This window comes from Ambystoma mexicanum, chromosome 8 (genome assembly GCF_040938575.1).
Source record: "Ambystoma mexicanum isolate Mex_15411 chromosome 8, UKY_AmexF1_1, whole genome shotgun sequence".
NCBI classification, from domain to species: Eukaryota; Metazoa; Chordata; class Amphibia; order Caudata; family Ambystomatidae; genus Ambystoma; species Ambystoma mexicanum.
Window position 1 is genome coordinate 759,670,636 of NC_090929.1, and position 144,179 is coordinate 759,814,814.

A 144,179-nucleotide genomic window follows, 5' to 3' on the forward strand; every position below is an offset into this window, starting at 1 on the left:
CTATGCTCACCCTCTACTTGACACCAGCACACACTAGAGTTCATCTACGCCGCGATCAATTTTGGCATAGCAGCTCACATAGGAAGATTACTGCACGAACACCTCAACATCCTGCTAGGATGCAGCTACACCTCACGAAAAAGAATCGCCCTAGCTGCACACATAAGCGTCCTTCACAGGCCTAATGCCGCCAGTATGCCATCTCGGAAACCAACCACCAGACTGCACACATTCAACTGATCTCTCACTACCAACGCACCTAAGGTTAGGATGCAGCTATTACAAAGCAACCGCGTCAGCTGCTCACATACTGAGTGCACACAAGCACCCTATAACACTACTCTCTCGACTGACTTGGCCTGCGGTCCCCGAGGGCGTTCAACCCACAATCGCTTTGAGGTCATACCCCCACAACCCCTGCTCCTCATGTTCTGTATTTTCCCATTTGTACAAATGGTTGAGGCCTTTTTCGGTCTTTTGTACCATTCGTAACAATGGATCTTTTTGGACGTTTCCCTCTTGACCATCCTAGGTTTGTGGTACTCACCTACCTATTCATAACAACCCTGCTTACACTTGGAAATTCCTCACGTACAAGGCACGCCTGCCATTACTATTCTGTGTGCCATGATACATTCTCATCCATTTTGCTATTGGTAACGAAGTATATGCTACCTGATTTGAATGGGTGACTTACATGTAACCTTTTTCCCCTTCCATGTTCCTCAGCCCCCTAACTCTCCTTCCGTTATCCTGTTGCTTTGAAGTTGTTTATTCCAATATAACATGTCACAAAACTTCAAAATAAACAAAAAGAAAAACCGCAGCGTTTTCCAACACAATAACGTTGTATTTATGTTTGCGGTTGCTTCAAAAGCGACCGCAAACATAAATACAACGTTTTTAAAGCTGCTGTTTTATTTCTAAGTTTTCCGGGCTCCTCCAGCCCGGAAAACTTAGAAAAAAAAACGCAGCTAGTGCTTATTTTTTTAAAAAAATAAATAGCACTTACCGAGATTCAGCTGCAGCTTTCCTGCTCTGGTCTCCGGTCCCGCTCCTCCGCGTACAGCACTAATGAAGGGAAAGCCACCCAGCGGTAGCTTTTGTTTACTACAGCTGGCTGGCTTTTCCTTCATGAGTGCCGCAAAAGCAAAAGCCAACACAGGAGGGCATCCATTTCACAAAATGGATTCGCCCATGTGCTTGCTTTTGCGAATTTTGAGCTTGAATAGCTCAAAATTTTACATAGGAAGTTTTAAAAAAGAGAATGCTAGTATTTTTTTTTTATGTTGCCTATCTATTTTTTAAATAAAATTTGTTACTAGACCATGCCTTTAAGGGGGAGGGGAAAGTTCCAGTGGCAAAGGAGTGATTACAGAAATCAAGGCTGGAGCAAGGGTGTCATTGTGGTCCTTGAAGGTTCTGGATGAGCAGGGGAGACTTTCATAGATCGGACCTGTCTAGAAACATCATCAGGGGTGAACAAGGGAAAGGAGGAGCAAGGAGGAGAAAAGGCAGCCACAGACGGGCCAGGAGTGGTAGAAGAGGAGGAGGAGGTAGAGGAAGAGAGGGTGGACAGAATGTCCTGAGTTTTAGTGGTGAAATGAGAAGCCAAGACCATGCAGAGGGCCTGGAGGGAACAGCAGAGGTAGAGACTGCAGCAGGATTGGCCAGATCCTTCCATATTTTGAAAAGTTTGGCCAAGTTGTTAGATGCCGCATAGACGTGGGCTTGAATGTAGGCTCTCTTCTTAGAGAGGAGAAAGAGTCTGTATTGCCTTTGGAGCAGGCGGGAGGCCAGTATCTCAAGGGGTGCTCCTGATACCCCCCATTTCCTCTCCGCCGCCGTACACTTGCGTTTAAGGGTAGCGAGGTCCGAATCATACCAAGAGTTTCACTTGGATTTGGGCTTTAAGTGGATCCTCATTACAGGAGTAAAGACATCCAGAGTGTTAGAGATAGAGAGGTGAAAGTTAAAGAGGGCTGTGTCAGGTCATGAGTCAGCCAAAGGTTCAGGAGGGGGAGGGAAAGTGGCAGCAAAAGCCTCAGTTGACACACGCTTCATGGGTCGGATGACCGAGAATGTGGTTGACAGTGCAGGGGTTAGCTCGCCCTGAGGGGTAGAGCGAGAGATATGAGAGGAGAGGAGAAAGTGGTCACTCCAGGAGAGAGGAGTGGTGAGAGAGTTAGAGAGGTGGCGGTCTGAGGAGATCAGAACATCCAAGGTGTGCCCTGCAGTGTGAGTCAGGCCAGAGAGAAATATATAGAGAAAAAAAGAATCGCAGGGTTTGCGAAAGAGTCCACAGGATGGCTAGGAAGCATCCAGGTGGATGCTGATGTCTCTGAGGAAAAGGAGTTGAGTGGTCGAGGCCAGGAGGGAGGAAGATCAGGAATTCAAAGGAGGAGAAGACCTGCATAGAAATGATAGAGGCAGGGATCTAGATCAAGGCTATGCCCCAACTGGGACGGTTGGATCTGGATGCAGAGAAGATCTTGTAGCCATCAGGAAGGAGAGTGTCAAAACTTATGACAGATCTGACCATGAACCATGTCTCAGTAAGACCGTGAACATGAAGGTTGAGTTCTTCCAGGAGACGGCAGATATGAGAGGAGTGTTAGACAGCTGAGCGAGAGCTGAGAGTGGCAATTGGAGAAGTGTAGAAGGAGCCAGAGGGTGGGTAGAAAAGGTATGAGCAGAGGGCAAGATAGCCAAGGAGGAGGATAAAGGAGTCATCAAGGTGGCAGAGGATGGAGGCAAGGGAGTCAGTGATGGGGAAGAAGGGATGACAGGAGAAGAAAGAAAGTTCATGAGGCGCGGGTAGCGTCTATCAAAGAGGAGGAGGTTGGCTTGAGAGCCTTGGACCATGACTGTGCCATTTAGGTAAACATTGATGATGGTCTTAGAGGAGTGAAAGGGAGCCAGGAGTGCCTCCCACCAGGTGCCACCATTAATGGGAGAGGAGGAAAAAGCAGAGGACACCAAGACCATATGTGGAGTCCATAGGTCTGGTGAAGGAATGACAAAGAGGATGTCAGTGAGGGTATGTCTGGAAGAGGTACTGATGTAGGTATCAGCAATAGGGAGGCCTGGGTCTGAGACCAGGATATCCCTTTTGAACCTCTTCCTACAATACTTAGTAAGAAGGACAGCATAGTCACTGGAGAAGCAGTTGAGAAGATAGGAGAGACAGAGAGCACCGTAGAGGATGCAGAGGGCAGGGAGAGGGGAGAAAGGGTGGGTAGGGGGAATCAAAAGTAAGGGGAAGGAGACACTAGGGGCAGGCACAAGAGGAGAGGTGCAAGCAGACAAGGCAAGAACGAGACAAGAAAGAACAAATTAATAAAATACACAATGGACTTGCAACAAAGAGCAGTGAAGTAGATGTGAAACAAATCAGTTAACAGAGTAAAAATGAGGGAACCTGAAAGAAAAAAGGAACACAACAGGGAACAAACCAGGCAGAGCGAGGGCTAAGTAACAGAACAATGATCAAGGGAACATGAGAACAAGAGTGAAAAACATAAAAAGGAACACAACCGGGAACAACCACGCACAGTGCGGGCTAAGAAACAGAACAATGATCAGGGAACCTAAGGAGACAAGTGAAAATCATAAAGAAGTAGGTAGAACAAGTATAAAGCAGCTTAAGATAGTAGACCAAAAATACAGCAGTCAAGCAAAAAAGGGGCCTAGAAAAAGGAAAAACAACAGAGCAAGAGTAGCAACAGGGGCTGGGGTGGAGAAAAAGGGCAGGGGGAAGGGGCCTGCGGGGGGAGCACGGGAGGCGCCGGGACACGTAGGAGCGAGTGAACCAAGGAAGGAAGGGGTGTGGAGCACACACGATCGAGGATTGCAGGGGAACCATGTGGACAGAGGATGCACAGGTGTGAGCGTAGCAGGGATGTAAGAGGCAAGAAGCACACGCAATCAAGGAGTGCGAGAGAACCACATGGGCAGAGGACTCGCAGGCATGAGTTTAGCCAAGGATGGATGGGGCACAGAGGACACACGATCAAGGATTGCTAGCGAACCACATGGACAGAGGACGTGCAGGTGTGAGTGTAGCCAAGGTTGAAAGGAGCACAGAGCACACGCGATCCAGGATTGCAACGGAATCACGCGGGCAGAGGACGTGCAGGTGCAAGCATAGCCATGGATAGACGGGGCATGGGGCACCGCGATCAAGGATTACTAGAGATTCGCAACGGCAGAGGACACGCAGGTGCAAGCATAGCCAGGAATGGGTGGGGCACAGAGCACATGCAATGAAGGAATGCGAAGGAACCGCGTGGGCAGAAGACATGCAGGCACAAGCATAGCCAGGGATAGAAGGGGTGCGGAGCACATGCAATCAAGGATTGCAAGGGAACCAGCAGGCAGAGGACGCTCAGATGTGAGCATAGCTAAGGATGGAAGGGACGCAGAGTACATGCGATCGAGGATTGCAAGGGAACCACGCAGGCAGAGGACGCGGATGCGGGAAAGCAAGGAAGGAAGGGGCAAGGGAGTGCAATGCAGGAAGAGTGCAACAGAGCCACGCAGGAAGGAATCAGAAGGGAAGGGGGCGCACCCGTCAAGGGGCAGGGGAAGAGGGGCAAGTCTCGGGGGAGGGCAGACACATGTCTGGGGAAAATGGGGCAGTCAGAAGGGCTAAGAAGTGCAGAGCAAGTTAACTCCCCACAAGTTTTTACCTGGTGGCCACAGACAGGAGGCTGAGTCATCCTCACTCACTGTCTATGCCCCAGACCACATTGCCGCCAAACACCTGTGTCGCTCAACACTGCAGACTTGTCCTGCAAGGGCTTTGCTGCTGAGGGTCCGAACCTCAGATTATATAGGCTCAGAAGCGTGGACGTAGCAAACGTGCTATGTTTTGTCGGGTAGCGTCTCCTGCGCACCTGCGTCGCTGAAAACCGCAGACTTGTCCTGCGAGGGCTTTACCGCAGAGAGTCTGAACCTCGTATTATATAGGCTTGGAAGAGTGGATGTAGCAAGCGTGCTACGTTTCGTCAGGCAGCGTCTCCTGTGCACCTGCATCGCTCAACACTGCAGACTTGTCCTGCGAGGGCTTCGCCGCAGAGGGTCCAAACCTCAGATTATATAGGCTCGGAAGTGTGGACGTAGCAAACATGCTATGTTTTGTCGGGCAGCATCTCCTGCGCACCTGCGTTACTCAACACCGCAGACTTGTCCTTCGAGGGCTTTGCCGCAGAGGGTTTGAACCTCAGATTATATATGCTGGGTAGCGTGACGTACCAAACGTGCTACATTTCGGTGGGCAGAATCTCCTGCACACCTGCATCGCTCAACACCGTGGACTTATCCTGCGAGGGCTTTCTATGCTGCCATTAATCAATCTCAACTAATTAATCACTAACATAACTCAATTTCAAACTATATATTATCTAATAGAAAACAGTATTATTGGAGTACATCATATATTGATCTAGAGGAAAACAATAATGTCCTAGTTATTTTCGAATTTGAATTAAGATATCTGTCCAATATAATAAAGACCATGTTTAGGCTAGAAATAAATTATCATATTTTATTGAATAATAACGATGCATAGATTGACAAAATTAAGCATTTCATTACAAAATTTCTAAAAGAAGGACGAAATATAAACACATATTTATAATAAATTAAAATAAAAATAGTTATTTGAGTTCATATTTAAAATATATATATTAAAAAAGAAAAAAAAACACTATTAATGGAATAATATATACTTGTTAATTAAAGTGCCCAGTACATAGAAGTATGGTAGAGAATAAGGCTTATCTTGGTATAACAGGTGAAATGATACAGCTATTCAAGTGACAGAATATTTAATTTCCTTTTTAACAAGTAATGAGCACAATTTCTATATAATGCCTGTTAGGCAGAATCACCTGCAGTACCCTTTGGGAACACTACAGGCAATTAAGACTAAAAGTGTAAGCACAATTTCACATTTGTTACAAGCTTGTACTACACAGTAAAGTGGTAGTGATGGCTGAGCAGCCAGACTTATCTCAAGAGTTTAAGTGGGCAGTAGAACAAGTTACACAAAGGACCAACAAATACAGTGATTCAAATATATACTTATTTAAGGTTTCTGCGTAAAAGAATATACATTTATTTACTCAGTTCAAAAACATTACACTAGCAAGAGTAGCTCAATATCACACACTAATAAAGCACAAATAAACAGCCGATAGGTAAATGAACAAGTTTAGCTCTCCTGAAGTGGAAGCGAAATGGCCCTTCATATACTTTTAAAAGGGGTAAAAAGACAAGGTTATGCGAATCAACAGCACAAATGCATTCATAGGCAGGACAAAGGATTTCAGTTACTCCAACCAGCAATTCATCTCATAGGCCTGGGCCAAAGTCAATGGTTCAGAGTCTTTGTATTGGATAACACAGTTCTGGTAGTAACGGTAAAGTCTTTGCCACAGAGTTTAGAAGAATTTGGCTAGGCGAAAAGTTTGACGAATGTCTAGGGAAGGACAAGCTTTCAAAGTTGAGGAAAGTTTCACGCACTTTATCGATGACCGAAAAGATTTCCAGACCGCGTTTGCACAGTACCTTGTTATTGAAGAAAAGCTGTAGCTGAGGCAGTTGTTCCAGGCAGTTCCAGCAGACCTCGCTGTTCCTGGGCTTCAATCATGGGGAAAAGTAGAAGGACTTTGGGAGATTCCTGCACTGCCCAGGGATGAGTCCAAAAGCTTAGCAAGGCGTTGGTTTAAGGTGTGAGTGCCTTAAAGTCCACAAGCTTGTTTCCTTCCCTCTGGCTATCTGGTTTTCAACAGCACTCTGATGAAAATTCAACCAAATGGGAACGATGTCCAGGTGGCTTACGCGTTGGTTGTTACCACCAAACACAAGGGAAGAAGTTAACCTTGAAGGGCTTCTCTGTCAATTGGAGTTTCAGGCAAATCAGACCTGCAGCAGGGCTTCACCGGTCGTTCAGGTGTTGCAGCAGTCCTCTTCCTTCAGCTCGTCTTCGGTTCTTTCGTTCCAGTGGTCGACTCTGCTTTCCAAGTCCCAGAGACCTGTTTTTCAACAGTTTTCCCCCATTCATTCCAGCCTGGCTGTCACTTACACAGCAGGGTGGCTATCCTTGCCGGACAGTCAGACGGCCAATCAAGCCAGAGTGCATTTAGGTCTCCAAGGAGATTAAGCACAGGCAGTTTCAGGCACCTCCCTCACATCCTGTCCACCCCAGACACTCAGGCGCCAGAGGAGGGCTTCAGCACTGAAGCCCGCCAAAGGCCAACAAACAAAGGGACCAAACCTGGTTTGGCGCGCAGAGACAAACTCATGAAAGACTTCTCCTGAAAGTAATGGTGAAAAAAGATAACCAGAGTCTGTTTTTACAGATAGGTCTGGGGCGCCATATTGAAAAACATGGCTGACCCGATTTTTAGCTAGCGTTGTTAGCGGTCAGGAAAAATCACGGTAGTTGATCTAAAATACTGCCACCAGCCATTTAGAGTAGGAACAAGTAACATTTGACTTTTACATGAGTGTTTTGATTCAGGGGAAGCTAGGCAACCCCTCCAGCACTCTATAGGAAGATAGTGTGTGCTGGGTCAGCAAATTTAAAAAGACTAGTAAAGCCAATTTAACTTTACATGCTCTGGAGACGGTAGCCAGTCCCAGAGAAGGTATTTAAACCTTGGGGAGTCTGACACCCCTGTGCCACTGCACTGAAGATGATGCCTATGGAGTTGTTTTAAAACTCCATAACCAAAGAACAGAAAAGTAAAATACACACAAAATACATGGAAGAGTGGGAAAAAAGGCTCACACTCTTCCCAGGTAAAAACAATCAAATCCTAGAAATCCAGCAAAGTTGCTGGGGGTCTCAAAAGGTAAGGGAAATTAGCACATTTTGACAATTCTCCCTAACAATGCCTACGCCACAACATGTTGTGTTTAAATAACAAAACACTGACAATGTTGCCGAAATTGTGCAGGCAGTGATGGCACTGCACAGACATATTGTCGCACAGCTTTACACATTGATGTTTGTGTGCCAACATCATGCAGCAAACTCCATCTTGAGTGAAAAAAGAAATGTGATTCATATCATGTGATAATGAAATAAAGTTTTATGCTGGTTTCAGAGAAAGAATATATATTTATGCTATTAACAAAATAATAAAATATAGTGAATTAACAATACAGGATTCAAATTACATATTTAAACATTCATGACCTTCATGACCTTCAGTGTGCAAAACAAGATAGAAGCGTGCACATTTGCCATATATTGTTAGAGCTGTCTACCAATCTTTAAAAATGCTGCTCTCACACATTTGCATATATCCCTTAAAACATTAATATTGTTAGCACATAAAAGGGACTTCATTGTCTCTGCAGTGGTTATAATGTTATACTTAATAAAATGATCCCTTAACCACGCTCTCCGAATATCGATCAGATTTTTACAAATCAGCATGAAATGTAGCAGGGTTTCTGTATCCCCTGAACCGCAGACGCACAGCTTAGTTTTTGCAAGCCAACTCATGCAGTGTCTCAGGGGTAATACATTCAGTCGCACCATTAAAATAATCCTGCGATATTCAGGAGACCATTTTTGCATAACATTCTCAGCCAGTGGTGCCTGCCGAGCAGCAATTAAATATTCCATTGACTGTAATTTCATACTATGTCTAAGCATTCTATCAAGGTCAAGGTGCAAACCCGTTATATTAAGATCTACAGATGTATTAACATATCGGACAATTGCTTATAGTCCAGCCCTCAATGGTTACTTAAATGTATACAATTTTTATCCAGGGGTATTTTACCTGGGAAACAGAAACAGAGACAACATTTCCCCTAATACATGTGTAATGTTCGGATTTCCTGAGCTACCACTGAAGATTTTTGGTGCATAGTGTAGATATTTCGGCTGTGCGCGCATGCTGTTAGAAGGCACACACAGCTCCGCTCATAACGCTTCCCCGGGAGTGCTAGGACCCAGCGCTGAAATCTTACAAAGGAAGCTATATTGAATGTGATCTAAAACGTTGAGGTCCAAATGCCCCCAGATTTCACAGCCATATAGAACAGCAGCATTCACCTTGGACGAAAGGACCTGAGAGCATTTATCCAGCCTGCATCCTCCATAGTGAGAGTAGAAGCTGGCCAGGCCCCCTAGTCCTGTTTGTGCCTTGTTAGCTGCCAACCTCACATGTGCATCCCAACCACAGTTCATTGCAAACATCAACCCCAAGTGGTTATAAGTGTCCACAAATTCTACAGTCACATTGCTGACCTTCCACACGTGATTACAGTTTTAAGAACCAAATATAACAGATTCAATGACAGGCCATTCATTTCAACCTAGTCTACAGCATATGTCAGGCTAAGACCTAGCCCTTTTGGTGTGAGGTCCAGCAGGACTCTATCGTCCACTTACAAATGCATGGGATAGCTGCATCCATTTATTATTGGAGGAAGAAATGCGCCCTGACGACAGATAAGATATAAATCTGATAAAAAGATTATAAAAAGCAGGGGAGCCAATGGGCAGCCTTGCCTCACACCCATATTAGTATCAAAATGTATCGGTTCACCAGGGCTGCAGCTGCACCTAAATGCCGATGTTTTGGAGTACAGACATATCATTAGCAATCGATCCCTTGGGACTCCAGGTTTATACAATTTATTCCAAAGGCTGGATCTATCAAGTGAGTTGACGCCCTTTGCCTAGTCCAAACTGGCAGCAAAGGCCTTGCTCTCCCTAATTCCCACATATTTCTCTAATATTGAGTTTAAGACAAAACAATGATCGATTGTCCCATAAACTCTCCTCAACCCGGTCTAGTAGCAGGGCGGTATATTATTTTACTTTGCCCAATCCTCCAGTCTTGGAATGAGGCACCTTGCAAATAGTTTACCAGCCGTATCCAGAAGGGATATTGGGTGATAACAGTGGGGGTCATGATGTGTGCCTTTTTTAAACACAGAGATAATTACACACTTGGCCCAAGATACTGGAAACACCTGCGTTTGGGCAATCACATTGAAAATACTCAATAGAAAAGGAGCCCACCAATCAAATAGCCATTTATAGGCCTCTGGCCTAATACCTTTGGGTCTGGGGAATTTGCCCTCTTTCAGAGCATTAATTGCCTTCTGCGCCTCCTCTAAGCTAAACACAACTGAGCCGGAAAATAAAATGATTCTTCCAGAGCCGTTTTTTCGGGGGGATGGGGGCTATAGCCCTGGGTCTTTTGGTTGTAGTGCCAGGTAGAAGCTCAGGGGCTTCACCCAAAAGGCTTGCTAGCCCAGAGTCCTGACAGTCCCAACATTAGTGTAGGCCCAGATCCTTTCCAGTTCTAGCAGCACCCCTGAATTCCTCCATATAGATTCTGGCACAACTGCAGACGATTTCAACACAATCTGTTTGTAATGTAAGAACCAAGACTTTGGAGAAATCTGTTTGCCATTGTTTCCTTTATTTGAATTGAATTCAAAGGCCACAATGGCCCAATCCCCTTAATATTTTTCTTGTTGACCATTCTATCTTATCAATCCCATTGGGGTTCAATACAGGCTTGTTTCTTTGTTTTAACATATATTTATAACTGAATTTTAACTCACACAATTTCTCCATCTAACTTTTTTCATTACATCTTACCGTACAAAAGAGCTCACGTTTTACCATTAGACAGTCCTTATCAAACTAAAGCGCATCTTGGTGCGATTATTTTGGGTACCGAGGATGTCATTTTGTCTTTGGGCAATACTCCCTGGAAAAAGAGAGACCAGCTCTTTGAAAGATCCAATCGCGTGCCCATATGAGCCTGTGGACACGCATATAGTGGTAGTCAGGGTATTTATATCTTATCTGCCCACCGTTGCCTCAGTGCTAGTCGGGTCATTTTTACAGTTGGTGTTTTTCCCCCTTTTGGCACGTTAATAGCAGAGTTCGGGTTTGTTGTAAACCCTGCGTTCCACACAAGAATAATAGGGTTATGATCACTTTCAGGTCTTATACATACTTGGAAATCATGAATATAGGAGTATGAAAAACAGTCAACAAGGCAAAAATCTAACAGCGAATCTCTGGAGCCCAGTCTAAAAGATATTTTGGGTGATTGTCCCCCGGTCTTCAACTGTTAAACACCACCAATTATTTTCTTGTTATGAATATGTCCAACATGCACCCCCGCAAATCACTTTAATTCACTCCGGGATGCCACACTCTTCTTCAAGCTGTTTGCAGCCTGAGAAGGCTTCATTACATTGACCCTGCTTGAGATTAAAATCTCCCAAAACAATAAGACTCCCAGTCGGGTGCAGATACCAAATTTGCCAACAAACCTTTTGCTGCAACGCAATTTATGATATTCTCTTTCGGATGCAAATATATATTAAGAACTGTAAGTTGCATACCTGGCTCGACCGGGAAAGAGGTTACAAGTCCCTGGTTCCTAATATTTACAACCACTTCTTAGAGCAAACAGTGAGACTTGCATACCAAGGTTGCGTTGCCTTTTGTTGGGTGCCCTGAGCCATAATGTAAAGCTACAGAAGACATAACGCCAAAAATCAGTGAAGCTTGCCCGTAGACAGCTATCCTCTTTTAGCCAAGTCTATTGGAGACAAATCACATCATAGCCTTCTAACCATAGCTTCCACACAGTATCCCCTGTCTTTGTGAGCACTCCTGCCAAATTCCAACTAACCAAACTCAGCATCCCATTTTTCACTTTGGGCCAGCCAACAATATCACTATGTACATTGAGGTGCAAATCTGCTGACCGACTGCCTTATTCTTTCAGAAATTGCAGACCTCAGTCAAAAGACCACTTTCTGCGGGAACAAGTAGCATATAAGCATATACCCTCTCTAACGCATGCTTTGATAAACTGATACCACCCATACACTTCACGGTAAATGTTTGCTGTAGCTCCAATCTGGATATATCTAGGAGGCTTGGTTTATAGCAGTGCCCTCTTCTTCCCTAAAACTCTTCTACTTCCAGGGGACTCCTTAAGAATCTCATCTTTAGTTTACCATGTACCGTGAAGATGGCACAAATTAAATTGTTTAAATGAAGGGGTACCTGGAATACCTGGATCGATGCATTTGAACACATATGCACAATAAACAAATGAACAGGGTTGACCCACATATACTGAACCACAGCAATATTTTAATGTAAATGCTTAGGTGAGGACAATAAACATAAAAATGCAGTTAGTGCAACATATTTCAACAATGTACCACAGGAAATTGAAAAAAGAAAATGAAAAAGCATTAACAATACATAAATGCTTTGTACAGTGTATACACAATCCTATGCTCCCTTCACTGTCTAAATAGCCACTATGTACTCCTTATCTCTGATCACTCCCACTCTGAACTAGCATACCTCAACTTCCCACTCCTATCCCTTATTGACGGAGTATCCTCTCCCAGCGCCAAACTCTACCAAACAACCCACCTACTTTTCCTAATCACCGCCATTGCTCTACTTCGGTATAAAGTAATAGCCACTGTGTTTATCCTCCAGAGCCTGCCTCATTACAACACCATGGCCATACTCCAAAGAGTCACACTTTCCATGGCCTCCTTCCTACCCCTATTCCAAACCATTACCCCAACCATCTTCCTACCACCTCTCCAACCACTTAATAAAAGCACTTTAACTGATGATTCCTCTGCAAAGTCCAGTCCCCCGCTTAGCCCCTTTCACTGCACCGCCCACACCACTCATCCCACTGCCTATACACATGAGAAACTTGAGAATAGGTTCTCGTTTCCCGAACCACAAAGTCCCTCTAAGGCTGAGCTACTGCTCCATAATATTGACCATGCCCACACCTATATCTAAATCTCTGCAACCTCCCAAACCTACAATCTCCACCAAACCTCTTCCACCAACAACCAGCACAATACCTCCAAACAACCCGAGCCCAGGAGAACATATATCTACTCCTCTGCCACTCACCGTCACTGGGTCACTGATCAATGCTCGATCACCAGTAGCCCGTGCAACCGAAATTACTGAACTCATCACAGCCAATCATTTAGATTTCTTGGCCATCACAGAAACCTGGGTCCACCAGGCTGCAGGTCCAGCACTCTCACTAGCCTTGCCAGAGGGTTATAATATGATTAGGGCCGACAGGAACCATGGCAAAGGAGGAGGAGTGGCCTTCTTAACAAAATCCCACCTTGGACTCAGAGTCACCTCCCTCAGCTGCCTACATTCCACAGAACTCCTCTCTTTCAAACTTGCTCTCTTGCCCACCAAATCTATATTGATGCACCTAATCTACCGCCCAGCTGCATCCTTTGAGGATGACTTTACCAACCTCCTCTCCACTAACACCAAACTGGGTTCCCAAACCATCCTCCTGGAAGACATCAACCTTGTCTTGAAGGACCCCAATGACCCACACACTCTTGCCGTGGAAAATTCTATCACCCAACTTGGCTTCAAACACAGAATCACAGAACCAACTCATACCAAAGGTCGAATACTTGACTGGCATCCGACCTCAACTGCTCCATTACAATTCTACAACATGAACCAGTGGCCTGGTCAGACCACTACGTCATCTCCTTCTCCATCCAGGAAACCCCCTGCCCCCAGCACGATCACTGCCCCCCCACCCTATCCAGAAACTGCCGAAACATTTCCAACAACAACATCAATAACATCCTGGACAACTCCAAGTTCAAGGACCTTGACTCAAATAAGCTGGTCGACCTATACAATGCGACACTCAAATCAGCACTAGATACCTCTGGTCCTCTCAAACTAAGAAAACTTAACCTATCGCCCATCTAAACAAATGGTTCACACCCGAACTAAAAACCCTTAGGAATACCAAAAGATCGACGGAAACCACCTGCTGTAAATCTCCCACAAGCCACAAAACCCTGTTCACATCAGCAGCGGCAACCTACAAAGTGGCTATTTTATCTATCAAAAAAGAAGCCTACAATACCAGAATCCGTAATCTAATGCAAGCAGTAAAGAGCTCTTTAGCATCCTAAAGGAGCTTGAATCCCCAGCACCACCGTCCCTTGAATGCACTAAGGATGCGGCCTGGTGCACAAAAATTCAGCAAGCGCTAGCAGACAAAATCTCCTTGATTCAAAGCAAGATTGTATCAAACTGCCATCGCCCCAAGCCCGCACCAGAGAAATGTCAGCCACACTGCATACCTTTAGAATTCTCCCAGGTAACTCCAAAATAGGTGGATGACATCATAAAAAGTCTGAAACCGTCCCACTATCAAGGTGACGTATGCCCAGCATCCATTATCAAGGAAGGGCCAAAAAGTTAGCCCCATTCATCGTCACGCTGACAAATTCCTCCTTCAACTACAATCAAGTACCTCACCATCTTAAGGAAGCCTGGGCCATGCCATTACTGAAAAAACCCAACCTAGACCCAAGAATTCCAACAAAATATAGGCCCATCACCACCGTCCCTTCTTTTTAAAAATTCTAAACGAGTGGCATATATGCAAATACAGAAGTACCTCGAGGACAATAACCTTTTAGGCCTCAGATAATCTGGCTTTAGGCCAAGGCATGGAACTGAGACAGCCCTTCTAGAGCTGAAGATCCAAATAGACGAGGCAATTGACAAAGACAAGCTAGCGATCCTCCGACTCTTGGACCTGTCAGCGGCCTTCGACCTTGTTGACCACCAAATTCTAACCGGGCACCTCACTACAGCTGCAGCATTCTCCACCAATGCCTCAGACTGGATCAACTCCTTCCTCTCTAATAGGACCATTAGAGACTTCTCCCCATCAGCCTTTGCAGACCCAAGCCCCACTCTTTGTGAAGTCGCCCAAGGCTTGTGCGTATCACCCATGCTAGATAATATTTTCACAAAGCTCTTCTTTGATCGACTGGACAACTTGGGTGTCATCTACACCAAATATGCAGAGGACACCCAAGTCCTTATCCCCCTCTCAGGGTGCTACGATCAAGATTCAAAACTTCTGAATAACATCTATCTAGAAATCCAGGCTTGGATGGCTAACAATAGCCTATGCCTTAACGACGATAAGACCGAGCTCCTGATTGTCGGCACTCAGGCATGTCTAAACATTTTGACCATAGGTACGCAAAATTCAACATTGACGGCAACCCAATCAAGGTCTCAAAGGAAATTAAAACACTAGGGGTCTATCTTGATTCTACACAGTCCCTCAAGAAGCAAGTCAGCTCGGTAGCATACTCCACAGCCTATACCAATAAGCTAATCTACAGTTGCAAAGCATACTTGTCCACCAACAGCTGCATAACGCTAGCCAGAGCACTAGCACTGTCAAAAATGGATTATTGTAACACACTCTTTCTAGGCTCCTCCGAAACTAACCTAAACAGGCTCCAGGTCCTGCAAAATAACTCATTAAGAGCAGCACTTAGTAGAAATGTGGCAGGATCTGGGTAAACTCTCAGGCGCAATGCCAACTGGCTTTCAGTTCGTGACAGATTCACTCTCAGCACCCTAGTAATCACACACAAGTGTCTTGCAAACATAGCACCAAAATATCTCTCCAACAAAATTTGCAAGCATCTTTCAGCCCGCACCACCAGATCTGCTCTATCTCACTGCCTTACAGTACCTAGCTTCAACCTGAAAACCGCCGGAGGAGCAAGCTTCTCAGTTCAAGCAGCAAAACATTTTATGGGGGTTGTGTAACAATATACATGCAGATTTAGTCAGCGAAGAGAACAGTGTAGGAATACACACTACATAATTCTAAAGTAGTTGACAGTGTGTTTGAGTCATTGAGATCAGTTGTAAAATGCAAAATGTGCATAGGCCTTCACCAGGACAGTCAATTGGGATGAGATCCCATAAAATGGGATGTCCTGTGATGATCTGCAAGGAACATGAGTGAATATGTAAGTATAGAGGGTGGTATATTTGGAGTCTACAAAGTAGTTACAAAGACAAACCCCAAAGGTGGCTATACCAAACTTGCTTATCGTTCAACATGCATTCATGCACATCTGTTTTGAATTCAGAGAAACTGTCAGGCATCCAACAGCATATTGTGCCTGAATGGCAGAACTATAACACGCTGTGTGGGAGACAAGACTGTGGATCTGTGGTCTGCGTTCCTAAAAATGTAACGGGATGCAGAAATTAGCATAGGTGTGAGTAGTACGGCAACGATTTATTGACTGCAAAGAGTCCCTTATGGTCCATTGTGTAGCCTGGCCAGCATATTGGTGTGACTAGGCACAGTGCACATCTAAATGGGCAATGATGGTGTGTAGGGGGCCTCAGATTAATACATGTTGCCCACATATGTTAGATCGACCGTCCCAGGGAAGAGACGGCAAGGTGCAAACAGCAGGGCCTATTCGGGCGTGTGCATGCAGAAGACAGTGGGCATCATTACAGGTCGGGCGGTCCGGAATCCACAGTGGCGGTAAACCCGCCGCCACTGTTAATTCCGGACCGCCCGATCCCAAGTCCTGCAGGCGGGAGGTGATGTTCCCGCCAAGTCTGACTTGGCGGGGTTAACACCGCCCGCCTGTAGGCGGACATGGAAACATCAGCACCATCACGAGATGGGAATGGGGATTTACCGAATTCTGCCTCGGGAATTCCCGGGACACCAGGGTCGTAATGCCCTGGTATTTCCGGGAGTCACGGAGGTGGAATGGTAATACAAGTCTGGCAGTAACAGAGGCGGTAAAACTGCCTGGTTACCGCCGGACTCGTAATGAGGCCCAGTGTGTCCAAAGGAAAAAAAGGAAAAAAATGCACTGTAAATTAATCACACATGCGAGGGAATGGCACTGTGTCACCCTGGATCCCACCAAGTGCAGGCAGATACTGGAGGGCACGGGTAGGGATAGCCTTCATAAAAGGACTAATACCTGTAAACTAAAGAAGAGCTGCATGCGATTGTGGAGCGTCTGCTGCTTTACTCACGAAGAGAGCTCTGTCGGGCGAACGTTTGTATGTTTATGTGTTGTCAAGGCAGCGCTGCCACCCAGACATTTTGTTAGTACAGCCATTTTGAAGTAGCTCTTCATTGCTTGTGTATTACAAAGTCCTCACTAGGATGTAATGATGCGCAACAACCGGAACCTTTGGTGGTTAGAAATATTCTTTAATGGTTAAAAAGTTGTTCTAATCGGTATACACCTTGCTTCCTCCAAACAGAAATAATGATCAGGAAGCTAGTGTTCGATACATAGGCCCAGAGAGGGCAACACTCAAATGGACTGCTTCATGTCTCATTCTAAAATATGTAGGCATAAAAATATTTGTGTATACATACATAAATGTAAACAATCTATACATATAAGCATACCATAGACATATGACAGTAGTACATAAAAGCAGGTGTTTCAAAACTAACCTGATTGTCAGCCTGGACATACAACTGGTCTGGCACTATACTTGTGATGACTAATGGTGTGGTATGCATAGAACAATGTGCATAAAGGTCTAACAGGGCAGCTATATATTGAAGCCTTGTTCCAGAGTTTTAGTCACATTGATTGTTTGCTGCTGGCCATCTTGCTGTGATACCTAGTGTTTAATTGGTGGATGGGAACGATGCTCGCCCACCTCCACATGAGAAACTGGAAGATGGGAATAGGAGAACCAGGAGCTGGCATCTAAATTGCTGTTGAGGTAATGGTTTCAAATGTATCAAAGCATTAGATTGTTCCACTCGACTGAAACATTCAGTCCCTGTTTGTGGTGTCTAGGCGGTGAATCCATTTTTCTCAACTGTTTGTCTCTGTGTCCACCTCTTCTGTGAGGTGTGAGCATCTGTAGGACAAACCATTTCAGATCCTTGTTGGTATGTTTCTTTCGTAAGTGGTGTTCCACCAGAGGTTTGTCAGGAATTGTATTCCGTATAGAGGACAGATGTTCTGAGATACGCTGCTTCACTGTTCGTATGGTCTTGCCTATGTATAACAGTTCGCACGGGCCCTTGATTATGTAATTTTCTTTGTCTGTACAATTTCTTTGAATCCTAAGGAATTTTTTATAGGACAAATTGATCTTCAGGCCCGAAGGATGATAGCTTGTAAAATGTAAGAGGCTGTTTCGGTCTGTCTTCTTGAGGAAAAGTTCTGTCTTCGATTCAGCATCTGACCTGTTGATATGGAGGTCCAGAAAGTCAATGGGATGATGATGTCATTTGATGGTGAACTTGAAGTGTATTTCACAAGTATTCAGCCACGAATGGATCGCTATAGGTTGATCTGCAGTGCCAGTCCAAATTAGTAGGACATCGTCAATATACCATCGACAGACCAGCATATGTGACTTCTAAGGGTTAGTGCTGGCATAGATATGATCATTCTCGTATTGGGCCATGTAGAGATTGGCAACATCCAGAGCGAAGGTGGCCCCCATACTGACACCTTTGGTCTGTTTGTGCAATTGGTTTTTGAACAGGAAGAGGTTTTCGGTCATAGCCAATCTGATACATTCCAGAATGAAATCAGTTGGTACCATGGGTGTCGCTGGTCTGTTATCCAAAACAGTACGTAGAACATCTAGTCATTTGCTCTAAGGGATAGATGTATAAAGTTCCTTGACAACGGGGGTTTCTGAGTTGCAAGGTCCTGTTAGAGTGATGGCTTGGAACACCGTGAGGGCAATTTAATGTGGACATCCTGGAATACCTCTGTTCCTCTTGTAGCATCTCTGCAGTTTAGCGCTCAAGTTTTAAAGTGCAGATTTATGAAGCAGAAATGAACATTGCAGCCTTTGCAGAACATGCAGTCTGATAAGATACGAAGACTGAGAAAGAGTTTTCAGGCAATATCACTAACACCTATAATGTCTACTAGGGCTTTTCTCAATGCTCTTCTGTATGAATTTCTATTTCTGTGAGTTAAGCCTTTAAAGCAGCATGTCAGATTTTGCTCCCACCACTTCTAGAGGATCCATGACCTTTCATTCTTTTTCTCTTTTTGTCTGCTGCAATGGCTGGCATGGCTCTTGGCACCCTACGATATTAGGCTTCAACTTTGTCTCACTCCAAAATACTTGGGTATCATCATTAGGTAGACACACATTTCCTTTAACAGGTTTTGGCAGATCGCCAGCAGCCGGTGCACACCTGACACAAGTGGCCTTCGCGCCAGCTGTGACAGTAGTACTGGATGTCACATCATAGCAGGGGCTATACATGCCACAAATGGCATCCATACATCTACCCTGCTGCAAGGTCACCCATGCCTTACAATTCGCAGAGGCAACTTCTAAATTTCCTATTACAGCAGAGGATACAACAGGGCCTGTCCGCACCAAGGATACCGTATGACCTGCTGACTTTCTCCAAGGAACTGTGGGTCCTACTTTCCCCACAAGCAGCTATAGCTTTTTCTTTTACATCTGTAGTAGGCACTCCAGATACCCCATATCAGATTGCATATTGATCACCAGCATTACCTTTGACCAAAATAGAGGACAGGGAGCTTATAATATCCAAGGATTTTTCCAATCTTTCTGCATCTCTTGCCCTGCTATCAAGAAAGGATCTCATTAGGCACTTAATTTCCAGTAGTAAGGTATTCAGATTATTAAGATGGTTCACCAGACAAGGATTGTTCTCTAGCTTCACAGACGCTTCCCCGGACCCGCAGACTAGGGTTTGTGCCACTTGATTGTTTAATTTCTAAAGGATGACACCCTTCCATGTGTTCCCATACAGGAAGGCTATCGTAGGAGCAGACAACAGAGTCTGACATGTTTCCAGCTGGACTAGCTTGATAGGGTTGGCCAATCCTTACACTAGACACATTACTCACATGATCACCATTATTCACACTGTTAAAATGATCTATTATAATATTTGGAACAAAAGGAATTGGTGCACAATTTCTGAAGTGAGCAGGGCTAGTGGTAAGGTAGGCTCCAGCACAGGGTCCACAAGTTCCAACCGGGCAACCCCACCGCTGTGGTAGTTTGACACTCAGTTATGATGGCGGCCCAATGACAGGCTCTGGCTCAGGCATCAGTTCCTGTTCCGACATAACCAATTTAACAATACTAAATTGATGGAGAACATTTTCTTCATAGAGATGATCAATGGAATGTTCCAAAGCTTCTATAATAGCCATATCAGATGGAGCCCGGACCAGCATGTTTCTCTCATTACATACTAGACTATTTGAGCATGAACTAGCTGATTCCGCTGGGTTAGGATCACTGTTACCGTGGCCATATGTCTCCAAAGTCTCCGTGGCCTCCAAAATAGAGTCCCCATGCCCGTCAGGAAATGCCTGCAAACGTTCCATCAGTTCCATCCCACTCACATCAGCTGAGCCTAAGTAGACACATTCAGGCATAGAGTTGCACAGATCTGCTTCAATTTGGGGTGTAGCACTGACTGTTACCACGACATCCTCGACTACCACATCCTCTGCTGGAAAGACGTCCGCTGGTAAATGGACAGCCAGGTGCTTGAGCAATAACATCGGGACCCCCCAAGAAACACTGCCAATATTTTCACTTCTCTCAATATTCTGAATTGCCTGAGTAGGAGTGGGGGGTTGGCTCCCATTAGTGACAAGGAAGCCCTGTGGCTATGAAGTACCCAGTTAATCATTGACTGTGACTTGTTATCAGCCACTTTCAAGTTACCCTGCCATAACATTTTTCCTGCACTTTAAGAAGGCTTCCCCTTTTGCCTCTGCCCCACATCCATGGTTATTTATCTTGATGTCTTGTTATCAAACCAGGGATGACCCAAAGTAGGTGGCCCATTAGCTGTGGACTAAGCTGTGGCTAAGGCCAGTTGATTATGCATAGTCTGCATGAAATAATGCTCCTAATCAAATACTAGGTGGGTAAAGGGACACTTATCTGGCTGTGGTAGATGTACCACTGTGGCCAATACCCGGCCCTACCAACCACATCCCGGATGCTGGGCCTACCCCTAAGTCATTGTTAACTGCCATACAAAATAAGACTTAAAATGCTTAAATTGGAGTTGTACTCTCCTGCCGGCACAGGCCCCCACCCTCCCCGCAGCTAGCAATCTCGCCCCTCACCAACTCAAAGGGCCATACCTTGGGGGAAAGACCCCACAGTCACTGCACTGTATCACAGTAGGCAGTAGTGATCGCAGGCACTTGTCAAGGCAACAAAAGATGTCGAGTACAGGAAAGCTTAGGAGAAAAACTGCAGTAATATACCACAGCAGTTGGGCAGCGTGGAGGCTAAGGCTAAAGTCAGGGTCAAGTTTTAAAGTTATCACTGCCAGCTCGGCTGACTTGCCAGTCAACCCTGCCTTATCTGCAGGGGCCCTCATACTCCGCCCTGTGAAACCGGACCCACATCTCGAGCATGAATAACTCTTACCCAAGGGCACAGATGGGCTCTGAAAATGGTGGCAATGCACTGGAGGAGTGCTGAAACATGCAGCAGCAACAGCAAGCCTGACTGAGCTACCCAGGGAAAAAGCCTGTCTGTGGGAAGGCAACCGTCACAGCGTGGCTCCATGCTCTCCACATTCTGCATCTCCAATACCTCACACCTCGCCCTGACACCGCTACTGGGTTGGCTAAAGGAAAGGAACCTAGTCATCAAGCTGTAACAGGAGACCCCCGGCCGACCCATAGAGCCGAGGTTTGCTCTGAAGTACTTTAAGACGAGATAGCTGAACCTTGAGATGGATGGGGGTGCAGATTTATTACTCCAACACCAATCAATAAGGACAACTCAATGGTTTGGCAATGGGAGTCCGTTTAATGACACGTACAAAAAAAGGGGAGTCATGGCAATCAGCTGTGATGTGATAGTCCGTCTCGCTTCAACTCCAATGAACTTCATACAAACAGGGACATTTATACTCAAAACTCATCATAATTGACGTGTTACATTTAAAAGTTAACATGCAATTCTAGTGGCTAGGAAAAGGTAACTTTAATATAGGTACTATATCTGTATATGGTAACGGAGTGAGGGGATTGGGTAAATACTGCCAGGTGAGCATCTAAGCCCTTCCTTCAAAAATGACTCCTGTAGACGTTACTAAAAGTATGAAGTCCCATTGGTTCTACTAACTATAGGACCCTAGACTATTTGGTCCATTGTGATTGGGTCGCAACCAACCCCATGCATAAATGTCCACTTTACTTAGCAGCACGCAGAATGGTCAGCCAGGTGCAGGGTGCCCCCTCAGCTACCCGGCCTTCCTCCAATGAAGGTTACATTCAAACATCACTTCAACAACTATGTGTCAATTATGTTACTGTGGTTGGCCTTGAAACTGCATCGTCTGTCTGGGAAAGTTCCAATATCTCGCTGCGCTATTCTTCTACATAGCATAGCAAGCTGCACTGTTTTCTTAGCTTTCTTGTGGTTCCAAGCATATGTAAAGGCGTTAGCTGGTTAAATATCTTCATCCTGCTTACAGCTTCAGCTTCTGTGTGTTTCGACTTTGTTCTCTTCCTTTGGGTTCACGATATCTTTATTCATGGTGTTTCATCTCTGTGTGTCATTTTTTGGTTGTCATTTCTTCTATATGTGAGTCTGTCCAGGCTCTCGTGACATCATCATTCGTCTTCCATTAAGGCCTTTTCGGTTTCTTCCGGGACGGTACTTGTTAGGAAAGATTTCATAATTGTAGGTAATTTTCCTTCCATGTTGCAACCCCCAAACTTTTTGCTGTTGTTTTACACCCTGATCTAGACTTTGCCAGAGAAGCGCAGCCTTCCGCCGCACTCCTCTGGGCTTTCGCTCAATTCTTCTGGGGAAACTGACATGCCCTTAAGACAGTCAGTACTGGGAGACTTTGTTTCCCTTAGTCCTTTCCTCATGTTGCAGCTTTTGAGCAACATGAAACAAGAGTGCACCGTAACTTACATTACCGTGCTCTTGGGTCTCTAGTCATTCCAAAGGCCCTAGAATCTCTCGCTGGACTTATTATGAAATGTGCAAGTGTGTCACGGACGGGACTGGTGGCAGCTATTGTTTCTTTGTGTTTTGAACCCCTTTTTGCCATGTTAACCACGCTTCCCGCGTTTGGCCCAAATGGGTGGCCTGGCCTCCAAAATGGCCATGCCACAAGGTTCTTTGTCCTGTCTGCTGACCGTCTTGCCCCTTCACCTTCCCCCAGGTCGAGCCAACCCAGGGCAGTCCTTATTTGGTCATGCACTTTCCCGCGAAACACAACGCTTTTGCGGGTTTCTGCATGCCTTGTGTGTGCCTCCAGGATGTGGGCTGGGATGTCTGTTCCCAATACACATCCTGGGTGCCAGAGAGTCTAGAGTGTCCTGAATGCCTGGGACCACCATGGTCCCTGATAGGTCCACGTATGGTGTGAGTGTTTGTGAGCGGATCTCCCATTGGGCCCTCTCCGTTTTGGCGCGAAGGGAACTTTGGATAAGAGGAGGCTGAAAACCCCACTACCATGTCGATCACCTGAGTTCTCACGAACAAAGGGTAAGGAGCCAAGTATCCTGCAACTAAGAAGCTGAGTCGAGGAATCGCTGGTGACCCGCTGAAGGTTTGGCACCCTGCACTGATTTTGTCCTGTGAGACCACTCGGCCTCTGATCGAACGAGAAGGTCTGCAAAGGCGCTTCGACCCTTTAGAATAGTGGGAACAACTATTCTCGGCATCGTCACCAAATCCTGTACGTAAGCCTTCAGAAATGTCCCTGGGCCATCCAATGGACTGACCAGCCTACACAGGAACCTTGCTCTGTCACCGCTGTCTGGCTTACTTCTAATAATCCCATGTCCTCAGCACTCTCACACGATTCGTACACTTGGCGTTCCCAGGTCTGAAGTGAGACGTGTGCTTTGGGACCGGAATACACGCAGTTGCCGAGTTGCCCTGCTGTGGTAACAAACCTGTGCGTTTTCGCTGCATTTGGGACACCCTCGACCCTGACTCCTGCTGTCGCTGAATCTACATGGCGTCGAGACGTTCCTCTGATCGCACCTGAACCTGCCAGTACCGAAGCAGAACCGGAAAAGCCTCGGTTTGCCTACATCAGGGACCGGTGAGTAGTCAATACCCTAACCAGTCACCCCTCCCGCAGGAGCCTGTGGCTTTCCATCACTGTTGTAAACAGAAAACCCTTTTCCGCACTCACGCCCTGCTTCTGCCCACAAGTGGAGGCCGCGCTTGAGTAGCGGGGATCTGTTCATCATCGTTTTGTTCACCTCTCTGAACTGCCTGATTTCCCTGAATAGACTCTCCTTTTCCTGTTGGCACCCGCGTGTGCAGGTACTTTTGAGCACAAGGCTCCACTCTTCGTAGGGCTTGGACTTCCTTCTAGTTAGGTGGCCTCAAGATGTCGAACTGGGTCTAACGATTACTTGCACTGCCTGTTTTCCTCCCCATCTAGGTGGTCTGCATATTTCGTGCTTCTAACTCTTTAGACCCCTCGGTCTTATATATATATTTTATTGATTGTGATGTGTTGGTTTATTGGAGTTTTACCGTGATTCTTTACTATGGTCGATGTTATGAAGGCCTTGTAATAAATTTGTCTATATTTTTAATATAACACCTGTCTGGGGTAATTTGTAAGCATCCTTGCTTTTTGTGCTCATTGCGGGCTTTCAGTCACCCTCACCCCTCTTGAGACCTAGTCTTGACCGCCGCCATCGCTACCCTGGATGGTCTGGCTTGTCCAGAGGTTACCCTGTTCCAAGAAACTAGGCTGGCCTTCTGAACCTCTGCCCCTCCAGGACAGAGTTCAGAAATCCATCTTAACAATACTTAGGCAATCTTCATTTCGTCTCATTTGTTAGTATGGTTTTCTCAATGGATTCCTTACTGTCCATGGTTGTCTGGGTATTGGTACTTCAATAGGTGTTGCTCTTCTGATGGGTACTGGGCAGAGCCATACTGCGGCTCTCTGTTTGTTTATTTGCTCATCATACGTCACATATTTTGGTGTGATCGTTCTTGGCACTGCAAAATGTGCGATGGGAGGGCAGGCTTTATTTGGGACCTCCTCCACAAAGCCATACTGCAGGAAAAGTGTAGGAGCTGCTTCTGACTACTGGTTTCAGTATAAAGACTATATCTAAATTGTAATGTAAACCTAATAATACCAATAACAATTCATTAATAATGAATTATTTTAAGAAACTAACCAATTTAGCACTTTTCATCTAAATGATTCATACATCATGTTTAAAAATGTCTCTGTTTGGCAAACATCATAAAAACTGACACTAAAAGCAAACAAATGCACTCTAAATGATGTTGTCAACACTCAACATTCATAAACGTATCACAACTTATACTGATCTGTTATATAATGTACCACAATGATTGCCTGCAAAGACTCTTACCAAAACAGTAGGAATAGTTAGACAATCCAACATAGTTAGACAATCCAACATAGTTATAGAGGCAACTTATACTTCCCCTAAATAGCAAAATAAAAAATTATGGAAAAGCAAGGGTTATTAAGCTCCCATTGAAGTGCCTTGTAATTTTTGATAGTTTTAAAGTAGCCACTAGGAATGACCACAGTCCATTTACAGCTGATCACTTAGGTGGCTAAGGGGTTACAAACAAAGGGGCAAAGTAGCCAACAAGAATGACCACGAGTGATGTCCCATCAATGTAGCCCATATGCATATTGGAAAGAAATCCGGGTGGGCTCACCAAGAGGTTTGGGGTTTGGACTCCTCACTGCTCATCATGATCCAGGGCTTCCCTGATCTCTTGAGGCTTTAGACTTGTCAGCTGCTTTTGACGCCCTAAATCATACCATTGTTCTTCAATGCTTGTGACATATTGACTTCTGCCCTGCAGGAGTACATGGGTAAGTAGAGGCAAAAGAGCTTGCTCAGCCCCCACACTGCAATAAACCAAGAGTGAACCCAATCATAGAGGTAAAACAGGCACATTTAAGCCTCATTAATACCCCCTTCGCCTCAAGGGTCGTGTCTGTGTGATCCATTAGCAAAGCAAACAGCAAAGTAGAACAGTCTTAACAAGGAATGTCCAATCAAGGTTCTATAAACGCACCATCTGTTTTAATAACTAACTAGGAAAACACTACTCAAAAACCACCCCTGTGGAAATAACTCAGAATATGCAATGATAGAAAGATGTAGCACCGTGGGTAGTGACACAGGGGTGGAAGGCATTTAAAAACCACAATGTTCTTTAAAAAGATTTGGTTATTGAGCAAAAAAGTGCAATAAGATGACATATTAGTCTCTAGGGTTCCAAAAGTGGAGCATGGGGGACAGTGCCTCTTAAAAGTACCTTATTCTGTTCTGTGGTGGCTCCAGACTGTCAAACCCGGCTTCGGTGTGCTATCCTGCAAGTTGAACCAGTTTGAGGTACCAAGCAGCAGTTTAGAGATGAGAAGAGTGCAAAAAGAGCACTGCAGGTCCTGTGTTGTTTTGGAGGGTGTTGCACACCATTCAAATTCGGTTTGCATCAGTGTACACAGGGGTTCTGTGTTGGTTGAGCATGGTTTGAATGCAGTTCAAATTCATTTCGAAACTGTTTGAACAGAACTCCATGTGGTTTGACTAATAATGTGCTGTGAGTCCCGATCTACGGTATCAGGGCAAGATAGGTCCTTGTTCTCGTTCTGCCAAACACAGGGATGGTAGCACACACCTATAGGAATCCTTTTCCTCCAGTGTAGTCCTGATATCGATGTAGCTGGCAGAGTGGTGGGATTGGCTCCTGTAGCAGGCCAACCCCAATGTGACCAAGGGATGGTTAAGGAACAGACCTTGCTTCTGTCTTGACACTCAGGCTTCACCTCCGTCAGAGGACTTTGGAAAGTTAACTGTCTCAATAGATGTCCAATGAATTCTTCTGGTTTTTGCTGAAGAGTGAATGAAAGAAGAAGAGGTACTTTTTAACTTGTTCATATTGGATGTTGGCGTGGCAATGGACAAAGTAAAATCATTGCCACCTCTGATCAACGGGCATAAACTAAGCTATATGATCTATGCTGACAATATTGTCATTCTGGATGTTAATCCGATAGGCCTCCAGAGGAAACCTAACCTTTGGTGGAGAAGCAATGCTTGGTTGTCCATATTCCTTATGGTCTTGGTGTGAAAATGCATATTAGACTAAAGTTCTAATGATACCAAGAAGCACCCCGACTGCTTGCATTAGATTTGAACTTGGTTTAGCATCAATAAATGCAAACGCAACATGGCAGACGCTCAATTTATATAGGAAGGTATGTGGAGCTGATAATCTACCGCAATTTAAAATTTTGAATACAGTATCTCAAAGAACTACAGGCAAATCGATCCTAAATGAGTGGAAACAATTGTGCAACTTCACCCTTGCTCAATTGCAGACGAACATTGAAACTCTGATTCAAAATTCAAATGCTGTTAAAAAAAAAACATGGATGCAGGATTGGTGTGAGAATTTGGAGCAAAGAGCACATCATAGGTGCATGGCTGAGGTTGCGCCAGAGGCAAGAGCGATGAACACGCTACCTGGGTATTTAAACATCTTCCCATGTGCGCAAAAAAAGAGGGCATTCTTGAAATTTCGGCTTAACCTTTTTCAGACGTGAGTAGTGAAGAACTTGAGAACTAAAGGTGGTTCGGTTGATGATTCCTGAAGATTTTGTGAGAAAGGAAATGAAACATTACAGCACTTTGTGTTGTGTTGCACAAAATTAACAGATCTGAGAACTGCTCGTATGGGTAGGATACTTGCAAAGTGGGATCACTGGATTGGTGAATATTGATGGCAGTATATGGCAGAATGCTCTGATAAAGATCTAACAGCAGTGCACAATAACCCTTCATTTTATTTTTATGTTGATGATTTTTCTGACTGACGTTTATGATTAATTATGATACATTGTGATATGATTTGTATATTTTAAAGGCTTGTAACAAAGCGTATAAAATAAAAAATAAAAAAAAGAAGAGGTAAACTTACTTTTAAAGTCAAACTTCCAAAGGTGATTGGACTAAAGCAAGCCTGATTTAAGGGGTCCAATCCCTGTTCTTCAAATGAAAATTATTTGCTTTATGACATCACACCACAGTGCTTTGTAATAAAGAAAGTGGAGTGGACAAGACAAAAAGGAAGAGAGAATATTGAGAGAAGCAAGATTGTGTAATCTTCCACCAGCTGGTCTGAGTTTCCATGTCTTCCCAAACTCTGCATCCTTCCCTTGTCAGTAGCATCAAATATCCTTTTGGTATAGAGCACCCTCGTGTGAGGATAGTGCTTTTGTGAACGGTGTGCCCCTTGATTCCTGTTCCCAGGACTGCTTCCTGTGGAGAAGCTGTCTCACTGGAGTGGGTGTTAACTTCCCTCACAATGGATCAAAGAGAGGCTAACGTCTTGATGGCAGCAGCAGAGACAGCCTGGCTGAGGGGAGTACACATAACCCTTCCAAGCTGAGCTAGACTCACAAGGCTGACACATGTGTGATATCAAATTGATGTGGCTTGGATGAGAGATACTAGCCACCATACCTTGAACTCAGGTATGACTTATTTGTACAGTTTAATGTACCATCAGGATAGCAACTTTCATTTTTATGTGGTGTTTGAAATAGAGGTGCACGTCTTAAATACAGTTACTGCCTGCAGGGACTTAAATGTCAATGCAGCTGTCAAGAGCACACATGTGCCCCCTAAAATTGGTTTATACCACTGGAGAGCAGGTGCTGCAGATCAGGGAACTGATCAAGGAGAGTGCACATCTACATTATGCTTTTGGAATGGAGTTTATGAAAGGGTGATCTAATTAGCAGATTTCCCTTCCTGAGATGGAATTACCCATATCATTCTATTAGCTTAATAAAAATGAAAAAGCCAGGGCTTCTACACCCTCGGCAGTTGGCAATCTGCCACTGCGCCTTCAGCAAATAACAGTTGCCTATCGGAGGGCTCATGCTTGAATATATTTTTCCTTAAACAGTAGAATATAGTGGGCTTGATTTGGTTATTCTATATCTAATCCAGTTGCAGTAGAGTTCAGATTACCACAAGGAGCCTGTATCACCCTAATTGTAGTCACCCTTTACATAAAGCTCTGCAAGATATCTTGCTAGATCTAGGAGGAGAAATTCAGAACGCACATATTGTTTTTAAGTTGGAAAATAACCTTCAGTCCACTTATAGCAAGATCGCACATGCTTTCCAACACATAGAATCTTGAATATCTGAAAACTGGCCTGCCATAAAGAAAGAAAAGACCACGATTCTGCCTACTAGTACACTCTCTTTATAATCTAAAATACTAGAGCCTTACCCTCAGTTTTCTTTGTGATTAAACCTCAACATGCATTAATGACCCCTGGGACCTTTCTTGGCTGTTCTCTTACCATGTCCTCCCAAACTTCTTATATGCCTTGTTCTACAAACTCAATTGATACTACGCCGACAGATCAGACTTTTATTTTAATAAGTCAAATTAAGCTACAGTGGCTAGGCCCATTGTAAGTTCAAGGCTATGTTACTGTAACATGTTCTATGTGGGTAGCGTGAGTTCAAGGCTATCTTACTGTAACACGCTCTATTCTGGTGCCACTGAAAATACAAATGGCTGTCCTCAACCATTACAAAACATTGTGGCTTGCATTGTCAGGAATCTACCTAGGAGGACCCATATCTTTCCTATTCTTAAATCACTCCATTGGCTTCCCATACATTCCAGAATCTCTTTCAAATTACTATCACACATAAAGAGTCATTTGATAAAGTCCCTTTTTATTGAAAGAAATATCTAAATGTCACACCCCTGCCGACCTCTTATACTCCCTTACAAGCCTACAAACACAATGCCAAGGTCTCTCGTTTTCCCCTGTGAATAGAGGCTCCTGAAACCTTCTTTTGTTGTTTGCACACCAGGATGAGGAAAGGGAGGCTGAAGCATATCAAGACACTCAGACTGAAATTCAAAGGCTTCTGTTTATTTTTCTTAGCAGAACAGGACACAGCATACTGAAGAACAATCTGGAACTCCCAACGTCCCTCTGCTCTCAGCCCCTTTTTATACAATCTTAAAAAGTGAGGTAATGCAATGATCAATGTACAACCCCTTTTCCTGACTGTGATTAGTTGGACTACCTGCCACTCAGACCCAGTCTGAACAGGTTTATTATAACTCATTCTACACCAGTGGACTCTTCATGAACTTGTATGAAAAAAAAGTTTATCCACTGACCTCATCATGACTAGCAGAAATTCCCCATCCTAGAAATTGTCTGACCAAGCCTGGTTTATCACAAAATGGTGGATCGACCTATTCTTGATCAGGACTTTTTACCTGATCGAATTTATATCTAGATTTTTAGTAACTTATGATTAGCATGCACTACTTGACAAACTTTCTATCACATTATGACCCCAAACATACTTCACGCTAAAAATGTCTCTCTTGCCCTTTTATGCCCTACAAATCTGATTTTTGCACACTCGGCACTGTTGATCATCCTGATAAGCTATCTATATTCGGTTTGAGGGGGGTGGGGTCTATTTCCTATACATTCACTTTGAGGGGATGGCGGGGCGCATCCCTGTACACTCCCCCCCTGGATTGTATTTAGTCATTTACTCAATACATACCACTACACCCATGTCCACCTTCCTCAATTTTCAGTCTACCTACACATCTCTGTCCTACTCACCCTTTTCTGTAAAACAATTTATTTTAATATAAGAGCTATCCTAAAAACATTTCTACAATGTCATTACTGGCACATTATACTCTCCTAGTCTAAACATGTATGTGTCCCTTAATAATACCTTTATTTACTCTTATCTAAGTCCCACCTCCATTACCCAGTTTATATTTGTACTAATTATACATTAGGTCATTTACGACCACTACGAGGATCAAAAGTTGGTATCTCATTTGGGGAACCCACAGCCCATTTTCACGAATTTGATCACGTATGATTTTTTTGCTGCACACTTCTGTATTACTCCCACCCCAAAATGACATTTGGTGCCTTGTTTCTTCATTGTTCACCCCATACACGTTTTTACTGTTCGTTCCTCTTTCATTGGTTCATCGTCCACCCGAATCATTTTGGTTTGACATTCAGGGACTGTCTTTGTCCAGTTGAATTTGTCCTTTCTTGGGCTGCCTTGCAGCAAGTCCCCCAAGCCTTTTGATGCTTTAGGCTAGTAGTCCATTGTCTCTTTTGTCACCAAAAGTTTTAAAGTTATCATAAAGAACGATTACACAGGGGGACACTCGGATTTGAACCGGGGATACAAGGATGGGGGAGTTTTGCCAATAGTATCTGTGATTCAGCGTTTTGGCTTGGTCCCTTGACCAGACTTTTTGCTCATAGTTTTGTATGCCATCAACCTCTTAATGTATATGCCTCCTCTACTGTCCACCTTTGAAAGAAAGCTGAATTAGTTTCCTTTGAAAAATAAGTATGCCCATCATCATCATTTTTCCTTTCAACCCAACCCTTTAAAAAATCTACTCATATGCGTTTTTCAAACATTCCTGCCTTCTAAACAAACCTCATTATATCACTTTTTAAACATCTCTGCTTTCTAGAAAAAACGTCAACATTTATTTTGGTTCTTTATATACCAAAGCTACTAATCCTCTCCCTTTTTCATACACATTTACTTTTTTTCTTAGTGTATGCTCTCTGATTGCTGGGACCTGGTTTATTTACAATAAACATATTCAGTTGCATCTATTTTTAGGCATTAAATACATTTGCCTATATCATCTTTGCCCTTACTTTCTGTGGGCTTGTTCTTTCATTAGAAAATTGTATGTCCTTTCAGGGGACTCTTTCATTTTCCCTCTACATTGACATTCTCAGATGTAGAGGTGCTAAAAATAATAATTGACAAACACATTTTAAAAACAACATTTTAAAGACATGTCGTCTTCTCCATCTCTTAGGCGCATGCATTGCAGAAGAGGAAATCGCTGACAGGGATCCCAGTTGTCTGTAGAAAATCGAAATAGAGACAAAAGCCATTCGGGGACTGGTAAGGGGGTCAAGTTTCTTCCTAACATAAAGTCTTTCTCCGTGCTGCTAGCAAAAAATGTTTACTAGACTCGTTTCTGGCTTTTCTCAGCCCATTTAACTTATAGGCTTTCCCTGACTCGTTGGTGCACATACGAATCACACTTCTCATTAACCCTCTACAATGCTAAGACTGATACTTAGTATTTTTCTCTGCTTTGCTGAATGGTCTTCATCTGCTCTGCTGTAAATACTTCATGAACCAGTACACACCTCTTCTCGTATTCACTAACACTTACCTGTGTTGTGATATACTGTCTCTTCCCCTATTTAAGGCCATGCAGACATTCCTGCAATGTTCACTGAAGGTCCATGGTGTTCATCAATAAAATAAACCAACATCATTACATACACTTAAATAATTGTATTTTACTTACCCCTGTATGTTCTCTTGAATTAGCTTTGTACACAATTTTCTTTGTACGGTTAATTCAATTTTGGTCAACCATACCCTTTTGGTCCTTTATTAATCCCATCATTCTTTTTTATTACAATGCACAACTTTTTCAATTGTGGCCTTTAATCTTCATGGGTGATGTTTATTTTCCAAATTTAATTTTTTTCTTATTTTATGCTCCCTTTTACTCTACTATCCATTAATTCATCCATCCAATCATTTATTCATTCATTTTTCTGTTCATTTAGTTTTTATTTCTTTATTTCTTTATTACATCCAAATGACATCCATTTTTTTAACTGAGCTCTTTATTCCTATACTGTTTAAAGTAAATTATGTAGTTTCATCTTCTCCTAATTCATTTTTCGTGACCCATGCCAAAAAGGCCCAAAATCCACCTGACATTTTGACACTCTCTCCAAATCTTCCTTAAATTATACTGAATGCTGCTACATTATTGCCATATGTAATAAAATGTTTCCGTTCCTTTCTTTTTAGTGTGTGATGTTCCTAAAGAAACACCACTTCATCCTTCTGTAAACCTATCTAAATATGCCATCATTAGTGATGTTTAATTAACCTGGACCTTACTCTTGAGAACCATCACTGTCCTCTGTGGCCCATTTGTATTATTCATTCCTTGATCATTTGCCATATTTCCTTATGCTATGGCTTTTTCTAATTTTATGGGGGTCATCTGTCCCACCTCTTTGTTTGTAAATATCTGTGGTCTGAGACTAAATTGATCAAATACTTTCACCACTTTTCCACTAGGTCATACAGCTATCTGCAATATTGTGCTTTATTACAATAAACACCTCCAGTTCGACCAGAAATGTCTCATAGGGCCTCTTGCCCTGTACATGCCACTATGAACACACCCATATTTAAATGGTGCATTCCCAAAACAAAACACTTTCCTTTAATCACCTAAACAAAATCATCATGTTTAGGCTTGTATCATCCAATCCCTTTCTTAAAACATTGACAGGTGCCTGTGGCAAATGTAACACAAATTCGTCATAACACACTCTCCTCCAGAGACTACTAATTCATCACTAGGCAAGAAGACTGTGTTTATAGTTTTCACCAAAATCCTCAATTGTTCTAATAATCATTCAACACTTTTGCTGTAAGGACATATAGTCCTACTGTCTACGACTAGAACAAAAATTGTTCCTCCTTTGCCATATACATTTTTGGCACTCCTTGAGGCTTAGTGCCACTAACAATTCTGAACACACTCCCTATGAGGCTTTCCCATTGGGGGTGCATGCATACCCTTGCTTTTTTGTGAAAGCATTTATTTCTTTCATAATGACAACTTCACCCCTGTATGTCACTATTTATTCCATATTTGCATATTGCTGAGTCTGTATGTGGGCTCACTGCACTTGCCCTCTGCAGTAAATTTGTTTTGCACTTTTCCTAAGTAGCTGTACCTGCTGCACTCCCAGTGCTCATGTCTGATATAATGTCTGATCTTGGGCAAATACTTCCTTGACTTGTGAGCTATATACTAGGGCGTGTGCCTTCCCCCCTTTGGAGAATTGCCCACTTCTGCACGACTCCTTGGCTTCTACACATGCGTGAAAGGTGCCCTGACATACCGCATTTTCCGCGTTCAGGTCTCCTAACTTGCCCCTCCTGCATGCCCCTCTACCTCGGAACCCTCCCCCATCCCATGGTATGAATCCATTTTTAACTCGATCAAACTGCCTTTGGTTATTTACCTGTGGCATGCCTATAGTTTGCTGTGAGCCTGACCCTTCCACATTAGTCCACATCGCCTCTTCAATGGCGTATTTTGACAATTCTTTCTACACTAATTTTGCTTCTTCACCTCTCCTAGCATCCTTTTTCTGTCGATTCTTCTTTTGCAAAAGTCTGCAATAAGGCGCAATGGTCATCTGTATTTCTGACCATGGCTTTGCTTCCATGCCCACCAATTTCCTTGAGCTGCTTCTGTACTGGCTTTGGCAATCCCTGAAATAATACATGATAAAATACAGGCATAGATTTCCCCCATGGCTCGCAAGTCTCCAAGCTCCATTCCTCCTGGAAATTCAAAATGTAAATAAGAAGATCAACCCCTTCCTGCATCTTTTTCGTCATTATAGCTCCCATATCTGATGTGTCAGATACAGCACTCTAAGCACTTTCCAAAACTACTGCTCTACAATTATTAAATGGTGCTCCAACTTGAGCCATGTTCTGCATAGTGACACTCACATGTCCTAGTATCGACCAAACATCGTCTGTTCTCTCCCTAAGGATAGCGACTAGAAGACCTTTACTGTCTCCTATAGCTAACATGTTTCCTCCTGTCACATTTTCTAACTCCTGTATCCATTTCCCAGTGCCAGAAATTAAACTTTGGGAGTTTACATCTTAAATGATCCTTAGCGATCTGTGGTCAAGGTATATACTGTGACCTGGCTTCTCCTTTCTCTAATTCAGGCAAATTTTTGTCCCCTATCTGTCTGTCTATAGCAGAGACAATGGTTCCACACCGTGATCTTCCAGGTAGCGATCTTATCCTACTTACATAAAATGGCAAGTCCCCCCTCTCACTATGGGACTGACTTCTAGGTTGATCTAGCCACGCCAGAGACTCTGACGCCTTCTGTTTTTCTAGGCCTCAGTTCAACCGTCCCACTTTTCTGCCTGTCTAAGAACATCCCTCCCCTTGGGATCATATGCACTAGCACCCTGCTTCTTTTGAAAGCTTTTCCCCTTCTTGATCTGCCATATTTTTGTCCCAAACTAAGGCCACTCTCACCATTCTAGTCTCTAATTTAAATCAATCTGTCCATAGACAAGGCTCTATGCTTGAGGCAGAACAAGCCTGCCATGTTGTAAATGTGTCCATCCTGCATCTTCTTAGTATTCATATGTATATACACTGTGCAGTCTGCCATCTCATATGTTTAATACACAGGAGGAATTCTTCTGATTAGCCATGTCTGCACATTTATCATTCTGCATGTTTCTGAAATCTACCTTGTTTTTTTCTGAAAACCATCTCCTCCTTTGAAATCTGTTCCCTTTGCTTTTGAGCATACACCCATCCCTAACCCTTAACTCATCTGGCGCTTAATTATTTGCCCATGTCGTGCCTACTGATTGCCGCATTCCCAACTTTCTTCATCACTAGCCAATTTGACTTTTGCAGACTTTTCCTCAAGGCTGCCCAGAATGTGCAAAATCTGTTGCATCCTTCTTTGGTGATCTCACCAGTACTCCTACTGGATGGCGGACAGGCAGTAAGGAATGACAGAGGATGTCACAAAAGATGCAGGGGTTGTCTGAATAAGAGTTGGGTGTCATCTGCATAACACTGGAAGTGTGGGGAGAAAGTGGAGATAAGGTGAGCAAGAGGGGCGAGATAGATATTAAAGAGCCATGGTGAAAGGATAGAGCCCTGGGGAATGCCACAGGTTTGCGTAGAGGGTGGTGAGGAGAAGGAGCCCAGAATAATTGGAAGGGACAGTCAGTGAGGAAGGAGGTGAACCAGTCCAGTACCCGCTATGAGATACCAAGGATATCATGGAGCCGTTTTATGAAGATATAGTGGTTAACCGTGTCAAAAGCAGTGGAGAGATCGTGTAGAATGAGAAGAGCAGGGGAGCTAGAATCAAGAGATATGAGCAATTATTCATGGGTGTTCAGGAGAGCAGTTTCCGTACCTCTGGATGCTCGGAATCCAGATTGGTGGCCATGCAGGTAACCAACAAGCTCAGTATGGTGGGTCAGTTGGGGGAAAACTAACTTCTCCAGAAGTTTTCCAAGGCAGGGAGTGAGAGAGATAAGGGCGGGAATAAGAAAGACATTAAGGGTCGGCGGAAGGCTTTTTCAGGCAGGGGGCCTACATAGGAGTGCTTGAGGGAAGAGAGGAAAGACCTAGTAGCAAGACAGTGATTACAGAAATCTGTGAGTACTGGGGCAAAGGAGCCAATATTGTCCTTAATAGTTCTGGAAGAACAGGGGGAGACCTGTTTGGATGTTACCTTCATAGAATGGACAACTCTAGTGACCTGGTCCAATGTGACAGGAGAGAACGAGGAGAGAGTGGATGGGAGGGAAGGGGCAGAGAGATAGGGGTTGGGGCGAGGAGAGTGAGTTCAAGATTTTCTGAGGTTTAGAAGTGAAGTGGAGTAGAGCAGAGGGCCTGGGATGGTATAGGTGAGGTAGAGAATGCAGATGGATTGGCTAGTTCCTTTCAGATTTTAAAGAGTTCAGCCATGTTTTTAGAAGCTCAAGATATGTGAGCCTGGAAGTCAGTCCTCTTCTTGGGGCAAATGGAGAGGCGATAATACTTTTGGAGAAGGTGACAGACCAGTTTATCAGAGCATGAGCTCAAGGTCTGCCACTTCTATTCAGCAGTTCTGCACTTGCGTTTCAGAGCTGCTGGATCAGAGTCGTACCAAGTGTTATGCTTGGTGGGAGGTTTCCGATGGATCTTCATGACATGGGCAAGAATATCAGGAGTGTTAGGGGTAGCGAGATCTAGGATATTGAATGCAGAGTCAATAGTTGAGTCAGAAGTTGGAGGAGGAGAGGGAATTGAAGGTGAAAGCAAATCCAGCAACTGACATTTGTTTAATTGGACGGATGTACGCAAAATAGGCTGACATAACTAGGGGAGGTTCAGTCAGAGGGACGCGGGGTCCCAGGTGGGAGGAGAGGAGGGTGTGGTCAGAACAGGAAAGCGGGGTGGAGTGCAGGGCAGAGAGCAAGAGCTCAGTGTGGATGAAGGCATCAAGAGTATGTCCAGCCACACGGGTAGGGCCAACACGGAGAATATAGAAGGTAAGAGAGGTACAGAGGTCACAGAAAAGAGTAGAGGTCATGATTGAAGAGTCCAGGTGGTTGTTGAAGTCACCCAGAAGGAAGAGTTTAGAGGAGGAGGTCAGGAGAGAGGAGAATTCAGACCATTCTGAAAGAAATGAGGTTATATGGCCCGGGGGCCTGTAAATAGTGGCAATGGTCAAAGATGAATTGGGGTAGATGCCAAGCTTGCAGACCAGACTTTCAAAGGAGGAGTAGGGATGGGTGGGTATGAGGGAAAAAGTGGCCCACAAAGCAAAGATCAAGGCTACTCCACCACCGGTGCGGTTGGGACGAGGCTTTGAGATGATCTTGTAGCCCTCTGGGAGAAGGGAGTCAAAAGCAGTGACTGAGCTGGCATTGAACCATGTGTCGGTGAGAGTGAAGACGTCGAGATAAAAATATTCAAGGAGGAGGCAAAGGTCAGAAGAATGTTTCATAGTGAAACAAGCATTACATGTGGCTAAGTGAAGCCGTTCACCACACTTAAAAGTTTTACGAGGAGAGGTACAGGGGGCTGGTACACCTTTCGAAGATAGTGAGAGAAGGAAAGGAAGGATAGCGGGAGCTAGAAGGAAGTTGATGAGAGACAGTAGGTGCCAGTCAAAGAGGAGGAGATTGGGTTGAGGACCCTGAGCCATGATGGTGCCATTGGGATAGACATTATTGATGCATCTTGAGGATGGGAAGGCAGCCAAGAGGACTTCCCTTCAAGTGCCACCATTAATGGGTGATAAGGATGAAGGGGAGAGGGTGGAAATCAGATGTGGAGTCCATAGGTCTGGAGATGGGACAGAAAACCGGATATCAGTGGCAATATGTCTGGAGGTGGCACTAACATAGTGTCTGCGATAGGTAGTCCAGGGTTACAAGAAAGGACATATTATTTTCACTTTTTCCTTCCAGACTTATTGAGAGACAGAGGATAGTTGATAGTATAGTAGTTTGAGTAGATAGGAGATATTGAGAGAGTCATAGAGGATGGTAGAGAGGGTCGAGGAACAGGAGTCGAAATGCAGAGGCACGAGACAAACTTACCAGACGGCTTAGCAAAAATTGACTAAAATAGCACAGAAAAGGCGATGCAATAATTTGAAAAGCACACCTAGATTTGACTTTGCCAAAATCTACTAAAATAGCACAAAAAGAAGGATGCAACAATTTAAAAAAGCACAGAGATTTGACTTTACCAAAATGTTCAGAGCAGCATTAGAAAGGTTAGTCACAGGTAGGCAGTAAAAACAGGTTAAATGTGAGAAGTACAGTGAGTAACCGTTGCAAGTTGGAGGAGTACACAATTAGCAGTGAGGCTGTGAGTCAAGAGAGGCAACAGTCAATGGGCAGCCTGATGGGAGTTTTTGCCCATGGCAGGTAATCTGGTGTGCATACCAGGGCTAGGTGGTGGCATTGTTCATGGTCTTGAATGCAGGGGAGATGTTAGTAGAGTCTGTGAGCAGTGCTGGATGGGTAATTCACAGGTGTGGCAGCAAGGAGGGGTGGCTTCCAGCGCTAAACATGGCCAGTCAGGTGCCTTAGGAGTATGCCTTCTGAGTTGGCTTTTGGAGTGGTACTTTGGTGGGGGCCAGCATTCGCCTTGTAGGCTCCCTGATTGGCCTTGTTGTAAGGGGCTGCAGCCAATCACGACAACATCAGGCTGTAAACACAAAGCACTCTGGTGTCAGTGTATGGGGTGGCATTTTGGAATGGTAAAGATCCCAGAAGCAAGTATGGCCCAAGTGGGCTGACAAAGTACTTGAGAGTGCTCAAGTGGTTTGAATCGCACAGATGCTGTAATCTGCTAAAAATGGAATTGAGCACCTTATTTCTGGTAAATAAAAATGCCCCCAATCTGCACCAAGCCCAAATGGGCTTATCTGATGATTTGATGGCGGCCGATGGTCCTGCTGAGCCACGAGCCTCATAGTGGAAGGAGATGCTCTGCAGCAGGCAGCTAATGCGTTGCAGCCAGCCTTTGATGTCGGTGAAGTTGTAGAGAGAAAGAAGACTGGTAGACAGGGGCCTTACGAGTGTGCCTTTGGTGTGAGGTCAGCATTAGCCTGTCAGCTCCCTGAGTGGCTTTGTTGTAAGGGGCTGATGCCAATTACAGCTACTTCAGGCTGTAAACACAAATCATTCTGATGACAGTGTATGGGGCAGCCATGTTGGAATACTAAAGATCCCAGAAGGAAGTATGGCCCAAGTGGGCTGACAACGTATTTGACAGCACTCAAATTGTATGAATCACACAAATGCTAATCTACTGAAAATTGAATTTAGCGCTTTGTTTCTGGTAGAACAGCATCCCCGATTTTCACCAAACTCAAATGGGTTTACCTGATGATTTGATGGTGGTCGGTTAGCCTGCTGCTCCACGAGCCTCGTGGTGGAAGGTCGAGGATCTGCTGCAGGTAGCTAATGCGATGTTAGGCCCTCATCCCAGTTCCTATTGCAGATAACAGGTTCCAATATTGAAGCAGTGCATTGCATTGCTCTGAGCATTATGGATGGGATGACTAAGATGGCCAGGTACAGCCACCTACAACGTGATGCAGGACCCATGGTGGTATTGTGTGGTCCTCTGGTGTTCCACACTCTATCCCACAAATTTGGCTTGGTTTTGTCACAAGGGTCTAACTGCCAGCATGGGCTCATTAAGAGATCAAAGTCAGTCTCCACGGCAGCGGGGAAACCTTCAATCAATGTAGCAGGTAGACCAACTCTGCAGAAAGGAAATGTCCCAGAATCCAACTGCAGCACCAACGTTCACAAACTTACACACTGAAAAAAATATGTTTCTGAGCATTGGTACTTGTCAACCAAGAATCTCAGCACAGTATGACAATGTTACCAAGATGGTGCCCAGCCGTGAAATTCCTTTGCTCTGCTGAGTCATGTTCAGTGAGAGAGGAGCCTGGAGGGTGGACAGAGCACTGTACACACATTCAAATGCACCAATCCTGCTTTACAATGAATTATCCCACACATCTGATGACAATAGAGGAGTGCAGTTCAACGAGAGTTGCTATTCCCCTGTAAGAGGGGCCAGGTTTGGCAGAGAGTTGTGAGAATTTTGAGAGATGAAGTGAAGGGAAGGAAAGTGCTGGAGGGAATAAAGAGATCAGTGTAGCTAGAAGAGACCAGAAGCAGTGAATGGGAGGAAGGAGTAGGAGGTGGATTGGACAAAAGCAGAAGGGTTGCTTTGGGAGTAAGGAGTTGGAGATAAAGAACATCAGGTTAAGGTTAAGGAGGCTGCAACGGATTAGTGCAGGAGTTGAGGAAAGGGTGAACCAGGAGGCTGGGAGCAGAGAAATACTGAGGGTTGAGAAGAGAGAGAGCCTAGAGACTATAAGACGAGAAGGCTTGTAGGCTGAGTTGAGGACGCCTCATGAGACTAGATGCAGGGAGCCCCATGAGGTTGAGAAATGAGAAAGCTTGAGAAAGGAGAACCCCATGTGCCTAGGAAGAGAGAACCCCTGCATGCTGGAAGTAAAGAGGACCATGAGTATAGGAAGAGAGGGGTCCAGGGGGGATTAGAAAGAAAAACAAGGGAGCTTGGCAGAGGAAACCCCAGGATCCTCAGGCGAGAGAAACCCTGGAGGCTAGGCCTAGAGAGCCCTATGAAATCATTGAGGGAGTATACGTTGTAGACCAACAACACAAGGGCTAGATCAGAGTCAAGGAGGGAAGTGATGAAATACCCACTGAAGAGTGAATGAACGTGCATCATGAACTGTAGAAGGTGAAGAGAGTAGAGGGGGTGGTGCTAAAGGTGCTGAAGGTGGTGAAGTGGAATCATATTTACACTTGGAAAGGAATAGTGGATAGGAAGAGGAGGAGAAAAGAAGAAATGCCCCAGAAGGCAAGTACAGAGAATGGAAGGCATGCCAGATATGCCCATTGACTGGCAAAGGAGTAGGAGATCGAGCAAGAGGAAAAGGAGATCTCCCAAAGAAAGAGACCATGCATAACACAAGGAGGACAGCAAAAACAAGGGCCTCAGATATTAGGTAAGTAGCCTCTGAGCTAGAGTTAGCAGTAGTTCCCTCTGAGTTATCAGATGACCTGCAAATGACCAGGCAAACCCCTCAGGGCCTACACTGAGTGACTCTCACCATCCTTCCTTCGATAGATCATATTTTGACTTAATCCTTGTGCAAACTCTGGATCAAAATCTTATGTGAAGGAGCTAAAGGTGTCAACTTTCATACAGACTTTGAGACTTTTGATTCCAGGAAATGTCATGTTCTTGTTTAAATCCGATGAGAATCCATCATTTTATTTAGTTGTGATTTATTGCAAACTGAGGTGAAACCAACTTCTTCTCGTTTGTAGTTGAACCCATTCACTGTTGTGACTTTCCAAATAAAACCCTTTAAACTGCCACTGTGATCCGTGTGTCTAATCGTCTTCGTGACAAAGCTGATTTACCCTCTACCTTCTGTGGGGTGCATTTAAAGGCCCCAAACAGAAGTTCCTTTCACATGAATGGCAAGATTTTAAACACAAGCAAAAATGGCCTTGTCTTTGTTTTGGTTTTTTAAGTAAAATTAAAAAGCCATATGGAAAGGGGCCTACCTTTCATTACCAATGGATAAGCAGCATTTTAATTTACCAAATAAGGAGGAATCAAAGATCCCTGTCACATGGAAAACAGGATTGTTAAACATTAAAAACAAAAATGGCCTGCACAGGTGTGTGCAAATAAAAATAGTTTTAAAAAGTAAAAGTGAACAAAACTATATCCCTACTCACAGAAAAATGTCAGGAAAACAACACAGGATGTGCGGTTAACCAAAAGCAATCTATATTATGTTTCACATACAAATCTCCAGTGACATTTGAAGAGCCACTTTGTCTACATGGAAAATGTCAGCCCAAGGCAGAACCTTGCTGACTGTGGGCAAAACTTCACAAGGACAACTCTCACTCTCAGCCTGCATTTGTAATCTCCCAACTAACGACCAACCACAATAAAATTTCCTGCTAAAGGTGTCAAAATTCAGTGTTCTCCAGACCAGCTGGCTCTGAAAGCATTGACTTCAATACCCTTGGCTGGCGCACGACTTATATGTGTGAAAATGGGGCACCCACTTCAAAGAGCAAGCTTCCAACACAAAAGAGACTAATTAAAAAAAGAAAAAAACTCTGGGCACAGGCTGACCCAGTGAAAGCAAATGGCCAGAAGGCAGGAGTCAGGGCCATTTGTCCCACATGAAGATTTACAATTAATTTAACATGACTATAATCATTTAAGCCTTTTTCTCAGCCATCATATGGTGGATTGATTTTGTTTTCTACAATTTTTTTTATGTAATTTCCATGCGATTTGGGGGATATAAATGCATCTACATATGACTCATGGAACTGTAGTGGCTATCCAAGATGTGTTTCTGGTTGATCTGAACATGTTCCAAATGTGAGAGTTGGTGAACAGGTGGAAAATGAAATTAGGGATATGCTTAATAACTTGCATGGTTATAACTGTTGTGCTTTTTATGGAAAAGGCATACATGTGCCACATGGCGGTGCTACATCGAACAGATTTGGTGTTTTGCTTATCTAATTCTCCATGATTAGCTGAATCAGAAACTATGTTTAGTATGGTAATTGCTAGTAGAAGTATGAAGTTGTGATGCATAACTAGTTTTTGCTAAAATGTTGAAAGGAGAACAAAGGGGCGATTACAAATGTGAATTCCCATATGTACTCTAGACCCCCAAACCAATCTGTACTTGGCGGCTGGGTTTGGGAAGAGAGAGAAGGGTAATTGTCCAATCCTAGTGGCAGGGACTATTGCAGGGTGCTTCCCTGAGATTGTAAAATTGATGGTGTCATTGCTTCTATATAAGGGTGACTGCACTAGGGTAGGGGACCCACACAAAAAACGGAAAGACAGACAGGAGACAGAGAGGTCTGCTGAAACTTACCATCTGACAGTTGTAAGGAGACACCTGAGGAGATTGCTGAGAGTGCATCTGGGTGGCGATGTCTATTTCTAGCAAGGCCTCAAAGCTGACTGGGTCCTATAGTGGAGAGCGAGAGGCCATCTTTGAGAGTAGATTGACCAGCCCCTGCCCTATCTTTCTAGAGTGTCCTGAGATGCATCTGGGTTTCCTGAACCTTAAACAGAGGATTGCTATGTAAGTAGAACTGAGCCCTGGTAAACCAAAAAGGGGGGGTCTGCTTGCCTTGTATCCTTTCCCTTTATAGAGGGTGGGTGAGGGGGGGAACTGTGTAGATCCTTAGCCTATTTAACCAGAAATATTAATTAAATTAATTCCCATTTGGCAGAACACTAGAGGCTGCATTTTATTAAAATTCGAAATTAACAAAGCTTGCTTCCCAGTGTGTGCTGAAAACTATAACCTATAAATTAATTAGGTAATCCTTGTTGTCTAGCTGACCCCAACTTCTTTAAGGAAGAGGGGTGTCTTTGTTCTTAAATCAGTCCAAGCTTTTTATCCAGCTTCCCCAACCGAGGCCTTTCAGTAATGGGGGTAGAGGGGGTCTGAAATCCAAAATTCCCCAAAGCATTCCAATTCTTCTGTCTGACTTCCCAACATAGACCAAAGCAAAGGGGGGTCAGAAAAACAAAGCAATAAAGCACCCTATGTTTATTTTAAACCCAATGAGTGGGAAAAACTATGATTGCATATGTATTTTTACCAATCTTGAAATCCGACTGCTACCCTTTTAAGCCTGCAGGAAAATCTAAATCACACATTACATAAGTGCCTTTGTTATTGATCAGTGTATTAATTTTGTGAAATAATAAAATTGCAGAAAGTGAAGAATTGTCATTGTGTTCTTTTTAACTCACTTTTGTGATTTATTTATGCTGAGAGAAGTTGATTGTGTTGTGCCACGGATAAAGTGTTGTTGATATTTTTGTGCTGATTTCTATTACTTTTAATTTAAATATCACGATATTTCCCATACACAAGCCTGGTTCTTGGCTCATTGTTAGCTCAGGGCAGAGGGATGCAAGGGGCATGATGTGTCTGAGATAGGGCTAAAGAAAATGTTAAACATTCTGTTGTGTAAGTGGGGAGGGAAGAACTCCCAGTGTTGAAGATGACTTCTCAATAAACCGTTACCAATTGGCTGCTCGGGACAGGATTTAGCTTCCTATTCCTGACCCATGACAAGTACTTTGTGGCAGTCTATTCATTTTGATGCAATTGCATTAAGGTGGAGGGAAAGTCATCTTTGTTCTGTTGAAGTGCTGCTAGGACTTGATTACTGAGTTCCAGGCAGGTGTATAGGTAGAAAATTAAGAGTGTGTAAGAATTTATTTGAGTGAGGATATCAAGCAGGAACAGGATGAGTTTTCCGCTGCATAAAGATATTTTTTTAAAGTGCAAAAAGCCAATTGTGAAAACAACTATTGTACAAATTGGGGAAGCCAGGGAGCATCTCCTAACTAAATTATTTCTCAAAGGAGAATGGGTTGAGGACGATGCAGGAAACTGGCAAACCAGAATTGTGCAGGAGGTTACCTCAGTAAGCAATGATATTTGGCTTGAAGCTGGGATATTGCACAAAGCACTTGAGGCATTTTATATGACCGCAACTGCTCGAGATGAACCGATACAAATGGCTCAGCTAACTGTTCAGTTATATTTTCATTTGCTTTTAGTAGAAGAGTGTTGGCAAAATAGTGAGGCTAACAGAAAGAATCAGGCTGGAGACCTGTCCCAGGCCCAGGACCTTGTTCAACAACTCAAAGTTGAGTCAAAAACACTGCAGAAGAATTTATACGAGAAGAGCTCATTTCTTTGCACTGAAAAATGCACAAAATGAGTGTGTAGAAAATCTGAGCACACTGCAACACAAGCTAAATGAATGAGCTGCTTATAATAGAGTTGTTTTGGAGGACATTATCGCATTCCAAAAAGAAATAAAACAATTGAAAACTAAAAATAGTCAAATCATTGTCAAACGGGTTGATTCCCAAAAATGACTTGTCAGATATATAAGCAGATAATACTCTGAAACAGATGCAGCTGATTCAGTAAAAAAAACCTATTGAATCAGGATAACAGCGTTATATTACAGAGGAAAAATCATTTGGAAATGGAGGTAGAACAGGGACAGTCAGGTTCTCCGCAACTGACCAGAATAAGAGAAGAATGGAACGATATTGTAGAGTGAGTGAGACAAATAGAAGCTGAACTATTACAGGTGGCAAAATGTAGGGATGAACAAGAGAAAGAGATTAGTCTACTGAAGGAAAAGAGCCTTCAATATGCACGCATTGTTCAAGGTTCAGAGTGAGAATGAATCACTTCAGCAGGAGGTGCAGCAAACAAATGATCGGTTGGTGGCTCAGAGCAGGAGATTAATCAGGCCTTAGTGTCAGAATTAAAAAAGCCAGCTCTCTGACTACCAACAGCAAATAAATAAAGGCAGACATAGGTGTGAGAACCTCACCAAGAAAATCAAAAATTAAAAAAAGGACCTGAGGCACCCTGACCAATCAGGATATGTGACAAGGCCCACTGATCAAGGGAGGCACCCTTCCCAACAGGGGCCTCATGCCAGTCTTTTACAACCTCTTGTGCACAAAGGGAACCAACCTAATGCATGCCTCCTATTAAGAGCAGGGTGACACGAGGCAGTTAAACTTACCCAGGCCTAGCTCAGCTGATCAAGAAGGCCAGTCCCAGTCTGATATTGGTAAGTATTCATCTCTACCACACAGAAGGGAAAGTGGTGCACTAGTGTGTCCTGGGAAGTACGGAATAATACGGTAAGTACTTCAAACCATGAAAACTCTTATGAGGAGAAAGACAATGAGTTAGATTGGCTGAAGATGCGATTATAAAGAAAGCACGTTGCCTGCTTTCCTGAAGGAGAAAAGCCAGACCCTCAGCCTAAGAAAGGCATTCTTAAAACATCTGTATATTCAAGTGAAGGGGGAATTCCACAGAATCACAGGTAGGAGGTATGAGGAAACTGGGTTCGAATCTGAGCCTAAAAGGAACTCCAGGTAGAGTTACCCTGAGAGTTCACTTTGGTCCTGGCAATAGGAGTCCAGACCCTGTGGTTCTGGGAGATATTCTCAGTCTCATAGAGATAGGGAGCGCCTAGAAGACAGGGAATCGAGTATCAGTAGCAGCTCTGAGTCAGAAGGTGAATGAACTCTGGTGCAGAAGAAGAAAAAGATAGCGAAACAGAGCAAGGGTTTTGTGAAAGAACCAATAAGACAAATCAAGGCCATAAAGAGCTTCCTGACCCCATACCACAAGAATGACAAGTATTCAGTGTGGGAGCACCTGGAACCTTATGTGCAGATGTTGCCATCATTCCTGATCAAGAATGATGTGAATTGTACAGCATTTGCTAAATGGGCATTCTCACCTGAGTACTCCAGTTTCTTTGGAGGACTGGAGGACCAGGATCATCATAAAGGGTCCACTTATAAGGCAGCCAGATTGAAACAATTTTCCACCCATAGGAAGCCACAAGAGGCCTGTAAGGCTGCATCTAATTTGCAGTGTGGGAAAGATCAGCTGCCTAGGGAGTTTGTGCAGAAGTTAAAGCAGGCATTTGCTCAGACTTCCCGGCAGGTGAACACCAATATTAGTGAGTTAATCACTACATATTTCCATGCTCTCCCCAAATACATAATGACTCAGTTGGTGTGTGACTTTCAGGAGCATAGGACCCTGAATTGGGTGATTGAACAGGCCACCAGGATTTATGGGGTCCAAAAGCCTGTGAGAGTAAACATACTGTAAAAACCACCAAAACCATCTACCGTCCCTGCTGCTGCAAAGGCGGTGGAGGTAAAAACTACCCCTTCATTGGATCTGAAGACGGGGGCCTAAAAGTAACCCTCCTGTCAATAATCAAAATGGAAAGCAGAAGGGACCCCCCCTCAACCCAGTCCAATCGAATGGTAGTCAGGTGCGGGCTCAGTACAATGATCCCTTTGACCCTGCTACCTATATAAGTCCTAGGAACAAGGGTACTAAACCAATACTGGGCTATGGTTACACTCCCCCGGCCCAAGGGGGGGGCTAATCTGGTAAGTACTGCCCCCAGAAACTTCCCTCCAAACTTCCCTCAGTAGAGAAGCATCACTCCACCTCCCAGTCGAACTTTTCCCCAGATATTCCCCAAACCAGAACTTCCAAAAAAAACCTCCTCTCTCTCCCCGGTTCCAGGACAATAGATCCCTTTCAGGAGCAGCAGACGTATGACTTGAGACCTCCCTACCACCCAGCCAAGATCTTGCAACTGTGGCGACAGGTTCAGCAACTGACCAATGATCTGGGGCTTATGCTGGGGGCTCAGTCCAACTCGGAAGCTAACCCTGCTTCCCAGAATTCTCCAACACCCAGGTCTGATGCCCCGGGGGAAATGACAGGAAGAAACCTCTGACAAACCCCAGGTTCCGGAGGAGGGAGCCCGGGTGGAGGGGAGATGTAAAGCCCTTGAGGAAGCTTTGTTTCGAATGGATTGTGTCCTCCCATGTATTCCTTATCTCTGATACATTCATTTTCAGCTTGTTTCGATGTCCCTCGGAGGCCTCTGTATCAGTGTTGATGTCATCATAGGTATAATAGTCATGCGCAGTGCCCATTGCTTAGTTCTGTTTTTCCATGCTTCGTAAGCCTCGGAGACATAACGCTCGGTTCCTCAGTGAATCAAAAACTTCAACATTTTGTGAAGAAGAAACATTGAATCTTCAATCCAAATGGCATCTTCGTCAGCCCCATCGATGCCCCGATCTGGCTTAAAAAAAATGCCAGGATTGTGGGAAAAAGATGTCTATGGTGCCTGGGCCCAGAGCCCCCATGTTCAGAGTGTGAAGAATGTCTTTCTATGATGGTAAAAGCCTTGAGGGAGCGTAGGGGGATGCTGGAGAACGGTAAGACAAAATCTGTTACCCCTTCAAGATTGACCTCTGATGAGTCGAGACTGTCGTCTCCACGTTGAAAAAGAAAGCACTCCCGTTCGGGGTCTTGGAGTGGATCACACCACTCATCCGCTTCGAGACACAATAAGAAGAGGCGCCATAGATTGTCCTTTTCTTCGTCTTCCAGTTCCCCAGAAAAAGTTGCTTGCCCCACTAAGTACAGTTCCCCAGCTCAGTGGGAAGAATTTTATTTAAAAATGTTAGGGGTCTTTGAGAACGCGCCCTTGCCCCCCTTGGAGATACCTAGAGGCGATACCCCGAGTAAAAAACATAAAAGCCGTTAGTCATCGACCTCGGCAAAACATACTCCTCGAGAGCTTTATTAACACTCGAGTACAGAAAAAGCCTCTTCGACGCATAAGACGTCGACCTTACCTTCGAAGTCCAAAACAGCGTCATCAACGCCATCGACAACTTCATCGAAGGAGAAATTACAGATGCCTCATGACCCTTCGATGCTGTTCACACCCGAGGCATCAGAGTCTCCTTCGAGAACGTCGAGACCGGTGTCGACCCCATCGACGACATCGAAGAAAATCCCAAATACATCGACAACATCGAGACCAGTCTCGAGTATATCGATGCCTTTCACGATTACATCGAGACCTATGACGTCTACCTTGACGATTTTAAGACTTTCTTGGCCAGTGATGACTAATATAGCCTCCTCATCACTTGAGATGGGCTTCACACCCAGACTCAGATTCAGAAAGGTCCTTTGGTCTACAACCTACAAAACCTTGTCTACCAGAAGAATTTATACGAGAAGAGGTCAGGCTAAAATATCTGCAAGAGTCCTTACAGGAGGCCGGTGGTATTGATACCTCTCCAGGGAGGTAGACTTTAGTAAAACGGAGCCTGGAGACCATGCAGAAGGAAATTATAGGTTATTTATGAACAGGGTAATGGAGTACATGGGGTGGATGACACCCACCCCCACTTTTGTCCAAGATGACCTAACAGACATTTTAGATAAAGGACCTCAAGAAGACCCTATAGTTCCCTTCCATACAGCCTTGCAGAAAAAAATAACCACAAATTGGGAGACTCCAGAAGTAATTCCTGCAGCCAGTAAATAACTCTCTGCAAAATATAGGACATTGGCTACAGACCCTCCGTATTTATCTAAACACCCAACTCCAGAGAATCTAGAAGTCCAAGCTTCAACTTCATCAGGCAGACAACAAGCATTCCCCACAATACCGCAGGATCTTGATGACAAGAAATTTGACGGCATGGCGAAGAAGGTCTTCTCGGCATGCAGCATGGCTCTTAAATCTGCTAACGCCACTTGCACACTGGCAAGATTCAGTTACATTCTTTGGGAGTGTGCTTCAATGGTGACTGACCACCTCCACGAAGGAGAGGAGAGATAGTTTCGTGAACATTATCAAGGACAGAAGGGATGTGATGTGTGAGTCCCTCCAACACCGTTTCTATTCTGTTGACAGCATCAGCTGAGCCATGGCGGCTAGTACCACAATCCACAGATTTACGTGGTTGTGGAAATGTGGCTTTGCTCCTGATGTGCAAACCGGACTTCTGAATATGCCCTTTGACATCACCTATCTATTTGGTAAAAAAGTTGATGACAGTTTGAAGAAGTTGCAAACTTCCAAAATGGCGGCCAAATCCCTTGGAGCTGCAATTCGACAAACACCAAACCGCTCCACAGGTATGCCCTGGAGGGGTAGGTCCTTTTGCTTTTACTCCGGTTTCAGAGGACAGCCAGAAAAGGGGCCAGAGACGATTCACCCATGGTGGACGGGGCAAAGGTACCAAGTCTGCATCCACAGGTGCTGCCTTGCCTTCAGCATCTGCGTCAGCAGCCCCAAAACCCCTCTGAGGTCTTACTACACAAGACACCAGTAGGAGGCAGGTTAACTCAACATCTGACAGAATGGCAGGCTATTACTTCAGATGCTTGGGCATTGTAAACAGTTGCTGCCTTTCCTACACACTCCTCAGTGTCATCCACCAGGGAACAACTCTTTGATTTTTCCATACCCGCTCCTTATGCAGGAGATTTTGGACCTGCTAGAGAAAGGTGCTATAGAACCGGTACCTTTGGCAGAGAGGAACAAGGATTGGTACTCCCCTTATTTCCTAATTCCGAAAAAGGACAGCGGAAGGAGACCCATCTTGGATTTTTGAAAATTGAACTAATTCCTCAGGAAAGACAAGTTCAAGATGGTAAACCATTCTCATATCCTTCAGGCCCTCCAACTTCAGAATGGTTGGTATCTCTGGATCTTCAGGATGCTTGATTTCATGTGCCAATCAATCTCAAACACAGAAAGTACCTGAGGTTCGCCATTGGCAGCTCTCACTATCAATTTTTGCTTCTGCCATTTGGGCTGACCGCAGCCCGAGGGTTTTCACCAAGCTAATGTTGGTTGTGGCGGCAAGCTTCAGGAGGGGAGGGATTCATATTTACCCCTACCTGGACGACTGGTTGATCAGAGCATTGTCCTCAAAATAAGCTCAAGATCATCTGGATTATGTTTGCCACTTCCTCCACAAGCTGGGCTTCTCCCTCAACTTCAAGAATTCCCATATTATAAAGCTGGGCTTCTCCCTCAACTTCAAGAAGTCCCATTTTATACCATCACAGAAACTCCAGTTTATTGTAGCAGTCCCAAACACATCCCTGGAAAAAGCCTCACCACCAGAGGTGAGGGCTCAAGATATTCTACAGATGGTGACCTGATTTCAAAATGCCCAGCATCTGCTGGCCTTCGACTTTTTGAGGTTGCTCGGCCTCATGGCATCCTGCATTCTTCTAGTGCCCGGGGCTCGCCTGAGAATGAAATCTCTCCAGTGGGCTCTAAGGACCCAATGTTCGCAATTCTCAGGAAAGATGTCAGATATCCTACAAATTCCAAACAGAGTTGTACGGGACCTTGAGTGGTGGGCCTGTCGGGAGAACATCTTGAAAGGAGAAGCATTTCGGCAACCTTGGCCGGAGATAACAGTAGGTCTCACTCATGGGGTGGGGAGCCCATGCCAACGATTTGACTGTCAGCGGTCGTTGGTCTTCATCGGAGTCCAAACTACACGTCAACCTATTAGAGCTGGGAACAATCAGGCTAGCACTAAAAGCTTTCTTGCCATCCGTACAGGGAAAAAAATGTCTGATAATGACAGACAACACAGTGGCCATGCACTACCTCAACAAAAGAGGAGGCGTAAGGTCACTGCCACTGTGCAGAGAGGCAATGCAGCTCTGGTTCTGCACAATCGAGAAGGAATTTCTCTATCGGAAGTTCACCTAGCCAGATAGAAGAACACAGTGGCAGACACTCTGAGCAGGCAGGCCACAGTCTCACGAGTGGGAACTAGCTCAGAAAGTTCTTCAAGAGATCTTCAGCCTTTGGGGAACCCCTCAGGTGGATCTGTTTGCATCGAGTCTCAACAGAAAATGCCAACGGACAAACATAGCACTTCAAAACAGAACTGAGTAACGGATGCTGCGTGCAATTATTTATACCTATGATGACATTGACGCCAATACGGAGGCCTCCAAGGGCCATCGAAGCAAGCTGGAAATTAATATATCAAAGATAAGGAATATGTGGGAGGACCGTCCAGTGGAAAGAACGTTACAGTTGGCAAGTAACTTGTTCTTCTCAACCAAACACAACCCAGAATGTTAGAACCCAAAGAGCAAAGGGTAAGTAGGAGAGGCCAAAGAAGAACCCACTTTGTGGAAGAACTCTGGATTATCCCCTTTGAAAGAGAAGAATCTCTGGAGAATTCAGGTAAGCATACCTTCTCTTTCAAAAACTGGGGGATCCCTCCTAAAGAAAAATGGGTCCCAAAAGATCCTGAGTGGGACAGGTTAAGTATGGAGACCGACCCAGAAACTATTCAACCCCAAACATGTGAGCCACACAGAAGTGAAAAAGAAGGGTTGTCCTTTCTCCAAGCAGGTTCTGAGAACTGTTGCCTGGTAATGGGGACAGCCAAAGAGCCAGGGAAAAGGACTATTCCCCAACTCCTATTGCGAGCTGCAAAGTTTTTTTTACAGATTCCTGAACTCTGACACAGAAAATTGACCAAGATCACACAGTGTCGGAGTTCAATATTAAGTAAATGACCACCGGGATGTCAAACAACTCACACTTTCTTTGCACCTCAGAGGAAAAAGAAGGCTGATTTTATGCACCAGTTAAGGTGCAAGTTCAGCATGAATTTTCAGCTCTGGTGGATACTGGATCCCAAACCATGCTGATGTCAAAACGGGTCTTTGACGAACTAAGCTCAGGATGTGGGGAGGGCCACCAAATACCACTCACACCTCTTCCCGGACAACTCCACAATTTCAACGGGAATGATATTTCATCGAAGGGACTGCAGATCTGGACATAAAAATTGAACGGCACCAGCTGAAACATCCAGTGATCGTTGTGATTTCAGAGGGCACCCCTTGTTTACTGGGGAACAATCTGACTGTGTAAACAAGGTCTTCTGTACTCAGACTTATGGGCCCATCAAATTAAAAATAAGTACCAATTATGTAAGCCTGAATGGTACCTGTCACATAATTGATCAACACTCAGAGAATGTAGAGTTCCATTTAAAAAATAATCAAGTCCCAGACATCACAGTCATCTCTGTAGGAGAACAAACTGGTGATAGAAACCCTTCTCCATTCTTGAAAATCAACCTGCCTCCCAGTTTTAAGTGGCAAACCACACTCGAAGGGAACACCTTAAAATTTCACACCAGTCCAGATTCAGAAGAAACTTTGGGTCCTGTGAAACCAGACAAGGAAGAATCCGCTCTAAGTCTGACAGACATTCCGAAAAAGGGCGAGCAGTTGTTCTTCGCCGTTCAGTTCAATGAGGGGGATGAACCAGTGCTCCCCAGAGGATGCCTGAATAATGGAAGGAGCTTCACCAGCAAAGAATTATTCAGGAAACTACCAAAAGATCAGACTATTCCCACATTTAAATTGATTGAGCTCATTGTTATCTCATGGTTGAAGGATACAAGGGGCATGATATTTGTCTGAGATAGGTCTATAGAAAAGAATCTGTTAAACAGTTTGTTCTGTGACCACTTGAGTGGGGAGAAAAGGAACTCCCTATGTTGAGGGTGGCTTCTCAATAAAACGTTACACTTCAGAGGTCGGAAAATCAAGCACTATTAATATAGACGATACAAATATCCATAATAAAAACACTTAGAAAAGGAAGGACTACAACATTAAGCAGTAGTAACAACTAGTATTCTTCACTAGACATGCTACAGTTGGTAAATTGCACTTGTCCTGCACCGAATCTTATCTTATGTGCATGTTATTATCTAGCATAGTACATGCCGACGACCTGGAAGCAGGAATCCAAACATCTGATACATCAATGCCCCCTGTTGTTTTCCCCTAGTAAACCTGATCTGAGATTTCCTCTAATCATAAAATATATTAGTACCAGGCGAGATTCAAGCAGAATGCAACACGCATTCTGATTGGCTCTCACCGGGTCCTTACCCGGCCGAGAATCCTTCGATTCTTGGGATTCCAGCAGCCTTGTTCTCGGCGGAGATTCCCCACGGCTGAGAGAATGCCTTAACCCCCCCCCCCCCACCACCCCTGGGGACTCAGGTAAGCTTTTTTTTTTTCATTCCCTTCCCTCCCTTCCTCCTCCATTCCCTCCCCACCCCACCCCACTTACCTTCTTTCTCCTGCGTCTTCAGTGGGGTCGATGGCAGCCTCCAGCAGTGTGGAGATCGCGTGTCTCCCCACACGGCTGGAGGCTTCCATCGTCCCCTGCGGGGGACGCAGGTACTTCCATTTTTTTTCCTTCTTCCCCTCCCTCCCTCCCGCCCTCCCAACCCCACTTACCTTCTGCTTCTTTTTTTTCGGGAGCGGAAGCGCTGGGAACACTTTTGTTCGCAGCGTGTCTGCTCCCGATATCGCTCTGGAAAGGGGAAACAGACTCTGTTTTCCCTTTACCGGTGGCCATTTTCTTGGTCGTTTCTTTTTTTTTTTTTTGTCCCGAAACACTGTGCATTTCGGGACAGAAAAAATTGCTTTTAGTGCCCCGGTCACGCTTATATTGCAGGCTGGGGTACTAACAGCAATATGACCCTCGTGGCGGGGCATTACCGACTCAGCCATTTGTTCTTTCACTGCTGGAAGGTGTTCTTCCTGTTCTTGATTGGCGTAACCTATAGATTTACCCTGTTTGTAAGGCATTACATTCACAAAGAGAGTCTCGCCTGCCATCTCTTCTCCTTAATTAGCAGGGAGTTCTTAGCAGAGAGTGAAAGAATGAGATTGGAGTTTAGATGCAGATACAATATGGAAGTGTTCGTACACCCTCTATTTTATTACAAGGTATTAACTCACTTATGAATGTTGTGCTGAATTGTATGCCAGAGCCCTGCAAGACAACTTCAAATCAAGCCTTAGTGCTCTTATACCACTACTGTGATGATGTGGTGCATAGCGTAACATACACCCAAACGCAATGTCAGGCAGTCTGACTGGTTACGTTGATCGATTCCAATATTTTAAAATATTCACTAGAGGTGTGGATGGTAAAAGAAACAAACAGCATAACATGCATTTTCAGACAGTTCGGCGATCCAAATGGGACAGATGGCAAAGCTCAGGTCACAGCTCGTTAGACAAGGCCGTTAATAATAGGAAGTAATCAGCATAATTTGATACATCTGACAGCCTAAGAATAGCAGAAAGGTAAGGCCGAGATATTGAAGCCAAGAGATAGAGTGACCGTCTGGAGAGCTTTGGGCAGGCGTAATTGGCCGACCTGTGAGGGGAACATTCAGCTATGGCCGGGGCCACTGAGTTTAATGAAAGATGCTTCCTTTGCCATTTTCTCAGAAAATCTGGTGTGTGCTCTTAACTGTAATGACTAACGCCAAATAGGGGCATTGAAGGCAGCGCCACCCTCCTTTCAGAATACATACATAGCTTCATAGTAAATAATCTGGTGTTCTTATACGGTGTTTCCTGCTGGTTTCCTTCTGCTTCTAAATACTTATAATCATTATCACATTTAATGGGACTCAATGTACTGACCTCAGAATGTTGAAGGACGAGTCCTGCTTGGTCTGTGTGTGTGTGAAGTGAGGTGTGATAAAGACGAGTACTTAACCCTTGAACTATCCACGCATTTAGGAATTTCCCTATAACCACAGGGGTGGCATAACTGGCGATGACAGAAGGCATGGATATTATTTGCAGTGCACTGGACCCAAAACCTTTGAGACCAGAGTGTGACTGGCCTAAAGGGAACTGTGGAGATTTCCAGGTAGACCTCTGCACCCTGGGACTCTTTCTTGTGATAACCTATTTAATTTCCAAAGGAAAGGGGTTGGGCTTGCTGAAAATGTGTAATATGGGGCCACTTTGAACATTATTTCCAGGGCCTCTTTTTATTTCCAGTCCAACCATGTTTGAGAATCTAGGGACAGTGGGTCCAGGTGCATAATTAGTGCAGATTGCCCCTCCCCCATCAGTAGGAGCTCGAAAATGTGAGGACATGAAAGGATGTCTTTGAAAGGTCAATGGTTCTGCGAATTTAACACCCATATTATGATGTGGTCTGGGTATTCCACACTTCCTGTGACCCCTGATGCTTGTCTGCCCCCTCCACATGCATCAATTCGTCTGATGGACGATGCGGACGGAGTAATCTTGCAAGTTCGTTTTGCTCCTGCAAGTTTTATTGCTGACAGTGATGCACATGGGTTTGAGGGCATGCGATGAGTGTGAACCCAGACTAGGTGCAACCTTGGGGTGCGGTTTCGGAATTCTGTCAGTTTGACTAGTCATTTAGGTTAACACAGCCTCTCTAATGACAGCAATGTGTTACTATGTATATATCACTGCTGCCATTCGGTAGCACCATCCTTGACAGGGATTGCTACTGCTCATTTCAATTATACTCAGTGTATTGATTATTGTTAAGGACCCTATGCTGATTTGGCGCTGCCATTATTAGACCCAAAGACAGGATGAATGCAGATGGCAGCTATCTGACTGGCTTAAACACGACGATGAAATTACGAATTAATAACTGGTTATGCTGAATTGACTATTTATATTAAATAAGAAATGAAATGGACAAGGACGTCTTTGGGTCGGAGCCAGGCCTGTCTTGACAAACTGTCCTCCTATGAGGGCTGTGTGTGATTCGGGATGTGCTCTAGATACACGAGTGAGACGATGACTTTTACCACCTCGTGCTCTGGCCCAGGGTACAGATATTGATCAGGTCAATGTTATCCTGATTGAAATCGAATCAGGGCTGTCTTTTTTAAATTATAACGGCAGGCTCCTCTCTGACCCTCCCTTTGGTGAAGTTTACGGTGGGAAGAGCCATGCCAAATTCCCAATACTGTTTCTAAAGAGAAGCCCTTCAAGACCTTTTGAAAGCACTGCATTCAGTCTAGAGTTATTAAATGATTTCCCAATATCAAAAAACATAGGAGCTCTTTGAGAGGTCAGTTTGTTGTGGATGTGTGCACTGGGCATGGGTAATGCTTGGAGTACCAACAAGTTACAATTTGTCAACCAATTGTTTTTTAAGAAGGTGCAGAATATGTTCTATAATTTTCCACTAGATGCTCAAAACCTAGTAATAGTTGTACATGGCTCTATGGATACTTTGTATTCTGCAGGGAGTACTGGTTATCTACTTCTTCAGTTACTACTGGTTCCAAGAGCATTATATTTTTCTCGCAGTCAACAATTTGGATAAATTGACCTGCATAAAGTTAAAATCCCTAGGGCCTAATTTACACACAAAAAACGCTAATGGCGGCAAGTTTGGTAGCGTGTGTGCTAAAGTTATGTGGAGCAAATGTACAGTGCGTTTAGCCAGGGGTTGGCTGGGAACCAAAAGAGGCCCTGGAAATAATTTTCAAAGTGGCACAATACTACACATTTTCAGCAAACTCACACCATTTTCCTATGGAAACATTTGGAAATACCACAAAAAAAAGCCTACCGGGAAATCTCCAGCTGATTCACAGAAAAAAACAGCGTGCAGAAGCTAGCAGATCAAAGCCAAACATTTTGCGTCCAACACACCCACAACACACTTCCAGCACAAAACAATTGTGTATTGTGGAAGATGTTTGTGCTGGAATCTTTCTGGCACGCTAATTTTAAAACAGTAATCTCGATTACTCATAGTCAGCTGGTCAATCCATTTGCTTTGTTCGGCATAATACCGTAAGTATGCAACACAAATACATAAGAGGGTATCCAATCAATAGCATACAAACCATCACAATACACACATGTTTTAAAACGTAAAACCCCAGCACATCGATCTAAATTTAAATGCCTAATTAAAAAATGCCTACGTAACTGCTGGATGAGTACATTTCGCAACAAAAAGCACATTGTTAATAAGAGCAGTTCATTTACACAGTGCAACAGCATCCAAGGTACGACTGACGCCAGCTTTTCATGAGAGGCAATATGCATCCTCTCCTCAGATCTATCATATGCATCACAAAAGAACAGAAAATGTGTCACATCCTCGCTACACAGAGCACAAAGCGGACAAAGTTCCGAATTACCTGGTTTCCAACTAGAGGTAAATTTGGCCGTCCTAAGGGTACCTGTTCTGAGCTCCATAAAAAGAGCCCGTGAATATGGAGGCGAAATCAGATCAAGGTACTCTTCTGGACCTTGCGCCGCTTTCATAGAAAGAAAGTCAGGCCCAATTTTCAATTTTAAACAATTGCTAATGAGTGACTCATACCAAAATTGCTTGACAGTCAGCTTCACCTTTTCCTTGGTACTGGGTGGTAAGTTCACGGGGCTCGGCCACAAGCCTCCAAGACTAAGCATTTCCAGCTGTCCCTTTACATAAATCGCCCAGGGGAATGGAGAGTCGTCAGGGTAATTCAAGAGGCTGATATAGGTCTCACAGAATTTTGCAAGCTCCTGCACCACCCATGTCTGGATCCAGTAGAAGAACAGTCTCCATGATTACTCGTGAAACTATGGGCTCAGAGCCACATTCAATAAAGTAAGGGAGCATTTGGAAAATCTTGAGGAAGCCTCAAAAGTATTTTTAGGAACTTGGTCTCGAAAGTCCAGAGTTTCTGACAGTTAATGTGACCCCACGACTCAGCACCTTAAAGGGCCACAGAGGCCGACTGTATTCCAAAGATGCTGATTGCAGGGGACAAAGCCCTTTCACCGTGATCCAGGAAGAACTTCCTTAGCCCACCACTATTTTTCCTCAGCACATCCTGGGCATTATCCAACTGAGGGAGCCAAGTCCCAGTGTCAGAAAATCTCACACCGAGATAGTCATAATAACAGCTTGTTCGAGATATGAGTCCTCTACTTTCCAGGAGACTGCACAATACCTAGACCGCCTAGTCCTGAAAACAAAGACCTTTCTCTTGGTCTTATTGAGAGTCAGTCCTAGGTCTGTGCATTGATTAAGGAAACACTCAAAAGAAAGGCTAATCCCCATGAGCGATGTAGCCAGCAGAACTGCATCATCGGGCACACATCGCTACCCAGCTTTGGGGATCAAAGCTTTCAGCTTGACACTCGTTAAGAGTTCCATGACTATCTCGTTGATGTATAAGCAGAACAGGAGAGGAGCCAGGAAGCAGCCCTGCCTCACTCCCCTGTCTACCCTGAATTGAGTTGTGGTTTCACCTCCAAGAGGTAATCACCATTACTTCACAATCCAACTCATCTTCGTCACAGTACCTCCATCAGTCTGCACCCCTAAATGCACATTACGTAAACACCCACCATTCCTCATCCCAGTAAGTCCCCAAATCTGCACTCCTTAAATCTACATTAAACCTACACGCACTCTATCTTGTTCCAGTATCAGCACCAATCTGCACCCTGTGAATGCACATTGCACCAGCACCCACCATTCCTCGTCCAAGTAAATTCCCAAATTCGCACCCATCAAATCTGCATTAACCCTAAACCCACTCATGCTCATCACAGTACTTACCTAAGGAGTCTCAATACTTGACAGTACTCAGAGGAATAGCCTTTGCACACAGCTGGGCTCTGATATTCTTGAGAAAGTTGCAGGCCACCTCGGTAGGTATCCCAAAATCCTTCTGCATTTCATAAGACGGATATCTCAACAACTAGTAAATGCATGTTTCCCTGGGTTCCCTTGCAGCCCGGAACACAACTCTTTTCATGTGAATCAAGTACAACAGAAGCTTGCTGCTAAGCACACATAACTCTTAGCTGACACAGCAACACGACAAGTGTGGTTCACTGCCATATGCAACAGTAAGGGATGTCAGGAACATCACATAGACCCCAGAAGGTGACAAGCATGCTGTTCAGCTTCCTCAGTAGGAGTGATGTATAAGTGAAAGGAACTATTAGACAAAAAGAGCACCTGGTTCCCCACTGATCCCGCCTCCCCTCGTTCCTACACATAACATACATAAACAAACGATCAGGGTACAGGCTTTTGATAGACACATATTAGACTCTATTCCTTCACTTTCTATTTACTGAGAGTTTATTAATTTCAAAACATTGGATACTTTAATAAAACATCTCACTGATATACTGTGTGTATACAAAAATATAATTCCTTTCTGTACACAGACACAGCAACTAACTCACAAGCTACATGTCAGTGCATTTACTTTGTGAACAAATATGAATCATTAACTCATTAGCAAACACCATATACATACAATGATGTCCACCTTTTTTCTTTTTTCACACATAGGACTGACACATTTGCTCTTGTTTCAAAATCTCTATTCTTGAGCAGTTATTCTTTGAGCTATCTTAATTCTGAGGCAAAGTCTTAACATTATTTTCTTTCCTAATCCTGTATTTTTTGTACAGTGGGCTCTTATTTTGGTTGTAAGATATCGGTCTTTACCCAGTGTTTCGACCTTCTGGGTTTCTTTGTTATCTAAATTGTGACAGCCTTTATTTTTTTTTATTTGTAATGCTCCTGTACACAAGTATTTCGGGGCGCAACAAGGCTAGGGTGAGGGAACAGAGGAGACAAAAAGCGATCTGACTGGGCCATGTGACTTTTAAAAAAAAAAGAATTGTTGTTTTGGCTGGAGAAATGTTCCAACCTTTCAACATTTTACAAAATAAACAAAATATTATTTGCAACGTTACCAAATAAAAATGTGCAACATACATATGATATCAAAGTATACATTTGAACATTTAAAAATTCTGACATAACATTTTTATTTAAAAATTATATATTAAAACATAAACAAACCACCATTTCTGGTAAGAAAATATGGAATAAGGAGGAAAGTTATAACTTAATTGTGTTATCTAACCTTTCACCTTTCAAAAAATCCTGCAAGTTCAACACATTCAAATAATTGACTATTGCATAACGGATGGATTTCTTGTTTGTGTGAAATACGGCAAGCCACAGTTGAATCATGCGTTACATTTACATGTCCCTCAAAATATGGTTTGAAGTACTTGCATCTCAATGGTAACAGACTTACACATTCAACTAGCATATGTCTTAAAGTTTCTCTCCCTGAGTGACAATAGTGACAGTGTATTTTATCTTGAGGCAGTAAGTTGCGTTTAGATAATACATCTGCTGTTGGCCAAAGATGTAGTCTGAAGCGCAGAAATGCTGAGCGATGCTGCGGGCTCGGTGACATTAATAGATAAAGTGCAGGGTGTCCATATTTTTTTTGTTCAAATGGATTTCTCCAAATTGTTTATAACGCAGGCAATGGGCGCGCTTCAAGCTCCAATCATACTCCTGCAGATTCCGCTTTGCCTTGTTTGGATTGTCAAGTAGTAGCTGGAGTGAAATATCTGCATCGTACAACAATTTCTGCGCTCTCAGCCACCATGCTTTGATGAATTTGTCATTCAGTTCTTGAGACATATATGTTGCTTTCAAAATAAGTAGACCATTCTTATGGTCATTCATCATAAATTTCCGGTATAATGCACACCATTTCCACTTATACATATCATGCAATTAGTCATACCGAATCAATGGCAAAGACTCTGACATAGGTAATTGCAAGGCTTTCTTCCAGTATGCACCCTCGATCTTAGACCAGTATGAGTATGGTCGCCATCTTTTGGTTTCTGTGCCATAAAGAAGAATTGGCCTCATCTTTTGTTTATAATAAACTATTAATGGATCTATAGAGAATTTACAGAATTTAGCTCTAATGATCCTGGCCTGAGATATAGCTGTGAGTTGTTTAGTTTGTTTGCTTTGTTCATAGGGTGTGTCTGAAGGTTGATTACTTATTGTTACGCCCAAGTAAACATAGCTTGAGACCACCCTCAAGCTGGTATTTTGCAGTTTCCATGTGTACGTGCGGAATCTCTGTTTTGGGTTATGAAATTGCATGATCTGTGTTTTAGTCACATTGCATAGTCATCAAGTGCCCTTAGCATTGTTCTGAGACCTTGTGGTCTTTTCGACAGAAGAACCATGTCATCGGCATATAGTAACCAATTGTTCGGGACAACCATGACTCTTGGTGCGTCTGTTATTAGACCCTTAAAATTGTGTCTTATATCAGAAATGAAGAAGTTAAACACAGCAGAAGCTAACAGGCACCTCGTTCTGTTTTTATATCCTTGGATAACAAACCATCTCCCCTTAGGCGAATTTGTATACTTTTATCTGTGTGAAATTGTATCAACCACTTTAACACAGACCAAGGACAACCCTCATCTAAACGTTTTTTTATACATTCACAGGGTACAGCATCAAACACAGTCCGGTTGTTTTCGTTGTTTGCACAATTCAATAACTATGTTTAGAGTGATCAAATTAACTGCGGTGCCCAGTCCCAGAATAAATCTGGTTTGAAACTAACCTCTTATAACTAATCTCTTTTCCGTTAACCAGGTGTTAAATGCGGCAAGCAATAGTCGTGGGAAAATCTTACCAGGACAGTCCAATAATGCAATTGGTTGATATGATTTTCGATCAGTCCTGTCCCCTTTCTTGTAAATCGGCACAGTTATGGATCTCTTCCATGAACAAGGTATTTTGCCAATTTGTAAGATGTGTTTAAAGATTTTGCAAAGGATGGAAGCCGATGCCAGCGGATTCTGTTTCAACATAAAATTATGAAGTCCATCCAGACCAGCTGATCTAAATCGACTGAGCTTTGCTATACACTGTAATATGTCGTCTTTATCAAATGCAAAGACATGCTTCATGTTTAGCGCTGGCCAATCAAATTTCATTTGGGGGAAAGAAGTCTGATAAACATCAGCATAATATTCAGTCCATCTCTCTTCTGTTATTGGGTTTATTTGCAAAGAAATCTGAACGGTAGAGGATATTTCATTACGTAAGGACCAAATGCCGCCTGATGATTTCTGTATAATTTGATGCATCATCTTTTCGCCATCAAGCTGATATTGTATAGATTTTCGAGCTCGTAACCAATTTCTATATGATGACTTCAAATATTTCACCTGATTGACGTTCTTTTGTGTAAGATCCTTTGCCAAATGTCATATGTCCGTTCTCAATTGAGCTTTTCTGATTTTCAGGTCAAGATAAAAAGCATGATTATGCCTGATTTTATGCTGGTGGTTAGAGGACCCATTTCCAAAAAACATCTGCATGGACTTCACATAACAACCTCCCTCTTTTGGATTGTGTCCCCCTAGGTCAGACTCTAGAACACGTTCAAATTGAGACAATTCATAATCCGTCCATTTTATATGGTTGCCTGCCTGACTGACTATAACTTGCGCCAGTTCTTGATGGAGGTGTGTTACATTAGTGTCAGGGACAACTGGCCATTTCCAGGACAAACATAACTGGTTATGATCACTTAGACTGGTTTCTTTCACAACCAATGACGTGACCATGATTAGGAATACTATGTCAGAGTAAATGTAATCAAGACAGGCTGAATATGTCTCTCTATAACAAGTTGTTTTGGTGGGTATATCCCTTTGTTAGACCTATTTAACATAGCATAATTTCTTTCTCTCATCAGATTTATCCAGTGTATCCAATGTAGTTCATCATATGTGTAGGCCTTGAGGTTACGTGATAGTAAATGAAGGTTGAGAGCACCCATGATTAAAGTATGGCTGATGGTTTTATTCAGAACTAAGTCATTCAAAACTTCATTCATATTTTTGAAAAATATCTCTGAGGCTAAGGAGAGATACATGGTATGATCTTAAAATTCATTGATTTTTTGGCAGCTATGAGAAGACCTGCCATTGGACGGCCACATAAGGTCTTAATAGCTGGGATTTCTGAGATGTAATATAAATCTCATACTGGTTCACTTGTGAGCCACGTTTCCTGGAGCACGATGATATCAAAAGCATTCAGTTCATCGCATTGGGCATTTATGAAATGCTTATGACCCCTAGTGTTCCAGGACAATAAGCTCACAATTTCCATTATCTCACATTGTTACGAGTTGTTTATATGCAAATGCCGTGTCCAGTTGTCATGTGTGACTTCATTTAATTGACTGTTCTGATCTATATCAGCCATATTCTGGTAGACTCTGGGTTTAGTTTGCATTTGTGATGGTATAGAAGGTGTACCTGTGGCTTTGTCTTGTGTAAGAAAGAAGCCTGGATTAAACAATTCTAAACTTGCCTGCTAAAGGACATTTGTGTGATTCCTGATCTCATAAATAACCTTACCTTTGATAAGTCACCATGGTCAATAAACTCAACTAGATCAATGTCTGAGCTCGTTAGATCCTGTAATGTCGATATCTCAGCACAAATGTTTAGGATGCTCGTACGATTAAGATACTTTTGAAATGGGTGATCTCTACAAGTCAGTAATAAACGATGACAAGATCTACATTCACAACGTTCATGAAATTGACTGTCTTTACCCATTACTTCCTCTGTACTAGCCACTTTTGTAGCATGAGGTTGCACTGGTAGTGGTACAGGGCCATTGTTGACACACAAAGGTCCCTTTAATAAAAAGGAGTATAGCAGGTATAGACAGGGGGAGTTTTTGTGACAACATTGTGTCTCTCGATGTATCTTTAGATTGTATGATGTATGGGCTATGGATTCCCTAATCTCATCTCGAAGTTCTTGAATGGTAGGACATATTTGCTTGCTTATCTCTCGTTGCTCAACAACTAAATGTTGAGGCTGGATGTCTTTTTCAATCGCAGCAGTGGAAGTTTTCGAGACTAAGATTAAGGCAACCAGGTTGTTCAAGGGTTCATGTTCCTGGAGAGGAGCCGTCCCCAGGAGCTGTCCATTGGAGGACTGATTAAACTGGACTTGAGTCGGTTCTTTCTTTTTCAACATGCTCACGCAGGTTTTAGAAAGAATAGGTTTTTTAGCTACTGATTTCTTTGTTTGTGGAATTTTAGGAATCCTCCGCTTGATTATTGTCACCTGCTTACATCTCTGTGAGAGATGGCACGTTTTTGATTTACCTAGGAAAGTGAATGGATTAATTGGCTTTGGGCAATCACAATTTTCAGCCACTAAGACTTCATTATGTATGTTAACTACCTCCTCTATTGAGTTGGAGGAAGAGATTGCCCTGACTTCTTCCAAACTAGTGGAAGGTGGGATAGTTATGACATCATTCGTGCTGATAGCAACAGAATTAACAGATGGTACACCCCTGACATTGATGACTAGCTGTTGTTTTTTATTCATAGTGTCCCCATTTTCAGAGGTGATGTTGGGGATGATGTTGGGACAATTATCTTGACCCTTTGTATGTGCTATCAAAGCAAGCGAAGTAGTCATTGTTGCAATCTGGTTAGCCACTAGAGGGGGTGGGTTTGAGGGCATTTTGCAAATTTCAGTTGATCTTGAGCATTCACTTAATAGTTGCATTAATAGTTGCATTAACCGTTCTGTTTGGGCTTTCATTTTATGTTCAAGCACTTCATACAATCTTGCTACAGACGGTAAGGCAGTCTCATTGCGCTTAGGGTGTCATTTAATGCTGGGGCTTCAGGAGAAGCGGGGCGGCTAGGGCGACGTCCGTTGATGAAAAAGTTATGCTCTTGAGCCAACTCATTAAATCGTGTACCCCGCGGTGTAGGTGCTAAAAGACACTGAATTATTCAATTAATACTCTACCGACTTGTCAAATATGATTGGAGATTTTTTCAATTCATTGCAGTTAGTTTTTAACTCATTTTCTACTGTTAATTGCTTAAGAGGTGTAGTTCTTTGCGTAACAGGAGAAATGCTCTTTTGATGATTCGATTGATTTAAATTACCTGTATTTGAGCAGATATACATTACATCTTCAGTTCCAATACATCTGTTGTTAGTTGTGTTCATGAAACTTAACGTGTCATTATCGACTTCCCTCACAACTAACAGTGCATCATGTGCAGCTCGAAGTTTCTGTTGCGTTAGAACCAAACAGAGTTGGGGGGCTAAATCGATTAATGGGGTCGACATGCTCTCTTGTAATGATTGCGTACTGTAAGGCATGGCAGTTACCTGAGTGGCTTCAAGTTCGCCACTATTATACGCTGTAAGCAGTGTGGAGTCTGATTTTACAAGGGCCAGAGGCAAATCGGGTACATTAACAGTGTTCACTAACTTGATCTACAGTGCTTACAGATATGCCAGTAATTGAGACCAAAGGCAGTATATTTGACATTATCAGTGATGATTCCAATGCAGTACTTGTCACAACCACTCGTAACTTCTCAGGAACATTCACCATGTGATTGGGTTGTTCAAATTGATCTACAGGCACACACGTGTTAACAACTGGAGTTGATATACCTGTTGTTACCACTAACATTTGAGTTGGTATGCCTATTTCCTATACACTGTTTTTTTCGGTCATTAACACAAAATTGACGAATGTCCGATGACAAAGACAACAAGCGCTGTATTTTTCTAAACCCCCCGCTCTAACATTTACTTGGAGTTGCGTTTTTTTGCCAAGAAGGCTAGTTAGATGATTGGGACAGCCAAGCCAAGGTCACATGGCATGCCTGTTTTTAAAGTGTATATTCCTGAGGCCATTTAAAACACCATGGCAGCTAATATAATAGACACAAGGTTGGCTCACCGTGAATTTACAGTGCCCGCCACCCGCTTGCCAGCTAGACAACCAGACATCAACTCCACTTCCTCAACTGCACTTCTCGAATGCGTGCGCACGCGAATGCGCGTGCAAACAACCTAATGAGGAGTTCTGGGAGTCTGGGCGGGACGGGCTCTGTTGAAAAAAAAAGCAATGTGATGTCAGTTCCTCACATAGTTACTGTGAATCGAAAAACCACTAGAGTCTTTGCAGGTAGTCAGGTCGTGCCCAGCCAATCCACGCATAATAAGTGAAAAACAAAGCAAGATCCTGCAAGTTTGTCAAAAGGAGCACGGAGGCCAGGGCAGCCGGACAGCAACTCCACTTCCTCAACTTCACGTCTCGAATGCACGCCTGTTACATTCAGATTGTGCAAGTGCAGGGAGAGGGCAGGAGGGGGAAGGGAAGGAACAGGGCAGAGGGGCCCGTGAGAAGGAGAGTGCCTGAAGAGGCCATGAGGACAGAGCAAGGGAAGAGAAGAAAGGGAAGGGGAACACAAACTAGGTGTGATGTAGGGGGCTGGAATGGCTCAGGGCATCCAGTTAAGTGCAGGGGGGCGGCAGTAAGGGCAAGTGCAAGATTAGGAGGAGTGGAAGAGAAGCAGGGGAAGGGGGAAAACTAAGTGCAATGAAGGATGGTGGAATGGCTCAAGGCCATCTGGTCACATGAAGGCGGGGGGCCCATAAGGGCAAATGCAGATGAGGAGGAGGGCGGGATGGGTCAAGGGAGACCAAGTGCAGGGGTAGACTGGACAGGCGGTGGGGCTTGGTACCCTGTATGACTCTTAAGGTGTAGGCCTCCAGTCAAGGGCAGAGGGGGAAAATTAGCAGGGGGGAGCAGGAAGATAGAGGAGAATAGGAAGGTCTTGAGGAGCTTCCAAAATGTAAGGAGATCTGGCTCACGTTTGAGAGGAGCAGGGAGGCCATTCCATAGGGAGGCACCTGTAGAGGAGATAAATCTACCCCCCACTCTCTGCTTGGAGAAATGTCTGATTTGCAGAGAGTTAGAGCTCGACGACCAAAGGGCTCTAGCAGGGAGGTATTTTGGGAGATAGAGTTGGATGTAATGGGGTTGTAGGCTCAAGAAAGCCTTGTGGATGTTGCAGAGGGTCTTGAACATAATCATTGCAGCAACCGGGAGCCAGTGGAGAGATTTAAGGGTGGGAGAGATGAGGTCCCTGAGCTTGAGACCAAGGATAAGTCTTGCAGTCCTGTTCTATATTAATTGAAGGGGATGGAGGGTGTAGTTCGGCAGATTGATGAAGAGGCTGTAGCAGTAGTCCAGCCTGAAAAGAACCAGAGCTCTGGAGACATTGAGTTTCTAGGGGAAGGTGAGAAAAGGCAGAATGCTTCTAGGAAGGTGCATTTGAAAGTGAGCCTTCTTGCCAAGGTCAGAGATGTGAGGGGAGAAGGAAAAGAAGGAGACGAAGATGACACCAAGGTTTTTAGCTTCACAGGAGGGTGAGGGGAGGTGATCCATGGAAGTAGGCCAGACTGTGGGAGGAAAAGAGGCAGCAGGCAACCAAATGAGGAGGATCACTGTCCTACCTTACTGGCATTAAGGCATAGATCATTGGTAGTGCACTAAGCCTCAATGCAGAGAAGCATTCAGGGATATGTGAGGATGAGGAGGAGGAAGACGAGGGTAGGGAGAGGTGAGGGATAAGGGTGTGGAGTAGAGGAGAGAGAGGATAGGATTCCCTGAGTTTTGTAAATGAAGTGAGAGGCCAGAGAAGTGCAGAAGGCCAATGGAGGTCAGGGGAGAAGTGGAAACTGCAGAAGGGTTGGTGAGTTCCTTGAAGATTTTGAAAAGTTCCGCCAAGTTGTTAGAGGCTGCGGAGATGCAGGCTTGGATAAAGGTTCTCTTCTTAGAATTAATAAACTCTCAGTAAATAGAAAGTAAGTGCAAGGATACATGGAAGCTATGTGCCCTGTAGTCCCAAGTGCTAACTTTACATTGACATAAACTTTTTTCTCATAACCTGATCTCCTGGTCTGGACGCGCAATGATGTACACTATTGAAAAATGAATCTCTTACTTTATCATGGGGTACCTGTGCTGGTGTCACCATGACCATCAGCTGCTGCATGTGACCAGATCACAGAAACCTCCACAATGTATTGTTGGGAGAAAGAGAGTTCATTGAATCCCAGCAATACACATGAAGTCTGAACTCGCACATTGCTTGTAAGACCCATCGCTTGTTGAAGGCCAATGTCATGCACATGGCAATGAAAATGGAGCAGGGACACCAAAATCCCAAACGTGAGCATTTGTTTACAGGCGGCACAACATCCTTCTATCTAAGTAAGTCAATGTGCTTAGGTGAAGCAACTGTATACCCAATCTACCTTTACCCTTGCTTTGAGGAAAGCCTTGGAAAACACATCCACAAGTGCGTTAATGTCCTCAGCCACCAATGGCAGTACAGGACTTGTGTAAATGCATGTCTGCTCACAATTTATCAAGGATCCATCCACAATGAAACATCAGCTCAGTACTCAGTACTCAAAGATGTATAATTCAATCAAAATTTGTAAACTTACTCTCATAACACTTTCCTGACCTCAGATCCAAAGAAAAGGCGTTGTTGTGAGAGAGGTAATGAGCAATTAAGGCAATGAAAAAGTGGTGGAGTTACCATTTCAAGGGGATTGGTAGGATGCAGGATGTACAGCAAACACAATGTGCCCGTAACGTCAGAGAGAATATCACTTTTACACCTGATGAGCAAAGTGAATGTGCATGGACAAGTTTACCAACATCAGATCACATGCCATAGCTCTACTCTGTGTAACACTGTTACAGTTTGCCATGCACACAATCCATACAGTCAGACACTCCGTACAGTCAGTCATGCAATTCAGGGAAACACACCTTGGTTGTACTGTCACACAAAGCAGCCTCCATTGGCACATCACTTTCCACTGGACATTAACTCAATATATTGGCCGATGCTTACCTGAGGTGCCCAGGTATATTCATCCCAGTTCTACTTTTGTCTACACATCTGAGGAGATACCATTCAAACACAAATTCCATCAGTGCAAATTGAACTCTGTATGGTGTGTATACACACAGGGGCATGAAGGAGCAAAAATAACACACATTGTGGAACATGTACAAGGAGTGAATAAGGCAATGCACGAGAAAACAATGTGCCTGTTACGAACACAATAACAACCTGCTCTTTGAAGACACACATTCATGTGAAATGCAGGTTACTCCACACATATGTGGTAGTGGGTGATGTGCATGTTGGAACTGATGTAGACGGAAAAGTCATAGTTAATAACTATCATTGCTACAACAGTCACAACAGTGTCTTGAATGTGTCCTGAGTGTGAAGGGGATGGAAATAGGGACTGCCTTGCATTAACAGTGGGTGTAGTTTGTGTAATGCACTCAACTAGCCCCAAAAGGCCAAATCTGTCTGAATACACATTCACATAGAAAACCCTGAGTGGGTGTAAGAAGTCAATTTGCAAGTTACTCACCAGCCATTAAAAATATCATTCACTACCGTAAGTCAAAACATACCAATACCACACCATTTGTTGCTCGATACTGGTCAAATATCAGTAGCCAATGGCTAGAGGTGAAATAGCGACAAATGCCATGCCAATCTACCTTATGCGTCAATTACATAATTTAAGGCATGTGAGGTATGGAGTGAACATGAAAGTCCTACACACAAAAACAGTACAAAGTGCAAGACTACGGTGTGAGTGATAATGCAGCGTGATCATAGTGAATTGCTAGACACCATCACAGAGGCACCGACCCTCTCGCTGGCAACATCCCAATCCCCAACACACCTGCAACGCTCACAAGACACTTGTGCGATCTTTGAAAATAACCCTTATACATAAATGCTTAGCTACATCCAACACACACTTCGAAACCAATATGACTTGTCAGGATCTTTCACAGCTGCTAAATCTCCAGATCGCATGCAGTGTCTCAGCAACATATATGGCTACTCTAAGGCCCAGTTAGTAGCACACAACATTGAAAATCATACTAGCCTACAGCCAACATGCATGTCCACATGACTATATAGGTAAGCAATGCAATGTAAGACAACAATGACTAGCACAATGATGATCCACAATGACAGACCCCCACCGTTAAACACATAGTGCAAAAGAGAGAAGCTCATCAAAGTCCATATCCAATAAAAACACAGCCACCTATTCAATGCACCTCCATCAAATACATGAATGGGCACAGACGTTCAGAAGGTTCAAATTCACATATGTGTAGACTAAAGTGCATGATTGTGAGCCTGTTACCTGGATTCAGACCACACAGTCCATATTGGTCATATGCACATGTAACACAGAATCATGCCTTGACAGTGACTTGAAGCATGAACACATGGTGCGTAGGAATTTGTAACTGTAAACTATGAGCTGCTGAGTGAGTCATCCAAACTCCTGACATTCATGGCGCCTGAGTAAGCAAAAGTCAATATCTCAACCATCCAAGATTGAGATGCACATTAAACAACAAATGCACACAGACATCAGGGTCTGAGAACCTGGTGCAAATGGCCAAATGAGAAACCAACATCAAATAGACTAAAGTTGAAATATTACTTTATTATAAACTATATCAATACAATTTAAATAGCACCAAAATAAATATAAGGTAACCTCTTTTAGAAAACATAATACATTCAATAGAAAACAAAAATAAAATAACTATATTTTCCTTAGTCACCATTCTTCTGTCTATCACTCTCTGCCAATGCCTAGGCCAAGGCTGCCCGTCCCTCACACTCTGCCTACCGCAGGTGGGCTTTGGTGGTCACCACGAGGGCCTGCAGGGCCTCCCTTGTTTTTGCGTCGATATCCTCTGAAGTCCTGCAAGACTCCTCCAAGACTGAAGCCTTCACCTGCTCCATCCTTTCCAGTGCTGCAGCACTGGCCCTTGCAGCTGCCTCCCCCACTGCCTCCTTGCTCTGCTCCTCCTGCTGCCTCATGCATTGGAGCTGGACTGACACTGTGGCCAACATTCTCTGCCTTGCCTCCTGCCTTACATGGATGATGGTGTATGCCATTTGCCTTCTTCCTGCAATCAATCTCCTGTATGCCTGCCTTCTCTTGAGCAGCAACTCTTGCTGCGTGGCAACCACATCTGGCACTGGTACTCCTTCTTATATGATGAATGACTTCTGGAGGGGAGTAATGCACAACCACTTGCCTCCTCTGCCATTTTGTCATCCACAGCCTGCTCTTCTGTATGTTCCATGGCAGACTCTGGGACCACCTCATCTGCTTCTGTCCGGACTTCTACCTGCACCAAGGCCAAAGGCACATCCAGACATTCTGATGGCAGGACTGGGGCAGAGGAGCCAGAGTTGTTATGCAACATGCAAGCCACACTTATGGTTGCTTGGGGCACATGTGGAGTAGGGCCGTTTGTTGTCGCCTCGCCAAAGAGGCTTCCGGTGAGCAGTGCTGTTGCAAGGTGTGAAAATAGATGGCAGATCTGCCCATGATGGATTTGAAGCTGGCCACAAATTGCCTCAAGTACCTCATGCACAGCTTCTTGCCACCGAAATCCAACAAACATCATCAGAAGCACTATGTTGTGGATGGCCTCTTTGTCTGTCATCGTGACTTTAGTCTGGGTGGAGGCATCACAGAAGGTGGGCAGTCCTGCAGCAGATGGGTCTAGAACAGGATGAAGTGCTGACTCTTCCACAGTATCCTGTTCTTCCTCTTGTGCAAGGTCCGGGTTTGCAGCCTACCCAGCCCTCTCTGATCCCACACCTGACACCGTGGACAGGCTTACAATGGCCTCCTCCTCCACCTCCACACCTAAACCTGACACCACAAATGAGGTCTCCATGCTGAATGGCTCTTATGTGGGGATATTGAAAATTCCCTGTCCCTCTACTGTTGAGGTATCCATCTTCATACTCTTACCAATGTGATGAACCTCAGTCGCAGTGCCATACGATTAACTACCTCCCCCAGCTACATGTCCCTCGGAGGAAATGTATGATAATGGGTATGGCCTGGGTTTGCGTAGGTGCTTGGAGGCCTTGGCCCTGGAATGCAGTTCCTCCTCTTCTGTTGTTTCTTCTTAAGTAGTAGCGGACACTGGGTGAAAATGAAGAGAGGAGAGGAAGAAAGAAATGTGTGTACATATAAATTCACAATGACACACACACACACACACACACACACACACACACACACACACACACACACACACACACACACACACACACACACACACACACACACACACACACACACACACACACACACACACACACACACACACACACACACACACACACACACACACACACACACACACACACACACCCCCCCCCCCACACACACACACACACACACACATGATTTAACGTCTGTGTAAGGTTTGTCCGAGAAGTCCTTGTAAATAGTCAACTTGCCATAATAAGCCTTACACATATCTTTCAGAAGCATTTGATACACTAGACCCCAACATCTTACTGTCCAGATGGGTCACAGTGGCTGGAGTATCTGCTCATGCACTGAATTGGTTTAAATCATTTTTATCTAACTGCCATCAATGTGTGAAAATGGTGGGGCACATTTCTGACACAATCCATTTAGAAGGCAGGGTCCCTCAGGGCTCTTTCCTAACACCACTGTTGTTTAATTTATATTTGCAACCACTGATGGACATTTGTTTGGAAGTATGATCTGGGTCATCATTCATATGCAGATGATACCCGGATCGATTTGAGAGTGAGTAAGATAGTAACCCCTGATCATGGTGTTGAAATGCATTGAGGGGGTGGGCCAGTGGATGACTATCAATACACTCCAACTGAACCCACACAAAACTGAGCTGATTCTGATGGGGCCTAAACACCTGTTGGCGGATCATTCCTATTGTCCCCCTATGCCATGTATGTTCTGGCTACCAATGACCTTTGTCCCCAAGGTCAAAAATCTGGGCTGACTATGGTAGTCTAACCTGGTTTGTGATCAGTATGTAGGAGCTAAGATACAATCAATTTTCTTTTCCCTTAATTTGTTACATCACATTCTCCTGTTTGTTCACAGGAAAGACCATTCAATTGTGGTAGAAGTGCAGGTCAACTCCAAACTGGATTATGGGAATAGACTCCTGATAGGTAAATCAACCGTCTGCAGAGGGCACAGAATATGACTGTTCGTTTGATATTTGTTGTATATATGCCTTTCAAATAACCAATAAAATAAAATAAATACAAATATATTTAGAGTACCCAAAGCTGCATCCATCTCCCCATTGTGTCGATCACTAGACTGGCTTCTAGTTAAAAAAAGGATTGATTTTAAAATTCTATCCTTATTTTTTAAGTGTCTCACCAATTTAGCCCCAAGGCACTTGTCCAGAGAGATGTTCCTCTATAAGCCTAGGTCCCTTCTATCATCTTTTGATAAGCACTTATTAGTGATCCTGCCATCTACATTTGTCCATAGGGGCGATAGCGATTTTTTGACGTATGGGCCCAGACTGTGGAACCTATTGCCTTTCAACATCTGAAGCATTACTTCTCTTGCCTTATTTCAAAACGCTCTGAAGACTCACCTGTTTAATTAACTGCCTGGCCTTCTCTTCACTGGTGATTAGTACAAAAGTGTTGGTGTAGACCTGAACCTAGGAACATCTACACTTGGATGCAGTTAATTCTGTTTGAAGTGTGTTAGAAATGCATTAAAAAAACACATGCTTCCTTTAGCTGTGAGCACATGACCATGACAAGTACTCCTTAGAGGTCAGAAAGAAAAGCAAGTTCAACTCTCGCCCTTGGTATCTATGTACAGCCTGCTGTGGCAGGTTCGGCTCCCAGCAAGGTCAACTCAGCCTTTCATCCTTCCGAGTTCGATAAACCGATTACCAGTCTGTGGAATAATAATGACATTGTTATTTCAGCGCTCTGAGACCCAAGAGTGTGCAGCACTCCAACTAAGTCAATGCCTAGCGTGAGATGCCCAGCTGGAACCCTTAATTTATATATTTTTATGTCTAAAGTTCTTTTATTTCTGGATGATGTACCCTTATATCACGCCCCTCTCTTTGAATCCCCCCCCCCGGTCACACTGAACCAAGAAGTAGGTTTGTTTTGCAAGTTAAAATATTTATTTGATGAATTAAACAATATATATATATCACACTTTTATGAATATGAACAATATCTCGATATCACACTTATTATTATTTATACACTGATCAGCAATGGGTGATATCACAACAATCAACAATCTATTTAATCAATAGGAGTATGGGTAAGAAGAATAATGAAGCAGAGAATACAACTTTGTGTGGGTTCAATGAAATGCAATTCTTCTCTTCTGCTCTCTTCTCATTGAGGATTTTTCTCTCCTGATGCTGTTCCGGATGTCGGAAGCGGCGGTCATGGCCGTGCGGCTTGACGTCCATTGCCAAACTCTAGGTCCTTTCCTCTAGGCAGCGTGATTCTGCAGGCGTGCCGGTTGCAAGCGAGTGCAGCTCGCCCAGGGAGGTCGCAGGTGCGGTCTTGGTCGGGGTCTCGGTCGGGGCCTCCAGAGCCGACAGCACCACCAACAGCACCGTGGAATTGTGTCGGGTGCGGAGACGTGTACTTCGCGATGGTCGCCGTAGCAGACGCTGAAGCCCCTGGCCAGCGGCCGGTGAGTGTGGGATGGGCGCGCAGGGCACGGTGCTTTAGCCGTGTTCTGTTCTTGCCTGCCCTTGCCTTTCCCTATTTTTGCTGCTTAGCGGGAGCAGTACGGGCAGTACGGGCCAGATTGAGGCGGTCCTCATATGGGCCCATTTAGCCCAGTTCTCCTTGGTGAGAGAGGCCGAACACACGCTGAGCTGGTCCCTACCCTGTTGGTGCATTAATTATAACCTCGGAGTAATTTTTTCTCATGGCCACCAATAAAAAAGTGGTTGCCCAAAATCTACGCTCAAGGATTTAGGTGCAGTCCAGTCATCTCCCTGGATTTAGTGATAAAGTCATCACAAGTCAGACTTAAATTGTACCAGGGAATGTCCTTAATACAGAACATAGTACCACCATGGAACTTGTTAATAATCCCGTTGTCTCCCCCGCCCATGAGGGGTATGACAATTCTTTAGGAAACACCTTGAAGCACCCTAAGCCTTCTACATGTGTCCCGCATGGGGAGACTGGTTTTTCTCCGTCCCCCCTAGATCAATCTATACTTGATCACCGGCTGGAATTCATGGCCAGTATTGCTAAGGAATTGCTGCTATGTACAAGCCCTTTCGATCTGGGTCTCCTAGTGGAATCACTAAGTAAACTGGTTTCGGGCCCTAGATCTCGGAGCAAGAATATGGCCTCACAAACAAATGATTCCTTTGGTCCTAGTGTTGGGATTTGGACAGATAACCTGGATAAGGCCTGCCAAATTAATGTTCAAAAAGAGCTAATAGACAAGGCCTCACAATCGGACCTTAGTAGTAAGGAATTTCTGGTACCGTACAGTCACCAGATTAATAAAAGTAATATAACTATAAAGCACAATTCTATTTTAGACCCTTCGGTTGCCATTATAGTAACCGCGCAGAAACCAGATGTAGAGGCCCATAAACCTTCTCTACAGACTGAGGCCCCTTCCAAGCTTGGATCCTCCCAGAACTTGTGTGTGAGAAAACGTCAGATGCCTAAAATAAAAGACACAAGCCTTCAGAACTTTGTTTCAGACCAAAGAAACTTTATCATTACCAACATCAGCAAAGCTAATAGTCACGAACCCACAGAAGCCCTGCGGTTTAAAGTCCTAGCCTGGCTTAGACAGAGGACCGGCCCAGGTGTGGTCAGATTATCGGATCTCAAAATCCTCCGTAGGATGGACTTGAAAGATTGGAGCACGCATGACAATAAGGATTGTGTCTTAGTGGGGTGTGGGACTAGCTCCCTTCCTGCTTTCCTAAGACTGTGTAGTTACATTCCGAAGGGATCCTCAAATTGCAATATAATCATTTGATTATTCTGTCGGCTTAAAGAGATTTCCCTACACCTTTGTTTTCTGCAGTTGTATGTTTTGCACATTGTTGTTGATACATAATTTGCCTGCTTTTTGTTCACGTAAGATTAGTTTGTATTTGTTTGTTCTTTGTTGTCTGCGCCCTTAAGCCTTTGGGTACCTGGAGCGCAATATAAATATTAAACATAAACATAAACATAAACATATGAAATGAATGCAGCTCAGAAATAAAACTTGATATGAATTAAATCAAAGACAATGTAATCACTCTTTCCCCCTGTTACTACTCAATCCCCCCTAATATGCAATATGAAGAGATGGAGTAGGGGCACCCAGGTTTCAGGAATATACCATCAACAATACAGTTCAATCCCAATTCCCCAGCAAGCTTAGAGAGAACAGGAATGATTTTAAAACAGGTCAAACGCTTTTGAATGTGATTTCAAATGAATGGGAAAAATGCTAAAATGGATTTTAATTTGCTAAGTGGGATTCAAAACTAGTGGGAGCCGCTTTGGATAGGTTCAGGTAGACACTAGCAATGATGTTGGAATGACTAATAGATAGGAAGCTGAATTCAAAGATTGCATGCAAGAAATAGCAATTTTATATGGAATGAAATTGAGCCAAATGCAGAATCGCGGCAAACTTTTCAGCGTGCAAGAAATGCGATTACAGAAAAAGTGTAAAGAGTTGGAGTACGGTTCTTAGTTTGTCTGAAAGCTAAGAATATTAGCTTCAATTTGACATTTAAATTTCGTTACTAGCATGTACGGTTCAGAAGTTATGAAGGTTTTAGTAAAGGTCGATTATTCAGAAAAGAGTCAAGATTTCCAATGAGATATGCGCTGTTGAAGATTACAAACAAGGATTTCTTAACAGTAAGGGGCTATGAAGATGCAGATATCCAACGGTCAGCCACCACAGCAGGGCGCCTCCGCTCTGACTTTTGCCTGCCAAGACACTTGCCTTTCTTCAAAAATATATTAGCGCAAAATTATTTATCACTACAATTATCACAGAATGATATGGATGAGAGAAGGATTCAGGATGGACAGAAGAGATTCTACAATGCAGTTCTGGATATGTTGGAATGGGTTGGATGGGATTACTTAAAGCTAAGATATTGGTTATGGACAATTCTATGCTAAATACTCACAACTATGGCTTGGGATAGGAATGGGCCCGTCAAAGATCTGGTCAAAGGTTTGGACTGGGATCTGCTTGCCACTGGACAGGTTTCAGACGCTTGGTTCTGCACTCAGCACGGCCTCTGGTTACTGCACGGCTTCTTGGACTGGATCTGACGGGTTGGTTCTGAGTACAGCTCTGCTCTACTGGTTTGAATCTCTGGGTTCTAGCAAGGGTTCTTGGCCAGAAGCAGCAAAACAGCACAGCCAGCCTATTGGATTTGTAATGTCCCTTGGAAGTTTGGGGTTAAAATTACGTTGCAAGATTTCAAAGGCCAGCTGAGAAGGGTTCAGCTTTTTGGGGTTGGGCCTTCTGTTTCAGGGTTCTGGAGTCTGGAGTCTGGATAGTTCTGGATCTTGATTCTTCCTGCAGGGGGCTCCGTCAGTAGATCACTTGATGAGTGAATGTCCGTGTCTGTGCCCTCAACAGTCCCTATTTATGTATTTCCCAAAGGGGTGGGGAGGCTGACTATACTAAGCCCACCCTCTAGGAAACTGATTGGTCCTAGTATTCCCTCTCTCCTGATTTGAGAAGGAAACAGTGTGTAATGATGTGTCATAGTGACACTGTGTTTATGGTCCAAAGAAAAACCCTCCCCTTTATTTCTACCCAGAAAATCTATTTTTGATAAAAAAAACATTCACAATAACACCAACTTGCTAATATTACATATTTAAATCTCAAATTAAATAAGGCACGCATCCGTCAAAGTCCCATCTTCTGGAGAGCTTCGGTTCACAAATGACAGTTTTTCGGGCTTTTGGTCAGTTACTCAGGGCCAGTTCTGTACCAATTTTTCCACATGCATGCATGCACATACCATCTGGGCATATTCCTGTAAAGTTTCATATTTTTAACATTATCACAACTGCTACAAAGTCCACATTTTGATAATTCTGTCTCTGAATATCGCACAGATTCCAGAGTAGTTTTAAACTGTGAGCGACAATTTCATTTTAATAACCTCTAAATTCCATATTTTTACCAGTTCGGCACAATTTTCTATAAGTCTTTTTCTCAAACATATTTTCTTCAGTTCCCAATCCACATTTTCAGTCTAGCCCCGCCTCCAAGGCTTGGCTGAGCCAGAGATGCAACCTGAGCTTGTTCCTGCCAGGGCTGGTTTCTGTTGACGCCCCAAATTAGAATTCCCTTTCAGTTCAAGAATTCCATTGTCTCTTAGCAGAGCTACAGGCCTAAGTCCCCCTCCCAGTTCCTTTCACACACCCCTGCCAGTTTCTCAGCAGAGCAGGGGGGAAGATTCCTTTGTTAGGTCGAAGGTGTGGATTGTCTTTGAAGCTCAGTGTGGCTAACTTTACTCACTTTTAAAACAGTGTTTAATTAGTCTTGTCCTAAAATACAAATTACATTTTTACAAATATATCCACAAATCTCTTAATTCCAGCCTTTTTAAAATATAGTTTTGAATTGTATCCACCTCTATTGCTTTTGATAGCAGTTATTTTCCATACTTAGATCTTAATGTAGAAGTTTAAATGACAGTATAAGTAAATCGCCAGCTTCTGACACAGGCGAACAGTGGTATTGCGCCCATTTTTAACATATTTTTCCAAGCAAGCATCCTTCAATGTGGATTTTCTTCTGATAAATGTACTTCTGATGACATTGTACTTAGGTGGATTCTTGAAGTAAAGTGATGTTTAACTCCCAACAAGGAGGTTGTATCTTTTGTGAGGTTTGGGAACCATGATTTTTGCAAATTTAACAGCCAAGAAAAACGGATTTTCAAGCAGCTCTGTGTTTCTCTTGCCATGCAGGACTGCTTTTTCTCAAATAGTTTCATTTTCCTCTGTGAGCAGCCAAATGATCGGTTTGGCAGTGGTCTCCTGTGTTACCACTGACAGAGGCAAAAGTGGATTGGCGGCCTATTGTTCAGGTTTTCCTGCACACTTATGGGTGATTTTTAGTGCGCATAATGCTTTCCGGCAGTCATTCTGATGTTAGTGATGCACATGGCGCACAGTAATGTTGCAAGGACTGGACTAGTGGGTTAAAACATCCCACAAGCCGAAATAGATTTTATTTGGGGCACATGCCACAATGTGTTCTTGACATCTGATGGCTTAGTCACACCACAACTTGCTAAATGCATCCCTGACACACCTACATGAAAGTATGAAATACACAAATGTATCACAATCATTTGTCTGCATAGGATCTGTGTCATGATGCCTACCCCCGGGGAACCAGACCAGGTCCAGCAACCTCGGAAGCAGGCATCACGTTATTTTGAGCAAGCCCAAAAACCCCTGCTAGGGGCTGTTTGGGTGCGGTCCTGGCGCCTATGGCACCAGGCTCATATGGAGAGTCAGTCCTGGCGCCATAGGCGCCAGGCTCATAGAGTTGAACTTACCTGATGCAGACCATGCTGCAAGCTTACCTGATGCAGACCATGCTGCAGAGCTCCAAGCCAAATGAGGCTTGGAAGGGACTATTTTACCTAGGGGCTATTTTTTACTCGGGTGGGGCTGGGGAGGAATACTTACCTGGGACTACTTTGGAGGCTATTTAAACCACGCCCGAAGAGCAGCACACGCTTTGCGTTATTCTGCATCCAGCAGTGTAACGCTCACCGTGTCTGCAAGCCTGCATCCAGTCTTCTGCCACGCCCGCCTTGAATCTGCAGCTCCTAGAAAAAGGGAGGAACAGAACGAGAAAATGTTAGAATAAGAGCAAAACCTTCGATCCTTACCTGAATTCCGGATCCACCGCGCCTCCGAGCTGGAAGAAAGAATCATTTTACGCGTGCCGCCTCGCCTACTGCAGGGCCGAGCTGAACTAACCGGCCTTCGCAGCATCCTCACGATCCACTGCATCCTTCTGCACGTTCCCACCGCACTCTGGCACCGAAGGGGAACACAAGAACAGCAAAGGTGAGCCAAGGGAATAAACAGAGGCAATAGTAACTACCCCCATAGACTTACCTGATTACCACCGGGGGTACTATTCCTCTTCACGGGTCGGCGCAGTCTCCATTGCATCCTCACCGTACCCCGGCCCCTAAGGGGAACAAAAGGACAACAAGGTGAGACAAAGGGACAAACAAGGGGAACTCTTCTCACTGCAATAGACTTACCTAATTTTACCGCCGGAGGCATTATTCCCCGAACTTCATATTTTCTCTCCACACCTGAATAAGGGAGCAAGCAACAGGTTACATTCTGGCCTTATATTATTGACATGTGTAGGATAAGCCAAATCCTCACCTGAACTTCGTCAGCTACCATGAGGAACTCTTCGATGGGGTCAAGCTGCAAACTGCAAGGAATCGGACAAGAGTGACAGTCAGAGATGTGAACTCTTACGAACTACATACTTTTCGGAGTCAATAATGTTCTAGAATTCAACATTTCCGTCGAGCCAGTGAAGCAACTGGTTATCAACGCGCCCCTGTGCTCAATGCAGGATGGAGAGCTCATCTTTTCAAACCATCAGGTGAGACTATAAGAGGGGTCATCAAAGGTGATCTGTGGGGAGAACAGTGGGGGTGGGGGGATTTACGCTCAACTCCACGGGTGGTTAATTCCCTTTCTCCATTTGCAGAAGAATATTCCTAAGGGCCAAGCAAACGAAGCTAGGTGGGCCAGTCCAGTCCGTCATCTCGGCCCTACGTGTCACATTGGTGGAGACCACAGCTGTCCAGTTCAGATCGACGCCTCTGTGGGAGCCAGGTGAGCGTAACAATCTGCCAACACCACATCATGTACTGCTTATTGAAGGGGTACACATTACTATTGTTGTATGTTGCACATTCTGTAGACATGTGCAAATACACCACAAAAGTGCGTTTAAGTCATGTATGGGCATGAATGGCACATGGGAATGCAGTAATCAATGAATATTAAGCTGCAATGCTGCAGGTGCAACCACCTAAACCTTTTATGATGAAATTCCATGGAAACACCATCTTTCAGAACACTCAATGGGACACGTGTAGAATGAGCGTGTTTATGAGCCAACACTCATATCCTCCAGTAAACTCTACCCTCATGTATATGTGAATGTGAACACAGGATCATTTGCATCCTCTTCTTTCCCAGATTGTCTTCAGTGTTATGTCTCTGCTTCCCTCTACTCCATAAAACAATGGATACATAACCACTTGCAACATTGAACTGGCTGCAAAAAGGAATCATCTATATTCAATAGAAACACACTCTTGCTCTCTGTCACACTTCAACTATTGCTTTCCCAATGTCATTTCGTCTTGACTGCCTAACTGCAACTAATAATTGCTTTCTTCTTCGAATCCTCACTTTCCGTACCCACTCATATTGCAACCATTGACCGCACCCGTCACACCTCCTCAATGAAGGTAATCTATTGGATAATGTAATTGTCCAATCCTGGGAGGGGTGGGATATTTAAGTGACTGTGTGTGAGTGGCCTAGTGTGGGTCATTTGTGAGGGCAGGGTTTGGTGGAGGACGCCTGAGGGACCAGAGGGGATGAGAGCGAATGGAGTCCTGAGCCTATTGGAAGGCCTGTGGAGTGTTTGTGTGTGAGAGTGGAGGGCGTAAGGAGTAGAGGTATAGTAGGAGTAGCAGGGTGGTAGTGTTGGTAGTGGTAGTGGCAAGTGGAGATAGTGTTAGTTGGTAGTAGCAGACCATAGTAAGTGTTACTGAGTGGTGCTCACAATAGAGGTAGAGAGCAGTGGTAGTGAGAGATCATGTTAGTAGTAAAGAGGCAGTAGTAGGGAGAAGGAGTAGTGGTAGTGGAGGATTAGTAGGAGCAAGGAGGTATAGGAGGAGGAAGGATGGAAGAGAAGATAACAACAGAGTTATAAGGTAGAGGGGTAGTTGGAGGTAAGATCAATAGTAAGAAGAGGAATAAGAAGAGCAGAAATAAGAGGTGAAAGAAGGCGCCATCCCTAACTTCCTCGAATTATAAGGTGGCTGTGTCAGGGAAAGACTAGAAGGCACTAGGGAGTGAGATAGCCATCACTTTACGGAAGTTACTAACATAACTAGATAGCACATAAAACAGATAGGTGTCTCCGCAGGCAAGATACTAACATCCCTGTTAAGAACGCCTGGGGTAGGGAGGGGGCAAACCATCAGGAATCAGATAGTGATCTCCCTACCACAAACTTCCCTGAAGACCTCGGTAGACTGTAACCTTTCCCCAAATAACCCCCATGCCCAAACTATGTGTAAAGTGTCACTAAACTCCCTTGGAACAAGTTTGGGAGCCAGCGTGGTCATTGGTGGCAGCCCAAGCCCTCACACCATGTAAATAGTACTATTACAATTTGTAATGCCTATTGCCACTTTAGCTATACAAACCTTGTGTCAAATGTCCAGCATCCTCACTACATGCATCTCCCTATAGGATTTTCATTCAGCGTTACAGTTCTGCCTGCGAGAACTTACCAGCAGCTCGGATCTGGGACTGCAGGTGAAGGACCTGGGCAAGACGTTCTGGATTGACCCTCTCCAGGATCCAGAGCTGAAATGGTGCCATTCTATGATGCCCTGCAGAGTACATAACCACAGTGGCTCCAGCCTCAATGGCTGTCCTCGCTTTCGTCTGGTTCCGGATTCCCATGTCATCCCAGCATTTATTGATGCTGTCTGGGGTACGGACTGCCACCCCCTCCACGTTCTAGACAGCCATTATGCCATTCCACATCTTGCGACATCAAGAGGCCCCAAGCTGATTCTCCGGATAGAAGAGGATTCATAATGGTTCTGGACCTGTTTGCCCAGGATGCTAACTTCGGCTGAAGAGAAGTTGGCAGCCCTCCGCCTCACCACCTTGGGTTTGCTGGATGAAGTGGCAGACATGGTGTTGCTGAGGTTGGTGGGGTGAAACTGGGTTCTGACTATACCTGTAAGGAGGAGCTGTGATGATATAATGGAGGTGTGTTAGTCCAAGTGTGGCAGATGAGGTGGTCACAGATTCTGCCAGGGTACACCCAGAAGAACAGGATGTTTAGGATAATCAGGCACTGCAAGACAGTGGCAGTGGCAGCAACCAGTGACAGAATACCAGGCAGACGAAGTTGTTGCTGAGAGAAAGCAAATAAATGCAGAAGGAGGCACAAAAATGATGATGATGGCAAGAGGACAAACAAGGCACATGTGTCTCCAGGTGGTGGGGGACCCGGAAATAGGAAGGACCCACAGGTTAAACATGGGAAGAAGACATTAGTACCACCATGTGGGAAGAATACACCAGTACCACCACTTGTCAAGGAGGCTCCATAACCCCCACATGTAAAAAAAGCACTAGTACTACTGGGGGCCATTAGGACGATTAGGGCTAGAAAGGAAGAGGCCAAAGAAACTCTCAGTACCCAGGAACAGCCACATGTTCCTGAGAAGGGGCCAACCAGGAAGAAGTGCTTCTCCGAAGAAGAGTTGCTCATCCTCACTGATTATGTAGATGAACATCACGGAGACCTGTACCATTGGACAGACAGTACTCTTTCTGTGACCCAGAGATAGAGGATGTGGGAGAAGGTCACAGATAAGATAAATGCCTGTGGGTGGAGATGCGCATAGCAGAAGAGGTCAACAAATGGATGGGTGACCTCGCTAGGTGTACCAAGAAGAAGCTTGTCAACAATGTGGCCTCAGCCCAGGCTACTTGTGTGTGGATAACCACCTGTTGAGGAGCTGACTCCATTAGAAAAGGTCAGCAGTGACCTCATCACAAGGGAGCAGGTGGTTAGCGTGGGAGGCATGTACACCAATGCTGCCACATCAGGTGAGTGACATGTGTGGCTGATATATTTCATTTCAAGACCACATTCCATGCAAAACAATAGTTCTGTAATGTTAGCCAGGGCCATTCTCTTCCAGCCCTATTCAATCCAGAAAAAAATCCAAGGGAATTTAGATCACATGATGTACAGTGTGGAATTGGATTCTTGACTGGTTCTGTTAGTCATTTTGCCAATCATTACTATGTACTTAAATAATGGTAATGGCAACACACCAACATGTGGCTATTGTCTGTGTTACACATGTAATTGCATACAATCTCAGTGTCATGCCTGAGGATAGGGCACTTTCAATGCTTAAGTTGACTCACATGGCATCACATTTCTCTATCAAATGTTACAATCACATATGTCTATGTATGTTCACATGCTCCAGCAACACAAAAGGAGTGATGGCTGGAAGGTTTAGAATACATCTTAACCTCTGGCATTGCTCTAGGCAACTCTCCAGACCATCGTTCTTCACTTGCCAAGCCATTACAAAAAGGGAAAGACCATATGCAAATCAGGCTGGGTCCTACCCAAAAAGGGGTAGTCCAGCCCAAACTGCTTGGTCACATTCCTTCTACATGAGACCGCAAGCATCCCCAAACGTGTTTCAGCCTAATTGGGCTTCATCAGTGAGGAGTAGCTTGGGTCTCTAGGCTCAGCAGGTACGGGACCCACGACTGAGCCTACATGTCCCACTCAGCGTGACTATAGCAACCTTCTTTGGTTTTAGCTTGTCCCTATGTGAGAGAGGGTATTTCCAGACATGGGTCCCTTGCTCGCTACACCATAGGGACCCAAGGTGCACCTCATTGAGGAGGCCCCACAAGGCTGAAACATGTCTGGGGTTGCTTGTGCAAATGCATATTTCTCTTTTGTGAAAGTGAGCTAAAATGTGGTTGTATACCCTCCTCAGTGGGCGACTTCCCATAGATCAGGTTATTGGCTGGGTTTGTTCTCGCTAGAAGTCCTCCCAGACCTCTTTGTTGGTGTTGAGGCCATACAGAGGGACATGGTGGAAGGACAGCCCTCAGCAGTCCCGATTCTATGGAGCTCCTTGGGTTCTTCAGGCAGCTGAGTCTGAGGAGGAGAGGCAGGAGACTGTGTCCCTGGCAGTTGAGAGTCCTGCATCATTGAAGGCTTCTGTGTCTGCAACATTGCCCACTCCCATCTTCGAAGGCAGCAGTGGTGGGTGATGGGAGGGGGAGAGTTGTAGACCGCCAGTCTATGACAGTGCACTTAGTGAGACAGGGCCAGCCTGGAAGAGGAGGAGTTGCTCAACAAGGTGAGGTCCTGCAGGAGATGGTCAGGGACATCCATCGCTTGGCTGATAATGTCATCCCTGATGCCATCAGGAGGTCTCTGCCTTGAGGCAATACCAGCATGTAGAGATGTTGACCTCAAGGGACCTCCGCCAGCAGGAGATGTCTGCCTTGAGGGAACATCTGAACCTGCAGATGGAGTCCTCAAGGGATTGCCACCGGCAGGAGATGTCCTCCCTGAGGGCAACTCTCAACATGCAAATAGAGTTCTCAAGGGTGAGCATGCATGCAGACATGTTGTCCACTCTCATTGACAGTCATCAGGACCTAGGTGCCATTGAATCACCCATGCATGCATCCCTCTCACAAGAAGCCCTGGCCAATGCAGACCAGGCTTTGGCCATGCGTGGTCAGAGCGCCCCATTATTGGATCCTCCACAGGATGGAGCTTCACACTGACCCACGCAGGAGAGGCCATTGCCCATGTCCCCACACACCAATCTCCTATTGCCACTACCTTCCTCATGCCCCCTGCTTACTACAAGCACGGGGATGGAGTGTGACATTTATTTTTACAGTCCAAGGTGGACAGAGCCATAGTGCTCTATTGGACAGTAGGGTGGCTACCTATGCTACTCTGCAAGTGATTGATCTTGCGGATTGTACATTCTGACATGTTCAGTGAAGGCAACTGTTGTGGTCATTTCGCATGGAAATAGCTCTCATATTCAGGTAAAAGTAATGTTCCACCATGGTGAGTAGTCATTTACTTTTTTTTATTTATTACATTTATATAACGCCCACAGCCAGGGGGATAACAGTATTTGTTACATTCAGGCAGCAAGGACGGTACATTATATATACAATAATTATTCATAATTATCAAATTGACACGTTTTCACAAGGATTTTGAATGCTCTGTAGACTGTTTTTTTTCTGATGGTTGCAGGGAGAGTGTTCCAGAATGTTGGAGCGGGAACCATACAACTAGGGCCTCCTGCCCTTTGCTTTTATAGCGCGGGATTACCAAGGAAAGACTGGAGCTGGATCGTAGCGGACCATCAGGAGTTTTTAGGCTGAGACTGGCATTGAAGTAAATGTGCACCTCTTTGTAAATGCACTTGTGGGAAAGAGCTAGGGTTTTAAAGTCAATCCGCACTTTGACAGGCAGCCCAAGGACTTCCCGTCTGGTTGCCGGGATGTGGTCGCAATGCTTTAGTTCAAGGGCGGCACACAGTGCTTTGTTCTGTAGTAATTGAAGTTTGGCAACATTGGCAGTTGATATACCCATGAAAAGCACGTTACAATAATCCAGTTTGGAGAGAAACAGTGCTCAAGCGAGTGTGAGGCAATTGCTTGGTGACAGGAATTGTTAGCTCAGAGAAACGAGTCTGGACGTGCAGGCTGTGGCAGAAGATAATGTGCCCGATCATGGTGAGCTCTGCTTCCAAGTGTACACCCAAAGTTTTAACCTGTTTAAGGACTGGGATTGCCATACCATCGATGCAGAGGGAAGTGTAGCTGATAGCAAGGTTTTTTAGTCAGAAGGGGGAGCCCACAATGAGGAGCTCAGTTTTTTCATTGTTTAGACAAACTTGTGTTGCCATCCAGTTTTGAATTATACTATACATTGATTGTGATGGTGTCCTGTGATAGTTACCAGCGATGGGAATAAGTATTGGGGTGTCATCAGCAAAATATTGGGGTTTGGTGTAGGTATTGTAAAGTGTGGGTGAACTAGTGCCACAGGGATGCGGTCGATCGCTGTCTCGCCAATGAAAACTTTTGTGGTGCGTTTGCTGAGGAATGAATGAATCCATGCAGTGGCTTGATGAGAAAAATGGAAGTGCAGTCTGAGGTGATCACAGAACATGTTGTGGTCGACTAGTTTGAATGCAGTTGATAGGTCTATGAGGAGGAAGATGCCTAAGTTGCCAGAGTCATGGATACTATCCATCTGGATTTTTAGGTCCAGAAGGGCTGTTTATGTTTAGTGCGGAAGCCAGATTCTCTCATTCCTCCGAGTAGGTGATTAAGCTCAAGGAATTGTCGGACTTGAGAATAGGGTATTTGGTCGAATATCTTGAGCAAGAAAGGAACCGTGGTAATGGGGCGGGAGTTAGTGGGAATGGTAAGATCGATGGAGGTTGTTTTGAGGAGAGGGGTGATCCATGCTGACTTGATATTCAAAGGGACATGGTTGAGAAGGAAGAGTCGACAAAGTTAGTGATGGTATATGCCACAGTGAGGGCGCAGAGCTTAACTATATCAGCAGGGCAGGTGTCACCTTTGCAATTTGAGTGTTTTAGAGAGACAATAGTGGCTAGCACCTGATCTTGTTTGACTTGGATAAACTTGAATGGCGGGAACGGGAGAGGACTTCGTTCACATTAGGATGGTCAAGTACGATAAGTGTGAAGGCTTTGGCAGCAAGACAGGCTTTTGTTGCACTAGTTTTATCACAAAGTGATTCAATTTTGTGTGTAAGAGCGTCTTGTCTGACTGGGTTGAAGGGATAATAGAAATAGGGGGTCTCAAGTTCTCTCAGGATGGAGAAATGTTCTTTGGTATTGGAGCCTGCATTGGCGATGCGCATATTGAAGGAGTTAGTTTTGTGGGTCCCAAGACAGTCTTGTATGTTTGGAAGGCAGTGGCAACATGTTTGCAGTTGCTGGAGGATGGGTGCTTTTTACATAAGTGTTTGAGGGCTCTTTATTTTGGCATAAGATAACGAGCACCTCGGTAAACCAGGTGTTATTCGGTTTGTGAGATTTCGGTATTTTAGCAGGAGAGCGTGCATGCAAGTCTATGGTGTGGCGCAGACAGGCATAGTAGCAGTTGGCTATGTCCTGAGAATTTGTGTTAGATGAGATGCTGGACTTGAGTGACGCTAAGAGTGTTGGTTATAGACCCTCATGTCTTTGTTTATGGGTATTCCTAACCTATATTGGGATGGGCTTGGGCAAATGGGCAAAAAGAGGAGTGGCAATACAGAGTTTGAACAGGAGGAGGAAGTCGTCTGACCACAGTATTTCACTAAAAGTAGTGATGTCAATGGTGACATTAACCATGAGAATATTCGCCCTTTGATGTGTCTAGGGGAGTCAATAAGTTGGGTGAAATGAATATCTTCTAAGGCTGATGCAAGGGCTGAAGCTTTAGCATCAGCTGCGTCATTGAATCGAAGGTTCATGCCTCCCATGATAATGAATTTGGTAGTAGGCTTCATGAGGGGCATAATCAGGAGTGGGATGTCCAGGTCAGGGCGATTAACGCCATTAGGTTGGCGGGAAAAGCAGAAGGAGGTTGTACATAGTTTGGGGATTAGTGGTTAGCTTCAGTAGCAGCATTTCGAACCCTGGGGTGACAGGAACGCTGGAGGCTCTGATCTGAAGGGAGGCTTTAACAATAAGGGCAACCCCACCTTCTATGGCATTAAGGCGATCAGCCCTAAAGATATTGTAGTCTGCTGAAATGGCTAGGGAGAGAAGAGGGCCTGAGGCATTATGCAGCCAGGATTCCGTAGTGGCTAGGATGTCTAACTGGTGTTCCAGTAATATGTCATGCACATCAATTGCATGTGCTCCCAAAGAACGTACATTGATGAGTGCACATTTGAGGACATCTGATTGCTTAGATGGAGACAGGGGGCTGGCATGTGGGTATAACTGAAGCACTTCACTAGTTTTCGGTAGAGGAAGTGGGCTAGTGTGAGAGTTGAGTCTAGCAAGATTTGAAGCCCCTAGTAAAGGGAGCATGAGTTCAGGAGTGTGGGAAAACTGAGAGCATGTTCTGAGTCTGGAGCATCAGGAGAATCCCAAACTGTGTTTTGTGGCTCTGTTGTTATGAAGAGTGTCAGTAGGGGTAGCCGGATGTTGGGTGTGATTGCTGAATGCTAAGGGTAGAAAAGGAGTGGGAAAGGGAAGCAGCAGTGCAGTGGAGCTTTGAGAGGCTGTGCTAGTTAGAAATGTGTGGTGAAGACTGGAAGGATGGGCTGGGGCAGGCAGCACGCAAACTCTGCGGCAACATATTGTAGTGCTCAGGCTCATTTGGTCAGCTAGGGGGAACAATGTGCAGGGATCATAGTTAATATGAGTGTAGAGTAAGCAGCAGCTAGCATGTAGTGTGCTAGGGGCGGAAGAGGCCGGCACATCAATGTAGTGAGGAGGTCGGTAGGTTACAGCGAATGCAGTGAGCTGCTGTGAGCTGTAGTATTGCAGGTAGGAGGCGTGTGGGGGTTGGAGATCTGTTGGTAAAGACTATCTAGAGGTAATAAGAGAGCTGGAGATAAAGATTTGCAAAGAGCCAGGACTCTTCTTACATTGAAAGACTGCTGGGTATAATGATCGTTTTGCTGATGTTGCGTGGCACAGTTTACCATGCCTATGTCGTGCTGGAATCAATGGGTAAACATGCATGCTGGTGGCCGGCACAGCTGTCATGGCCAGACAGGCCCAGACAGGCAAGGTCAATTAGGTGCTTGATAGTGGGCTTTTGTAGGAGGCTGGAATCGCCTGCCAGCTAGCCAGCTACAAGGAGCATGCTGTAAAAGTAAAGAGGCCACCCAATTAGGGGTGGTCAGAGGCGGGCCATGAAACAAAGGCCATTTGTGAACCTCGGTCATCGTCGCAGAGTCAGTCATTTTCGAATGGCTACATTGCAAATATCACATGAAACATCTTCCTGAAATAGAAAATGCCCAATTGCACTTTTCTCAATATGGACATCTAGCAGAATCAAACGAAGCCCCACCAGGCATTTCTGGATATTCACACACAGCACATCTTACCTGCATTGCGATTATGTTGCCATCATAATGTTTAAATTATGAGCCGCAGTTGTGTGATCTGGCTGGAGCTCTGGTACTGTGTTTCTGACCGCACAGTACCTGTGCGGTCAGAAACACTGTACCAGAGCAGGGAAGGTCAATAAGGGCCTTGATATCGGGCCTTTGTAGGGCACCGGCATAGTGTGCCGGCTCCCAGGAGCATCCTGTTAAAGTGTAGAGGCCACCCAATCAGGGGCAGTCGAAGGTGGGCCATGCAACAAAGGCCATTTGTGAGCCTTGGTTGTTGTTGCATTTTGTATTGTATTGCAAATTAGGACGACTATCACATGAAGCTGAAACACACAATGCCCAACCGGGCTTTTCTCAATATGGACATCTGTCAGTACTACATGAATCCCCACGAGGCATTTATGGATATTTATGCAAAACACATCTTGCCTTATTGTTCAATAAGGTCCATGATAGTGGGCCTTTGTAGGGGGCTAGCATCGCCTGCCAGCTCCCAGGAATATCCTGTAAAAGTGTAGAGGCCACCCAATCAGGGGTGGTCAGAAGCGGGCTATGCAACAAAGGTAATTTGTGAGCATGGGTCGTTGTCGCATAGTCGGCCATTTTGAAATGGCTATATTGCAAATCATGATATGTGCAGTTAGTCTGACACACCCCTTAAGCTATTGGTAACATTTCCAAAATCATTTGTGACTGAGCCTGCTTTCAGGCCATGTAAAAACGGAGGGTGGGAGTCATCCCGACCCAAACACCCCGATCGTGCCATAGTGAGGGTGGTCCCCCTCCCACCATCCTTAACTGAGCGATGTTGGCAGCTGGGCCAGGGAGGACCATGCTGCAGCAGCAGCAGTGCTGCAGGAAAGATGCGGGAGCCACAGAGTAGCAGCTGACGAGATGAAGTGGGCTGCAGCGAGCTTCACCACACTGTGCCGTATAGGGATGTGTCCTGGAAAAAATGTGAGATCTGGTGGCCTAAACAAAACTGGCCACCACAGTACCAGGCTGCAGGGAGTCCACTAGACCACCAGGGAGGCTCTTTATATTAAATAAAAGGCTCCCAGTGGGGGGGGGGGGCTTGCTCCTCCACTACACCACCAGGAAATGCAGTCAGACTGCATGAAGGGAGAGGGGCTTACTTGCCCTTTTTTCAGCCCTCACCCAGCCCTTCCCCTGACAGACCCCCTCAAGGAAGGTAAGGAAGGTAAGCTATTGGATAAATTAAGTGTCATATCCTGGGATGGTGTAGGATATTTATGTAGGAATGTGAGAATGGTTGAGTGTGGGCTAGTTTGGTGAGGACAAGAGTTGGTAGAGGAAGTCCGAGAGACCAGAGGAGGTGCGAGAGACCAGAGTGCTGAAGCTATTTAAGAGAGTAGGTCTGTGGAGTATTTGTGAGTGAGTGGAGAGTGTGAGGAATAGAGGGGGAGTAGGAGAAGGAGGGCAGTGCAGAGGTGGTAGCAGTTGTGGGAGTAGTAGAGTGGTGGTGGGAGTAGGAGGTGGTAGTTGGTGGTAGTATTTGATGGTACTGAGTCTTAGTGAGTGGGAGTAAAGTAAGGGGCATATTAGTGAGTAGGAAAAGCACTAGGGTGGTAGTAAACAGCGATAGCACATGTTTAGTGTGGAGTAGAAATAGTGGGTGCAACAAAATAGTAGGTGTGATGTAAGTGGGATAATAGAAGTAACTTTCAGTATTGAGTGACATAGAGATTAAAACAAGAAGAGTAGCAAGAGGCAAGGAAGTAGAGTGAGAGGAAGGAGGGAAGAGAAGAGAACAGTGGTAAAGGGGTAGTTGGAGGTACGCGCATTAGTGAGAACAGGAGTAAGAAAAGAAGTAAGATAAAAGGGTGGAGATCGAAAAACAGAGTGAAGGATCGCGGGAACATGACATCATGGGAAGAGAACTAAAGAGACCGGTATAGTGAAGGGTCAGATTTGAGTGGATGTGAGAGAAGTGGGAGTGACACCTGGTGGAAGAAGACGCCATCCCTACCTGCCTGAGACTGCTAAGTGGGTTAGGTTAGGGAGAGAAAGCCTAAAAACCCCTAGGGAGTGAGACAGCCATCAAATTAGGGAAAACCCACTATTAGACTCAGTCAGAAACAAACAGACATGTGTTAGCGCTGACTAATACCAACATCACAATATGGACGACTGGGTTAGAGAGGCCGGTGGGACCGGGGAAGTCAAGATAGACAGCTACAGCATAGCCAATTCTCCAAGGACCCACTTAGCCGTAAGAACTACCCAAAAGTCTCTACCCTAAATTGGTTGTAAGATCCAATAAACACCCATGGACTTGACATGTGAGTCAGCGTGGTTCATTATGGCGGGGTGTCCCATGACACATTTGATATCTCTTTACACAGCCAGCAGCCACACATTCTGTCAGAACACCCAGAATCCTCTCTTTCACTCGAAATCCCCATTCCCTGTGCTGGACACTGGCCATCCTAACACAAACGCAGATGCCCAGTGTTAGGTGGGGGTGTTGAGGGATTCCCAGCACACAAGCAGTACCACGAGGTAAGGCGTTTCACTGTCGTGCATGAGCATGGCTGTTGACCTATGCATTGCAATAGTGACCTGATATGTTGCACATAGGGGTGTGCATGAGTGTGTCAATATGGTGATGTATGGGTGATGGTCACTGTTAGCACAGATGTTAGTTGCCCTACATCATCAAGTGTTGACATTTGTCTTTGAGGAGCTATGCATGTGCTTTGTGTCATTGGTTACACCTCTGCCACATGCTGGTTGGAATCTGTCACCTCAAGATGTATATGTGTACATGTTTTTGGTGAAGGGTGATCTAGTAGCTAATTTCTTTTTTGGAATTTATTTACACTACTGTCATGTAAGCCTTGCATGTCATCTTCTTACATTTGGGGAGGAAGGATAGCTCAGGGGCAAAGTGTTTGCCTTGGAATGTAGCGCAGCACAGGTTTGAATCCCAATCCTGTGCTTAGAAACCACACGCTGATTTTAAGGGCGTTATAAAAGAACAATTATAATTATACAAAACATCAAGTAGCCACTCCATTATGCAGGTGCATGCTACACACCAGGCTCTCACAATCCATTTAAGAGGGTGAGCCAGATACATGCACCACAAACTTATTATGTTGTATTTCTTTTTAATTTTCATTGGTTTAGAAATGTAAACCTTTTCATCTTAGTTGCACAAGTACATGTATTACAAATATCAAAACAACAATACAATATAATAACATTATCACACACATGGATTAAGAGTATAAAAATCAAGAGAACAGCATAATCAGATTTGGATTCCCAACATTAAAAATCTCTCTCTCAGCATCGTATACTAGTGTAACAATTTCGATACACTGTTTCCCACCATTAGGTCATTGCATAAAAGACACTCTGCAGCACAAGAAATAAAATCATTCAAATGTGTAAAGTGCCTGTACTTCAAGTCAACAGTGCCTCGCAGAAGAGAGCAAAATGTTTTAAAGATTCGATTGAATCTCTAAAGTCTACAAGTTCTAAGATTCCTCTGTAAGGCTAATCTTGGTCCCATACAATCCAAGGTCGGCAGTTGATTAAATATACATCTTAAATAGATATCTGTGGCTCTAGGAGAAGGAAAGCATGTGATGTAACTAGGCAATTGTGTCCTTGTCCTTGGAAGACGTCTATATTCCTCAAACAGTGTATAAACACCCATTCTGTCCACTGTCTGACACCAATCGCACTTAAAACACGTTCATTTAACAGATGCAGGTTTTTCAATAAATGATGACTTTTCAAAGCCCAAGACATTTGAGAGCGATAATATTTTAAACCAAAATGTATCCAATGAGCTGATGGAGCTATTTGCAAACAATAGGTGCAAAGCTTCAAACAAAGATTTCGAAGTTGGATTCAGAATCTTGACATATATAGACTTTTTCGCCCACAGGAGCCTCCTTGCCAAAAAGAAGAGTCCAAACTCATGTTGAATGATAGCATTAGGAACCGCTAATAAAACAGTCAAATTTTGCTTCCAAATGATCCCCTCCGGAGAGTTCAACTATGGGTCCATCTCTGAGGGAGGTCTCCAAACAATAAAGTAACACAGGTACCACATTAGCAAAGTAGAATTTACAAAGAGGAATCAGGGAAAAACGGCTGAGAATAGTCCGCATCCTCCTTAGCTGGGCTATCAAGACATTAGACTTTGCTCTAAGCCTTTTCCAGATAGCGCAATGAGACACTCTATATGGGATGTTAAAGCCCAGATAATGTACAGACTGACTCAGCTCTAAGCGAGCTGTTCCAACTGCCAGCTCATTGTTTTAGGTTTGCATTTCCACGTGAAAATTATGATCTTAGATTTACCTCCATTAACTAGGAGATTATTTTCCTTGGCATATTCTGCAAATTAAGTGAGCTTGTGTTGTAACGCTATAGGGGTCAAATCAAAGAGCATCACATCGAAAATGAAAACCAACCAGTTTAATTTTAAGCACCTCAGCTTTACTGGGAAGGAGATAATGCAGTCCCACAAAAAATGTATGCCTGAAATGTAAATATTCAAAAGAGTTGGGGCCAAGACACACCCTTGTCAGAGCCCCAGAGAGTTCTTAATTGCTCTTGTTGAGATGCCAGCCTTGGATAGCCTTACTTTAACAAAGGTGTCTGAATGAAGAAGAAAGATGATCTTGACTATAGGCAGGAGGACCCCCAGGATAACATTTTGGACCAGAGCATCAGCTTAACTACCCTATCAAAGGCGCAAGAAATGTCCATCAATGCCGTGTAAATGGTAACAATTAAGTGATTGGTCACAGAGGTGCGAATATCTTCTAATATGTCACCAGGTGCCTACCCCCTAACAGAATCCTACTTGATTACCAGAGAGTGTATCAAGTTTGTCTACCCATATTTAAAGGTCTTTCAAAATCATTGAGGCAAAGATCTTACTGATTTATTTATTTACATTTTTAAAGCGCTCACACAGCCCGCGGGCATCGAGGCGCTGTTACAGGAATTGTTTTTGGCTTTGTTGCGTAATTGTTTTTTTTTTTTTTGTCTTAGTTGTGTATTTATAACACGCTTAAACACCCAGAGGTTTTTAAGTGCGGACCCGGGGAGCGAACCTGTGTTGCTTCGTGTCGTCTTGCTTCCAAGGCACGCACGTTGCCGCTGAGCTATCCTCCCGGGACACTGATAGTGGGCCTCATTACAAGTTTGGCTGTCCGTAAATGAGTTTGCTGGTAGCATCATACCGGCACTCTTTCTAAAAGTTTGCTACTAGGGGCACGGAACTCCTGGCAGGCCTGACCTGCTGGGAGTTCAGGCCCCTACCTGCATCTATTCACTGAAGCACCAAAACCATTAGCAACAGTGCTGGTGCTTCAGTGACTCCAATCCCATGGAGTCCTATGGGACTCCACAGGAATGGAGATTTACTGTTTCCGCTGCCTGCCATAATATTCCGGGGGTAAAGGGAAGTCGCAGCATAAACAGCGTTACGGGTTGCCGGTACCCCACTTCTACTGGCGGGTTTTAGCTGCAACCCCAGAATCAGGGCCAGCGTCTAAACAAGCGATCACTCTGTAGTTGGAAGGACTTGACCAATCCCCTTTTTTGAAAATACGAATACCATATGCCAGGCTCAGGGAAGAGGGAAAAGTTCCAATAGTCAAAATATCCTAGAAAAGTATAAATGGAATGTTAGACCATATATCTACATTGTGTTTCAGAGTAATTGGAGTCAACATATCCAGTGCGCAGGTCTAGAAGATATACTTTTAACAATAATAATGTTTGACAAGTTTGAATGTAGATAATGCGTGAAGTATGCTTTGCATTGATGGTGAAGTGTGAGTGTAGGAGGGCAACGTGTCTCTCTCACTTGTCATGTGTAATGCTGCTGCAGTGTTGCTTTTTGTATCAACAAAGTAGATTGTGAGGGGTGTGAGACCTTTCATCATGTTGATATATTAGTTTCTTTCAGGAAACTATGGCGAACATCTTGGTAATATGGAGTAGGACATGTTGAGAGTAGCAGAGACATACATGAGGAGGGAGGTGGCAGGGTATGGGGTGGCAGGTACATGACCATCAAGGGATGCACTAGCATCAAGGTGATGTAACCGGGCAGAGCTGCTCACACTGACTCGGGCAGGGTAGTGAGTAGAAGGTGTGTAGAACCAGGTTAAACAGATTACCTTCACCTTGAAGAGGAGGATTCAATTCCCTTTTAGGAACTGTGACAGTGGGTCTACAGTCTACTCTTGGTGAGAGTAAATACAAGTGTGTTAGGACATTGGCCAACAAGGCTTCTCTGCTGGATTACATTAATCTACCAGTAGAGAAGTAGTCTACAAATGTCCTCATTTCTGGTGTGTAATGGGCTCACAGGGATGCCGAATTTGCAGCTGTGACATTTTTCTGACCGCAGGCTGACAGCCATGTAGAAGATGCTGTAGGATTTGAAGATGAAGACTTGCAATGGGTAACAGCGCAGTGCCATGGAGGGTTTGTGCATCTGCATGCAGAACAAAAATGTCAGGGGTAGTTGGGTAGTGATCCACAGGGATTGCATAAGGCTCTAGCACACACCCACATGGAAGGGCAGCCCTGGAAACCTCACTGGGCAGAGTAATGTTGCTGCTGTTGTAAAAAGGGATTTGAACTAAGTTGCTGCCACTTTACCCACTCGTCCATCTTTCTCATCCCATTACCAAACATCTGAGGGTGTAGCATGCAGAGCCTGCTCAGAGAGTATGATTGATATGTCACCAGACACATTAGGTAAAGTAGTGCACATCTGTGAAACACATGTCAATGACAGGGAAAAAAACAAGCACATTGCAACTAGTGTGCAGCGAGTCCTTCAGACGTAAGTATTACCTGCAGCTTGTCACTGCTTTTGAGTTCATTCAGGGTGAGCATTAAAGGTGAACAATGCAGCACAGGCAACAGGGACTTCTCACACAATGTCTTCCGGTGAGGGTAGGATCCACCCTGACACATGGTAGGCCAGGAACCTCCTAGATACCATACCTGTATTGCCAGAGACAGACACAAATATTGGATAATTGCAGGGAGTCACCTATCTCTGATCCAACCAGTGTTGTAGGAGGAGGGGCTATCCTCACATTGTCTGATTTAAGTAGTTATTCCTCTTAAGTAGCATCTTCTATTGTGAGTGCTATGATACCTGTGACAGAGGAGGAGACGTCTCTGTTGGTGTGTATGGCGACGAGGAAGAGGGACAAGGTTGTGATAGAAGCTGGAACACAGTAGATGAAATGTTTCCTGTTTAGACACCACAATTGGTCTTGTTGCCTGCAGATGGTGTTGTGGGGGATGAAGGAGTGAAGGTGCATGCTACCTGTGACTTGACATTTGTTTCGGCAGGGGTGGCAGGAACAGATGGACTGTCCACAAGCCTTTGCATGAACACCTGTGTGTTTAAGTTTCACCTTATTAGGCAAGGTTGTGTGATGAAGGTCCGGACAATGTTTAGAAAACTAGTTATTTCAAGACAAATACATAAAGGGTTCAATGAAGTGGTCCATGTGGGTTGCCTTTAACTAGGGATAGTCTGTAGTGGATTGTATAATGAGCAATGTGTGATTTGCTATAAACCGGGAGGGAGGCACCACAGCAGAACAGCTAGGTCTCAACCATTGGGTGGTAGCTGCTGCACAACAGCAAGGATGTTGGAGAAACGCTGCCTCTACACATGTTGGCTGTGCTATCATAGGGGGATTATCTGGCAATTGTGTTGGAATGGTCTTCACAAGGTTGTAATCTACCGTCACCATGTGTGGTGGAGGAGTTGGCACAGCATGCTGTACATGCATGTTTAATCTGTTAGTAATGTGTTGAGGCATGTTTGTTGTGTACATGTGTGTGCATGCTGTGCCTTTTGTGTCCCAGAGGGCACACAGAGCACTTTGTCATCCACTATTGGCCACTGCATTGGGGCTAGGGAGTGAATGATGGGGTGTGGGCGAGCAGCCCTGGCAGATGTAATCTGTGCAACCAATGTTTTGCGAACAGGTGGTGCTGGGCAGCCTAACCTGTTGGACAAACTTTTGCAAGCACATGCTTGACATGACACCATGTTGAGGGGCCTGTAGGCCTGGAGTACTCAGCATAACCAGGACGAGCATCATCCACCTACTACAGTGCGGGCCCAGAAACACCAACAGGGGCATGCCAAGGAGGAGACGTTGAAGAGTCAATAGTCACAGGCAGTGGATTTTCCTCAGGGTTGCCCAGTTATGTAGTAAGTTGATGATGGAGCGTAAGGGACCCCGGGGTTTGAGTAGTGGGGTGCATGGAGGCAGGTAAAGAGAGGGGGGTTGGAGTTCTGTAAGCATAGGCACTCAGTCTACTCTGAAAGGTTGTTATGCCCTGTGGGGGGGGCTGCCAGACTTGTCGAGGCCAAAAAAAGTGTGCCATGCAGGGGATGCTGCAGCAGGAGGTGGTAGTGCAAGTTGAGCAAGTCAGTGCTTGGGGGCAGATGTGATGCAAATGATGCAAAAGAGACAGCACCATGCAGAGGGACAGAATCAGAGGCAAAGTTTGCACGTCCGTTGGAGGTGGAGGGGGGAGTCCTCCATCTTGCCTTTTCCCAGGGAACAGGGTGAGTGAACACACCTTCAATCTGTGTGTAGCATGGAGAACCAAAGGGGTGGGGGAAAGGGTACGGGTGAGATAAGCGCAAATTTCATGTGGTGGGTAACCCCTGGGGTTGGAAATGTGGTGTTTGTTCAAGGCAGTTTGCAAGATGAGGTTTGACTTGACATGACTCAGCCTGTTTACCGTGGGGCATTGAGCAAGGGTGGATAGCAATGAAAAGCGGTGCATTGACCTCAACACACAGGCTTGATCATTTCCCTCATCAGTTGTGCATGTAAGGGCCTGATGACAGAGTTGGAGGCAGCCATGCCAGATGAGTGGGTGGTGGAGGAGGAGGGTACACTGGGACAGAGAGTTCATCACTGGTAGCACACTGATTGCATGTCATTTCTGAGCCAGAGGGCATAGCCACATGGATAGAGGGCCATCAAAATGGGGAGGGTTGACAAGGGGTGATGCCGCATGGAGAAAGTTTCTGTTGAGGGCCTTGATAGGGGGCACCGATGCAGGCAAAGGGTGTGTCCAAGGATTATAGAGAATGGGGCACAGGGGGACACACAGGAAGAGTTGGGGTTTGATGTTTTCTGAGAGAGTGGGAGTTGGTTTGCGATGGAAATGCAAAGGGGCTGTAGGTGCATGTGCCACAAGTTGCCATGGAAAGAGACAACAGGTGTGCTCTGGGGAGCAGGACGAAGAGCGGGTCCATGTGCAGGACCCCATCAAACTATGTGGACACATACATGAACCTAGCCTGCCAGGGGTGGGGGCAGAGCAGCAAATTAATATATTGGCCTATCACCAGCATAGGAGACAGAGGTGGGTGCAGCAGGTGGTATGCCCGAACCTGCCATAGGCATAGGCAGCAGGGTAGGGTCTAGGCCATAACACACACTGGTATGAGAAGAGATGCGTGGGGGTGGACAGTCCCTTCAGGAAGATATGAACAAGGCACTCACTAGTAGTATGGGGCATGTAAAATGGTACTGGCTGCAAAAGGAGTCATAATGGGGCATTGATAGATTGGGTGGAAGGGCATGATGGTGACAGGGAAAAGGTACAGAGCATTATAGGGGATAATAGGTAGTAGGTATAAGTGGCAGCGGCAGGTGTACAATTGAGGGGACGAGGAGAGAGCAGAGAGATAAGGATAATAGGTGCTGTGGCAGGTCAATGTGGCAGGTCAATGTTGTGTCTTACCATTGTAGGGGAACACAGGCAGAGGAGGAGAGTGGAGCTGAGCTGAGCAGGAGGAGCAGAAATTATGCAGAGAGACAGTCATCAAGGTTGCATTCAGGTGAGCAGAAAAGTGTGTGGTCAGTGGCATGGAAAATGTGTGATGAGTTGGGAACATGAAGGATATGTGAGGGAGGTTGGGGCCATCGGGTGACTGAGAAGCTGCAGGAGGAGTGGTGTAGGTCACTCAATCTATTCAAATATCTGCCAATGACACTGAGTTCTAAGCCAAGTCCTGAGGAGGAGAAGCAGGAATTGGCAAGGAAGCCAAGGGTGTCACTGGCAGTGGGGATTGTGACCTAAGCATTAGGGGTGTAATGGTATAACAGTATCCCTTTATAGATACCGTGAACAGCTTAATTGAACTATAATAACTGTCACGTTGTTTATACCGGTATACCGTTTTAGTGCCTGCGTCTATTAAGTGAGCTTTTCAATCTGTTTTGGAAAGGCTGCAGTAAGCAAGTGCTGCACTGTCTGGATCTTGCACTGTGGGATGTGGCATCTGCCAAGAGGGCCTTGTTTGGCAGACAAGAGCATAGGGAAAGTGAGGCCACATTAGTAACTGCAGCTTTGATGCTGTGACTGCTCTTTCTCTGTGATCAGCAGAGTCGGGTTTAAGATCAGCCGATTTGTAGTTTTGGCACCAATTTGAAAGATGGAGAACTACACATCCCAGAATTCAACGGGGGAATGAACTGTAAGCCCTTCTGATGCACTGTTTCTGACCGCAGCCTAACTCACTTCGCAGCAGCGTTCGACTGCAGCTTCCACTAAGAAGAATCGTATCGGGTGGACTAAGGAGGCATTGACGGGCAATAAATTCCCAGACAGACAGCAGAGTCTTTTTGACAGTAAACCACAGGAGAAAACTATAGGGCGGCAAGAACCAGGAAACTTTTACATGAATACAACGCGGATTGGCGACTGCTACACCACCTGTTTTTTTAACGCACGCCAACAGTTTGCCGGATAATATGCATACAACATAACCAGGATAGCTCTGAGATCTAGCAAGAAACAAGACCTGGACAGTTTTCAGTTTCTTGATGTTTGGTGTTTTTCCGGTGTGAGGGTGAACGAAAAGGAGAGTTTTCAACCCCCCCCACTTTTTTTCTCATGGGTCTTCTACCCTATGCCCTGATGAAGGCGGACATGAGGATCTCTATCCACATTACCGCCGAAACGCCACATGTATGAAGGGACTGAAGGTGCTTCCACAGTAGGCTGTATGTCTAAAGTGTGGCACACAACTTATCCATTTTCATCAAAAATGTCCTTTTAGATTGTGTTCCTCACCTTTGCGTTGGCAGACCCTACATCGAGAGACAGCTCCTAGCTCAAGGGCAAGAGAGAGAAAAAAGAACTAGTTCATTTTCACAAAGGAGTGTCTAACAGAACAATATTTTGCTTTTATTCATTTGCAAGACACACTCCATCTCGAACAACACCTTGCATCTCGATGATCTAAAAATCCATTTATATACAAAATTGAATAGCGGATCAGTCCTTTACTTTCATTTATTGGCAAACCAATTGGTTTCTTCTCGATTTATTCACTTTATATCAATATGATTACAGTGTATAAACCACTAACAAGAGATAATTTTGTTTTTATACTTTCATCAATTTCAACAAATGTTGGCACTTCCCTTTAGTCACATTTCTAGATACTGCTATGTGAAACCCAGGTATTTGACTATTTTTCGAAATGTGAATTTTCATTATAATATTTTTTCTTACACAAGATGTGTCAAGGGTTGTAATTGTTTAATTTGGCATATAGTCTGTTCTCATTTTATTTGATTTGTGTTCCCATTTTCATTAGAAATTCTTACACTTAATTGTAATCTAATGACCACAATTTGTCTAATTGTCTAAATGATGTTGTACTGTCTGATTTCATGTAATTTTACATTTGTGATACATTTTTCAAGAATACACAGGGGAAAATAATGGTAAATCTAATTTTTGTCTATTTGTGTTTTTTCTGGCATATAAACAACTAATTGATTTGGTGTCTAAAATAAACCAGTTGCTGGTCCAAGGAGTTTCCTAACCATACAACCCTCGAGTATCCAACCCCACCTGTAGCAGTACTTTTTCTTGTTTATACTTCTGATGCATGTCCACAAAAAATGTTAGCTCTGTAGACGGTATGAACACTGGGCCTATTAGTGCTTTGTGCTATTATATAAACTGCCCCCCACTGTCCTCCCTGTAGATTTGCACATTGGCACTAGAGTTGTTACTTCACTTGATCCTTAACCTGCCTTCTGCATATGGCACTGGACTCAAGCAGGCAGGACATATTCTACATTCAATTTGAAGTATCCAGAGCAATTGGGATGAAATATTTCTCAGGTCTATCCTCCATTTGTGACACCATCCATGAAAGCATTTCTCCGTCTCAACTCACATGACAAGGGTCCTAATGCACTCAGACCTGGGGGAAATGGTAATGATGGGGCTGTGGTGAGGTGGTGGTCTAGGCCATATTTTTGCCGATCTGTATTTTAACTTTGTCATTTTCAAAACGTTTTTGTGCCCCTATCTTTAAGAAGGTAAATGAACATTTATTGAAAGAAATCAACAGCGCCCATTGAACGCTGTCCTGTTAGGATTACTTGGTCAGTGGTAACTCCAACATCAGACCTTTATAATAAACCAGGCATATGCTAAACAAGCTATAGTGATTTGATCAATATGCAACCTTTCGGTGAGTGTGTGTTGGCTATGACATTTTGACAAAAGAAACACAATGACATGGGCTTTCAGATCTCACATGAGTGACCTTTCTTCCTTTACTGGGATAAACCGTTATCAAAACAAACTTTTATGACTGATCACAACGAGGGATCATGATGCCCATGCCATGTGGTTCCAAAATAATGCAGGTCGAGGCTGATTTTCAAAGCAATGACTTGTGAATGAGAAGCAATCTCATTGCTCAAAATGTGCATTTTAACATTCCACTAGTTACTCTTTCATTCAAGGTGATCAACGAGTGAGCGCCATGAAAGACCAAATCTGCAGGCGTCTTCGATTCCTGGAGGATCAGCTAAAAATGAGACAAGTTTCAAAATGCTGACAATTTATGACCTTTAAGAAAATATTTATTAAGATTAGTTAACTCCTCCCGCTATACCGCGATAACCATGATATACCATCATTTGGCAAGAAGGTTATCATGCCGCCATAAAACCAATACTGTGACACCCCTAATAAGCATGCATTGTTTCTTGCACTGTGTACTGTGACAATTTACACAGAGATGTTTGTGGCACTTATAGAGCACATGTGGTCTTTAGGGGTGGGTAGTATCTTGAGTATGATGTGGAACTGTCTAAGGTTTTAAGATAATCCAAGGCAGAATTGTGTGTGTAATTGGCATAGATTGTTGCTAATGATGGATGGTGTCTAGATGCCGGGCTCATGGCATGAACCCCAAAAGCAGGTTCCAGCTGCCATTTTACAGTTTTCTTGAACAGCCAACACCAAAGGGTGTGTGAGAAATGGTGTGGGGGTTGCAATGAACAGCATGCTGGCCATTTGGGAAGGTATGCATTTTGCTGAAGTGTGAACATTCTAACATGAGTGCTTCAAGTCCATAGGACTACACTAAGTCACCCAATGCTTTGCAGCATACAAACAAGTAAGGGTGAACAGGGGAAGGTGAGCTGGCAGAAGGATTGTGCACAACGGACCATACATCAGTAAAGCTGGTAGCACATCTAAGGTGTATGGACGTTTGGTGAGACTGGCAAAAAACCAAGCTTGTGGGGGAATGTTTTTGGCTGGTTTTTTTTCGATGTGGAGTATTATGGAACATGAGTAAGAAAGTGAACAAGCTTTTTAGGCTCTGAAAAGGAGATGCTAGTACTTTCAGAAGGTGATTGTTGAATAAGGTGTCAGGGGGCATGTACAGTGCCCCTTGTGGGAATGTGAGGTGGGTGTGGTGCTATGGCATTTGGGTGTGGTTACTCAGTAAACTACAAGATAGTTTTGGTTGATACAGCAGCTGCCGTGGTCAGAGGGAAGCTAGGTGAATCATTTGTTTGTGTGAGAAGATTGTTGGGTGTCTTACAGTAGCATTAAACTGGTGGTGCAATTGATGAGGGGATTTGGCTCCAGGGATCCATTGACAGTATGTGACAGAAAGTCTTCACTTACACAGTTGCCAGTACACCCAGGTGATTATGAAATATTGTGGCTTAGGTTTGGTGACACAATATTTATCAACTAGTTTGTGTCAATGTAACTCTGTATCACACACACCTTTTGAGAATTTCACCTAATTGCTGCTTTGATGTTCCTTTTTCAAGGCAGGGTACCTGCTAGTTTATAAAGATTGGCATAGTCTTTTATTTGGCAGCAGACCATGAGCAGAGTAGAGCATGTGATGGAGAGTATGGTTGAGATATGCCAAGGGATTGGATGTTTTGATGGAGGAATTTTGGATTACTTTGGCATCATGTTAACATATGCTTAGCCAACATCAGTCCACACCTTCCATTGTCTGGAATCAGTGGAGATGACCTGAAGGCTGGCATCAAGGTGCGTGGCAAATTTGTTCTGCATGCTGGATGTGTTGGAAACTGCATGCAAGATGCAATTGAGGTAGGTTGAGGTGTACATGACACTTTTGATATTTTCACGCAAGACATTTAGCATGGGGCACAAAATGAGCAGGTATATTTGGAGATCAATGTGAAGGGCAACGTTGCCACATCAAAGGGTGCATGTGTAGTGTGGTGTATGGGAGGATCACATGTGTGTTTTCGTTTTCAGCAAGGCTCACATTGGATGTCCATGTGGTTGCAAGAGGTGCACGCGTTATTTGAGGCACTGATATGTAATGATGTGTCTGGGTTAGCTGGTTTCAGTGCATGACAGGAGTGACAGTTTAGTCAAGTGAATTCTCCAGATAGTTGGAGGACGGAGGTCCATTGCATTGCCTTTGTGGATTTACTTACTCTTGTGGATGCATTGACCTTATGGGGGACACAGTGGGTGGTCTGGGAGCTCAAATTCCATGTGAACAAGTAAGGGGTGGTGAACATGATCCACGGGCACTTGCAACAGGACAAGGGTGTGTGTGAGGTGCTTAAAGAACATGGCAAAGGTTCTCTCCATACCTCAAATCACTAAGAAACGAAAAACGCAGGTGTGAATCCTCTTGGAGATTGACACCATCAGAGGTAAATAAAGCAGCCCTCATCAATGCTTCCACTAAATACAAAATTGAAAAAACAGAAAGCCAAAAAAGAAAGTTTTGACAACAGAATAATGCAAGCACAATCTGGTACTAAGGAGTTATTCACAATACTAAAGGAAATAGAGAACCCAATCCCAGTACCTGAAAACTGTGTCAAAAATAAAACCTGGTGCTCCAACATTCAGAAAGCGCTTAATGATAAAATTGCTACCCTCCAACTCAAAATTGACAAGAAAAAACAAAATATACTTCCTGTTACTAACCAGAGGGATGAACCACTCACTACCTCCAAAACCCTAGAAAAGATTCAACTTCACTAAAGTATCCATTTTAGAGGTTGAGAAAATAATACTCTCATTCAAACCATCAAACTGTCGAGGTGATAACTGCCCAGCACACTTAATAAAAGATGTTGCTAGAGATCTATCACCATCTATAACAAAACTCATTAATGCCTCATTCTCCTCAGGCATGAAACCAAGTAATCTTAAGCAATTGTTGGTCCTCCCTCTCCTAAAGAAGCAAACTCTAGACCCGGCCATACCCACAAACTACAGACCAATCACCACAGAGCCATTTCTATTAACAATTTTAGATAGAGTGGCTTACCTTCAGATCCAAAAATTCCTGGAGCTGCACCAACTCCTAGGTACCCGGCAATCAGGTTTCAGACCACAACATGGTACCGAAACTGCACTTATCGATCTTAAAAACCAGGTCGACAAGCTTAGAGACCGGGGAAAAACTGCCTTGCTTTTCCTATTGGATCTATCAGCAGCATTTGACCTGGTGGATCAGCTCTGTACTCACCTAGGATCAGCAGCACATTTCTCCTCACATGCCATATCGTGGATTAAATCATTCTTAAGTGAAAGAACTATGAGGGTCTTCTCTACCTCGGCAGCTGCAGACCCTGTTCCTATTACATGTGGCGTACCCCTGGGATATTGTGTCTCCCCCACCATGTATAACATTTTCACTAAGCCCCTGTTTGATGATCTGGACTTTCTATGTGTCACCTACACTAGCTATCCAGATGACACCCAGATTCTCATCCCACTTTCCGGGGATTATAAACAGGAATTGGCCTTGGTGAATAAGATATACCTCATCATCCAGGCATGGATGGCACGACACGGTCTATGCCTGAATGACGATAAAAAAGAGCTTATTATCCTGGGGACCGCAAAAACATCAAGAAACTGAACAAAGACTACTCATCCTTTGTTATAGACGGTCATACTATTAAAGTAGCTAAGGAGGTAAAAACTTTAGGTTTTTACCTTGACTCCTGTCTTACCCTGACAAAGCAATTGAACGCTATGGCATCTGCCACCTCCTACACTCCTAAAAAAGACTGGACACTTTATTGGCAGAAATGTCAGCCTTTAAAGAAAGCACTTTAACTGAACGAGTTCGGAGGATGAACAAAGATCTCACTAACTTTTCCCATGAAAAAGCATTCAAATACACACAAGATAACTATTTTCAGTCCATGGCCTCAGGAAACTCCCCACAAGGGACGTAGAAAAAAGTTCAATTTAGGAACACCTCTTTTAGCTCGAGCTATGGTAGCTCCAATGGAGATCCAACTCACAGGCAAGGTCAATCCAATCATCGTCCTAGGAATTCAAAAAACAACAACCGAGGGAAGAACTACTCAAATCATGGTGCCCCCCAAAACAAAGGCAGAGCTCCGCCAACTGCACAGTCTTTTTTGGAGAGCAATCCAGAGGATTGGAACCTGGAACCAAGGGTCACCCAGAGAATGCAAGCATTATGGTGAATCTCTATGAATATACACCAACTGAGGATGAGATCAAGGTCATTGAGAAAGGATTGGGATTTGTACCCACCAACAAACATGATCCTTTCAATTTTAGACAAGAATTTTTCACCTTCATGAGAAAAATCCATCTCTTCCAATTCTTTGATGGTATTGACTCTGAACCTGACAATTCGGACTCTAAACTACACAACAAATCTATATTCAGTGTCCCTACTCAAGCACATACCGCAGAGGCCAAGGTATTTCAGAAATGTGTACTCCATGATCTAGAACAACTGGAGAAAAAGACCAAGAACAAAAAAACGTTTATGAATATGAAAACATGGGAAATAAATGCAATGCAAGCTCTACTTGTGAATGACAAAATAGTTATCTGAAAGGCGGACAAGGGGGGCGCAATTGTATTACAAGACAAAGACAAATATAAACGGGAATGCAATAGACAACTACTCGATTTGGACAACTACCGGCATCTCAAACGTGACCCCACCGATAAACTCAAGGAACTAATTGGGCAAAAAGTTGAAAAAGCTAAACAAAGGGAGTGGATTACACCAAAGGAAGCAGACTTCCTTATCAAAACTAAACCTCGAATTCCCCAGTTCTATACTTTGCCTAAAATTCATAAATCTCTATCCGACCCTCCAGGTAGACCCATTGTGTCAGGTGTGGAATCAGTACTTGAACCATTATCAAGGTTTACTGATACTTTTCTCCAACCTTTGGTTCGAAAGATGGCGTCATATATACAAGATACCACCCAAATGATCAAACTAGTGGAAGACCTACCTTTTGACCCGGAAACAGAAATTCTCTTGGGGATTGATGTGGTGGCTCTCTATACGAGCATCCCACAGAGAGAATCCATTAAAATGTTAGAAGAGAAATTACTGAATGACCATACAGTGGGCAATACCCTGATCTCTTTCATTCTGTGGTGCGCCGAGATGAGTCTTCAGGAAAACTACTTCCATTTCGACGGCGACTTCTACCAAAAAATCCAGGGCACAGCAATAGGGGCCAAATTAGCACCCAGTATCGCTAATCTATATATGGAATCTTTTGAGCTCTCTAAAATCTTCCAAACCACCAATCCGTTCCTACAGAACATTACTGAATGCAAAAGGTATATAGATGACATATTTGTCATCTGGAAAGGCTCAGCAACAGAACTTCAAAACTTTCTTACCTGGATCAATATTCAAAACCGGTTTCTCAAATTCACCTCCACCTCAAGTAAGAAAGAACTAAACTTTCTGGACATAACAATAACATTGGATACACAGACTAAAATATTGTATATCAGACCATACAATAAACCAACCGACCGAAATTCAATGCTCCACTACGAGAGCTTTCACCCAAAACATGTGCGGGACAATCTGCCACTGAGCCAGTTCTTGAGACTAAAAAGGAATAGTTCCACCAAAGAAGATTTCCAAGTAAGTGCATTCAACATGAAAAATAATTTGGAACAAAGGGGTTATCCTAAAAAGATAACCACACAAGCCTTGAAAAGGACCAGAAATAACCATTGTGAATCCTTACTGGAATACAGGGAACACAATTCACGGAAAAACCAAGACACAAAACTAGTATTCGTAAACACCTATAGTGATATGTCCAACCAAATCAAGACAATTGTTCTAAAAAACTGGCATGTCCTGAGCAAAAGTGAAACACCAGTCCCTAAACCAGTGGTTGCGTTCAAACATAGCAAAAACATCAAAGACTATATCACCAGGAAATACATCACCACCAGAACTGAACAGCAAAGAAGGGTGTCCAGTCAATTGGTCGACAGCAAACTGGTCGACTGCAATTTGGTCGACACCATTTGGTCGAATGCCAAATGGTCGAATTTTGGCATTCGACCATTTGGCATTCGACCAAATGTTTTCGACCAATTGACTGGTAACCCAAAGAAGCATTACTGAGACCTGGAACATGCCTCCAATAACTGGTCATTTTCCCTGCGACCATTGTACCTATTGCAACTCCACCAAAAGATGCACAGAAGTAAATCTGGGACTTGGCTTGCCTTGGAAGCAAACCAAACATACTAATTGCAACACCAGTATGGTCATTTATACCATCTGGTGCCCATGCAAAAAATTCTATATTGGAAAAACGGACAGAAAGGTGAAACTAAGGATAGGGGAGCACAAGAGCTGCATCAGAAACAGAACTGCCAATGCCCCATTGGTAGACCACTGGATCGAGTTTGGACATAAAACTGAAGACTTACAATGGACAGTCATATACAAACTAACGCCTAGTCCTGACACCAATAGAGACAAACGCATGCTTTTTAGAAAGGAACAACAACTCATTTTCTTAACTAAAAGCGCTATCTCAGGGCTCAATAATAAAATAGATTGTCTTAATGTCTAATCTCGATTTGGACAGAGGTAGGAGTGATATTGGATCTCCTCTCGCGTTTTGATCCACTCTACCTGTACTGGTGCATCTTTCCCTTACTCGAACTCTGCATGACAAATACCTAGGCAAACCGGCCGTCCTTATCATATAGGTTCTTCTTGTCTCACATGGATCGCCCCTTCCCCCCGCTCATCCCCCGCTTCAAGGCGCTTCAAGGCGCAGAAACACACTGTTGGGATCCCCAACACATCAATGGGATCGCAGACATTTGTATTTTTACTGGAGACCACAGGACAGTGAATTGGTCAACAGAAATACATGAGGGGTAGAGGCGACCATACCCACACGGGTACGGATATGAATAATAACATCAGGTGATCCAAAATATGATGTTTTACGGTTAACTGGACTGTCATACACGTACTTACCAGCGCTCGAGGCGATTGCAATCTCACTGATACAAACATAAACATCACGTGGTAGAACGCATGACTTAAAGTGTTCGTATCTCGCCGACATTACTCCCAAGATAAATATCACGTGACTAACCACATGGTTTAGGTGCCCCAATCACTACCTATTTGTAGTGACTACTTCCCGTATATAAGACTATGTAGGGCTTGCCCTTACGCATGCATCCAGCCACGGCCACACCCTTATCTGAAAGGGTGCACTGCACGAAGGGAGAATCAACTGTGTTAAGGTAATTGACAGCTGTAGCTTGACGACGTATGGCTTAAGGGTACCGGTTAGCTCATTTGTAACCCGCTCTTTCCCGCCCCCTTCCCTTGTCTCTCTTCGCCAGCTGCCTGCGCACGGCAGACTGTGCAGCAGCTAGTACGGTGATTGTAACAGCCACATATACCTGGGAACTCCGTTCTTCATTGAATTCTGTATGCTAGGAACTTCCACATAATCCGAACGAGAAACCAGCCTTGAAGGTAAATGCCATGGACCCCCTAAAGTAGAAAGGCAGCGTGTTGTTCTTGTTTATGAATAGACCTGACGTGGCCTTTGTATGTTCCATTCTGTTTTCAGAATAACCAGTTGCACCGCCACATGTGCCTTCTGGTGGGCCAATACCCCGCAGTAAGGACCTCTTTGCTCTGTGCATTGATGCGCATGGAGCCACTCCTTCTGGTGATTTGCTTGTTGAACCTCCTGGACCTTCACACTGATAGTAAGCAACTGCATTTAAAAACGTTGTTTTTATAAGTACTGTGCAAGACCACAAAGTGGTGCAAAGCCATTTCGAGAGAGCAATAGAGGCTTGAGTCAAGGAGCCATCATTTGATGTAATTGTAGATGAGGGCGATTATGTTGTTTTCGGACCCCTGTGCTGTCTCTTGCCGGCTAGAAGTGTTGATTTAACGAACACTATTTAATCAGCCATACCGAGTTAGCAGACAAACTCATAACTGGTAAATTGTATACTGGCTTAGAGTGGCAGGACATATGGACAATTGTTCTAACTGTCCCTTCTTGTTTTCTTTTTTTTCCATAGGTGGCAAGTGGATTCAACAAAGTGTTTGTTTCTTTTGGATGTATTCTTGATAGAAAAATTGTAGTTGCATATTGATTTCACGCCACTATTTGTATTTCTATGTAGATAGAACTCAATTGTTAGAGACCCAATTGATGTGTTGGTTCTTGCTTTTTATCTATCACAGCGCTTTGGGCGCTACACGGTGCACAAATTGTAGACATAGACGCGACAGTTCCCTGACGAATTTCCCTTCATTTTTGGTTCATACCCCTCTCTTTTTTTGTGTGGTTGACGGAAAGTAACATGTTGGAAGAATGTATGTTAAGAAGGGTGTGTGTGAAACATGTTGAATAAGAGAATGTTATACTGTTTGACAAAAACCCTGTTAATTTTGCTAAAACCTATTGCGTATTTGCACTTGCACAAAGGCACTTTAAGTACAAAAAGACCTGAAACCTTGGAGGACAGTTACCTTGCCCTGCCCTTCACACCCTAGACTGACTGTTTTTTGTTTTTTCTATGATGTTGCACTGATGTCTTCTTCTTTTATTGTTGTTGAAACTGAAGAGCAAGGGAGGTCAATCTGAATAGAAGTAAATTACTCTTGCTCCTCTCTCTTAAATCATCCAATACCAGTACAATCCTTATACATGTACTGCTCTGTTCTTCAGTTTATGTATTGTCATTGCATATATTTTTATGATTGACTTTTTTGCTTATCAATAAAATGTATTTATTTTTTCTAGAAACTGCCTGCTAATTTAACGAAATAAGGATAGTTTTTTCTTCAATCACGTGATCCAAAGGTTACCGATGCAGAATTTAAACAAGAGGCCTGTTTGGCCCTATTGTAAAGTATTACAGGTTGTTGACCTTTTTGAGGGCAGTCATTTACGGGCTTTTCTCTTCCCTTCTACCTCCTTTTGTGTTATTTACCTCCCACACTCCACCAGTGCCAGGAGACTCAGGAGCAATAGAAGCAAGCCATTGGCCGACAAAGCACAAGGGGAGGAGTTTGAACCTGATGCATTGTTTCATCCCAGATCCTCAGAGTGGGATCCACCCTACAACATCACAGCCTACCTGAAGCGGAGGCTGAGGGCTCCATTAAGTAAGGAAGCCAGGAATAAGTGCAGGCAGTGTGCCCAGGCCCTGGCGCCAGTGGGGGTGGCAGAGACCCCCGAAATCGATGAGCCTGATTCATGTGCAGAGCCCTTATGCATCCGCGTGGCCCCGACCTCCCACAAAGAATCATGCCCAGCTTCTGTCTATCCTCAGCACTTGCCTCGGCTCAATCTTTTCCTTTTTCCTTGGAGGCTCGCACTTACCCTTATTTGCACATCACCTATAGCTCACCCTGAGCAGCAAGCACCTACCCCATTCCCCTGCCCTTCTTTCTGCACTTGCACATTCTGAACACTCACAAGGCATAGTAAGTTTGTCCTTTCCCCCAACCACTGTATTTAATATTGCTTTAAACAATTGTTTCACATCCCCTCGTCCCCTCCCTGTTACCATGTGGGCACTTTGAAACAGTATTTACTTCCTGTATAAGCGCCTAACAAGCAAACAATAAATAAAGAAATAAAAAAATGTGGTTGGGCCAAGAATGAATGTATGGCAGCTCGCAGAGGAAGCCAAACAAACGAAAGAATCGATAGGTCCTGAAGTGGTATCAGGCTTGAGACAGAGAGCAAAATGTTTATTGGGTAATGCCAATAGTGCCATAACAACAGAGAGAAGATGATCCATCCTTATGTAAATTATCTCCATGCTAGGAGAGCTAGCCCAGTCAGGGTCAGAGGCTGCAGCTAAGTGGAAGTTATTTGGTGAGATTTTCATCAAGGGCATTGCCAAATTCACGAACACCTATGCCACACTTGAGAAAGCAAAGGCCTCCTTGAAAAAGTTCTTCGGGAGAAACATTTTCCACAGGGCTGGCAGAGGCAGGGGCCACTCATCAAGCTTATATACATCCTACAGGCCCTCTGGAAACAGAGTGCAATGGAGAGAACAAGAGGACCAATGCACCAACCCCTTCTTTCTAACGAGAGGAAGGGGCAGAGGCTGGAGGTCCAATGGCAAGCAGCAGCACCCTATCACAGGTAAAAGATGGGCCCATACCACAAGTTTGCACGCTGGGTACAGACATCCTGCAGTGGGGGGAGAGTTGCGCAGTATTTGCACAAGAGGAGAGAGGTATCTGCAGACTCCTGGGTTTTACAGACGGTACAAGGTTTCTGCTTAGAATTTCTACAAGAACTGGTGCAGGCGAACCTGCTGAGTCCTATCAATCTCACCAGAGAGGAGGAAATCCTACTAGACAGCGAGATACAGAAACTACAGCAATAGAATGCCATTGCACCGGCGGCAGCAGTGCAAAGAGGTTTCTTAAGCAACATGTTTTTGGCAAGAGGCAGGTGTAAGGCTATACCATTGATCAGCCTCAAGGCACTGAATACCTTTCTGATATACTGGCATTCCAAGATGGAGGCAATCCATCTGCTGAGAGTCATACTACAGAAAGGGGACTGGCTAGCACGTGTAGACCTCAGAGATGCTTACCTGATGCTTCCCATATGTCAGAATCAATGTCATCTCTTCCAGTTTCTCTGGAGAGGACAGAGTTGGTAGTTTGTAAGCCTCCCGTTCGGGTTGGCATCAGCGCCTCATTGCTTTACCCAGCTGATGAAGCCAGTTTTCGGACATCTCTGGGGACAAGGCATCAGAATATTTACATACCTGAACGATAAATGTCCAATGTGCCAGGAGAAGGAACTGCTCATGGAGCAGGTGAGGGTCGCGACCAACTTGCTGCAACAATTGGTGTTTCTGATTACCTGGGAGAAGTCGGAGTTGATCCCAGGCCAGTCAGTGGAATTTCTCGGTTTCATTGTGGACATAGAACAAGAAATCCTCAGATTGCCCTTAGAGAAGGCGAATTCCCTCAAGAAGGAGATAAAGGCCATGATGGTGTAAGATTCGATATCCCTGAGGGGACTAGCCAGGCTAGTAGGCCATATATCATCATAAATTCAAGCCATATTTCCAGGCCCCCTCATTATAGAGCGCTGCAATGCTTACAAATAAAATATCTCAGACAGGGACTGCCTTAAGAGCAGAGAATCCCCATTTTGCTGGAGTTGAGGACGGAACTAGAGTGGTGGTATTACTGCATGGAGGCCTGGATGGCAGGGAGATATTTGGATCATCCATGGAGCACATTATAGAGTCGGCTACCAACCGATGGGGCTGGGATGCCCAGTGCAGTGATCTGACGACAGGAGGGAGGTGGTCGGAAGGAGAGCTAGCCCTCAAAATCAAATGTCTCAAATTGCTAGCAGGATCTTTCTCAGTACAATACTGGACCCAAGAGAAGACCAAATGTTCCATTCTTCTCAAGATGAACAATATTTCTGTGGTTATGTATATCAATTGCCTGGGTGCGAAGAAATCCAAGATGCTAGAGGGGCAAGCTAAAGATATTTTGGCATTTATGCCTTCAGAGGAGGGTCAGCGTGATGGCGGAGCATCTGCCGTGTGTCCAGAACCAGGTAGCAGACTGGACTTTAGACACCTGCGGGACTCCAGCGATTGACAGCTGGAGAAGACAGATCTCCAAGAGATCATGAATCAGAGGGGCCCATGTCAAATGGATCTGTTCGCATCGAGATTGAACAGGAAGCTGACACAGTTTTTCAGCTGAAGACCAGATCTGGAAGCAAGAGCGATGGATGCCCTTCTCCAGGCCTGGGGCCCAGTCACAGAATACACTTTCACTCTGGTCACCTTGATACCGCAAACACTTGCTTAAGTAAGGAGACAGAAAGTAAAAGTTATAATTGTGACTCACGACTGGAGAGGTCAAGCTTGGTTCCCGGACCTATCAGAGATGTCGTACAGTATACCAATCTTACTGCCCCAGACGGAGGATATGTGCAGGGACCAGCAGGAGAGTACCACCCTCTGGTTCAGACAGGGACTCTGAGGCAAGTAGGGATGGGGATGTCAGGGGACCCTGGGCTAAGCCAGGACTTTTGGGGGAGGCTCAGAAATTCATAGGAGAATCCTGGGCTCCCGGAACCAAGAAAGCCTATAGAGGTGAATGGTCTAAATGGCATAATAAGTGCATGGAGAGGGAGGTACATCCCGTTCAAACATATGTAGTCCGTGTAGTGAATTTTTAGGCCAACCTGGTGGCTCAAGCTAGAGCATAACGAAAAATCAACACATATCGATCAGCAATTTTCGCTGGACATGAGAGAATAGAGGGTAAGCATATCTGCTTACATTTGCTTGTATGTAGGTTGATGAAAGGGATAAAACGTATGTGATCAATAGCTCTGAAATATTCAAGTCTGTGGGACATTAGTGAGGTGTTGAGATTATATGAGGTATGTCCCATTAATAATGATCATTCGAGGAAGGCTCTATGGACAAAACTGACTACTCTACTCTGCTTAATTTCAGAGCTTTAGAGGTGGACAGAACTTTCTATATAAAAAGAAGGACTAAGACAGGGATCAAGGCAGTGGATTACGCAGCATTGCCATATCGACCTAAACTATGTCCGGTCAGATGTCTGAAGGCATATAAACATTTCTCAGCTGGCATAGATGTAGGATAATAGGGAGCACATTCAATAAGTGGTGCCATGGCCTCCACAGCATTCAAGATGGGGGCACGCCTGGAAGACAGTTTGAATGAGTTGACTTTTAAGAATTTCTATTTTCAAACAATAGACCAGGTATCTGCATTGGTGGTGCCAGTCATTAAAAGAATCATGACTTTCTATTACGATAGTATTTAAAATCTGTATTTTTGTATGGGCTTGAGTTGCAGTGAGCACAGGACATTTTTGCTATGCACAAGTATGTCAATTTTATATAGCACAAACTGGGAGTCTCTGGGAGCGCATGTTCAAACAGTACACATGATTAATGTCATTGGGTGGGCGGTGGGGAGAAGTGGATGTAACATGGACCATGTGTTTGCTTTCTTGATTTCGGGCGAGTGGCCAGAGATGGCAATTTAAATAGGTAGAGCCACCATGACGGCCCACATGGTGTCAATGAATAATTGCTACTGGGACCGGGATTGTGGTGAGGTCAATCTATGAACAATATCTGTTTTATCCCGTTTTAGTGAAAAGAGCCAAGCATGTGCTAATGCTTGGGTTGTTAACAATGTGACGGACCATATCCGTTTCCAAAGCAAATCAAACAAAACAAGCCACAGTGGTTGACTGTTTCATATACGGGGAGAAATTTAAATGAAATAGTTTAAAACACTTAAGAAGTTGTTTTCTGGATTGGGGGCAGGGGGGATCACGTACTGTGAATCCAGAGGGTCTGTTTTTGGCCAATTATGTGTTTATATTATTGAGTAGGCTTAAATGTAATGGTGTACCCTCTCTGTGCTCCCCATAGCATTCTGCACGATGCATTACTTGAGGGGGATACCTAAAGTCATGGCTCCTAGGAAGAAGAGCAAAGTCGGAGTACCAGTATGCGACTAACAATAAGAACACTAGCAGTTAGCTCTGATGGCGAAGTTCCTGGATAAAGCCAAGGAGAAAGTCATGCAATGGGTCCAGGACATGTTGGATGGTGGTGCGGAAGCTGTGGAAGTGGCTGAGCTGTGGCCACCTGCAAGAGGGCTGGGTGCTAGAGTAAGGAAGCCTAATGTGCCCCAAGAAGCCGCAGACACTAGCATTGAGCTGCCAGCATAGAAATTGAGAAAATCTGGGAGAGCTGCCGTGATTGAAGGAGCTGAGGCGGCCTGTCCACTGGTCGATGGTTTGCCATCTTCGCCTGCTATCTAAACACTACCAGGGGACTAGCCAGTCATGCCTTCAGCTAACCGAACGGCGCAATCAGTGCCAGCACCAGTCATGGGAACTCCAGGCGGTGAGTTTCCTGTTGCTGATGTTGCAAAAAATGTGATGCCTAGTTTGCCTCAGGGGGTGCCTTTATTGCCACAAGGTCCTTTCTGGCCGGGGGTACAATTTCCACCTGCAGTGCTTGGTTGGAATGGTCCACATTCTTTCGGGGGTCCACAGGGTGACTGCTTCTCGCCCCGAGCGAAAGTTCAATGTTTTAGCCTATGTTCACTTGGGGATGTTTGTCTACGGTATTAGCCAGTATCCCAAGCCAGGTACCAGGGAAGGTGATGGGAATGGAAGGTGTGCAGTCTGTATCTGAGTCTAATGTTCCTCCGTAATCTTGGGTGTCACAGTTAGGGTGACTATGGTGAGGAGGCCCCTCTGTCCCTCCCCTTCCAGCTGCGCCTGGGGTCACTTCCCCACCCGCAGTGACAACAGTGGTCCGGTGCGGCCGCAGCCTCCCCCATGCAGGTATGGGCCGGAAAAGCTGGGGAGGGAGCGACAATGACTCAGTCGCAGTCCTGAGTTCAGGGGACTGTGTCTTTAATGGCAAATGCATCAGGTTAGTGTTTCCCTCCTGCTATTCCCTGCGGCTAGCCTATATTGGCATCTGACCAGTGTGGTTAAAGAATACATGTGGAAATGTGAACATGTGGATGTGTCCGATTTGATTCATAGGAGTGGTGGCTGAGAAACATCAGGAAGGGAAGGATGCATTCTTTAAGCCCAGGAAAATAAGGGTTGATAAAAGTCTGTCCAATAGGATTACAGGTTTTGCCATATATGCTAGTGTCTTGATTGAAAAGAAGCTGGAATTGGGCGAGGAACTATTTTATTATCTCAACACCATTGTGTCTGCTCATGTCAAGTATGATCAGGCAGCCTGGCTGAAATATGATAGTTTCGTCAGATGAAGACCACCGGACCAAGATGAGATGGGATCAGCGGGACGTCAATAGTTGGTTAGATTAGATGACCCATGCAGGAACTCATACTAGAACCTCTAACTCCTTTCGAGCAACAGAGCCCTATGCAAAATGTGCCGCCTGTAGATTTAAGCACATGTCCTCCTTTTATGGGGGTCATCCCACACTGAATTTAAGTGCTTCAAGAAGCAAAAGGACAGGGAGCAAAAGAAGTGAAAGGGTGGGAGTACAGACCTCTGAGGCTGCCCCACAACTGGATTTTACCATTGCCAAGCCCCCTATGAATTTCTGAACATTGGCAACTAGGTTGAGTGCTTATCCCTGTGTAGCAGATACACCATTTTTGTTCATGGATTTCTTGAAGGTTTTAGGATTCCTTCATCCTCTGTCAGCAATGATTCAATCCCAAAGAATTAGAATTCCTTGTGCCTAGACTCTGAGATAGGCATAAAAAGATTAGGAAGGAGCTTAGCTTGGGTAGAGTAGAAGGTCCATTTCATGCACCCCCATTCAGGGATTGTATATGCTCTCCGCTGGGCCTGGTCGCTAAGAAAGCGGAGGGAGAGTTTAGACTAAAACATAACTTGTCATACCCGAAGGGTGAGTCTGTTAATGATGGCATTGATCTGACGTTGTGTGCTGTGAGGTATGCTTCACTGGATTTACCAATCTGCAAGTTGGTGGCTCCGGGTAAAGAGGTCATGATGGCAAAGGCCGACATAAAATCAGTGTTTTGGTTACTGTTTGTTCATCTGGCGGATTTCCGGCCTTTGGGCTTCCAGTTTCAAGGTGCTCCATATTTTGATATATGTATGCCGATGGGGTGATCTGTGTTGTGTGCCTATTTTGAGAAGTTCAGCACATTTTTGGAGTGGCCATTGGTGGATACCGCTACACCAGAGGAGGTCCTTCACGACTTGGATGATTTCTTGTTTTTGGGTAGACCCAGAACGGCATCTTGCAATAGGGCACTGCAGGCATTTATTGAGATGGCAGCATCAGTGGGGGTTTCTCTTGCAGCGGAGAAGACAGTTGGGCCTGCTACATGTTGGACCACTTTGGGAATAGAATTTTGGCAGCTAAATCTTGGCTCCCTACAGACAAAGTGTTAGAGTTTCGGATTTCCCTGGAGACATGCCTGGGTGCTACGAAAGTGATCCTGCAGCTACTGCAGGTGCTGGTGGCTCAGCTGAATTTTGCGCCGAGAAAGATTCCCATTGGCAGACCCTTTTCCCGCAGCATGGCTATGGAAATGTCTGTCATGAGGGAGCAGCACACCATACTATACTGCCTAAGGGAGTGAACGATAACATGAGGTTGTGGTTGCGTTTTCTTGAAGGTATTAATCCAAAGGTTATGTGGCACCCGCTGCCTGCCATGAGTGGTGAGCTGGCCTTGCTCACCGATGAAGCAGGCTCAGTGGATTTTGGGGCAGTGTTGGGGTCCCAGTGGTGTTGCAGTTTTGGCCAAATGAATAGTTTAAGTTTGGTTTAACACAGAATGTCATATACTTGGAATTCTTCCTGATAGTGGTGGCGGTTCACTTATGGGGTGACATGCTTGCAGCAAGAAGCATTGTCTTTTGCCTGAAAGTATGTCTGTGGTTGAGGTCATTAAAAGGAAACTGCTAAGTGCAAGATGGTCCTCCGTTTCCTGAAGAAGCTGATACTGTATTGTTTGCAATTTGGGATTATGTTCCGGGAATAAGGCCACGGATGCTTTGTCTCATTTTGAGATGGCAGAGTTTCAGACGCTGTGTCCAATGGCAGACGGGCAGATGGCGGTGTTCCCGGTGGACTTATGGAGCATTGGATCCTGGAAGTCAGATAATTAAATGCGTCTTCTGTGCACCAGAAGGCGAAGAAGGCGTATGAAGCAGCGGTTTGGGCATCTTCAATGCAAAAACAAGATCATAATCTGGGTGAGATGGGCAACTGGTATAATGTAGCATCCTATTTATAGTTGTTGAGGGACCGGGGCGGTCACTGGCATTTGCAAAGAAACTGGTGTCTGCTTTTCTTTTTCTCCAAATTACATGGGGGTGTTGATTTTTTTGCTCATTTCATGACAAAGAAGGCATTTCAGGGATGGGCTAAATTGGCCCCAGTTCCCCCCGGATTCCTACAGGCGGATTACCCTAGCCCTTCTGCAGAGTACTTTGGGGGTTCTCCCAACAGTTTGTGAGTCTACGTATGAGGTGGTGCTGTTTTCAGCTACGAAGAGCTGAGCATTTTCTGGTGCATTCAGAGTGAGTGTACTGGTGGCATCATCTAGAACAGATCAGTCTGGGGGTGGGGGGTGAAACAGTCTCACATCATCTTTTCCCTCAAGATGTGAAGTGGTATGTTCCCAAGTCTAAGAAAGACCAGGTGGGAAAGGGGACACGGGTCACGTTGGTCCCAGCCCATGGCCAGGCGTGGTATTTGAATAGTAGACCTAAGGCAGGTTATCAGAACTTGCTGGTTCATGGGGGACCACTAACCCAATTCCACTTTACAAGGGTGATGCAGAAAGCATGCAAGGTGTTGGGTCTCTCTACCAAGCGTTGCACTTCCAACTCCTTTCGCATAGTGTATGCCGCTGAAGCGGCATGTGTGGGACTACCCCAGCAGGCATTTCAGAGGATAGGTCGATGGAAGTCTGAATGTTTTCAACGCTATTTTAGGCCAGAATTAAGGCTTTGTAAAGATGTGTTGGATGCGTTGTACGCGGGTCAGTTTCCTCACCCAGAGGTTTTCCTGCTGCATATAGGGGGCAATAACAAGTCGCTTTGGGGCATGTAGCGTGTTAGGTAATTTATGTTGGGTGAGTTTTTATTTTTGACGCATCACTTGGGGTTACAGTCTTAGTGTGGTCTGAGATGATCCTGAGGCAGAACTAGAGGAAGGGAATGAACCCTGCAGTTATGAACACATTAGAAAAGAAGCTGAACGTGGAATTGGCAAAGTTCACGCACACACTGAGGCTATGCAGCTTTATGCATGATTTATTAAGACTTTCCTCCCTAGAGTTGTTTCACAGGGATGGGGGCCATCTCTCTGAAGGTTTTGATGTGTTGATTTGCTTGGGGGTATTCATCATTGCCTATTCCCTTACACTGGGGGAGGGCTGTCGGACAGTAGCCCAATCAGCCCTGTGGCACTGTTGGCAGGGACCTACAAAATGGAATATGAAAATGTTCGGACCATGACCAAAATGTTAAACTAAGATCTGCTATTGGGAATGTCGGCTGAGGGGTCCACTCACATACAAATGGACAAGCCGGCGTTGACTGTGGGGGTGGCCTCTTGGGTTGCTCATTGGGTCGATATCTAGCCCAGGCTTGGGCATTGGACTGTCCGGCTGGGCACTGGATTCTGCAAATAACCCTGGAACAGCTCAGACAGCCAGGAGGCCAAACAGGCAGCTGGTGGGTCTGCTGGGATGCTACGGTCAAGGTAACCGATTATGGATAATGTAAAAGACACGTGGGGTCCTCGTCAGAATATGTGTGGATTATACTGTAATAAAATTCGCCATGTTTACCTCCAAATTAACCTAGTATCCCTTTGTATAATACAATGTGTGTTTCTGAAGACATGGGCAAATACGAGTGCACCCATATGAGATACAGTGCGCTCAGTTGTTATGTTATGTTCATTTGGCTTCTCGTCTTGATCTACTAAAGAGAGGAAAGAAATCTCCTTAGGCATAACACTTTAATACAGTCAGAAATATATTAAGAAATATGACTTTTTGTTTGCACTGGCTATAGTGCCACTGTATTGGGCCTTGATTGTGACTAACGTTTGCCTGAAGGCTGTCATTGAGTTCGAAAGCATAAGGGTCAGATCACAAAGAACTCAATCTGTGTGTAGCAATTTATTTTAAAAAGTGCAAATTGTAGTTGTGACCATCAGCAAGTTGCACGCAAAGGGGACTCAATTACAAAGCGTTTTTCATTGGGATTTTGCCAGGGTAAAATGATTTTGTAAATCAAGCCCCGGGTAATTCACCGAGGATGCCACATGAGCAATTCTGCAACAATGTGCTCATTCAAAAGGACCTGAATCGCAAAAAAAAGCAAATCAACAAAGCAAGACTGGAAATTCGACTTGGCACTGGAAGTGAACAAAACATGTTTTTAAATTTTTACTCAGAACTTCAATGAAACCATAAGGGAAATAACCCACTTTCAGATGAGAAATGTTAAAAGGGATATATTTGCTCCTGCAAATTTGCTTAAGAATCAAATCTGACTTGCTCGGATTAAGACAGAGTAACATTGTTAAATTGGCAAGTATCATATTGTTTTTATGATTCAGGTTGTTCCATTTGCATTTATGTGTGTCCCCTCACGTGATCTTGTGAGCAGTGGGCATCTGGCTTTTTTGATTTTTGTTAATGCATAAAATGATGCGTGCAATTCCATCTCCAAAAGGGTAATGTACTAATCAGAGGACACTTCCGTCAACTCCATGCAAAAAGCATAGTGTACCTGTGCCCTGCTGCATCAGTAGTCTGATCCACAGTGCCTTCTCTACGCATGATATAGAGCTGGTAGGTTTAAAGGTCACAAGATGCCCACTCAGCAGCGGCACCCAAGCCTCTGCAGCGCAGGGGCGGCATTTGATATATGCTCCCCCTGCTACCAAATACATGGTGATCATAGGTAACCCATGTTGGCGGCTAGGTAACCTCTAAATAAAGCTTTGTCTGAGTTTAGGCATGGTGCACAGTACTAAGTATGATCATGGCACCACAACCTAAGTGATATTGCATGTGTCAGCTCCGGTGAGTCAGATGGATATTCTGGTCTGCCGGGTGAAGAATGCCAAATGGCAAGACAGGAACCTGGAGTCCTGGGCCTCTTCTTTGTTCTCTTTGTGTGAGCAGGTAAAACCCTGTGCCAGACACAGCTGCACAAGAGGCATCTGTCGTGGCCCAAGAATCAAAAGAGCACACCCATTCAAAGGGAGCAGTGTCACACCAACGTGCTACATGTCTACAGGCCTTTGATCTCAGAGAAAAGGGAAGGGGCTGGATTAGAGAAAGCAGCAGTGCTCTGATCAATGGAAGGAGAATTTCAACATCCCTTTTCTCTCAGATTCTTTTTGCCTTTCCTGTGCCCTCCACTTCCTATGGAGCAAAGCACTTTAAATGTGACATCAGAAGGACAAAGTCCACTCTGTTCAAGAGTAGGGATTAGACAACTAAGGAGGGTTAGCTTTAGCCCAATCACCTCGGGACTTGAGCCTTTAAAAGAAAGGGTCCCCTCCTCTTCAGATTCTCTCAGATCCTCTTGGATCCCCTCAAGATCCACAGATTTACTCTGGAAGAACTCAGTGGTCTTCATGTGCGAAAGTTGTACTTTCCAAGTCCCTCAGCCTTAGGTGAAGGAGCTGTCCAAGGCAGAAGGAAGATTTGTCCTCTACCCACTCCCAGGGCAAATTGGGAGTGACCTTTGTCGTGGACTAGGACCTACCACTCTGCACTGGAATATCCTAGAGCTGGGAGAGCAGGCTCTGAATGGAACCATCCTGTCCTCGAGTTCCCCTGAGCGGGTCTCACAGCAGCCTGAGAGCCAGTCCAGCCAAATCTCTCTGTTCTACTGCACCAAACCAGTTAGCTCCCTGTTCGCCACACTTTGAACGTGAAGGAAGGTGCCAGTGCTGACCTTTGCGCACCTCCACCAATCTATACTATTTCTTGCAATTCAAAGCAGCTCAAAGCTGCATCATGCCCTAGCCAGGTCCATCACATGCTAAGCTGAAATCGACTGCTCAATACCGGCACCCGATCCGAATCACTGTGAGTCACACGCCGGCTCTGACCATGAATTAAAACCATGGCTTGACCCAGCTAGCCCTTGAGCAGCACCTGATTGACCAGCAACTCGACGCCCCCACAATCTCCACTTTGATGACCGGTGCCCCCTGACTCGAATCACTGGAGCGTCATGCATCGACTCCTCCCGGCGGCCAAAAGCCTGTCTCAGCCTGGCCCAACTGCAAAGATATCCTGGAACTGCCCCAAACTGCATCGTTGAGAGCCCCCCTTCGACCACCCATAGCGACTGCAATCACCCCTACTTTCTGCTTGGGCCCTCATGTTCTAACTTGCCCGAAATGAGCTTGATTTGCTAACATCAACATTCAGCACTGAGGCTGACTTCATCAACCCATTAATACTGAATCTAGGTACTGTTGCCCACAAACTGCCCCCTTACTCCAGTTGGGCTCTAGAGAATGGATAGTCCATGATAGCACCTGTTATCCACAACAACATCCTTTCGTGGCTAGTAACTTACCTACCACCCTTAGAAAATGCAGAGTGCTACTTTCCTCAGTCTGTTGCACCTTCTTTGTTCCTCCTTTGGGGTGGGTTTTTGTACAGTATTTTCTATTCATTCTATTGCATGTTTAATTAAAGTATATATATTCTTCTAAACATTGATTGGACATTTGCTTTATTTTGGATTGTGTTACTGTGTTGTTTGGGTCACTACTGGTTCACCTTCCCCCCCCTCTTAAGAGTGTAGCCTTCCCTTGCCCCATGGTACCACCAAAGGAGGTATTTATGATTGCTTTGGGTTTTGGTTTGTGGAAGTGTTAGGGCTCAGAGGGTCATTATACCACTAATTATCATCATAATCCGGCGGAGCGGAATCCAATTTGTCACAGAACTGCCTGGACATTGACACTACACCATACAAGCTCAATGTTCTTTATGCAAGTGGTTGTTTCTGGAGGTACAACCCACACATAAACTTGCAGGTGCATTTTTTGTTTTTTGCTGGTGCACATAAGCAGAGAAGAGAATAGGGGTGGAGAAGAGGAGTAATAAGAATGCTTGGATGCATTGGCAATTGACACTGTTTGTTGCATGAAATGGCTGAGGTACCATTTGGTATTATATAGTGGCATTGGATCAGTGTGTCCTAGTGTCAATATCGCAGCCACTATCAGTGTCTCAGAGTCAATGTCTGAAGTTGTCATTATTATGGTGTGTCTTAGTGTCTCAGTGTCAGTGTCTCAGTGTCCATGTCTCAATGGTGGCGTCTCAGTGTCAAGAATAGTGTCCTAGTGTCTCAGTGCCGCTGTCCATGTCTTAGTGTCAGTGTATGATTAATCATCAGTGTCTCAGTGCTCAGTATCAGAATTTCAGTTAATGTCAAAGTGACAGTGTCAGTGCCTCAGTACCTGAGTCGCATTGTCTGTTTTTCAGTCAGGTCAGTCTATCCATGGCAGTATTACACGTACAGTCCCTCAGCAAGCATCAGTTCCCATATCTTAGTCCTTATATCTCTGTCTCCATCACCATCTTTCGATCTTCAATTCCAGTTTCTGCCTTAGTTTCTCAGTTTCTCAGTCGCCGTCTCTCAGATTCAGTCCCCGTCTCAGGCTCCAAGTCTTCATCATAGTCTGAGCCTCATGGACAAAGCCACTCAGTCTTAAATTCTTAGCTCATGTCGAATTCTCAGTCTCTCAGTTTCAGTCACAGTTGTAATGTCAGCCACACTCTCTCAGCTGTCACGCCACCTCACAGATACAGTCTCAGAGCCATGTTATGTCTCCCTCCCTCTCTCTTGCTCTCTCTTGCAGCCACTATTTTGCTTCATCTATATTTTCTTGTTTTACTCTTTGCCACTCTCTAGGTCTCATTTTCTTGGCTGCTCCATCTTTCACCCCATTTCCCTCCCGCTACCTGGAAAGTGGGGTGCCGTTCGGGGTGGAAAAGCACAAGCAAAGGCAACCCCCTTACTCTCCATGGAGAGTAAGGGGGTTGATACTGAAGACATAAAATGGGATGTGATTTATGGGGATGTTGCTCTGATATGCTGAAATAAGCATTTGCATCTGGTATTTCTAAATTTCTTAAATGAGGCCACTCTTGGTTGGAGAGTCTGAGATGTGCCGGAGATTTAAGCTCTGTTGGTAATCATGAAAGTTGCAGGTAAGCATTGAGTAGATAGAGCATCTGCATCAGTTGTCTTACAGGTACATGATAAGGTGTGAATGTTCTGTTCAAATGTGTATTGAGCAGTTATAAGTAGCAATTTACATAAATGGTAACTCCCTCTTTGAGTGGACCTGTCTGGTAAACTTGTGCTTGGAGTTTCCCATCGTGTGGCAAATGGGGTTTATCAAGCACATGTGTTTTGGAATAGAGATTTCCTATTTCAGGGCCCTCTGGTAAACTGATTGTATGGGGTTACCACATTCCGTTGAACAACGTTCATGGCATTTGATAATTGGGGCATGAAGGTCTGCTTTCACATTAAGGACAATGTTCGATGGTGCAGAGATAAAAAACACGTTATTGACTTTGGTAAACTGCCAGATTCTTCCTTCTTAGACTTGCCAATAAACGTGCATGTTATTTAAGCTGGGCCAGCTCTTTATGGCCAGACCCAAATTCGTACCTAAAATGTTTAATTGCAATAAACAATGCAAATTCTAACACCGGTAGCACTGATGGCTTTACAGTGTCTGTTTATATTGTGGTTGGTCACATATGGCATTTTTCAGTGTTTTGTGAATTGATTGCAATTTGAAGCAACCGAGATTTGCTCAGTCTTCCATCCAAAAATGCATTTGAAATTCCAAAAATGCTTGGGGAATTGTCCCATAGTGGCAATGTCACGAAAGGGCTTTTTCTATTTGAGTGTGTTCAAGGCAAACGTGAGGGATCTGCCTCAAGGTTAAACGGTTCGGGCTGCACCAAAATCTGCTTTACTGTGTATATGACGAATCAAATTCTGGGGTACCAGTGGTCGACAGGTGAATATCGATTTCTAAACCATCAATCAGCCCCATACCTCTAATACACCAGAATGGACCGGAACAGATTTGAATGAAGCAAGCATATAATTAAAGGTATAAACCTCCTTGTCCTATTTTGGTAACATGGATGGAACGGCAGGCTTATATCCTCTAAAGGTCGTGGATCATTGGTTATTTGCAAGTCAGCAAAAATACAGTTATTACCCAATGATACAAGGAGTGTCCAGTTAGGGTTGTATACACATATCTACTCTATTATTATCACAACATACAGTGTAACAAGAATACAAAATATAACCCAACCTGTAAAGAAATGCAGAGGACAGACCGTTTCTACGAAGAAAAGGGATTCACTCTGGATACTGACAGGAGGGTAGTTGGTATGGTTAATAAGCACAACCCTTTTTAAAGGTTTCTTGGCTTCAGCAAAAGGGTAAACTGGTTTAAAATGTTTCTAGGGGCCTTCTGGGAAGGAACAGAGTAACAGAACACAATGCACCTTTTGCTGTAGGTGTTCTTGGTTTTCAACAGGCTCGAGTCGACTTCAGGGTGCTTTCCCATCTTCTGTGACAGAGTTCGAAATGGCAGTCAGATGCAGCAACGCAGTGTCATTAATGTCTCAGTGCTATTTGGCGCTTCTGAAGCAATGGTCAAAACGTCTTATGCTTCTTTAAGCGATTGCAGCTTGACAGCGGTCAGCGTTGCAGTCTGTTGTGGATCGAGCAACTCGACTGGTCGGGTATGTCCTTTAAGGCAGACAGCGGTATATGCTTGTCCATGTACTTCTCCCACCTTCTTCACTGTGCTTGTGCTGTCCTTTTACGGTAGATGGCCCAAAGCTAAGGTGTGCGTTGCAGGCAGCTGACTTTTTCTTGGTTATGGGTTCAGAGACCTTCTGGCACTCTTTATCCAGGAAACTTGCTACAGAGTCTAGCAGGGGACACTGTGTGCTGGCTGGGTACTGGTTCTGGAGTGGCTAGAGGGTCCGCTGATTTATTTTCTCCCTCTGATCCTTGGGAGAAGTTAAAGGGAGGGATCTTGCTTCCCTCGTTTGGTGCCCTGGCCTTCCTTCACTTGTGGAGGCAGCCGGGGTCCAAAATGATTTTTGCTTCTTGTTAAGCCTTCAGATGATCTGCCCGAAAGAGGGGCTACAGCCCTTTCTTAAAGCCAAGTGAGCCACAGTGATTGGTGTAGGCTGAGTCTACCTTAGTGAAATAATCCTGGGGTCCCTACCAACGATTGTCTGTATGTGTGAGGTCATAATTAGAGTGCTTTGCAACAGGAAATGATAAGGGGGTCGAGACATGTCAGTTCACTGTCATTGATACTAAGGGCTGGAGCTGGCTTTAGGTTGACACAGATAAATATAAAAGGTTTTTTGTGTTCCTGTCTCCTTTGTTATCCTCTGCAGCCTGTCTTAAGTACCCTTCATTGTTATGTTAATTGCTGCAACCAGCTGCAGGACCTAGAAAAAGAGGAGGGAGGTTCTTTGGAGCCTGTGTCAGTTAATCAGGCTGCGCATGGCAGGGCAAAGTTTGTCCTCTCCCTTAGGATGACATTGTGCCCTCCTCTGTATTCCAAGATTATATATGGGTGGACTGTGTCTGTATGCTTTGTCCATGCCAGAGTACACTGGTCTATTCTTTTGTCGTGGTGTGATCATAGAAAAATGTTTGTGGATTAGCCTCACACATTTCCTGAGGTCCGTCTACCATCATTCCATGTATTTAAACATTTCAGAAAAGCACAGGTGAGCCCAAGCCCACCATGAGGATGATTGATTTCCTCACAGTATATATCGACAATTCCTAACACTCTCGCTATGGCTTGGTGAAAGGCAAGCTCAGGAGACATCGCCGTCCTTCATAGTGCAGGTGTGGTTAATCTAGAGGCCGACAAAACCTGCTCGATGATGCTCTAGAAACAAATAGGTAAATACTGAGACTTAAGGTTTAGGTGTCTGAAGAAGCATTGGCCAGCGAACATCACTCAGTACAGTGTGATACTGATGAAGAATGAATATGTTAATGCTTATGTCGTGACAATATCTGTATACTCTGGTAGTTGAAAAAGGCTCAACATTCTGGATAGCACAGGTAAGGAGATGCTTTCGAACCATGGGCAATTGGACATTTAAAAAAGGCCAATTAACATAAAACAGGTACAATTGTATGCATGTCAGATTTTATTAGAAATGTGTGTCTGTTACAGCCTCTATTTAATGTGAGTTTTATAATAGTTTTTAGAGTAACACTTCCCTTTGTTTACTCTTGTTAAAGTGATCAGTAAGTGGCTTGTAGATCTGCGCGTAAAATAAAAATTGATTACACTCTTGTCTATTGAGTGCGGGATGAGTGACATATAAGCTTAACACTCCAAGCAATATGCCTAATAAAATAATTAAGAAAATAGGAAAACAACTAATATGTTCCTTTGTACTTGCAATCTGTTTCTCATTTACTTATTTTACTCTTTGGGACTCACCGAATTCCTAAAAGCAGAGTGGTTCCTGAGTGCTTGCAATCGCTTTCTCGGTCACCCAAGTCTTTGGAAATATAGATCCCAAATTGCTCTCCTTCTTTTCGTCTTCCCATCTACATAGAATGAGACACCTGCAGGTCCACCTCTCAACTCCTCTCCTCAGTACCTGCACACTGTACCACTCTCTAACTCCTTTTGCTGGCTTCCCAGATTCGGTGTGCTCAGCCTCTCTCAGCGTGGATTGCATTGGCATGCCAGACTAAGGGCGGACTGGCCTACAGTGAACTCTGGTCAGATTTCCCAGTAGGCCTCCTCATCCTGGGCTTCTTTTGTGTAGTTATTTCCAAATGTTCTCAGAGGAAAAGGGCTGGCTTGCTGAAAATGTGTAATATGGGGCTACTTTGAGATAATTTCTTGGGCCTTTTGGTTGCCAGTTCACCCCTATGTCAGACTCGCCATGGCCTTCTTGCGTCTTTCTCGAGTTTTTAGTTGGCCCGACTTTGCAGCATCTGCCGCTAATTTAAAACAACATTCATTGGCTCTCTGCTGAAAAAATTTGCATGGCTTAGTTTACATGTGGGCTTGACACATGAGCTTTGCGATATTACGCTCAGTCGGTTGACACCATTTCAGCATGCTGACTCTACTGCTCCACAGACTACCAGAGCAAACGCGGCTTCCAATGTGGCACAGTTTCCAACATGGCTCCTCTCTCCAGAGTATGGAACTGTATTGAAAAGGTCGTTCCACTAACAACGGCAGTGCAATCGTGGGAATAAAATACACACTCTTGGTCAGTGTTTTCTTGCCAAACGTCAAAGATGGTCTGTCTGGGGAAGGTGACTCGTCACAGAAGCAGAGCAGAATCATGTGAATACATGCACACATATTGATGCCTCAGTCCAGCGTGACACTATTTACTTTATGAATAAGACCCTGACTGCGGCATCAACGCGTGTGCATGTATTAACCAGTCTCAAAATCAAATAATAATACTGGAACACAGTATATCATATTGCATTGTTCGAAAAACTTGAGGGCTGCGTGAAATGTATTTGTTTGCTGACATTCTGAAATTATATACGAATCTAGGCCACAAAAGCAAAACCTAATTATTTTTCATGATTTCCACACAAGTGATGTGAGTGAGGTGTCGTGGTTCGGGTGCTAATATTCCTCAACCCAATAGTACTCATGTAATAACACGTAGAAAGATAAAGGGTTGAGGCTGGAGATCTCTGGATAGGCTTTCAGCCAATTGAGTTAGAGCATTTCTATTAATCGGGTGTAGTTGCACAAAGGCAGATTATATAGTCAGTGACATCTTTCTTCCTATGTTTATAATGACATTTTAAGCTTTCTTTGGTGGCTATATAGATATGCAAAGGATCTTAACCCTTGATTCTTGGATGAAATCTCTTTTAGAAATGGTTGCGAGTCCTGTACTTATACTGACGCTTTACAATAGTTTCCGCTTTATTTTACTCACCATAACATTTTAATTGTTTGACAATTTCATAACACTTGTTGCTTTGTTTACAGGGATTGTCTAAAACCAGAAGAAATAATTGCCTTTAGCTACAATTAGTGCAATCATGTGATCATCATGCACATGGTTGCAGTCTGGGGTACAGACCTGTATAGCATTGAAGCGTACAGAATCACATCGGAGCAAGTCTAGAATTAAAGGAAGGTAGAGGATGCATACATTAGTGTGATGGGTGGGCACAACTACTGTTCACATTTGTCGTTAAATTAATATAAGAAATTGTCATTTTGAAAGAATGGGGTGCAAACCCATTATGCAGTGCCTCTGTGTCGGGCACACACATGAATAGAGAAGAACAAGGACCAAGATCTTAGACTTAGGTGTGGCCTGCACCCCTTAAAATCCACTCTTTGGTTTAAATATCATTTGTGTTATCTTCTTGATGAATCTTTGTGATGAAATATACAGACAAATACTTTGTGTTTATGTTTGCCAACTGTAGGCTTAGAATGTATTAATTAAAAGTATATGCAGATGCACCCATCAGAGATACATTTCCTTCATCAGAGTGTATATATGACATCTTGATTATGCCAATCAAACAGCAGATGTTGTTTCACATCCGCAAGTGGTCTGATATTTGCAATACCCCACATTTTCAAATCAATCAAATGTGTCCATCATCGATACATAGTTACAAAAGGGTTTAGTCAGCGGCAGCCGGAATTGCATAAATCACCAAGACTCACGTCAACAGTGTTCGATATATACATCATGGAAACATAATATAGGAGCCAGGTAGTTATAGTGAGCAAAGTGTTGCTATGGCAGCATTTATCTGAGGGATACGTCCGTTGTTACGTGGCACCCAGAGTGCACAAATGAATATGAGGATTATACCATCGGCCATCATGGAATAGACCATTAAACTACGTACGGAGATAGGTCGGTATGGCTAAACCTCACGGAAGTTAGTAGTGTGTATTGTCAGTCGATGTCGGTTGTCATGAATATTGTTGATCAATAGTTTCTAGATGGTCGAGATCGAAATAACAAAAAAACATAAATGGTACGTCTAACTAATAAGTTGGTTATATTTCTCTAAAGCATCTGTATGATATACATTGGTATACGTTGAGCATATGTATCGTAACTCACAATGACATAGCTTCTGGAAACTACTATGTTGAATGTAGCTAGTGTATAACAGAACTTGTATGATGAAACAACTGAAAGACGACCACCGTCTGGTGGACATAAACTGGTTTGTTGGGCAATGTGGGCATTTGGTATTTACCCTAAATCCAGTATTCTCATCATGGTATTTTAATTAACATCCCCCTTCATTTAGTCATGTCATCTCTTCAAATGCATTTTGTGGCCAACTAAGCAGCAGCAGTTCTTTCTGGGGACTTACAGTGTTTCTGAGGACTTACAGTGTTCAGAGACCCTTACAAAAAGAAATTATGACTGCATTTACACAGGACCTTCAATGTACAAAGAACAATTACAAAAAGCAGTTCAGATCCCACTTTTCGTTCATCCCCTTTGGTGTTAACCCGCCCAGTCCGTCAATCCAATATGCTTTGCGCTGTTCTCTTCTTTTCTTGATCACTTCTTTGTGACTCCTTGTTCTGATAATCTCCAGTACCTGAAATCTCAGTTGGGATCTGCTATTATCTTTTTCTGTAAAATGTCTGGCCACTGCAGAGGTAATATTAATGTACCTAATGCAGGATTTATGTTCATTGTGTTGCAAATTGTTTAAGTTTATTTTTTCCTCCTGTCTTCGGGTGGAATACTGCTGCACCTTTCTTAATGTTTCTGCAGTTTCCACAATTCAAGCATGGGCAAGACCCCTGTTGTTTGTCTTTATTTATTTATTTATTGTTTGTTTGCTTGTTTAGGCACTTAAACAATAAGAAAATACTGTTTCAAAGGGCCCACAAGGCAAGGGAGGGAGCAGGAGTGATAGATACATCAAAGTACATTAAAAAAAATGTATAAGAGCAGTGAGGGGAAGAGGAAAGCAGGATGAATCTACTATACCATGTGAGTATTCAGAACGTGCAAGTGCAGCAAGGAAGAAGGCAGGGGGTCAGTGTTGAGGAGTCTCAGTTCAAGGGTTAGCCATAGATAAAGTGCTCGGAGTGTTGAGTGTTACACACACAGAGAGCCGCAAGGGGTGTAAGTGTGCACCACCAGGGTGGAGGGTGTAAGTGCAAGTGCAGATAGACAGGAGCTGGGGAAGTTGGGTGCAGGAGATCACGGCCCCAAGGATGCATCAGGGCCTGGGACACCGATCACAGCAACCGTGGAATTAGCAGGGGGAGAAGAAAGAAGGAGGAGGTAAAGAGGAGAGTCTTAATGAGCTTCCGGAATTTAAGAATATCCTGCTGAAGGAGCAGAGGGAGGGGGAGGCTGTTCCAAAACACTTTGGACACAGAAAGTTCGAGCAAGAGGAACATAGTGGTCTACAGGGGGGGATTTAGTGAGATAAAGTTGAAGATAGTGTCGTCCCCGGCCCAGACCGCCTCATGGATGATGCAGAGGTATTTGAATTCAATCTGTGCAGCAGAAGGGAGCCAGTGAAGACTTTTTAGTGCAGGAGAGATGCAGTCCCTGGGCTTTAGGCCAAGGATAAATCTTGCTGCCCTGTTCTGGATTAGCTGGAGCGGTCCCAGAGTGGAAGCTGGTAGATTCTGGAGGAGGCTATTGCAAAAATCAAGCCTAGAGAGAACCAGGGCTTGGGTCACATTGAGCCACTTGGGGAAAGTGAGAAAATTGATAATTCCTTTGAGAAGGAAGAGCAGAAAGTGGGACTTCTTGACAATGTTCTGAGTCTGAAGGAGGAAGGAAAGAGCGGAGTTGAAGATGACTCCAAGGTTTCTGATTTCAGAAGAGGGCGCAGCGGGAGAGCCCAAAGAGGAAGGCCAGAATGAAGGGAAGAAGGAAGGAGCAGGGGTCCCAACATAAACGATGTCCCTGAAACAGGCGTTGAGTCAGAGATCAGGACTGGATGGCAGATAGGCAGTCAGAGATTATGAAGGATGCAAGAGGGTTGGTAGGGAGTTTGAAAAAGAGCTGTGTGTCATCTGCGTAACACTGGAAGTTGGAAGAGAAGGAAGAGATGAGGCGTGCAAGCAGAGCAAGGTAGATGTTAAAGAGCCAGAGGGAGAGGATAGGACCCTGGGGGACACCACAGGTGGAGACTAAATTAGGAGAGGAGAAAGTGCCCAGGATGACTTGGGAAGAGCAGTCAGTAAGGAAGGATGTCAGCCAGCTCAGTGCCCATTCCGAGATGCTAAGGGTATTGTGGAGCCTTTGTATGAGGATGGAAAGGTTGTCTGTATCAAAGGCAGAGGAGAGATTGAGAAGGCTAAGGATAGCTGGGGAGTTGGAGTCCAGAGATTCAAGCAGTTCTTCACCGGTGTTCAGAAGAGCAGTTTCCCTGCCTCTGGATGCTCGGAATACAGATTGATGGTCGCATAGACCACCAACAAGTTTAGTGTGTGACTGGAGTTTGGACAAAACCAACTTCGCCTGCAGTTTCTTCTGGAACGGGGGTTGATGTTATTATGGCAGTAGTTGGCAGGGCAGGTAGGCTCGGATTAAGGTTTTTTCAGGAGTGGGTGCACAAGGGAGTGCATAAGGGGGGAGAGGAAGATCCTGTGACGAAAAAGTGATTGCAGAAATCAGCAGGGGCAAGAGAGCCAATGTTATCCTTGATGGTCCTGGATGAGCAGGGAGAAACTGGCTTAGAAGAGACCTTCATGGAGCGGACAGCTCTGGTAATTTCTTCAGATGTGACAGGCAGGAAGGAGGACGGAGGAGGGAGGGGGGGTGAAGGTCAGGGGGTGTGGGACGGCAGTGCATTGCAGAGAGTTTAGGAGGGAGAAGGAGGGAGAAGGGGACGAGGACACTAAGGAGGGGTTGGCTAGTTCCCTGCAGATCTTGAAAAGTTCAGCTGTGTTATTGGATGCATAGGAAACCTGTGCCTAAATGTGGGCTCTTTTCATGGCACAGAAGGAGTGTCTGTATTGTCTTTTGATAAGATGGCAGGCCAGTGTGTCAGAGAATGAGCCTGAGTTTTGCCACTTCCGTTCTGCTGCCCTGCACTTACGTTTCAGAGCCGCAGGTTTGGTGTCGTACCAGGTGTTACACTTGGAGGCAGGTTTCAGGTGGATCCTCATGATTTGGGCAAGAATGTCAAGAGAATTGGTGATGGAAAGGTGGAGGTTGCTGAGGGCAAAGTCAGAGGTGGAGTCAGAGGTGGGGGTGTTGATCGGGGTGAAGGTGGAAGAGAAGGCAGCCACATACACTAATTTCTTTGGGTGGATATTAGCGAACGAGGTTGGTGGGACTTTCGGGGTGGGGGAAAGATCAGGGGGCCAAGGGAACTCAAGTGGGAGGAGAGGAGAGAATGGTCAGACCAGGAGAGAGAGGTGATTAGTGGGAGGAGAGAAAAAGGTCAGAGTGTATGAGGGCATCCAGAGTGTGTCCAGCTGAGTGGGTTGGACCTGAAGGGAGAATGGAGAGGGAAATCAAAGTGCAGAGGTCAGTGAAGAGCATGAATGCACAGCCTGGGGAGTCCAATTGGATGTTGAAGTCACCTTGGAGGAGGAGGTTGGATGTGAATGAAAGTAAGGAAGAGCAGAAGTCAGCCCATTCAGAGAAGAACAGGGTGGTAGAGCCTGGAGGCTGGTGTCAATGTTCAGTGTGGAGATGGGAGAGATGGCAAACCTGAAAACCAAGCTTTCAAAGGAAGAGTAGAGCTGGGTAGGTAACATGGAGCAGGAACCCACTTAGGGAAGATTAAGGTAACCCCCCTGCCAGTGCAGTGAGATCGAGGCTTGGAGATGATCTTGAAACTTTCAGGGAGGAGGAAGTCAAAAGCAGTGACTAAGCTGGCATTGAACCATGCCGCAGTAAGAGTGAGGATGTCAAGGTCAATGTCTTCAAGAAGGAGACAGATGTCAGTGGAGTGTTTGTTGCCTTTGAAGGATTTCTGAGGTGGTGTACAGGGGCGTGGTACAACAGTCAGCGGAGGGGGAGAGAGAGTAGAAGGCAGAGATGCAGGAGAGGGCAGGATGTTAATGAGAGAACGCACGATCTGGTCAAAGAGAAGGAGGTTGGGTTGTGGGCCCTGAACCAGGATAGGGCCAGTGTGATAGACACAGTCTTTTCACTATGGTCTGTTCTTGACCTCTTGTTTTCACCAGAATATTCCTCAAATTGTTGCTTCTTTGATAGGCAAACACAGAAGGATTTGGGTATAGCTTTCTCGTACATTCATCACTGGCTAGTATGGTCCAGTGTTTATGGATACTTCTTTTAATGTGTTGACTTTGTGTGGAGTATTTAGACATGAATGTGATCCCTGGGGTTTCACGCTTGATCTTCTTCTGTAGTAGGTCTTCAAGTTTTGATATCCTTGTTTTATTGCATGCTGTTAGTAGATCATATTCTGGGTATCCTCTTGCTCTTCATTTGTTTTGCCACTTCTTCTTTGCATCCAATGGGATAGCTAATGATACTTTTAATTCTCAACATCTGTCCATAAGGTACATTCTTCAAGGTATTGGGTGGGTGGAAGCTCAATATATGGAGTTTCTTGATTAACGTTGTGGATATCCTCAGCTCTTGTACTCTTATCTGTACGTCTAGATAATGTACATCTGAGTTTTCAATTTCTCCTGTACATTTATTCTTTGCTCTATGTTGTTGATATATCCTCAACATTAATTGTTTCTTGGCTTCTATGCCAAACCCCCAAAATGTCATTGATGTATCTACCCATTTTTTGATGTACTATTGCCAGTTTGTCACTGTTCATGGATGTGTATTGTTTTGAATCTGTACATGAAACTGTTCACATATTCTGGGGCCATGATGGCTCCCATTGCTGTCTGTGATGTTAGTAGATAAAAGGTTTTTTCGTATTCAATGTAGGAGTTCTGTGAAATGAAATTCAAAAGTACCATAATTAACTTCTTAGATGCTCCTATTGATCGTTTTGTAGCAGTAACAATTCAACGGCTTCCTGCCCTGTGGGATGCTGGTATACAAACTGCTGACATCTATAGTTAAGAGAATGTCCTCCTCAGTCAGTTGGATCTGGTCCAATGTGAATAAAACGTGTGTACTGTCCATGATATAGGGTGAAGTTTTCTGTATGATGGGTTGTAAAAAATAGACCATATGCGCCCCAAGTGGTTTTAAAACTCCTCCTGTGGCAGTTAAAATTGGTCTCCCTGGTGGCTTATGCATGTTTTGTGTATTTTTGGGAGGAGGTAAAAGTTCAGTGTTTGGGGATACAGATTATATAGAAATGTTCTGGTTTTTTGAGAAATCCATTCCATATCTTTTGCTGTCGTTAAGATCTTTTGTAGATCAACCTGTATTTCTGTGGTAGGGTCATGGTCTAAGCAGGCCTAGCTATTAGCATCGTTCAATTGCAGTTCGCATTTGAGTTTGTAATCTTCGGTGTTAAGTAACACAATAGCTCCTCCTTTGTCAGGAGAACGGATAGGGATTGTCACATCTGTGAAGAGTGCCTTTATTTGAGAGAGTTCCCCTCTATTCAGGTTGCTGTTCTTAGGTTTCCCAAAGTGGAGTTTATTTATATTTGATAATACTATCTTGTGAAGGATCTCTAAAGCTGGAACACCTATGGGGGCAGTAAATATACTCTTTGGTTTAAATTCAATATATTCTTCTTCTCTTGCGCCTGTCTCTTCTGATGGAGGTAATTCTGTAAAGAACACCTTGACTTTGAGCACTAGTTTATAGAGTTCAACGTTGGTGTGAAACATGTTGGTGCTTTATGTTAGTTTGAATTTTAATCCTTTCTCAAATGTCCTTATTTCATGATCTGTTAGTGTTCGTTTTGAAAGATTCACTACTAAGTTTGTTGCATCTGAAAGCGTGTCTGCATTCCTTGATTTCTTCCCCTCCCCCCTCCTCATTCTTTTCCTCTTGGGCCAGATCCTAAAAAAGGCTTAGTAATTCTCAGCCTGTCAGTGATTATCTGTTGATTAACTGTATCTGGCATACTTGCTGCTTGACTGCCAGATGGTAGTGCAACTGTGGCTGTGGCGTTATCTGGATCATAACTACTGTTATCTTTTGATGTATTTATTTGGCCGTGGCGCTTGAAATTGATATTTATCTTCCTAGGTATATACTTCATCATTTAAATAGTCATATGTATCCCTTTAGAATGTTCTAATTTTCCTTGCGTCAAGGTCGGTGTTGTATCCTTTGAGCCATGTATTAATATCTTTTACAATCTCTGAGAATGGTTCATCATTAGTTATACTGGTAATTTCAGTAGATATTTTACTGATCTCTTTTTCCAAGTATATGATATTAACTGACAGTTCATTAATTGTAAGCTATATCTAGTCAAGAGAACATTCATTGAGTATTTGATTCAATTTTCTCACAAATTCATTATTTTCTTTACATAAAGTCGGTCTGAATGGTATTCTTATTCCTCGGGGGATCCTTTGTGCTCAGTAATATCTTCCCAATGTAGCTGCGTGCAGTTTTCTATTGATTTCTTTCCTGGTTACATATTCTAATTGTTTGATCTTTTTCTGGGGATCAGTACTTGAAATGGCCTGATTTGTGTCCTTGATCAAACTCAAGATCGCATCTGGTTCCTCGGTTGAAATTCCGAGCATTGTAGTTCTATCCTATATTAAATGTTCAATCTCCTCATAAGACATGCTTACCACTCAAGTTGATTCACATGGAATGCATTTGATGAGATGACATGACTAAATGAAGGGTAAGCCAATTAAAATATGTTAAAATTATGAGAATACTGGCTTTAGTGTAAATACCAAACAACCACGTTGCACAACAAATACGGTTATGTGCACCAGACTGTCGTCTTTGAGAAGTTTCATCATACAACATCTGTTATACACTAGGTACAATTAACATAGTTGTTTCCAGAAGCTATGTCATTGGGAGTTACAATATGTATTCTCAACCTATAACGATATATATCCTACAAATGCTTTACAGAAATATTCCCAACTTATATTATTTAGACGTACCAGTTACATTTTTGTAATTTTGATCTCGACCATCTAGAAACTATCGATCAATAATATTCATGACAACCGGCATCGATTGACAGCACACACTACTAACTTCTGTTAGGTTTAGCCATAACGTCTGATCTAAATACGTAGTTTAATATTCTATTCCAAGATGGCAGATGGTATACATTACATATTCTATCATGCAATCTGGGTGTCGTGTAACGATAGACGTATCCATGAGGGAAATGCTGCCATAGCAATAATTTGTTGACGATAACTACCTGGCTCCAGGACATCCTCATTTCTGCTTCATGGTGGGGAATCAAGCATCAGATAAGAGCATAAGAATACACGCGATGGTAGGAATGATGATACATTTTAGATAGTCGTGCTGAATGACAAATGCCATAGCCTGGTAGGTTTTCTGACCATCTTAAGTATTTATTACAGATTATCAGTTCACATGGCCGCATCAGGTCGAGCAAAGATTTGACTCAGTACGAGTCTCACAGGTTAGACTCCCCTTGAAGGGACAAGCCAGGATTCCCTGGGAAGCATAGATATGCACTCAATCAGTGGTTGCAAAGTTGATCTAAATCATAGGAATTCTTTAGCAGACGACTACCAGAACTACGTTAAACATTAGATGTTCACACCACAAAGTCCCATTAACCCAGGGAAGCACACGTACAGATTGTTTGTTTTCTCACCCCCCTCCACAGGCATTAACAGCAGCATTGAAAGTAATGACATATGAGATTATTAAATGTCCCTAGTAAGCATGTGCACTGACCCCACCCCCATTCATTGATATGACTGAAACAACCTAAGGCACCACACATGATTGGGAGCCGAGAATGAGTTATAACAACCTTAAAATGTTTTTCAACTAGCATGTTGCATTTTTTTCTGTTTTCTCTAAGTTGTCTACTTTATGTTAATTGTTTTTTGCATCTTGTGGCCCAATACACTTTGACAAATTGACTCCTATATTATGTTTGCATGATGTATATATCAAACAATGCTGACATGAATCATGGTGATTTATGCAATGCCAGCTGACACTTACTTGCCATTTCCTAACTATGTATCGATGATGGACATATTTGATTGATTTGAAAATGTGCAGTATTGTAACTATCACATCACTTGGGTATGTGAAACAACATCTACTGTTTGATTGGCATAATCAAGATGTCACATATACACCCTGAGGAAGGACTGTTTGGTCCAAAATGCATCAGAATGGGTGCATATGTATATACATTTAATTAATAATTTCTAAGCCTACAGTTGGCAAGCAAAACCACAAAGTATGTGTCTGTATATTTGATCAAAATGATTCATCAAGAAGATAACACAAACATTATTTAAACCACAGAGTGGATTTTAGGGTGTGCAGCCCACACCACAGTCTAGAGAGCATGCATAGATAACAGAGGGAGGGGCAATGTCTTGACAGACCCTTGTGCCATTTAGCCGCAGCAAGTAATATCTTTATGATTTTCATTAGAAATGTTTCTTTTACAAACAAATGTTAGGTGTCACATTTGTCTCTTCTTAATAGCCATCCACTTTCTGGACAGGTAACTCAATAATATGTTCAGTGCTTGCTACTGCTATTTTCCTTCACTTGTAAGTCAAAGGTTTAAAACCTGATAGAGGTGACTCGTCCTTTCAGCTTTTTCAGGTAGACAAATTGAAAAATATAAAATTTGATAACTGGTGAAATTGGTTATTAACAATACTATGTAAGTGCAAATACGTGGTTCTATGTTGTTTCACCACCACAGTTTATATAGTGGACTGCACTGCCATTTTATCATCATGTTTTTTTTCAATGGGAATGCTTTTCCCCTGCCCTACCTATCCCCCTTTCTCACCCATGCATTCCTTCTGCCCAATCTATATTTATATTCCCTTTGTCATTTTGATTGTAGGAGCAACATGTGGTGCAGCATTTTAGCCAGGCCAAGAGTCTATCAGCAACTCGGTCTCCCATAGAAGGGGTGTGTTAATGTATAAATGATGATTGTATTGCATCCAGTGAGGGTGTGTACTTCATCATGGGCATATACTTTAGCACTGGTGTGTACTGTGGAAGGGGTGACTTTGGGGTTTATCGTACAAGGCATTAACAGCAGCATTGGAAGTCATGACATATGAGATTATTCATCGTCCCTAGTAAGCATGTGCACTGACCCCACCCCCCATTCATTGATATGACTGAAACAACCTAAGGCACCACACATGATTGGGAGCCGAGAATGAGTTATAACAACCTTAAAATGTTTTTCAACTAGAATGTTGCATTTTTTTCTGTTTTCTCTAAGTTGTCTACTTTATGTTAATTGTTTTTTGCATCTTGTGGCCCAATACACTTTGACACAATTGACTCCTATATTATGTTTGCATGATGTATATCTCAAACAATGCTGACATGAATCATGGTGATTTATGCAATCCCAGCTGACACTTACTTGCCATTTCCTAACTATGTATCGATGATGGACATATTTGATTGATTTGAAAATGTGCAGTATTGTAACTATCACACCACTTGGGTATGTGAAACAACATCTACTGTTTGATTGGCATAATCAAGATGTCACATATACACCCTGAGGAAGGACTGTTTGGTCCAAAATGCATCAGAATGGGTGCACATGTATATACATTTAATTAATAATTTCTAAGCCTACAGTTGGCAAGCATAACCACAAAGTATGTGTCTGTATATTTGATCAAAATGATTCATCAAGAAGATAACACAAACATTATTTAAACCACAGAGTGGATTTTAGGGTGTGCAGCCCACACCACAGGCTAGAGAGCATGCATAGATAACAGAGGGAGGGGCAATGCCTTTCCAGACCCTTGTGCCATTTAGCCGCAGCAAGTAATATCTTTATGATTTTCATTAGAAATGTTTCTTTTACAAACAAATGTTAGGTGTCACATTTGTCTCTTCTTAATAGCCATCCACTTTCTGGACAGGTAACTCAATAATATGTTCAGTGCTTGCTACTGCTATTTTCCTTCACTTGTAAGTCAAAGGTTTAAAACCTGATAGAGGTGACTCGTCCTTTCAGCTTTTTCAGGTAGACAAATTGAAAAATATAAAATTTGATAACTGGTGAAATTGGTTATTAACAATACTATGTAAGTGCAAATACGTGGTTCTATGTTGTTTCACCACCACAGTTTATATAGTGGACTGCACTGCCACTTTATCATCATGTTTTTTTCAATGGGAATGCTTTTCCCCTGCCCTACCTATCCCCCTTTCTCACCCATGCATTCCTTCTGCCCAATCTATATTTATATTCCCTTGGTCATTTTGATTGCAGGAGCAACATGTGGTGCAGCATTTTAGCCAGGCCAAGAGTCTATCAGCAACTCGGTCTCCCATAGAAGGGGTGTGTTAATGTATAAATGATGATTGTATTGCATCCAGTGAGGGTGTGTACTTCATCATGGGCATATACTTTAGCACTGGTGTGTACTGTGGAAGGGGTGACTTTGGGGTTTATCATACAATAGTATAGCCGTGCAAGTGTAAGTGTGGCATAGGGACTAACACATTAACACTAATCATTTTAACATACTAATTCCGAACACCTAACAAACTAAAACAATTAATGTTTAGAATGGTATAGCTTAGACTGCATTCACATGGGGCAAACTATGGGTGCAAGCTGGGGATATAGACTGAGGCAATTTATTCTGCAGTGCTGGTTTGGAAACTAAAATGCACAAATAAAAACTGTTTTACAGTGTGGACAAGAAGGCTGTACGATTAATTTGCAGAACTCATTCTACTTAAAGCAGTCTATTGTGCATGAGTTGAGAGTGAAGGAAACTGGAAGGGAAATGTTTCTATTATCCATCCGGGACCACTGAGCTGAACACTGTCCAACGGTGACAGTGTAGGAGCACGTTAGTCTTCTGGAAAATTACAGGGAGTTCACAAGACAGGCACACATCTGATTGATGGATGATATCAAGTCCAGGGCTTTAATATGGGTTGGTAGAATTCAGCTGATGTCATTGGGGAAGGAGGTATTCTGCTCCAGCGGGCAGTGGCTGTCGCAGGCCGGAAGGAGAGAGGGAGCGCTGCTGTCTTCGAATGCACTTCCCATGAAAGGCTCTTTGCTGAATTAGGTAAGCATGTGTTTCAAAGTAATTATAATGAACAAAGCAATTGATTAGCGGGTTCCCTGGCTTGGCTTGGGAGATGTGATTTTGGGTTACAAATAAACAAGGTGACATGAGCACAGATATTTTCCATGTTTATTTCGCTTCTATGTGAAAAGGGCAGATATTCTAAGTGTAAATGGAGAGCAAAGTAAGCCTGCCAAGATTTCTCTGACATTTCAAGGTTACAGGTGGCTTAATCAAGATGTCATATATGCACCCTGAGGTTTATTCCTAAATGCATTGGAATGGGTGCATCTGCATATACAATTAATTAATAAATTCTAAGCCTATAGTTGGAGAGCATAAACACAATGGGCCTCATTACACGGTAGGCGGTAAACCATGGCGCTATTACCGCCATGGTTCATGCCGGTAATTTACCGGTACCGCCTTGGAGGAAAGCGGAATTACCGCCCTATTCCAAGGTTGGGAAGGCGGTAATTCCTCCTTCCTCCATTGCCCTTCCCCATTCCCATTTTTGCCCCATAGGGCATAATGGGAATGGGGAAGGCGCTAATTACGGCACCGCAAATTGCGGTACCGTAATTAGCTCCCTGGACCCTTTGCGGGTTGGATTTTTAACGCCTGCAAAAAGCAGGCGTTAAATTCCCCAACCCGCAAAGGGACCTCGTAGTAAGGCGGTAAGGATTTAGCGGTACCGGTAAAATACCGGTACCAGTAAACCCTTACCGCCTACTGTGTAATGAGGCCCAATGTATTTGTCTGTATATTTGATCAAAAAGATTTATCAAGAAGATAACACAACCAATATTTAAACCACAGAGTGGATTTTAGGGTTAGCAGCCCACACCGATGGCTGGAAAGCATGCATAGATAACATAGAGAGGGGAAACACCTTACCAGACCCTCGTGCCATTTAGTAATAGTAATAAGTAATATCTTTATGATTTTCATCAGAAATATTTATTTTACAAACAAATGTTAGGTGTCACAAGTATCTCTTCTTAATAACCAGCCACTTTCTGGACAGGTAACTCAGTAGGTTCAGTGCCTGCTACTGCTATTTCTCTTCAGTTTTAGATCAAAGGTTTAATCCCTGATAGAGGTGACTGGAGCTGTCTTCGAAGGCACTTCCCATCCAAGGCTCTTCGCTGAATTAAGTAAACATTGTTTCAAAGTAATTAGAAAGAACAAATGAACTGATTAGCAGGTTACCTGGCTTGGCTTGGGAGATGTGATTTTGGGTTAAAAATAAACTAGGTGACATGAGCACAGATATTTTCAAGAGTCTTTCGCTCCTATGTGAAAGGGGCAGATATTCTAAGTGTAAACATAGAGCAACGTAAGCCTGCCAAGATTTCTGCGTCATTCCAAGCTTACAGATGGCTCGTTGTTTCCAGCCAAACGTTGAAGTCTAAATAGAAGTACTAAGAGAGAAAAGTACTTTATCAGAGGAGAGGGGTAGCCTTGAAGCATTTTTGCATTGCTATCTTGGTATGAACATAGAGAATGTGTTCACTGTAAAATGTGAGATTACAACTTGTGGTTTTTATTTTTGCAT